The 144,179-nt window shown below is 42.3% G+C and overlaps 1 protein-coding gene and 1 long non-coding RNA gene across 2 annotated transcripts; one reads left to right on the top strand and one right to left on the bottom strand.

Moving 5' to 3' along the window:
- Positions 1 to 35,262: 35,262 nt before the first annotated feature.
- ank2b (ankyrin 2b, neuronal) lies at positions 35,263 to 131,433 on the top strand. Its single transcript, XM_041984390.1, has 51 exons — positions 35,263 to 35,406; positions 44,149 to 44,250; positions 53,471 to 53,569; positions 56,412 to 56,510; positions 56,640 to 56,738; positions 57,568 to 57,753; positions 61,739 to 61,762; positions 63,510 to 63,518; positions 64,019 to 64,117; positions 66,350 to 66,448; positions 66,831 to 66,929; positions 69,033 to 69,230; positions 69,326 to 69,424; positions 70,274 to 70,372; positions 70,453 to 70,551; positions 70,644 to 70,841; positions 74,897 to 74,995; positions 75,288 to 75,386; positions 77,707 to 77,904; positions 77,989 to 78,087; positions 78,257 to 78,355; positions 78,433 to 78,531; positions 78,605 to 78,703; positions 80,721 to 80,793; positions 86,501 to 86,642; positions 86,981 to 86,992; positions 88,722 to 88,809; positions 90,326 to 90,429; positions 93,589 to 93,627; positions 95,362 to 95,586; positions 97,937 to 98,035; positions 99,885 to 100,039; positions 100,115 to 100,326; positions 100,902 to 101,106; positions 101,197 to 101,293; positions 101,382 to 101,610; positions 101,879 to 102,004; positions 102,421 to 102,543; positions 102,730 to 102,756; positions 103,006 to 103,027; positions 105,161 to 106,705; positions 107,702 to 109,711; positions 110,212 to 110,289; positions 110,442 to 110,573; positions 111,805 to 111,957; positions 112,049 to 112,283; positions 113,157 to 113,217; positions 127,011 to 127,094; positions 127,171 to 127,335; positions 128,154 to 128,342; positions 130,223 to 131,433. Exons 1-51 carry the CDS (start codon positions 35,266 to 35,268, stop codon positions 130,235 to 130,237), a joined length of 9,186 nt encoding a protein of 3,061 aa, XP_041840324.1. The 5' UTR covers positions 35,263 to 35,265; the 3' UTR covers positions 130,238 to 131,433.
- On the bottom strand, positions 55,643 to 81,736 carry LOC121639233. The gene is made up of 3 exons (XR_006010141.1): positions 81,667 to 81,736; positions 62,383 to 62,386; positions 55,643 to 55,659 (listed from the first exon to the last, which is right to left on the bottom strand). It is a non-coding gene; the product is annotated as an uncharacterized LOC121639233 (long non-coding RNA).
- Positions 131,434 to 144,179: the final 12,746 nt, after the last annotated feature.

Below are 144,179 nucleotides of genomic sequence, written 5' to 3'. Positions count from 1 at the left end.
GAGACAGACAAGGCCATGCTGTTATGTGATGTTTGTGTCAGTATCAGAGTCTAAAATGAAGGCATTCAGTTTGTAATTTTACCAGATAGAAAGGAGTAGTGAGATGGTAGCAGCTCTGTTGGCATGCACTTGTTTTCCTCTGCAGCCGGACATTACAGGCAGTGAGAGTCACAGCTTGCTGCCTCGTTTCCAGCCTACAGGCCCATTTCTTCTCTCTTACATACATAAACAATATTTCAAACGCTGTCATACGTCACCGTCCTCATACTTCCATGCATGTTTTATTTCATCATGGTTGCTAAGTCAGTTCCTCCACTCGTGGGCAGCACTGAATTCAGAGTTCATTCCCGCGAGCCGGCGTCAGTTTCAGACACCGACACAGCACCATCATGATGTGCTTTATGTAGGAACTACACTCTCTGAGGATTAATGGGACTCTGGTGGAGAGGGGGTGCAGATTCCAGTACCTGGGTGTGCACACCACCGAGGATCTATCCTACACTCTGCCCTTAGACAGCCAGGTGAAGAAGGTGAGGCAGCGACACGTGAGGAAGTTCAGAGTCTCTCTGAGAATCATGAGGATGTTCTGGAGTGGTGGAGAGTGTTCTGGTAACACTACCCAGAGATACAGGATCAGGACTGGTTGGGACCGGAGGGCCCTGCAGAGGGTGCTGAGGTCAGCAGAGCGTACTATGGTACAACCCCCAGCAGCAGCCAGAGGAACAGGACCCTCATCATCCTAACAACAACGTGGTGGAGTGGCGGTGCTCTGGCCGGAGTCTAAGGCTCATTAAGGCGAACCCAGAGAGACTCAGGAGGAACTTCTTCCCTCGGGCTGGCAGAACTGGGAACTCTACCCTGTAGTGGCGCTGGCCAGCGTCCTACCTTCTGCTGGAAACACTGTCATATATAAATCTCCTGCATTCTGAATTTCTGTCAGGTTGAACCCTGTATCCAGCCCAGGATATTTGCTGTGGTCCAACACACACACACATTGCCCGTGTTCTGCACGCTTTACCGGGGTAATAATAGCAGCACTGATTGACACTGTGTTAACCCTTTCCCTGCTGCCTCCACACATCACAGGATGCAGGAAATCAGAGCTTTGACATGTTAATCCAGGCCTCCAATACCGCGTATGGAAATGTATTCTCATGAAGTGAAATGGGCCTCTGTATCCTCAGTACCCACAGCTTTATGTGAATAATTACCATCCCCCCCGGAGCTTTCATCCATTATTAAACAACCCGTGGAGGTTACAGTGTGTATCTGTGTGTATTAATGCATCTGAGCTGCACTTTTCCATGTTTTTGGTGTATTTGCTGTGATTGAATGCTGCTCATTTTGTATGAGGAAGGAAAAGGGTTGTAGGGGCCAGATGTCAGTCTCCCTCTGAGGGAGCGACTCTATGCTGTGAAAAAGTTATGTTATTTATGTAGTGAGTGTTTCACCAATGTTTTGCTTTAAGTCCTCTTATTAAACCAAAAAAGGGTCCCAGGGGATTCAGCTGTGGCAACACCTGCTGGCAGGGATTCGCCACTGCATTAATCCTGTACTATAGCAAGTAACTTGTGAGAGAGATGGTTTAATCATGATGATTTGTTGTTTTTTTTTTATTACGGATGAGAAGACCATTCAGCTCCTTTATACATAAATTTTTGTAGGTTTCACATTTAGTCCTCATCATGAGGTAGAGGCGGAGTCAGCCGGTTTCATGGAGAAGGGTCCTGATAACTGAAGGTTCTGCCTCCCATTCTACTTTTAAAACCTCTGGAACCTCCAGTAAACCTGCAGTCTGAGAGTGAAGCTCTGATGGGAAAATCTGGTACTCTGAGATCTTTGGGATTTAAATCTATATAAGTGAGGAAAAGAAGCCGATGAAGACAAGATCAAATTTGAGAAATATGACGTCTGATGATCTAATCAGAACCCTCGTTGCAGAGTTTTACGCTGTTTATATATATTTCTTTAAAGGAGAAGCCCTTTTTTATGATGAATGAAATTAATGAAACACTGTGACAGGCTTTGGTTAAACTTCTACAGACACTCCAGTTCATGTTGGTGACCTCTGGTGGTGTGGAATTACCCACTCCACCACCAGTTTCACCAGGGATTGTCTCATCAAAGCTCTATAGTACTTAACCCTTAAACCTCCATCACATACCCCCGAGGTCCATCTCCTCCAGTGTGTAGCTCTGTGGGGTAAACTGTGATGGATAGCTAACCATCAGGTGATCTACGGAAGTTTTCCAGGCATTCCTATCCTATCCAGGAGGTTTACAATCCAGCCACTAAATGTTGTGTTTATTCAGAGACTCTATCTGGTAAATCCACAATGATCCATGATGACAGCATTATTTATCACATTTCATCATAAAAAGATCACTATTACTACTATGTTGCTAAGAGACCTCTGTTTAGATATTTTTTCTCCTGAAAGCCAAGACTTGAGAGAATGATGTGCAGCTGAGAAAAGGCTTGGTCACTGTTGATCTGTGTGTTATTTCTACAAAGTTCTGTTAGTAATAAATTCTGCTTTTTTCTTCTGGTCGGCCTTTATGCTGCTATATCTATTGATACATTTTACATCTCGGCTGCTCTGTGTTTCCCGTTGCTCCATTTTTCAATCAATTTCCATGTTATTAAAGTGACCCTATTATGCTCATTTCAGGCTAATTTATTTTAATTTGCGAGTCCTCAAGGGCATAAATTAATCCAGCATGTTTCACGTAACCCTTTATTTATTTTATATGGATCCTCTCCGTAGGCCCTCACATCAGCCTCTGCCAGAAACAAGCAAAATGAGACTCTTCTCCCCTGAGCCCCGCCTCCCCCTGATGCTGGCTGCCTCTGATTGGTCAACTCCCTGGAGTAGTTGTTAGGAGGCACTGTTTTTGTCATACAAACACCGGCAGAACCCATAAACAAACCGAAGAAACAGAAATACTCAGTAAACAATGTCAACACAAAACAATCAGCCGTACATGTTTGAGCAGCGACTCAGCAACCCGCAGTGACTCACCAACCAACAGTGACTCAGCAACACTCAGCAACTCACCAACCAACAGTGACTCAGTAACCCGCAGCGACTCACCAACCAACAGTGACTCAGTAACCCGCAGCGACTCACCAGCCAACAGTGACTCAGTAACCCGCAGCGACTCACCAGCCAACAGTGACTTAGCAACCCGCAGCAACTCAGCAACCCACAACAACTCACCAACCAGCAGCAACCCGCAGCGACTCAGCAACCTGCAGCGACTCGGCAGGCAGCAGCGACTCACCAACCAGCAGCAACCCACAGCAACTCGGCAACACGCAGCATCTCTGCAATCCTCAGCGACTCAGCAACCCTCAGCGACTCACCAACCAACAGTGACTCAGCAAGCCGCAGCGACTCGGCAACCAGCAGCAACTCACCAACCAGCAGCAACTCAGCAACCCACAGCAACTCGGCAACACGCAGCATCTCCGCAATCCTGAGCGACTCGGCAACCAGCAGCGACTCACCAACCAGCAGCAACTCAGCAACCCACAGCAACTCGGCAACACGCAGCATCTCCGCAATCCTGAGCGACTCGGCAACCAGCAGCGACTCACCAACCAGCAGCGACTCAGCAACCCACAGCGACTCGGCAACCAGCAGTGACTCAGCAACCTGCAGCGACTCAGCAACCCCCAGCAAGGAATGCAGCAGGACGTATCTGTTTGGTAAATGTTCTGCTTAGCAGCTACGTTGCGGTGTCCACCGCGATGTCTTCTGCCTTACACTGATCAGTGAAGGTGGGTGTGTCTTTCTTCTTGTGAATGTGCACAACCTGGACAAGATGACCAATCACTGAAATATGGAAGTAGAAAAAAACTCTATAAAAGCTATTGTTTTTAGTGCCATGGAAACTGAATGTAGAGACACACTGGAAACCCAAACATGCGTTTATGTGATATAAAACGGCGCCATTGACCTGTCTGATGTGTATTCAGCACTATAACCCTGTAGAAAGCTCAGAAAAGTCCAAATAGCATAATAGGGCCCCTTTAAAGATTCGCACTAAAATGTTTTTTAATGACTTGGTAGTGTTCCTTTTTTATTCTTCATTTATGATTATTATTAATCATCATTCTATAATCAAAGAGATCAATGAAGGTAGTTGGTATCTCAGAGAGTCCCCAGTGGTGGAGAGGATGTAATAATGTTTTTCATGGAACACTTAACACAGTGTGGAAGTAGCTCATGAAGAAGAGTAGATCTGCACAACACACCCTTACATAACACAGATCCCATGGCATGTTATTTAAAGCACTCCAAACTCCATGTTTTCCTCTTATTACAAACATACATCCAGACTGAAACCCCCTTACAAGAGCCTCAGTACAGAAAGAAAACTTCCTGACTTCCTGTTGAGGTGGATGTTACATAATTCTCTTCTAGATATTTGATGATGAGCATCTTTACATCTTCACTGCAGCACTGATTCTGGTAAATAAACAGCAGCTGAAAGCATTCATACACACACACACACACTGCATTAGCCTATTTTGTATATGGTAGTGGAGATGATAAATACGGAAGTAGCCAGATGTTCTGACTTGAGAAGGGATTTACTATCGGAGGATTCATCGAGCCTCATTCATCTGTAACGTTTACTCTATGATTCGCACTCAAGTGTGCTGACTCATGTTCACACATATCAATGTATTTTTTTCTATGGATGACTGTGTATTAACCACATTTTCTACTGACTGAGAGAAGAATTGCTGCTGTAGGTTAAGAATAAAGTCCTATTGACATGAGAATTGTACATTGTACAAAAAAGAAAAACTCATCATCCTGAATCGGTCTTCCTCCACAGAACTGATCAGAAGCAGGTGTTTGGCTGTATGGATTGTGATGGTGGTTACCTCCATCCAGCTCTTGCTTCTTTCAATCGTAGGCAGAAGCTCTAGCAAACACGTCTTCAAGTAACATCTTTTCAGTTCTACCTGAGGATGTGGAGGCTGCTGATCTTAGTTTCAGACATTCTACAAGGCGAGTTTGTTGCTAAGATGGTGCAGTAAATAACTCGTGTTGCTGTCTGCGACAACAATTTTATCAGGACATTATCTTCAGTAACTACTAGTTTGGTCCACATCCAACCTGACAACAGATGCATCGTCATGTTCAACGTCTGCTGCAGCTTCACTTTCCAAACTTTCTTCATCCATTTTTACTGCTCAGCATCCCCAATAACAGCTGTTCTGCTACCGGTTTAGTGGTGCAATCTTTAGTTCATTTAACCCTTCTGCCCTCCTCATTTTTAGTAACCTCTGGTGACCTTTCACACTCAAAAACTGCTATAAAATCAGCATACATCAACATTTTTTCTGCTAGTCTGAGGCCTTCATAATAAAACAGGTAAAAAATACCTTTTCCTCCAAATAAAACAATGACATTAAAAAATAAATAGTACCTGATGTTTCATGATTTTGTAGCAGTTTTTGTACGTGGACACTTTTGGCTATGCAAAATGCATCAACAGAATAAAATGCATAAGAGAAAACTACATTAGATCTAAAAAAAAAAAAAAAAATTACTAAAAAGAAAAGTAATTGCAAAATGTCATCAGCTGTAATACAGCCAAAATAATTTCCAAATAAAGATATTACAAAACACAGACAAATGTACACACAAATGGACATAAATGCCTGAAGAAGCCGTAAATGGTAATGTGGTGTTGTGGTATAGGACAAATTAAGGCAGTAATCCAAACATAGTGATAACTCAGCTTCAGCCTCAGCCTTACCCAGCTAAGAGTGGCTAAACAGCTGAATTAGTCCTGGTTTAGTTTGCCAGGACCCAAATCAAACCAGACTTTTACCTTCTTCCAACTGCTAGAGGGAAATGCTAGTGATTAACTGATGTGTGTTATATTGTGTACATGTCAGTGCTCTCCACAGAATGACCTCCTTTGATTGAACTGACCTTCTTCTGCACCCTCAGGACAAGTAATACATTTTAGACCCATTTGTAGGTCTAAAGATAGAAGATCCATTTTATTCATTGAGAGCTGTAATGATCACTACACCCTCTAGAAGAAGCTCTGTCAGGTTAGATTAAAGATTTATTCCACTCTGCTATCATTAAAAAAATATAGTGAGACCAGTGCTGTTACAGGGGAAAGAAGAGTTTTTATTGGTTGCTGTTTGAGAGTGTAACCCCAGATGTGTGGCATGATGCAAAAACCTCATAAACCTTAAATCCTCCAGCACAGGATGGGTGGTTTTTGATTAGCATGTCATCTGAACACTAATCTGTTCCTGAGAGGAAAAGAGTTTTTACTCTGTTCAAAACATACTGTAGACTGTAGCCTCAGTGACAATTTCACTTGGGGAAAACAACTATTAAAGATGGCATCATTCATTATTATTGGCATAAGAAAACCAATTATAGAATCAGGGCTTATAGATTTGTGGTTCTAGACCTTTTTTTATCAAAAAATCTCTATTTTTATATGTACAACTTATTGAAAAACACCTTAGATGCAGAAAAATGCTTCAACTTTTGGAAATTCTGCAGAACATTTGGCTGGTTTATAATAATATAGCTATTTCACACAGTGTTTCTGAGTTGACACTGAAAGCTAACACCTTCAAGTTAATGTTCTACAAGCTAATGCTCTGCAAGCTAACGTTCTGGACTACATTTTGGGCTACAATAAATTTTACATCACACAGCAATAAACAGCAATAAATGATTTATTTATTTAACATTTTGTTAAAATGTTCAAATTCCAAAACCAAAATATCGATCCCCATTTTTTCTTGGGCTGGGCTTTAAAGGGTTAAACTCTAGCACCCCTCTGCGTTACCCAGAATGCATCATTAACTTTACCTCTGTGTTTCGGATGTTAAACATGAATGCCTGTACATACTCTGCAAGAACAGAGAAATTAGTTTTCTCTTGCAGAACTGCAAGCCTGATTTGGGGGTCCTCGCGGCTCATTCTCGACACATCATCTAGGCAAACAATTTTGTGTGTGCTGTCTGATAACTGTTTTGATTTGTCATAAATGGGCGTGGTTAATACAGGAAAACTGGAAGCTTTTCATTTCTGGTTTTCCGCAGACAAAAGAAATTCAACAAGGTTGAATGAATAATTTGTAGGAACAGCTGGTCGAGGTGGCGAGGAAGTATGGAGATCCATACAACACACCATGTCAGGAATATAAGGATATGGACTCCACCCTGCACAAACCCCCACCCTGGAAGGGCTATGAAATGTCTTGTAAAGTATGAAATGTCCTTGGCAGAACATTTTTGGTTTTTTAAAGCAGAGATCCCCAAATCTGATCCTCCAGGCCCACAGACCTGCAGATTTTCCATGTTTCTGTGCTGCAACACACCTGACTCAAATTAATGGGTCAGTAGCAGACTTGTGCAGAGCTGGTCAGAGATCAGTTTAATCTGAATCAGGAGTGTTACAGTAGCAAAACCTCTAATACCTGCAGGACAGCAGGGCTTGAGGACCAGGGTTGGGGATCACTGTTGAAGAGGATATAACGGTCGTAATATTGATCAGTAGATGGCAGCGATACACCACTAACGCACCTGCCCAACCCAAAGAAGAAAAACAGAAATATTAATGTGTCCTCCATCTTCACTAAGGACTGTGCATTGGGGGTGTGCAATACTGCAAGCTTTGGTTTCGATCTGAAACCTAATTAAAAGGCTATTATCATTAATAGCGAAACTGATATTGATAATGATACTATTTAATAGGGCTGTCATAATTAACGTGTTAATGCAAAGAGATAAATCTGCTAAAGTAAAGCATTAATTTTTTTAACTATTCATGTATAAGCAACAAAGTTGTTACTGGTTCTGTCAAAAATCTGAATTTAGCTTTATTTCAGCAAGAGAAGCTGAAACGGGCGTGTAGCTTTGTTAGAGCAGTGAACCGAACCCACCACAAACCAATTTATCCTCCTTTATAAAGATTTTGACAGTTTTCAAACCTTACATTAAAATATCGACGTTGTCACCATAGTATCAATCCTTAAAGATACACGGATGGATAGTGGGAGTGACGGTCCGGTTGCCTGTCAACTGGTTTCAGGTGCTCTTAAACAACTCCTCTTGTCATATGAGGAACACTGGGGTCTTTTTTTGTGCAGCTTTGAGATGAAATCTGGAAAATGTTGGTTTATTTTCCGTCAGACAAACAGAGCGGAGCAGAAAGTGCTCCCAGCTGGACTGGAAGCGATACTCCAGCAGGTATTTCCTCATTACCTGTGGATGTGTGTGCATCTATGTTTGTGTGTGCACTCCACACTTCATTGTTCCTCAACCGCGACATGCTGATTGTAGGTCAGTAGAAAAGACTCCTCTATTTTTGTCCACATAATCCCCTTTAAGAACACACACACCCCTCAGCATGCACACATGCATGTGTGTGTGTCTGAGTGTGTGTGTCAGCTGCAGTGTGTTAATACCTACAGCACGTTACACTCTAATCCCCCCATCTCGCACATACACTCATCACTCTCAGCCCACACGCTTCCATCTTGGCCCGGACACTCGCACACACAGTGGATCTATTTCCTCCGGTGGTGTCGTGGCCTCTTCGGCAGCACCCATGAACACAGGAATGGTGGTTGGAGCAACAGGCCAGGTGAGCTTTGACTGGCGGCTCATATTTCCACTCTGAGAGGACTTATCTATTCCAAGTCTTCAGCCTGACATGTAAACTGCTCTGTAGTTCAACAGAAATGTCATAAATCTAAAATTAAAGGCCTGAATATAAAGTTTCCAGCTCTGACCTGCAGGCAGGACCTTCTACTGACTCGTAGCTCCATATTGTAGATACCTGACTTCACTTTTAACCCCTCAATGCCTATTCTTGCAAATGTGCAACAAACCACTATCAGTCTTTCTTTTTTATTTTATTTATTTATATTTTTTTTATTTAATTATTTTTTATTATGTATTTACTATTGTTTATGTATTTATTTATATTATTTATTTATTGGTATTATTTTATCTAGTATGTAATTGTACTTTAGTTTTTTCCTGTTTTTGCTATTTTTTGTTTTTATAATTCTAAATAAATTCAGGCATTAAGATTTAGTGTAAAATTGTCCGTAATGACACTGAGAATGATGCATTTCTGTGTTTTATTGTGAAAAAGTGGAAACTGTTGTTTCTAAAATGAAAAGCTGAAACTGTTGTTTATTCAGCGATGATGCACATTAAACAGAAATTATCACACATTTAATGTGAAATCTGATGTTAAAGAATTATAAACTAGTTAAAAATATGATTTTTTCTCAAAAATGAGTAGAAACATTTATTTATTGAAAGGAATTTAAATGTTGTGAACTTGACATCCTGCTAATACTACAAGGTTTTCTCGAGGAAAATTATGTAAAATTGAGCAAATTCTGTTTTAAATTCATCTTATTTTATAGATGTTAAACACACGTTAAATGCTTTTGTTGTAGTTTGTTGTTTCTGTACGTGTGATTTATCCACCACAGAGGAGCTTAGATCTGCACTTGCTTCCAGCTGCTCATTTAGCCAGGATTTCTGGAGTTTTAGTGGTTTGTTTGCAGAGTTTTCATGGAGAGTTTCTTCCCCTGAGAAATATTTTATATTTCTAATGAAACCTTTCAGATTGTGTCAGTGTTCTGAGCTCTCCTTCTGTCTCCTAATCCCCCATAACTGGGATTCCCTGCTCTGTCTTTTCACCATGGATTAAAATCTGAGAGACTCATTAACTGGACAAAGGCTGTAAAGCTAGTTAAGAAGGTCTTTGCATCAGTGTGCAAGACCTGACTAAAACTGGTTCTCACTAGTGCTACAAGCCCACTCACCAAGCCAGCTGTAAATATATTTCAGCTCTTGGTTATATGGTTGTTCCTGGGTTATTTAGACCTGCTGCACATTTGCACCCTAGCGATGTACCTTTTATACTTTATAAAGATAAGTGTTTTTAGCATCTGGTTTATTGATAATGTAAAAATGTTTACAGTTAGTCACTGTACCTAAAACACACAAGATGAGTTCAAATCTGCAAACTGGACAAACACAAAGATGAGCTGTGTCCCCGTTCAGACTACGTAGCACACTCCGTAACCTACGTAGTCTGCACACTTCGAAGTGCGGATTCGTCTGCTACATGGTGCCAAGCACCGTCCCATGTGGATGGAACCTCCGAATCCAGCCTACAAATCCGCACTTCATTTGGCCAACAAAGAAAAGCTGCTGACAATTCATCCTTTGCGGCATCTTTTCTCCCAGAATTCATTGCAGCGCCGAATGAGCAACAAAGCTCCAAAGAGTTTTTTTTTTTATATATATATATACATTAAAAACATCTTTGTTAAACGGTGACATTAAGCTTCTGTAATATTTAATATTTGTGTATTTTTAAGGGGTTAATGAAGTTCTAATGGCTGGAACAGAGCCTCAGATAGTTGTTTTTTAACATTATTACCCGGTCGGTGTTAACGTCCACTAACATGTCCTATGATACGCAAACAGTAATTTCAGAGGTTGAAGTGATTCAACGTCCTACGTTGCTGCTTTGGGAAATACTCATCGGCTAGGTAGGCTGTCCCATTTCACAAGCGTTAAGCAGACTTCGGAGTGTGCAGACTACGTAGGACACTTCGTAGCCTCTGTAGTCTGCACACTCCTAAGTCTGAATTGGGACACTGCTATGGTCACACACAGTTTTCATACCAGGTATTTGAACTTGTTGCTTCACAGACTGACAAACTGGTGTAAAATTTGCTATAAACAAAATAAAGAAACCCATGTGAGTCTGAATCAGTCACCAAAACACTAAAACAAACCAGGCGGTTACTCAGTGACAACACTGGACTTCCTGTTACCTGCAGCATAAAACAGGAAGTTCCATCCATCCACCCATCCGTCCGTCTGTCCATCCATCCATCCATACGTCCGTCCATCCACTTATCCACCCATCCATTCATCTCTCCATCCATCCATCCATCCGTCCGTCCGTCCATCCATCCACCCATCCATTCATCTCTCCATCCATCCATCCATCCGTCCGTCCGTCCATCCACCCATCCATTCATCTCTCCATCCATCCATCCGTCCGTCCGTCCGTCCGTCCGTCCGTCCGTCCGTCCGTCCGTCCGTCCGTCCGTCCGTCCATCCATCCATCCATCCATCCATCCATCCATCTGTCCATCTATCCATCCATCCAGCTGCATAAGGAACAATGGGGAACTTTTTTGGGGTCCTGGACCAGCTTGGTCTGGTCCTCTTTCCTTGAATTCCTCAGTCTTGTGACAGCCCAGCATTAAGTAAATATTGGCAACTTTACGAGTACTTGAATACTTTACGGACACATTTAAAGTAGAACAGTTCGGAGCTTTTTAACTGGAAAGCATTAACTGTCCAGCAGGGGGCAGACTTTATGTGTGTGGGACCAGATTTTATTGTTTATTTGCACTCCAATGCCACATTAGAGCAGAAAATGGAACATGAAGGAGAGCAGACATGGTTAATGTCATCATGGCCTTAAGGGAATTCTGGGATGGTTCATTTGGCTCAGTTGGGCGGGATGCGGATGAATCGACCTTCCTCACCACATCCCTTCTCTTTCTGTGTCTGTAACACTCCATCACCCTTTTGTGTCCACTATCAGTGGAGATGAGGACATCTGACTGTTGTATTCATGTCGTGTGATAATGTCAGCCAGGAAGTGGCCTCTGTTACATCTCCAGCATCATTAGGTGAGAAAAGCTTATACTAATGAAGCCCAGGGGACGTGGTTTATCCAACACACATGGAGCCTTGCCTCTATGTTTGTCCGCTCCACTGTTGCTGCTGACAACGCCCTGCACCCTTGTTGCTAGGCAATGGGTGATGGAGAGCAGCTACTGTTGGTAGTGTTTTTACCAGAAGGGAATTCTTGCATCCACGTGAGCATCGTGAGGCTATATGCTAAAAAAAGAGTGAATATTTCCTTCCTCTGTTATTGATCTTTGACATTCGTAACATGATGCCTGTTCAGGCTGATACGTATTAGTCCCTTGGGGGCCATTTGACAATTAAAAGAGCTCAGTTCTATTGCTGTTGGTGTTATTTTGCAGCTGTAAGATACATTACATCTTAATCTCTGCAGCAGCACCGTCATTGAGCTTTCCTCAAGTAATAAATTAACCCCCCCCCCACCCCCCTGGGCCTCAGAGTAAGGCACAGGTGCATGCAGAATATACGATATACACATTTATACTTGGGCCCAACCCCCACAGGTTGGGTTTCCATGCATGTCAGAGGGGCCCTGCATACAAAGATAACACCCCACACATGGCATGCTTGGATCAGGTTTGGACACCAGGTCAGATTTGTTATAATAAATGTGTTAATGACAGCTTGTACTAATGTTGGAGAGATAAGGCGTGGCCACTTTCGCACGGCTTCTTTGTCTAGTCCGGACTCAAGGGAGGCCCAACCCCCCACCACCTCTGGGGAGGCTGGAGGGATGCTTGGTGTGTGAGTGAGCCTGACGTGGGATGTTTTTCAGGCTTTACCATACCATCCTGCATCATGAGGAATATTTTCTATGATTTTGGCTTTTTTATTATACTGCTTTTTTTTTATATATATATATACAGATAGTTCAAGTGAGTCTCACCTGTTCTGGAGAGACAGAAAACATTTAGTTAGAGTTTAAACAGCTCTATACAGCATAGCAGTTAGGGGTCATCTTAAGGTATAAAGCAGGTTAGATACTAAAAACGAGCAATTTAAAGATGTTTCCTCTAAAGAACTTTACATTTTCCTGATGAGGCTTTAGTTTCTGCTGTATCCTGCTCCCAGCTGATGGAGCAGAGCTAGAAAAGGCCCTTACAAACTGAAGAAACTCTGAAAAAGATTAAACCCTGGAGCAAATGTTTTCTACATTCTCAGTGTTCATACCATGCAGTGGGATAGGTTGCTGAGCATCTAAGACAAACCATGACCTACTGGATTTTCTGAGGCTGAAATGTACCAGAAATGTCACATCTTGCTGTTATAATCTGTGTTAAAGGATTAATTCAGATATGGATGGCTGTTTATGGGGTGAAACATCAGCATGGTCTGAGGTTGACATGAATGAGTCCACATCTTTTCTGTAAGGCTTTGAGCTTATGATTGAGGTCCATCTGGCTTCCCTGACCCATCACACATATGATGATGAAGTCATTTCTGAAACCTCCAGACCTCAGTGTCCGTTTACTGAGTTTCAGTTGAAAAGCGAGCTAGTTGCTGATGATGTCATTGTGAGATCTTTACCTACATGTCTAGGCATAACTGCTCACAACAGCTTTGTTGGCAAATTACATCGTTTGCATAGATTAAGACAAACATTCGGAGTTGTGCCTCATTTCTTCCTTCTTTCCTTTTCTTCTAGGTAAGTTCACACTGATGTGGAAATCTGCTCAGAGCTGTGTTTTTGGTCCAGTTGAGTTGGTCCTGCTGCACCTGCTCCTGACATCTACAGCTGAGTAATGAAGCCTGTGTGTGTGCGTGTGTGTGTGTTTGGGAGAGGTGGGGGGCGTACATACAGTTCCTACTGAGCCAACCAATCACCTTCTGGCTCAATTATTCAGTTTGCTGCAGAAATTCAGAGTTATTGTAGAAATCAGTAATCTGAGCATAGAACCCGTCTGGTCATGAACCTCAGTTCATTTTCTCATGTGACCTGCTCACACAATGCACCGTCTCCCCCAGTCACCTTTCTTAGCCCCACTCTACTCCAGCCTTCATTGAATCCACTGACTCCGCCTCCTAGCTGTGTCAGGGCCACTCTCCCCGGGCTGTAAGATCTGTATACGCTATGTTGTTGTGTTGAGGATTATTTGCAAGGTGGAAGCAGCTGGAGGTCTTTTAATCACTCAGAGACCCTCAGCAGATTAGCGGTATGATACAAAAACCAGTTCATCCCTCCCTATCTCAGTTAGTGAAGCTTGGGACTAGATTAGAGACCAGGCTGATTTACCACAGACATCCTACCGTAGTAATCCTGTGTGCTACAGGTTCATCCATTCCCCTATAACAGTGGTCACCAACTCTGGTCCTGGAGAGCTACAGGTTTAAGTGCTTCCCAGCTCCAACACACCTGACTCTGATTAACAGGCTGGTGCAGAAGTTGGCAACAAGTTGTTGGTGAACCTTTTCATTTGCATCAGGTGTGTTGGACCACAACACAAAGCGGTCCTGGGCCCTTATGAAGAATACAACCAGATTCTTTGTACAGACCAGGACTACTGGGTCTCCCTCTGGAGCCAGACCTGATGGTCTGGTCTTAGCCTGAAAGACATCAAACAGCTTCCAATTTACCCAAATTAGCAGCAAAAGCCTTCAGAAGCTGATAAATCAAGTCAGTTGTTTTCTTCCTGGCTGGTTACTGATATAAAAGGTAATAAACATTCCTTCACTGCAGATGTTTTTCTAGCTACTCAGGAGTTAGTTTAGTTTTACCAGCTACATTTTGGTGACTGTAATTTTGATTCAGGCCATTAGGTGGCGGTGTGGCATTAAAAAGAGAAAGGGGTGAGGCTGGGTGAAGATAAGCACTGCAGCCAGTGGTGTTATGTGAGGGATGCTTGTCTTTGTGTCAGAGTTTAGCTGCTGTACATATAAAATATGAGTATAAATTAATGGTTGCTAGACATCAGTGATCTCTCTAAAACGTGGTGATTCAGTACCATGGACAGGGACTGGTAGATCTGTTTGGCGATATGGTGTGTACCGACCGGATCTCCTTCCTACCACATTAAAATGTTCACATCTTTACTTCTGTCAAGCATAAATTCTGCCGATGCTGCTACTCTGTTTTCCTCACTACAAGCCTGAAAACTGTGAACGTATGCTTGAGAGTAAACTGACTTGTGTGTTTTATGTGTGTGTGTTTTCTCTGGAGCTGTAAAATCTCCCGTCCACCGAGCAGACTGTACCATGAGCCGATCTTACCAGGGAGGTGGATGGTGGAGGACATACAGACTATAACCAGCTGGTTTCCCCTCTCATTTACTGAAAGTGGTTCCTTCCTTTCTCTTTTTTCCAAAGGACACATGCTGGTGCTTCCGTGTCCTGTATCTCCACCCACATATTGTTTCCTGTAACTCCTCCTCAACCCTTTTCTTATAATCCTCATACCCCCTGAGTCCCCCCTCCCCTTCTGGTGCCTGATCTGTGGGGGAGCTGTGCATTTAGAGAGAAGTCCAAATCAGAGGCTTCCCAGGTTTCCATGGCATCTGTTATACCTCTGCAGCCTGAGCTGTGAGGGGAGGGGTGGAGCACTCTGCCTTTTTCTGGCTTCTCTATTGGTTATCGAGCCTACCTCTTGGTGATGTGTAGCAGACCACCACTCCTCTCTTTCCAACCTTGTCTCAGATGCAGTTACCCAGGCAGCTGGGAGGGAGGATTTTAACACACTTCCACTGTGCATGAGTGTTAGAGGAGTGAGGATACCAGCGCTGTCACTGTCCTCTTCCCACGTTTATCCACTTGAGATCATTTGTCCTTGGAGGGAGAGGAAGTCACCTGGTGAGGGGAAGCTGGTCATTCTTTGCTGAGGAGGCAAGCAGCCTGACAGGACTGTTCAGGAGTGATCGACAAGCTTTAGTCTAAGTTGTGAGGGAACGGTGAGCGGGCAGCCATGGCTCACGCCGCGGCTCACATTAAGAAGGCCAGGTCTGAGATGGACCAGCCTCCAGACCTGAAGGCTCTGGAGAAAGCCAGGGAGAGGAGGAGGCGTTCCAGGGAACGGGCTGAACGCAAGCGGAAGGTACCACATTCCACCCCTTCCCACTCCAACGTGACCAGTCAATGTTCACCCCATCATAATCATCATCATCATTATCATCATTGTCATCATCGTCACCTCACCTTTACGGACTGAGACTTTATAAAAGTCCCAAATGAGGGACTTCAGATGAGTCCAGACTGACGCTTTTTTCCATCTCCACCTTCTTCATCATGTTGTGGTCTTCAGTGGTGCCGTCAGAGGCAGAGAGACTTGTTTTGGGACTTATGGGATCAGTTTTATGTAAAACCGGAATGATCTCAAACCTGTCCCCCAACCTCAGATCCATCGCTCAAAACTTTCAAACTGTCCAACCATTTTCATCCATGTGGTGACAAATCAGCTGTCAGCTGTGGTTCTAACGAACCCTGAAGCTGTCAGCATTCTTCTTCCTCAGTTTGTCCTTCATCACGCTGCATTCAGTTGTGTACCTGCCAGTCTTACACACCTGCTGAACCAGTCTCCACCCCTCCTGCCTGGCTGGTCAGCATTAAAACACAGCAAGATTCCTATAAATACCCAGCTTATATGTGTAGGTGTAGCTACGCAGTTCCCTCTGTGCTGCATCCCTGTGCAGCGCAGCATACGTTCACTCTGTTTCCCCACAGATCAGGTCTATGTCCCAGACACACTCCCGCTGTATGTTTATTTGTAAAGATGAACCACTGGCATATGCAAAGTTTTCATGGTCAGTGGTTTTAATGAAGGCTTTGCTCCATGAAGCCATATCAGGGGGAGTTTTTAGGACAGGTTATTCTGTGCAGGACTGTCCCTCTGCACATGCATGAATATACTGTTAAATGCTTTAATGCTGCTAAAACCTGTGTGCAGGGATTGGGAATCCCATCCATTTTTCTGCACACATATATATGAGTCTGTTAAATACACAAAAGAAGGCAATGGAGCCTGAGTCCAGGTTTTTCCTTCCGCTGCTGCATCGTGTCTATGTCCATGTGTAAATGACCAGAAAGGCTGATGGTGCAAGAGGATTATTTTAGATTATACGAGTAAGTTTGCTTTTTATTGGCTTTGGAAGATGTGAATAAGAAAAGGTGGACAGATAGGAGACTTGATGCACATGAAGCTAATGGAAGCAACTTAGCAACATAGCAAAAAGTAAAATGACACGAGCTACCAGCTGTTTACAACTTGAGCCAGAACAACAACAAACTCACGGTATCTTCCCAGATGGGAAAGTAATTCCCACAGAAGAACTTTCAGTTGTTCTTCTGTGGATGTCCACTGCAGTTGTTTCCATTGGGGACAGCCAGCGTTTCTACTAGAGCAACACAACCTATTCAGCCCGGTTATTCAGTTCAAACCAGTCAACAGAAACATACATGACCCGTTACATTTAATGTGTCAGTGTGTCCAAACTTTAGACTGGCTGTGTATCTGGTTTATTTCTATTTTATGCTTCAGATTTACTGCGCTAGTGAATGAAAACCCATCTGTATGTTGTGTGTTTGATGATGGAGGTGGCTAACACAGCCCTGACCCTGACTCTGACCCTGTATGGCATCCATACAACATTCTCAAAATTAGATCACATTTGAAATTACGTCTATATCTGTGATAAGCATGATTTATTATCAGCTGATCCAGTTACAGATCCAGCTGTGCATCACATACACATGTAAGCTAGCTGCTAACATGAATGAAAACCAAAAATTAAAACAATATTTACCAGCGGACTGAAAAAGGAAACTGAGCAGAAATAGAACGTGAAACTGAAAGTGAACTCACCTCATCTTCCCAAACGACAGTAACATTAAAGCAGCTTGGATCTGGTAAAATCCAAACAAAGCAGAGTTTACACATGAAGTTTCAAGTCTTGTAGCAAAGACACGATCCTTCTTCTGGGTATTATTCATGCACTTTTGAAACTGACACCATGAACAAACTCTATTGTGACTGAGATCAATGATTATAGAAGCCGATATTGTGAAAACATTACTGCCGCCACGCAGCCATGCATCCACCCCATATAAACCCCAGAAGGAGTGTGTGACAGCGTTATATTGCCTATGTCGCTTTTATTTTTAACTGAAATGCAATCACGTGGATTTCCTGATAAGCCTGTTTCAGTGCACGCACACATACCCAGTTCGGCTCAGTGGATTGACCAGCACCCGAGGTCAGACCTTTACATCACAGCCACAAGAGCAGTGTCGTAAAAATGGATGTTTTATGACCAGTGGTCAAGTTCTGCTGGAAAACAATTAACTGTGTGGTAATGATACTCAGAGGGCCTGGGGGGTAGGGCGCTTCACCTGGATGCTGCCAGGTTAAAGCTTTGAACTGGACTCACCAACTAGATAACAAAGCTGAGAAAACACAGTGTGAAGTGAAGAGGGTGCATGGGCTGTCCTTCCATTTTCTGGGATTTCTATTAAGATTATTCTAAACTTCTTTATAAAAATGATGAGCTGCCTTTTTAACTATTAACAACTATTAACAACCAGAAAATGTGCAAAGCAGACATTTAAAACCAATCCATACCAAACTAAATCCATGTGCATTTTTAGTTTTTACTTATTCCTCACATACAGACTAGAATTTTTTTCATGTAGGGCTTGTTCTTATATAATGGATGATCCTTCACATCCTCTGCACAACACAGGGAGGAAACAACTAAGCTTGTTAATTAGACATTATCCAATTCATTGTTATTGTTTTCTTAAAAAAAAAAAGAAAAAAGAAAAGAAAACTACAACATTGCAGTTTTTCTCTGGGGTTAATCAGTCATTTCTGCCATTCTTCTCAAATTCAGTTAAATGTTTTGCTGACTAGCTTTGGGTGTTCAGGGTTTTTGCTACAGTAGATTACAACTGTGTAGACTCAGAAGAGGTAATTTAATCCAGACTTCTTTTTGCCAGATATCTTCTCATAAAACCAAACGACAGCAGCAGATTAGTTCCAGCTGAAATCACAACTTTGTGTAACAAGCACAGCAGTTCATGCCATCAGTATGCATCACCCCCCTGTTGATCCCATTAGCGGTGTCCGTTAGCTGCACACAGTGTAAACTGATGAAACCTGTTGTTTCATGCAACAGATGTTGCAAGAGTTGTGATTAGGCTCTAAGTACATAAAAGGGTAATTCAGTACTGGGGCATCAAGTGCAGACAATCAAGTCTGCAAAACCTTCTGTGGGTTTACGCATTGAAAGTCTTTGCCACTGGGTTTGGTGTCGGTATGGGCAGCTACTGTTAGCTTTATCTCAGTCATCAGGTCTGATCATCCAGGGATTTAATTCTTGCTTATTTTTCCAATGAGATACTGAAGCTAATGACACAGTTTGAAAATAGCTTACTTAGTCCTGTTATCATAAAAACAACCGATGTTCATAACATTAGTTAACTTTAAAAACTTTGTAATCATGTTGGGTTTGAAATTTTCAGTTATTAGCTTATAATGTTAGCTAGTACTCTCCAAATCATAATTTTTGGTAGCCCTGTGTGCTGATTATTTAGCTAGCAGCACACATTTGTTCATTCGGACACCAGTTTGTTGAGTAGCTAATGATAGCAGCTAAATGATTAGTGACGGTAGTTGAGTAGCTAATTGTTTGGATCAGTTGAGCTAACTAGCTAAGCTAGAGTTTAGCTATGAAATATAATTGAACTTATTTCTAATTTATTTTACATCTTATCTTTCACATGAACTGTGTCCCAACTCAGGGTCTGCACACTTCGACGTCCGCTTAATGTTTGTGAAATGGGACAGCCTACTTAGCCAATAAGAATTTCCCATAGCAGCAGCGTAAGACGTTGAACTTCTGAAATTACTGTTCACATATCATAGGACATGTTAGTGAATGTTAACACCCACCGAGTAATAATGGGGGGGATCTGAGGCTCTGTTGTTTTCCAGCTAGTAGACTCTCAATCCCTTAAAAAGACACGGATATTTCATGTCTTCGTGAGATTGTGAGTTTATTTCTTTTCACGTTTCTACTAAAGTGACATAAAAAAATCTTTTTTTAAAAAGTTGGCTACTCTTTGGAGCTTGGTTGGTCGTTCAATGAATTCTGGGAGAAAAGAGGTTGCAAAGGATGCATCACCAGCAAACTTTGGTTCAGGCAAAACGTGCGGATTTGTAGGCTGGATTCGGAGGCTGATTCTAAACGGGACAGTGCTTGGCACCACGATGACGTATTTAGTTGATGAATCTGCACCTCAAAGTGCTTAGAGCCTAAATTGGGACACAGCTATGGTCTCTTTTGAGCTTGATCAGCCTGCTAACCTCAGCTAACTAGTGGCTGTGTTTGAGTTTTGTCCACTCATTTGCTCAAACTGACTGTCACTGCAGCTTGCAGCTAACAGCTATGGAACCAATGGCGCTAACGCAAACATCCACAGGTGTTGTTACCAGTCTCGTCCTGTCTCTGAGATGCAGAATTTTAGTTAATCATGCACCAAACTGCACTAGGAACCTTAGTGGTTCATATTTTTAACGTTTGTCATCTTATTTCTAAAAACTGTTGTTTAATTTACAGTTGTTTTGTTTAGGCATGTGAACATTCAGTGAGTCCAAACAAAATTGTAAAACTATAAATGACACAATGAGATTAAATTATGTTATGTTTGATTAAATGGCTTTAATGTTTACCTAAGTACTGAAGATTTACCTTTAGCATAAAAAGCTGGTGGTTGTCCTACAGTTGGTGAAACATACTGGACATATTTCTACTGCGATGTTTTGCAGGCTGGAAATTGAAACCTTGATCTTTTTCCTCCTTTTATAACCACAAAATTCTGACATGGATCTGTTTGTTTGTTTGGAATATCTCTTTCTCTGCCATAGATTTCCGCTGCAACACATCTCTTCTGCAGCTCACATGGAATGAAAACAAACATGCAGATGTTTGTTTTCATTCTGTGCAGAAATTGTGTTCATCTGCTGACGTGGTTCAGACATAATCTTTTATGGAAAGTGATGATATTGAGGGATGTTTATGATTATGTAATCATAGTGTTTAGTACTGTGATGAATGAAATTAACTGATCATGGCATCCCTAGTGCTGATCTTTAGAAATCTTTAGAGATTCTTGTTTTTCCAAGCCATGCTAGCAGCTAAGGTGTGCAGCAAATTCCCCCGTGTTGCCACCTCCAGTGACATATTTAACTTGACATCATCTTCAATAACTAGTAGTTTGGTATACGTTCAACCTTTTAAAACAAAAGTATCTCCAGACAATAGATACATCGTCATGTCCGACGTCTTCTGCAGCTTCACTTTCTGAACTTTTTTTCAGCATCTCCAATAACAGCTGCTCTGCTGCAGGTTTATCGGTGTAGCAGTGAAAATAGTCACCCCTCAAACAGGTTCCTGCTGCACCACTTCCCAACAATGTTTTGAGTTATTAAAAAAAAAATATATATATATATATATATATATATATATCATAGCAAAATAAAAACCAGTTTTGAGTTTGAACCGGTTGGAACCAGTTTGAACCAGTTTGAACCGGAACGAACTGGTTTGAATCAGCATGAACCAGTATGAACCGGTATGAACTGATATGAACCATTATGAACAGGTATGAACCAGTATCAACTGGTTTGAACCATTATGAACTAGTATGAACTGTTTTGAACCAGTATGAACTGGTATGAACCGGTATAAACTGGTATGAACTGGTAAACTGGTTTGAACCATTATGAACCAGTATGAACCGGTATAAACCAGTATAAACTTGTAAAATGATTTGAACCATTATGAACCAGTATGATTCGGTATAAATCACTATGAACTGGTAAACTGGTTTGAACCGTTATGAACTAGTATGAACTGGTTTGAACCATTATGAGCCAGTATGAACCGATATAAACCAGTATGAACTGGTATACCAACTTGTGCTACAGCTAAAAAATGTTGCAGTTTCACAATGAAGGGCTGGAAGTTGTACAGCGCTTCAGTTTACATACATTGCTACGCGATGTGAACAGTCAACGTCACGCTGCCATCACATCTCATCACATGACATTTTACACTCCTGACACTGTTGATTTTGGATGCTTAACGAGAGGAGGAGTGGTGGAGGACGGTGTTAGTCCAGTCACACTCATGTCAGCGACCAGAAGAACACGTGAGTGTTTTCCTCAGACTTTTATACTTTGCTCTCACCAGCAGATAGTTTGGAGTTACCTTGTTTTACATATTACTTTAAACATAGCATGGATTAGTGAAACTGACATGATAGGGGATTCCCCACATGATCTCAGGTGAACGATACCCCTCAGCAATGCAACACATCTTTGTTTTGAAGATGAGAGGTCAGAACATAATATTAAATGTTTTCTCATGAGAAAAGGGCTGAAAAGATTCCCTGAGCAGCTTCTGGTCTCCCTTTGTCTGTTTTGGCCCGATGACCCGTTCAGTTGACCACAGAACAGTTTAAAACAGCCGAGACTCCATACTGCAGTGGAAAGATGTCATGGATGCATTCACTGCACCTTTGATATTTCATTCGTTGTTAAAGGCGAAATAAGTAACATTGACACCTAGCGTTTCAAATCAGAACTGCCTCCCCCATACCCATACCCTCCATACCCGAATACTGTTGCTCTTTTGGCGACATAAAATACCAAACTCTGCTGTTGTTTGGCAACCTTGGGGAGTCGCATATGATTGGTTAAGGAACCAGGAAGTAGTAATAAGCTACACAGTGCACCAAAGTTATTCAGTCACGTAACTCCTATTTTAAAAGAAGAAAAGTTTGACCAAACATTATCGATGTAGAGAGACAGATTGTTTATAGGGAAGCTTACTTTTATCCCTGGCAACAAAAGAGAACATTTTTAATTATTTTTACAGGAAAAAAATCATAATTATTTAACCTTCAAAGCCCTTGCTTCAACAAACCTCTGCCTGGATGCCCACATCTTTCTAGCCTGTGAGAATAGTTGAACGTGGGTTTGTTATTTCTTTCTTATCTTTCTTTCTTTTCTTTCTCTTTACTTGCTGAAGCACTGCAGTGCTGTCTAAGCAGCAGCATAACACACCCTGAAAGGCTCACCTCCTCTGATTCTGCAGGATTGCTATCTCTTCACCTCCATCACACAGTAAATCTGCTCTTCCTCTACTTTAGTTCTCCCTCAGCTACCTTCACCTGCTGCAAAGCTCAGCTGGGAAATGCGCAGTCACTGTTTTCTGTCTAGACCAAAGCATCTCCATCTCCTCCTGCTCTGTGTGAGGTTAGATGCTCAGTTTCATCTGCCTCAGCTCTGATACAAACATAGCTTTTATCCTCACAATAAACAGGCTTCTGTGTTACTTTAAGGTAAAATATATTCCCAACACTCTGACAAAAGCATCATTTGGAAATTTCTGTATTGCATTTTTAGAGAAATGATCTGAGACTGCAGTGGTTGTCATGACAACAGGGATAGCTGTTTAGCGAAAAACTTATCTAACAAACTTGTGTGGCTACCTTAATTGCTTGATAAACTTTACCCAGAGGAGTTGTTATGAGGCTCCTTCCAGAGCGTAATTGAAATTAATCAAATTATTACACAACCCCCCTACCCCCCCTCTTAATCTCCCCCTCTCCAGTCCTTTCTGTTCTTTGGCTCCTTCTTCTTTTTTCTGTGGTTATCTCTTAATGATAGCAGGAGACTGATGCTGTAATATGTCACAGTTGGAATCCTTTTCCTTCATAGTTGTTTCATGACTGTTTGTTTAAGATTGATCCTTTTAGAAGTATTATTTAAGTGACTAAATTTAAGCTGGAGCCATGTTTTTTTTCTCTGTTTTCAGGCTTGAAATGTAGTGAGATTAATAATGAAAGTCATTTTACATAATACATAGATCAGAGATTTTTATAGTCTGAAGGCTAAAGGTGTTAAGGGACAGAAATGGACAGATGGTTTAGTTGAAATGGGATCCAGATGCTGTATTATCCTGAATGTGTGACTCATGAAAAACATTAATTGTCTTAGAGCACAGTCTGCACTCACTGTGAAGAGCATACATACTAGACATGTGTTGGACCTCCTTTTGAACAAATGAAATTTCAGCTACAAGCTACATCACAAAACTTCAGTTATGTACCTTACAGATCCAACAGGTTGGTGGAAACCTTCCTCAGAGGTTTTGCTCCATATTGAAATGATTGCATCACATAGTTGCTGCAGGTTTGTCAGCTGCATTCATGATGAGAATCTCCTGTTCCACCACATCCCAAAGCTGCTCTACCGGACTGAGATCTGTTGGCTGTGGAGGCCATTGGAGTCCAATGAACTGAACTCATTGTCATGTTCTAGAAAGCAGCTGGAGATGATCTGAGCTTTGTGACATGGTGCATTATCCTGCTGGAAGTAGCATCAGAAGATGCTACACTGTGGTCATAAAGGGATGGACATGGTCAGCAACAATACTCAGGTAGGCTGTGCTGGTTAAACCAGGCCATGTTGGTACCAAGGGGCCCAAAGTGGACAAAGAAGATGGATGGATCCATGTTTTCATGATGTTTCCAGCAGATTCTGAGCCTAGCATCTGAATGTGGAGCTGAAATAGAGACTCATCAGACCAGCAACGTTTCTCCATCTTCTACTGTCCAGTGTTGGTGAGTCTGTGTGAATTGTAGCCCCAGTTTCCTGTTCTTAGCTGACAGGAGGCACCCCGTGTGGTCTTCTGCTGTATTCTGGTCCAGATAAATCCCTACATGACTACATGCTGCCCTGTGATTGGCTGGTTAGGTATTAAACAGCAGGTGAACAGGTGGAGCTGAAGGGTTTCACTGAAAAATTTTGACTCCACAAAACTGAAAGGAATCATTTGAGAGTCAATGAAACATTTCCACTTTCACACAGGATGTTGTAGTTTCAGTGTTTTCAGTCTCTGACTCTGGCGCTCCCTCCCCCTTTGCAACATTACATTAGTTTCATTGTCCCACTGGTGAAGCTTGTATCCACTCTGCTTTTACATCTAATCTGTGGCCACAGCTGGATGCACATGCCGTCCAGCAGATATGTTTTTGTTGTGAAGAGGTTAATCTCTGCTTCCCCACCCCCTCTCACCTCCTTTCAGTCCATGCATGGCTCCTTTCATCTGCTGGACATTTAGAGTGGATCATATTTTACATAATGTCACCTACAAATCTTGATTATTGTGTTTAAACGTTTATTGCTCAATATGATTTTTCATCTACTTCTTATAGTTAAATATCACATCTGGAAACTTCAGGAACCAAAAAAACGAAAAGCGTCCTGCTGGTTCTACTGAAGTGATCAGTGTGGATTGGGACTTTGCCCTTTTTGAAATTAAGAGTAAAGCTACACCCCCCATCCTTTACACACCACTGATGGTACATGTATACTCAGCATGCACCACTGTTTGATGCTGAACTGGGATTGGTAAAATCCTGGATTAGAGCATTTATAATCTGGTTGCTGCAGGGCTATGGGTCCCTGCCGTTTAGTAGAAATACAGTACCAATCCCGTCACCATGGTAACCAAGAGAGAATCCGCTGTAGCTGAACAAACACACAAGGGTAAATAGCACTTGTGTTTGCCAGCATCAGCGGTAGGAGTGGAGGCATCATCGCTGCTATATTTTTGGAATTTAAGCGTTCCCTGATGGTCTAACACACTAAATTAAAAGCAATCTGTATTTATTTGTGAATCGGCTTAGTGATGTCAGTTATTGTTGTAGGCCATCTGGGTGTCCATTAGACTGCAGGACACACAGTCCAGAGAGGTTCAGACTGAATTTGCCAAGATGAAATTGGAACTTTCCTCCAGCACAGCAGATGATAGTGGCTTAGTTATGCAAGGGGAAAGATCACCCAAAGGAGCTTAGCCTAAGAGAAAACACCCCGTCTGCCTCAGTGTCTTTTGGCTGAAGTCACAGTGTTTGTGATTGGTTGGTCTGTTGACTTCAGGGCATTTCTGAAACATGTGCTGCATCTGTGTCATGCCAGCAGGCAGAAGGGCAGAGGGTTGGTGGTGATAATTCCTGAATTGGTGAGAGTGAAGCTCCATTTATCTTCTCTGCAGGAACTTTTGGTCCCAGACACCATGGACTCCATCAGACATTTAGATGCAACTGATCGGGGAACTCTTTGTAGAACAGGTGCTGCTGGATATGTCTGATTGAGATCAGGAATAATCAGCTGTGATATCGTGTCATCTCGATTGTCGGCTCCTGAATCAAATAAAATTTAGAGTAATTCCCATGGCAGGTTTTGTGATATCAGCTGAATTGACATATCCTGATCAAACTTGTGTTTTATCCCTAGTTGCCATTGAAGTGCCATTTTGTTGACGTATAGTGACTGAACTCGACACTGAATTAAAGCAAAGCCGTTTAGGTGTTGGTAGTTCTTCTATTTTTTCTTCATCCCAGGAGAAACAACCAGTGTTTACATCCAGCTGTTCAATGATGTGTTCCATACTGAACCTGTAACAGCAGCCAGCTGAGGAGAGGTGTTTATACTAGCTAGATCGTAGAAATGTAATTTATATAACCATTATCACATTTTTGGTTGATCAAACACATTCAAGTATGCAGTGATTTTTTTTTTTTTATTACAAAAATTAGTTTTTTGTGTTTTGTTAAAGTGTAGCTCCACCCCCTACTTTTTGCGTAAAACCACCCACTCCCAAATTTGAAAAATGCCTGAAACTGCAAGGGTTGGGGGGTGGGGTGATCAGGGGGCAGAGAGTGGGCGGGTCCGTATGCACAAGCAGGAATGACTGACAGACAGCAGCTCAGCTCACTGGCAAGATGCAAATGGAGATTCACAAAGCAGTTACACCACAGAGCGTCTTTGAGGTGGAAGACTTTCCCCTCCTGAATCTCCTCAGCTACACATGAACCAGGTGGTCCTGCAGCGTATCAGTCTGAGCCATTAGCATTGTTAGCTGGCCTGTCAGCAGCTCCAGCAGCTCTGGAAAGTTGTGGAGACTTGCGGCAGGTTGTGGCAGCTGCAGGAAGTGCTGCTGGAAGTTGCTGCTGCTACGATTTGAGCTGCTATCTGTTGCCAGATGAGGATCAGCAGGTAAAGAATAAAGTTCAGAGTCACTTTTACACTCCTCAGAGGCACAAATCCACCCCGTTGCAGGAACATTTCATCAAAAACTCTGTGAAAGAATAGAAGTCTGAAACTAGCAGATCTACACCAGATAAATTCACATCCCTTCATATGCGTTGGTGGGCAAGGACCCGCCTATCTGCATCAGGGGGGAGGGGCTGTGGGGTTTTTAAATTTTACTCCTGACATAGATAACCTCTCTATGTCATGAAAAACATAGCCTGGTTTTACCCTGTAGAGGGCGTTATGAGCAATTCTTAGCCACAATATCCCGCTTTTAAAATAAACTTAAAAAATTACAAATTTTATCAACTCCAAATGAAGTAAAACTGGGTTGTTTACAGCTCAGAAAACACATTTTTGGGGGGACTAGCGATTTAAATTCTGAAGCTGTTTCCTGCAGAAGGTCTCAGAAACCTGTTGAAATGTCATTCACTTAAAGATTCACTTTAGAAATTTAGTACATTTTCTCATTGATGCACCCCTATCGACGGCTAACCCAGTATCGTCTTCATCCTACCTGAACTCTGAGATCTCTTATCGTATCTTGACTCTCGTTCTGTCTGTTTTGTCTTCTTGTGTTTCTTAGCTGAATCAGCTACAGTGCAGGTTCAAACCAGCCGGTGTGTTTATATCCGCTTGCTAGCATGTTGCTAGCGTGTGAAACGGTGCATAAATTGAAACTTAGCTGCAGTGTCACACGGCTTCCTAGAAGAGAACGTAGTAAAGTTGTTTCTCTGCCTATATTGGAAATATTTATTTCCTGAAATATTGGATTTCACTTTTCTTTTTAAGATTTTTAAGGTTGGAAAATTACATAACGCATCTCTAAGCTCTTGGAACCGACAGAAAACTCAGACTGTTTAATCTTTAGAGTGATATGACGAACATTTTAGGAAACTCTGTAGAGCAGCGCGAGCATTTGTTGGACTTGCTTTTGAAAACTAGAGCCACAAGCTCTTTATGGAAACAAGGTTGGTGAAAATGACATGAGTTTCTTTCTCCGTCCATTTTCACCTTCAGCATCTCCAGTAACAGCTGCTCTGCTGTAGGTTTAGTGGTGCAGCAGTAAAAAAGGTCCCCCTCAAACAGCTTCCTGCTGCACCACGCTCCCATGTTTTTGGTACAAGACAACTTTCCCTTCAAGAAAAATAAAAATGTTTTTCAGTGTATGAAGCTACCACTACCGGACTGTCATTTTGAATTATATAATTTTAGAACAGGTCAGTTTTTGATGTAGATATGAAGGAGAATTGGGATTGGGAGGGTGACAGGAAGTAGCAAAGCAGGAGGTGATCATTTGAATTTGTGAGATGGTGCAAAGAGAAATGACAGGTAGTAACACCAATATCACTAATATCAGTGTCACTACCTGGAGACTGTCTTTCTGTCATTTCAAACCACCTCCATCCGTCCCGTTTCCAAGCTCATGCTGCTTTTTGACTACCTCACATCGTCACCTTTTCCCTCTCCAATCAGAGCTCTCACAGCTCTGTGGGCGTTGGGCCTGCTATTTTAAGCAGGTCCACCGTCCCTCTGCACCAGCTTCCCTCTGTTGTGGATTCTGAGATGCCACGATAAAGCGGCAAGGCTTAAAACATTGTAAATGCAGCAATTCAATTAAGCAGATCTGTGGTCGGAGCTCGCTGAGATTATTTGCTCACTGGATGCAGGCCAGGCACCACCATCAGTACATACAAGTGTTTTCTGCTTGTGCTTGTCCTTTAAGGTGTTATAGCCTCACACAGAACGGACTGACAACACTACAGCCATAACACTTGACAATCAGACTGATTTCAATTGCTTTCTATAAACTTTACATTTAAAGGCACTACTGAGCCAATAACTGAAGTAATATCTGACATTTCTGACCCAATTTTATCAAGTAAATGTAAATATTTTAGGGAAAAAACAATTATTTAGACATGTGCTGATCCAGTTTTGTATTGCACCTGCTTGACATTGCTCGTCTTGTACAGTAAATCACAGTAAAATAAGAATAGTCCAACTGGTTCCGGCAGTTTCCAGATCTGTCTTTCCCCTCACCCCAGCTGCTTGGGCAGATGGCCACCCACCCTGAGCCATGTTCTTGTGTCCTGATAAAATACAGACTTTCCCCTCTCACTCATTGTCTAAAATTGCTTTCTGAATCAGAAAATATTGGGTTTCTCATGTTAGACGTTGTTGCAGGTTCCTCTTGTGACTGTGTGAAGGTGCTTGACATGAGGCTTGTTGGAATTTAGTCCAAATTAATTTAAACTGAATAATAATGATAATAAAAAGACCCCAAAAATGACCATAAAAAGCTCAACTTAAAAACTAAAAGACCCATCTCTTCTGTTTCTGGATTTATATATCATAAGTTAATAAGCTGCTTATATTTGTTGCATAACATCCCCGACCTGCATCGCCTGCCCTCGCTGCTGCTGCCATCACAGAAAATCTGCTCATTTCCACTTTACATCTTAAAGCATTTGCTTTGAAGTTTTATTTAACAGTTACACAAAATATTTGGTGAAATGAAATTAAAATGAAAAGAAGCAGTGCATCCGTGTGTAAAGCCACCAGCCACATTGTTTGCTGGATTGTGGTCATCAAGGACGGACACAGTCAGTATGTTTACAGACACAGTCCTGTTTACTGTGGTCCAGATGTAATCCCATTATAACTGGGTAGAGAGGGCAGGAAGGAGGGGTCAACATGCTAAAGACAACCATTATTTATTTTCCAGTTTGTGTTCAGAAAAACTCTGATGGAGAGCATCAACGTTAGATTTTATTTTCCTGATATGGTTCTAAGAAGCCAGGCTTTAAAAATACAGTGTATTCCGATCCAGTGCACTGGGAGGACATGGAAGGAAAGAACACAATCCTGAGATTGAGATTTTAGTTAGTAATAACCCAAACTTTAGCTGGTGTGTTTGTGTATGTGTGTAAGTTCTAGTTACACATAATTACGGATTAACTAACCAAAGATGTGACATTATAGGAGGTTAAAACACCTGCACAGGTTGCCTGCACAGTCCTGTTAATCTGCTGATCAGAGGATCAGAAAATAGCAACTACGTGTTTTTCTCTGCCTTCACAATCAGACATCTCATCACAGTTTAGACCAAGGCCACTCAGTTCGGTCCTACGAGGACCACAGTCCAGCAGGATTTCCATGTCTCCCTGCTCCAACACACCTGAATCAAATTAAATGGATCTAACAGCCAATCAATTTCTACACAATGACTCATTAATTTGATTCAGGTGCGTTGGAGCAGGTAGAAATCCTGCTAGACTGCAGCCCTCGCAGGACCGAAGTGAGCGGCCCTGGTTTAGGCGGAAAAAAGACGGACAAAGGAAGTGGACCAAAACTTTCAGCAGGTCTGCAAAGCTGCCGACATCCAGCAAGGCAGACGTTTTCTGCAGGTCCTTTCTTGCTAAACAAACCTAAAATCCATGCATAAACCTTTCCACTTCTGTGTCTCCATAGCAACACAGCCTTCCAGTTTCTATAATTCATGTTTTCTTCTTTTCATATCGGTTGTGTTGCAACGTGGTCTGTTCCTTAACCTGCTGAGAGATACATATATCTTCATGTTTGATTCAGCATTAGACGTTAAATCCCAGATTTGTGTTAGCTTAGATGAGTATCTGCACCCCCTGCTGCACCGCATTAGCCCCCTACATGCACTGCATGTCCCTCTGTGCAACAGTTTAGCTCTAAGCTAATGCTAGAAGTGGGTGGTTCCTATGAAGATTCTGGCATCATCATGAAATAAAGGATTTGAATGGATAAAATCAGTCAAGACATGTAGAATCTGAAGGTTAATAAAAGTGGTTAAACTTTCCTCAACATGTTTTTATTGCCATCAATGTAGATATTTAACAAACTAGAGGACTTCCCTTTTTCAGCCCCGTTTCATGTATTCACCTTCTGTAGTAAACAGAGACACAGGAGTTTCTCCCCCACCGAGGAAGCTTAAAGCAGTACAACTGGCCTTATCCACCGTCCCTCTCCCTCAGCCAGCGACCATATGGCCCACCGCAGATTAAAAGGGTTTGCTGTCTGCACCATCCCACCCTGTAGATTACCACCCCACACAGGGTGTGTTTGTTGGAGGGGAAAGGGGGATATGGGCTTCTCCACCCCGGCATTGCTCACAGGATCACGTGACCTACCTGCTGAAGGTGAAGTTTGACCTGTGAAACAAACACAAGCAGTCACACATGCACCCGTGAGCTCACCCATTGGCTGCCTTAATTGGATGAGGCGGTGGCAGGTGACGGCTCCTCGGAGGAAGGATTGGAGGAGATGTTAACGAAATTACAGCAAGGAGAAGGTTAATGAAACATACAAGGCTTGTAGGTGTCAGAGCTGTCCATCAGAGTGTTTTCAGTAGCAACGTCACTGGATGTTGCAAGAGGCCAATTTCCTGTCTGTTCCTACAAATAACTGTCCTGATGCAGTAGATCCCTAAAAGTTTGGAGCTGTCAGCTGTTTCACATCACAGTGATGCAGATCGTCTCATGCATGCGAGGGCAAGGCCAGGAATAGGCCTGTCACAATAACCTCAATTTCAGAGCACTGTGCTTTGGATAGGCCAACCATAGCGATGCTAAGAAGCCGACATAGTCGCAAAGTTCACTTTTTCTCTCTTTTCAAGGCCTGAGCGTTAATGTGGGAATGATAATAAAAAGGAGTGTTAAACCTTGCTATCTGAGATCAAAAAGCAACATGCTAGAGGGTGAAGTCTGGTTACAGCCCTCACCCGTTGGCGCTATCCAGGAACCTGTCGGGTCCCCTGAGCCCATTCCCACCAGTGGGTTCGGGCCAGCTTGCATCCTTTTATGTTTCCTACAGTGTTGTGCAGGTTCATGCTTCTCATGAAAAGGTTCAAAGTTCATTTAAACTTTCCAGGTTTTTTAGTGTGAGTAAAAGACTGGACCTGAGAAAAAAAAGAAATGATAGTGTTGTGTCTTGCAATGAAATGAATGATACTAGACCTTATATTCTACCACATAAAACAGATCTGCATGTGGAACAGATGTGTGGACAGAAAATAACTTTTTCCAGTGGAACAGGAGGTCGTTCTCTTTGTCAAACTGCTATTTTCAGTTTCCCTCTTCCCTAAATTTCCTGGGAAATGGGTGCCTACTGCCGCCACCGCCTCATCCTCTGGAGGAAGTTTGCTTCCCTCTGGTCTTACATCCACAGACCCCTCTCCTTCCCCGCTCTCTGTCTCACACACACATGTAGGGTGTTGGGAGGCATGCACGTCCTGAGGCAGCTCGTTTCTCAGTTTTGATTACACTTAGATAACAAAACACAAGAACACAACACAAACAAATTTTTTTTTGGGGGGGGGGGGGGGGGGCGTGTGAATGGTGGGCGGGGCTGCTCGGGTGGATGGAGGAGGGGGAGTAGAACATCGGGGTGGATGCTGGCCCACGCCGGGTGGCTGTCTGGGGGGTCTGGTTCTCCAGGGCATGGTGCAGGCCCTCTGCCTTGGCTGGTGCCTGGCGGGGTCGACAGGTGTCGATCTTGGCCCACTGGGGGGCTCTGGCTGGGGCCTTCCTTTTCCACCCTCTGGGTGAGTCCAGGGTGGTCTTTGTGGTGGGACGGCTTGGGTTAGTGCTCCAGGATTACTACTTATGGCCCGGGTCATCATACTTTGCCTGGCGTGACTCCCAATCAAAATTCTCTTGGTACTAAGTTGAAATACTTAGTATTATTTACTTCTTCATCAGTTCACACAGAACTAGAACGCAGGGCTCGCCATCCTCAGTTCTTCTTTCTCTTGTTTTTTCAAGCAGTCGGCACGCAACGCCCCTGCTGTGTTTCTGATCTAATGAGGACGCGTTGCACAACGGGGTGCGTCGTTGCAAAGCTTCACCGCCCACTAGAGGCCTGGCATGCACACTACATGGTTGCTTGTCCTCTTTGTGGTTCCCTGCATGGCGTTTTTCAGTCCGCTGGTGTGTAAATGCCACTTTTCTCAAATACGCAAAGGAAAAGGTTTTTCGGTTTTGTGTGGAAATGTGGAAACGTGGCTTTAAACTGATCAATCTGATCTTTTATAGAACTTTTTCAAACCTCCAGCTGGTGATCTTTATCATCCCGCCATGTTATTCTCATTTGAACACGAGGATTGAGTTGTTTTAGCCTCATGATTAATATACCAGCATAACCTGTATAACTCCCTGGTTTCAACTCCAAGGTGTACAAACACATTTTACCTGGCGTACCCCGTCTCTTTCCTCCACTTCCTGTTATCCATGATGCTCGTTGTTTAAAGGTGTCTGTCGTTGACAGAATTTTTTAATGTGTGTAAAACCTTTCTGTAGCTTTGTTAAACTCGGCTACTACTCTGAACCGGGTATACATGCAGGCTGCTACTAAATATCACCCGTCTGCACTCTGATGGACATTTCCTAAGAGGAGGTCATTCTCCTCATCTTACATCAGCAGGGAAGGTTAGAACTTTGGCTGCCATTTATAAAAACTTTTAAATGTAGATTAGTCCTAAAACAGTCAAATATTAAAATAAATGTTGTATTGATCACTCATTGTTTCATTTCAGATTTAAACACCTCATATTAGGGGACTCTTGCTTGCTCAGTTAATGTTCAGTCATTCATGGAAAACTCAAAGCTGCTTTCTCATGAGCCTGGAAACAACGGGAGTCTTTCTCCCTGCGCTAACCGATGCCATGAATGAGAATTGTTTGGGTGATATTTCCAACAGTGAGATTATTGTGTGAAACATGACCTAGAAGACTCCCCAGAGAATAGGGACATTTACCTCTGTGATGTCACACAGAGTTTCCACAGGCATTTGACTGTGGATGAGACAGACATTTCCAGACCCTGAGGTCTGAAGCCCCCTTTTAAACAGCTCGCCATTAATTCTCTGCAACCGGTCAATTGTCATGAAAAGGTCTGCTTTACTTTAAATTGCATTCAGGATCAATACGGGGCCTGCTCAGGGCTACAGCCTGACACAGATCTGCTTTAGCAGAGCACCATGCCTGCTGACTTTAAATGGTCCTTGACATGAAGGCTGGAGATCAACCTGCAAATGAAAAGTCACTGAAAATGATGAACTGTGCAACAAACCAGACCCCACTGAGGCCAACCCGCGCTAAAGCCTGCAGATGTTATCGTTCTGTCGTTTCTCAGACTCTTTGACTTTCCCACTTTGAAGGTAAAGCAACACACAGGAGGTGTTAAGCAAGTGTGGAGTGAAAAGGGATCAGTTTTCAGTGTGGGTGGGAACATTTAGAAAGGTCACATGGAGGCCGGTTGCACTGGTTGCATATGTTTCCTCCACCCACACTTACGCCGCAGAGGAATGTGGCAGTATTATTCCCCGATAAATGTGTAGACATTAGTCATAGTCATACAGTTTCTAAGGAACCCCTTTAACTTGATTAGTGACGGTGGGCTTAGTAAGATGTACTACAACAATGTATGGTATTCCAGCTCAGTGTGCCAGGTGCTTGGAGTCAAAGCTTTTCCCTTCCCTGGGAGGCAATAGCGTTTCAAAGTTTTAGGCTTTTATAGAGGTCTAGTTATCTTCTGGTTAGCTTCCTTAAAGACAACAAGCTTGTTAAGGTTTTTCCTTCATACCACAGATGTGACAGATACTCTGACAGAAGTCCTAAGCATAAAACTCCTCCATATAAGCCCAGGTTTGTTTTGGTTTCTTGGTGAACTCTTCACTGTTTAAATTAATTTTTAAAGGGCTGGAAAAGTTGGTTACATGAGCAACATTCTGCTGGTGTTTTCCTTTTAAAGGTGAGTACTTGAGTGATGAGTGCTCAGCTTCAGATAACAGCTTGTTAGGAGTCATGTTTCGGGACGTTGTGACTATGAGGGTTTTTCTTGTTTTAGTATTTAGAACACGGCTACGGTGATGTTTCTTTGGAAAACAAATTAGCTTATTTGGCAAATGCTAATTATGATATGAAATGATGGTGTCATATGTTCCCCAAACCGGGTCTTATTTATTGCATCAGTGGTTTCACCTCCCTGTTCCTGGTTTGCCAGGCCGCCCCTGTGCAGACCACCCTCTCACCCCCTCCCTCTGCACGCATAGCTGGGCTAGTGGGTGTAAAAATAGCCGGGTAGGGAGGCGGCAGGGGGGGCTGGAGGGTGGTTGTTAGTCAATGGTCAGACATTTGGAATTAGCAATGGGCAGAGTTAGCACTCTGCTGGCTTTTGCAACAGGAAAACTTGAGTCCAGTCAAGTGGTTCACCAGGAACAGAAGCCCTGCTGAGGCCAGCAGGTTGGGCAGAGTCTGAGGGGTTCGCCCCAACTGGAGCTTTAGGGGGAGGACAGTGGAGGCAGGGAGTGGATTATCAGAGTGATTTAATGCACTTCCTTGGATTCCTTTACGTTCGGATGGGATAGACTGAATGCCTCGTACCATGGGTAACGCAGCCATGTGTAAGGTGTGCGGCTCTGATAAGGGCTTAATAGCTGTTGGGAGGCAATCCAACCTGGACCAGAATGCTCCACCAGAATACTACTGCATGGAGCACCTCCCTGTGCAGCCTCCCCTGATGCTGGTAAGATCTTCCACTAACAGGTGCAGCTTCATGCAGCTGAGATGCACACATGGACTTGTTTTAGGAAGGTTTCTGCATTTTAGATGAACAGGAAATGTTTCTGAAACACTGGAATCGATGTCAGCCACTGCTTTCAGCTGCTGAGCTGTATTAGTCATCTGGCAGGGATGGGACTCATGCTCTGCTTTCACATGTTCATCTTTGCTCTTCAGGCCTTCCCTGAAGACATGGAGAATGTTTTTAGAAGTTTGTGTATTTTATTGGTTTTGAATGTGTGGGAGATGGGTTTAGTTTGTGACGTGGTCATAGCCAAGTACCCTGCAAAGCCACATGTGGACCCTTTCAAGCTACTTCACTGACTTTAGGTACATGCTGCTGCTGTTTGGAATACAAGATGGAAAATAATGATGTGATTTATAACATCAGTGGTGAGACAGTTGTTATGTTTAGTTGTTCCTCGAGCCGGCATACAAGTTTACACACCTTTGTTTTATTTGTTCCTTGAGCTCTGCTTCTGTGATACAGTGTGAATACCTGTGCATTACGTATACAACCACACAAACAGAGGTTAGGAATTCATCTCAGCCTGATGTGGAATCGGTCTTTTGCCAACAGTTTCCTACAGTGTTGTGCAGGTTCATGCTTCTCATGAAACGGTTCAAAGTTCAGTTCATTTAAACTTTCCAGGTTTTTTAGTGTGAGTGAAAGACTGGACCTGAGAAAAAAAAAGAAATGATAGTGTTGTGTCTTGCAATGAAATGAATGATACTAGACCTTAAATCCTACCACATAAAACAGATCTGCATGTGGAACAGATGTGTGGAGAGAAAATAACTTTTTCCAGTGGAACAGGAGGTCGTTCTCTTTGTCAAACTGCTATTTTCAGTTTCCCTCTTCCCTAAATTTCAAGCAAGAAAAAAAAGTGCTGCAAAATGTAGAAATATTATAGAAATCTTCTCCCACTGGACAGATGCTTCAACTTCACACGTCTTCTCCTGTTTTCAAGTTGATGAAGCTGAATGTTCTGACTTCTTTTTAAGTGAAGGTGGACGTAACTTACACAGAAAAGTTAGATTTAGTTTCCATATAGTACATAATGTTTCTGTAATAATCCTGAGCAAATGAGACGTATGATGTGCACGCTGCGTATGTGCACGCTGCATCTGATGTGCCACTTCCACTAACAGGTGCAACTTCATGCAGCAGAGAAGCACACATGGTCTTGTTTTAGGAAGGTTTCTACATCTTAGAAATAGACAGACACAAACAGAAGTTAGTTTCAGGAATTCATCGCAGCCTGATGTGGAATCGGTGCTGCGGGCTTTGTAGGTCAGCTTACACACATGTTTACCTCAGTTTGTTGGCAGAGCTTCATCGGTTTTTTCTGTCCCTGTCACTGTTTAACAGCTACAATAAAGCACATTTCTTAACGTGATACGGCATCTGTTTCAGAAAGAGCTCAACATTAGGCATTTAGTGTCTTTTAATTCACTGTTTTTATTTTACATCTATTTCTTCTGGGTTGTGATTTAGCCTTAGAGCTCTTACCAGCCTTTAAATGAGAGCTTAATGTTTATAACGGGGGTAAAACTTCCAGTTCTATGCTAAACGTTAGTCGTGTGAGGCAGAGTATTAGGGCTAACTCTGTCTCTTTGTTATGCAAAATTAGCCTTTAGAGCTGTATGTAAAATAGTTTACATGTATGTTGTCATATCTAATCCTGAGTAAAGGAAGAGGATGAGGTGATAACCTGATGTCCTGAGCTAGAATAAAGCGCAGCAGGAAGCAATAGTGGTGGGATCACACATATCCGTCCTTTACTGTCAGCTGTTGCTTTATTTGTATAAATTACAAGTAATTCCTGCAGTTTGGCAAGTGAATTAAAAACTGTCCATATATCCTACACAAGAAACAATTCCAGACAGGTGCTTTTCCACTCTGGAACTTCCACATTTTTATTATAGATTATCTTCATCTTTGGGATGAAGTACAACTGACGTGATGAAGCCAAACGTTTCTGTTTCCACCATCACTATAAATGTCACTTCCAACCTGCCAATACTGGAATGGGGGAAGTACTTTAAACATGGTCGACTCATCAACACTTTTAACACAGTAGTTTCTCTTGTTTAGATTCTAGGACATACACTCATGAGGAGACTTGTGTTAGCAGCAGAGATGCTCACTGGCTTCCCTAGACTGTTTAAAGACTTTCTTTTTCAGTCTGGCTTTGGAATAGCAGAAAACATTTGACTTCCAGGGCATAGAGCTTGGAAAATGTCAGATTACAGTGTTCCTAAAATATACTGCTGCTTGTTGGCCAGTCGGGCTGCTGGTGACTTCCCAGTGAAATCACCTATGGCCTGTTTCAGACATGCAGAGCTCTGACTTCTGACCTGTGACACGTCTCCCCTCTTACACTGTGAAACTGCAGTCATGTGGAGCTACCGCATCATCTAAAACCCACAATATAAAGTGGTGTAAAATTTTTTATAATAGTGGTTAAAATCTTATATAGAGTCATTCTCATGCACATTAATACACATTTTTTCTTAGAAAGTCTGCATATCCAGGAACGTGTATGAAGCAGCTGTGCTGACGAGTTATTTGAAGCCTCCCACCTGATGATGATCTGCTTTGATTGAAGTGCTGTGATAATCTCCAGACTGTAGGGCTGCAGCCCAAAGCAGCTTTTAATATCAGAGTAAAACAGCAGCACCAATTTGTAAAGTGCAGCTAGTAAACAGATCCTGTTACAACATGCACATCTCTGAGTATGCTGTGTCCCTCCACTAGAATCACAGTCATGAACTTGAGCTGTTGTCTTAGCATTTTATTAATCTTAGAATTCTGGATGAATTGAGCTTGTTGTGCTGATTAACAGTAGCGTTAATAAGCCTTTAAATAACTTTACCTGCAACTTGACCCATAATAAATATTTGGCTTAATTGCCGTTATATTTGGCTTAATTGCCATTTGCTTGCTAGCTTTATATTTTTGTACATATGAATAATATTAGCATACATTGAGAGTTTAGGGTGACATTCCTCGTGGAATTTTATTATTTTCCCCTCTTTTAGTCCTGGTTTGGTCACCACCAGCTATCCCACGGAGAGAAATAAATGTCTGACTACTAAATGTTTATGCCCGTGACCAGCTTGTAGCTAACGTTGTTGAACATTTAGGCGGAAACTATAGATCAAGTTTATGCTACTCATGTTTTAACAATGTACAGTGTTTTTAAAATCCCTTAACAGACCTAAACAATATCAAATAATTTACTTCTAGAAACACAAACACACCTTATTTTTATAGAGGTAAGGGAAAAGTTGGGCTAGCTAAACTGCTAGCTTCATGGCATTTTCATAGCCTCTAGCAAACAGCTGCAGTTCAGTAGATCAGTCAGAGATACCGCTAATAAGCATTTCAGTCAAGACTATACTGACAACTTCTCATAATTATAACTCATGTTTTAGCTTTTTCCATTTCTCAGAAAAAATATTAGCATAACTAGCTAATAAATATTAACATAAATCAGTTGGAGTGTGTGTTTGGATGTAAAGTAGAATTTTATCATTTTCTCTTTCTTTAGTTTTTGTTTGGTCACTACGAACTACTGAAAGAAATAAATATCTGTTAGCTAAATGTTTAACGCTCTTGACCAGCATGTAGCTAACATTGATCAACATTTATGCTGCCTGGTTTTACTTTAAATGAAACTGAAATGTTTGTGTGATATATACATTTAATGGTTGTGGTAACAACAAATAGTCAGAAATTTTAATTTTACTTTTTTTATATAATTTATCTGAGGGGATTACCTGTAGCAAGTGTTAGCATAGCTTTGTCGTGCTACATTGTGGCATTTTTTAAGCTTTTATTAAATAATGTAGTCTATAAAATAGTACAACATTATTATTTCCAAATGTCAGCCATGCAAACACACAAGTCCAATATTTAGAGATATTTTCAGTACAAATACAACTTGTGTATGTTGGCATCTTAGCTTTTCCTTTACCAATATGTCTGGTATTTCGTGAGAAACATTTATTCAAATCCTCCCTTTTAAACATGTGTTTTTAATCTACTAGCTGCAAGATATTAATTCTAGTTTCCTTTTTAGGACATCTTGTACAAATGAGTGCTGTAACTTTATTGTGCTGATGAAAATCAGGTGAAGCAGAGCAAAAGCCTGTAAATACAGAGAAATATCTTTGATTTCTTATCCCTGGGAAAGATGATGCATTTCTCTGGTCTTGTGGAGCATATACAGGCCTAGAAAAGGACATATTATTGTTATCAGTTACAGCTGCTTCACCTGGAATAAACCACATCTATGTCATGGAGAAAGTGGGTTAGTCCACAAGGAAAGCTTCATTACTAACTATGCTTCCTGAAATTTTATACAGTTTTCAGTCAAATAATAGTCTGAAAATAATGAAATGTTGGTCTAATGTTACACTGTCTTCCCCTGACATTGTGGGTCACGGATTTCACTGGAAGGATTTTCATAGTCGTCTCATTACTGCAGGTCTTTCTCAGTGTCCTGTTAACACAAGGATGCAGAACATTAAGTGAGAAAGAGTTAATGTATTTTTATGCATTTACACACAACATGCACACTCATCACAAGCTCGTGTGACAGTCTTTCCAAATGATGCCTGTACGGAGCTTGCAGCTCTAGCTTTGCTGACAGACAGAAAAACCCTGTTGTTATGGTAACCTTGGATGAGGGCAGCGCTTGTCTGGTTGGTGGGAGGAGTGAAGATGCTCCCAACCTCAGCACTGGTCGTTCATGGGTGCATGTGTTAGAGACGATTAAGGCCGATACTCTGCATTATTGATAAGGCTCCATGCACTCAACAAGAGCAGACAGTGACTTTGTAAATGAAAATTTGATGTAAAATGTTGGTGCACAGGCTTCGGGAAAGCAGTTAGTCACGCTTGGCAGGTTTGATTAAGCCATGAGGTGATGTGCTGAGACTCAGGATGGAACATAGGCGAGAACAAAGAAAGGACACATATGATGATGGGATTTACTGGACAACAATGCAGCCACTGTACAGCCAACCCAGAAATGACCTTCAGGACAGTTTTTCCTGATTCACAGAGCACATTCAAAACATTTCCCGTCATGAGAGTAACTGACTAAGCACCGTATAACCATGAGTTTGAAACAATTTCTGTAGGATGCTGGCTGCCACAATTCTCTCTTTATCCTCAATGTTGTTTCCATTGAAAAGCCTCAGTTGTCTGGGACTCCTGCTGGTCTACGTGTCACCATAGCAACCAGTAGTCGCAGACGGATGATTAGAGCAAGGTCTTGCATAATGTGAGTCGGCAGCTCTGAGAGGAAAGTGAAGGATTTATCCAGCTTGATTGTGGTCGTGACGCTACAGAGAGAATAAACTGCAGGAACAACAGTAGAAGCATTTCCTGTTTTATTCTGAAAAACTGATTATTTCATGATTTCAAATTTATAATTTTAGTTGGAGGTGTAGTTAACGTTACAGTAGCAGATAAGAACCTCAATCTCTTCCCCCCACTCGCCTTGTTTGCAAATGAAAGTGCAAACACACTGAGCAAAACAAGATCATCATTTTGTGAAACATGTGGAAGTAACTTATAACATTTATGTTGTTACTGTCCAGGAGAAGAGCTAGCTTCCAGTCAACCTGTAGCTTCTTTAGCTCTCGCTGTGCTTTCCTCTTTGAACATACAAGGTCGATGTTAATCCGGGTCCGGCCCTTTCTCTATCCGAGAACGTCTCCGCCAACGACTGTTGTTTTTTTTGGTTTTTTTCTGTTTGTTTTTTTGAGGTAATGTCGGATCCTGGTCATTTTCTGGTCAATGTTTCGTCCCGCTCTCCTCTTTGCTTCGAAAATATGCGCTACCATCGATGGTCGGCTGAAGCCTTTTATAGGGAAGGAGGGCCGAGGGCTCCGAGAGGAGGGAGGACGGAGGAGGCGGAGCTTCACATGAACATACATGACTTGCTGGTAAACACAGGCCTGGAGATCAACAGGAGATGATGTGTGACGTCATGCTATACTCCAGATGAAATTGCACCTCTAGTTCTTCACATGGACATTTTTAATTCCTCCAATCTAGACATGATTACTTTCTGCTTATTGCCCCTTTAAATGAAGAAACTGTTAAATTACTAATGTGTCTTCAGATGTCAATCATCCAATAAACAACATCAAACTAGAGACAACAGTAGAATCAGCTGGTTGGCAGAATTTTTAATGTGAAGGACCCATATAATCAACTCTGCTGCTCATCCCTCTCATGCATTTTCCTTGTTAATGTGACTCCATTTAAAAGTTTTTTTTTTTTTAATAAAACCAATAACAGTTAATTAGAAGATTAAAAGGGGAAATACACGTCTTTCTGGTGATATAAGGAGCATTTATACAACAGAGAAGTAATCCACCAGACATTCATATACTTTTTGTGCTAAATTCAGATCTTTTACATTGCTTAAAATCCTCCATCTTTCTATCCAGCCTCGTTCTTCAGCTACCGCCACATTTAGGTGTTTCCATCTATATGGCGCACACAACATTTAAATTTCTTTCCTCGTTGAGCTGCACTTTGTTCAGGCAGCAGTTGGTACAACACAGCCGTGATGGGACATCACCACATAATGCACCATGTGACAGCAGTGGCTCAGGCTGTAGTACAGGTTGTTCAATAACCAAATGATCGGTGGTTCACATCCTGCTTCATCTTGACCCACCTTGCCTCCAGTGTTGTTGTTATTGTATGAAGTCAGTGGTGGTCGGAGAGGCAGCGGTCACAGGTGGCTGCACATGTAACTTACCAAAGTGTGCATGAATAATTTTAACCCTCATTAGTGGGTTGAGGGGTGTTAATTTAAAGCAGAAACCCACCTAAAGCTGTTGAGATAGCACAGTGACTGATCTGAAACTTGTTCTGTTGACCACAGGCAGGAGGGTGGGAGCCTGCCAGGATGGATTCTCTCACGATTGTGATCTTGCAGCTCTTGCAAGCATCCATCCATGGAGATAAGTTGGAAGGACTCTATAACTTCCTGTGCACAAAAAGCACCACTCTGCTTGTAGGCTGGCAAACACAATGAAATCACAACATATACTCTATCTTCTCTTTTTTGAGGCTTATCTTGGATTTTCTTCTTTTTCTTTTTTAAGCTCAATAACCTCAGATGAGTGGTTAGTGGGATTACATAAGCCATTGCATTACCTGTCTCATAAAACCCCTGCAACCCTTTGCAAGTTTACTTAAGCAGTGTATTGTAATGAATTTAAGGCAACAAGCGACTCAGCTGTCCATTTACAAATAAAAGTTGTGTGTAAATATCGGTGTAAACATCAGTTGGGTCCTTTGAGGTGATTGTGTCTGTTGCTGAGTGATGCAGTGCAGCTCTTTGCAGCAGCCGGAGAGTAGCTGACTGCAGGTCAGCCACAAACATCCACAGAAAGCTATTTGTATGTGTGTGAAGTAGACGTTCATGCTGCAGTGTCAGTGCTGCGTCCTTTTATCTCCACTGCTACAAAATTGCTGGCAGGGTGACACTGTCATTGACGGTGAGCATAAAGTATCACCTAACATTTTAGGCAGACTTTGACCTTGATAAGAGACTATTTCCCAGCCTGACAGCAAACACAATCTGCTGGTGTCCATAAACAAGACAAGTGCTTCACACTGTGGTTCTACAGTATTTCTATACCTGACCTCCGGCTTCCCAGTGGAAGCAGTAAAGCAGCAGGAATGCAGTAAAAAATAAGCACCAGTGTTTTTCCACAGGAGGAGCCTTGAATAAGCTGAATGTGAGCCAGGATTTAGTGTTAGTGAAGGCATTGCTAGAAAACTGCTGAATCATTCTGCCTCCTCACTGTCCTGGTTTATTTCCAACTGCAGTTACACCCAGCATCTAAAAGCAGACAGGGGACATGTCCACCCCAACCAGAGACAAAACATAACTGTGTTCTGATTAAAATCTTTGGGCCTATTTACATCTATACTGTTTCTGTTATGTACATCGTCAAGCGGCTGGGACTGCCATGCTGTCTATCAGATGTAGGCCTGGCTGGTTAGATATTAGTGTTAACAGCAGGTGAACAGGTGGAGCTAAGAAGTTAGCGGCAGAGTGTATATCTGGATATAATTTTAGTTTGCACTTACAAGATGAGAATTTTACATTAATATGGTGATAAGAGTAAATGTTTGACTATCTGACTTTTAAAGAAACCTTCAAAATTGATGAAAAATGTTCTACTAACATAAAGCTGTGTCGTCTGCATAGTGCTGATCCTGTCTGCTGTTATAAACCTGTGCAAATGCACAACATTAAACAGAAAAGATGTTAAAATGAAACCTTGTCGGACACTGAGCTACAAGAGAAACAGTTTAACACCCTCAGTAAGTCAGATCAAACGTGGGGGAAAAAAACATTTTTAACAGAACTTTTAATATTTTGTCTTCCTCCAACCATGTGTCAGCGTTTCGAGTTTAATATGCTTGGCTGTGTCTGAATCTATGTCAAGTTGAGGGTTTTTTACCAGTGAGTCAGGATAATGACTCACTTCTCATTTAAAGGCTTATAAATTATGCATATCTTTATCTGGAAAGGTGACTCATTCAAGCATGATGGCGAAATTGTGCAACAGCTTTTTTTTTACCATTCAAAGATAAAATAAAATAGATGGAAAAATGTAAATCAGTTCTGAAAACATGTTTCTCTTCTGTCTCTTCCAGTCGGACAGTAATACCAGTTTCCTGCGAGCGGCGAGAGCGGGGAACATCGACAAGGTTTTGGAATACCTGAAAGGGGGAGTGGACATCAGTACCTGCAATCAGGTAGGAACTGGATATGGAAGGATCAATCACGATGACCCAAAACACTCACATAAACACCTGATTTCCAGACAAGTTTTTTCTTTTTTAATGCTCCGGAACCTTAAAGTCTGAGAAAAGCATAAATAAATCTACCTGTTGAGTTTGTGACATTGCAGATAAATGTGTTTTTAATCACTCAGAATGTTTAAAGATTCTCAAAGTTTAAAGAATAATGAAACAAGTTTTATCAGAGATCATGGATTCTTTGTCATTGCAACTCTGCACAAATGAATTGTCCTGGAACTCCCAAAACATAAGTTTGTCAGTTGGGGTGCTGCCCTTTGATCTCGGCTACACTATGCTAGCACTGCTGCTGTGTTGCCAGGTCTGCAATGATGCCGCATTTCAGCTTCACTCATTGTTCCTAAAGTTAAAGAGACAGTTTTAGTTCTGCTAATTCCGATGCATGTAAGCCTGAGCAGTTAGCTAATCTGAGGCTAATGTGGCACAGTAGGTCTGTTTATGTTGTTCAAATATTGGTGCTGGGGTCTTCTTTTTCTTATTTTAATTTACATCCTGACTGCATCTGGGATTTATCATTTTAGTCCAGCCCAAAAAAATCCAGAGCAGAGAACTGAGGCGACGGACTAAACCATGAATCCTGCAAAACTCTGTTTTCGGCCTTTTAACATGTTTTAAGCAGCTACTGTCTCACAAATAACTTGTTTCCATTAAAATCCATTTTTAAAAGATTTTAAAATGGATTTATTTTTAATATGTTTCCTGACCATCTGCATTACATTTAGAAAATATATAATGTAAAATTTGATTCACCAACACACCCAGGTTTACCACTGTGTTCAATCAGCTTCCTGTTAAAGAAACTTCCTAATCATTCAGGAATTGGTGACACTGAGTGTTACAGTATTTCAGAAGAATCTGAGTCCGTTGTTGTTTAATAAAAGCTTTTACTGACTCAAGAATCCATGGTTGTTGGCAGATTCTCATTATCAGAATTCTCTATTACGATAGGAGATCTAATCTGCAGGTACACTATAAAAACTTTGAGTCAACTTAAAAAATAAAACAACTAGTTGCAAACGCTTTTCAAATAAACTCAACTAAGAGGTTCTGGTGCTGTGTAAACCTACATTAAAATTAAATTTAACCTAAATTGAACAAATTAAGACTGACATTCAGGTCTATGTTGTTAGGTTGAAAATATCTCTAAAAATCACTTTTGTTCACAAGTTGCCTCAACTTAACTGCATGAATAAATCTGAATTGCAGTCTCAAGTTTGTCCAGGTTTTGGGGGCTGAAGCCTATCCCAGGTGTACCTGACTCAGTGTGAGTCAGGTACACCTGGACAGGTCACCACCATCATTTATCGAACCAGGATCAGTAGGTCCAGGTCCATTAACATTCTATCAGCTGCCTCCAAAGTGCAAGTCCTTTAAATAGTTCAGGTTTAGAGCATTTGTAGGGTGACCCTGTACTTACAGGGTATTCCTGACTTCCTGGGCTGCACGGTGGTGTAGTGGTTAGAAGCGTTGCCTTGCAGTGAAAAGGTTCCTGGCTTGTGATCCTCGGCTGTTCTGTCTTTGTGTTGGCCCTGCGATGGACTGGTGACTTCTGGGGTGTACTGCCTCTCGGCTGGTAGCTGCTGGGACACTACCCTGCACTGAGTATGAAAATGGATGAATAGAATACAGACTTACCAACTACAGAATGAGTAGATGAGAAAACTTAAAAAAGTAAGCCAGCTGTACAGCGTCTATAAGACCGGTGTTATGTGTAATGTTAAGAGGGTATTTCAGTATATCAAGTTGGACAAACTATTCAGATTTACTCACACAATTAAACTGAGGCAACTTGTGAACATAAGTTGCCTCAACTTTTATTTTATATTAATTAAATTCTTGTAATTAAGCCAGCTGCCTGCAGCTTTAACCGTACCAGTCATCCTTCTCGCTGATTGTAGAGTGCATACCTCATTTGTGTTTTAACATGGAGTTGTTTCCTGTCAGAGAAGAGCTTGTGTTTGACTTTCTTTATTTAGACATGGTCATTATCTAGTCTCCTCTAAGGCCATTAGCATTCCAGCCATGGATGGAGTGGAGCAGTGAAACCTGATGGGATGTAAACAGTCCTGTCGTGGCAACAGTTATAATGAGCTGTCCACTAAACAAAGGTCACATGGGGTGGCCATCTTGGATTTGCCAGTGGCTCTGTGATGTGTGGGGATTTTTTATTATCAGATAGCATGAGGAATGACGGTAGTACTGATCACTTTCACCTTTTAGAAGATATATAAAGCTCAAGTGTTTATTGGAATTCTCTAAAGCTGTGTGCTGCTTGGAAGTACACTTGCAGTTTTGAAAGGAACGTGAAAACAAAATGCAGCTGGTTAGAAGTGATTATGATCATTTAATATGTCAAACAAGTCAGCAGCAGACACATGCAGTCCATAGATGGAGCTTTCCTTTCTCGTTTGTCAGTTCGTAAATTAGACATTATTCCCCCATAACATGCAGCAGACTGATTCACTGCTCCCTCCTACATCCCTGCATACATACATAAAGCTGCTGGTGGTATTTATATTCATCTGCTTACAGGTTTTTGTGCTCTGTGACATATTTTTCTGCTGCAAGCATGAAAATAAAATAATAATTTTAAAAAAAGCTAATTTATACTTATATTTAAAAATAAATTCCCAACTTTCAAGGTCAAATGAATTAAAGTGGTTTATTTATCCTTCAAACAAGGGATGCTGTGTGAAAGGTAAATAAAAACAAAATGCAATGATTTGCAAATCCCAACAAACAATCATTTCTTCACAACAGGCCTCAGAAAAAATTAAAGGTTGAAAATGGGACGTAAAATTACTGGCTCACCTTGAGCTTGATAGAAGAAACAGATCTGATAAAAGGTTGGGACAGCAGAGTCAGGTTATAAGGAATAAAAAGACCACCTTAAAGAGGCAGAGTCTCTCAGAAGTAACAGATAACGACAACAATTTGTAAAAATTGAGGATCAATGCAATGACGGTGTAGTAAAGCCTGAATATTTAGTCATCTACAGTCCACAGTATCAGGAGTAACAGTGTCAAGACATTTCTGTGCACAGAGATGCATAAAGAGCGATTTGCATGCTGTGGTCTTTGGAACTTTAGGCAGCTCTGCATTAAAACAGGGACCATTCCTTCATGGAGGGTTAGTTCAGGTCCAGATGTTTACAGGCTGTTACAGAGGAGATGCTACACAGTTGTAAACATAGACCTGTCCCAACTTTTTTAGACATGTGCCCTAAAATTCAAATTAAGTTTATATTTTAACATGAAATAATAAAACGTCTAATTTTGAATATATTTTCTGTGTCCATTGTGAATAAAATACTGGAATATAAGAGTAGCAAATCTCTGCTTTCTGCTTGTATCTAGATGTTAAACAGCATCCCAGCTTTTACAGAATCATAATCCTACAGCTCTTCCCATCATCTTCGTCAGTGAGTTGTCAACTCAGTGGTCATTGAGCTGTCACGGTGACCATCCAGCCATAAAAATCCGTACCTTGTTGAGTTAAGCAGCAGTGACAGGACCACTTGCTGTTGTCAGGATTTATAGGTGATGTTACATAAAGGCTCTGAAAGGACTTCCTCATGCTGCCTACAAACTGTTCAGACTGAAGGCAGCATAGTTCTCTGGAGTCATAACAAAGTCATGGCCTGATTTTTAATGTATGTGTTGGCGTCTCTGCAGAATGTTATGGAAATTTCTTGCTTCCTCATTTGGTCTTAAAAATCTTTGTTCTGTCTGAGGGAATTTAGATCATGATTTTAACAAAGCAATCAGTAATAAAATGGTGTTTTTTTTTCCATAAAAACAGCTCTGCACAGCTGTTTGGGAAGGTGCCTTATGGCCGATTTGCAGCATTAGGCTCATTTATGTTCCCTATACGAATGTAAACAGGCACATCCATCCACATACTGCAACGTGTCCTTTAGGTTGGAGTGGTTGTCAGTCACTAGAGTGCAGTACAGAGTTCAGAGTTCAGGATCACTTTCAGATGGCAGTAAACATGGCGATGGTGCAGAAGGTCATGATGATGTTCGTTATCAGAAAGAAAAAACGAGGCAGCATAGTAGACAGTCATTAAACACATCACAGTTTTTTTCTTCTTCTTTGTTCCATTCGCTGGTCACATGTCAGTTACAACACTGCCCTGCCGGTTTCTGGAAGTGCTACTCTGTTTACTATGTCGGGCTATGCATCTGTAACAGTCCTAGAGACAAACTAAACTACGCTCGTAAGTAGGAGGGGGGTCCTTATCCATCTTTTCCTTCATTCTCTCTGCTTTTCTTTCTGTTGATGCATGGCAGCTCAGTACTGCTCTCATTTTCTGGGTCTGTAGACTGTGTAAATACTACAAACCCTCTGCTACCACAGTGCAGACTGAGGTTGCCTAAGTCTGGTTGGGTCATTACCAGGCTGTCTTGTTTCTACCAAGAGGTCCGGCTCAGGATGGGGCAGTTTGCTTCTGTAAAGTCTGATCTCTGTTAAGTTTCTCCAGCTACCGTTTCCTTACCTGGTAGGCGGCATATCAGCCGAACACAGTAGTTAGGTCAGCTGTGTAACAGCGTAACGTGCAACAGCTTCCTTGAGCTGTGAAGACTAATGTGACCCAGAACCAAAAGAGGAGGCTGGTGGGCCTCCAGCAGGTTGTCTTCTTCCTTCTTGTCATGTGGCTTTGAGCAACAATAAATCCACTGGAAATTTAAACATGGAGTTGTTCCTGCTTTGTTCTGATTGGCTAATCACACAGAAAGTGACTAGCCTTAGTCAAGCTCCACATTTTAGGATTAGATCCGTAAGACTGGGACCACGACATAAGGATCCCTAAAAAGTAGAATGGGTCAGATTGGATAAAAATGCTGAAAACATGTATACCAATTCATCCTGCATTAACCAGGACCCGTTGGTGGAAACGCGGACTTGGACAACATGGGCACAAGCTGTTCAGGAGAACCATTTGGTTAGAATCAGGTCTATACCTGGTACAGATGAACCCTTGATCTGGAACCCGAGAGGAAGTTTGTCCCAAAACATTTTTAAAGAACATCATCCAACAACTTGGACCATTAGGGTCATTTCATGTTTTAAATATAATCTTAAAGTTGTTAAACGTCTGTGTAAAGGTGTGTAATAGCTCTCACTGATCTTTCCAGAGATTCATGGCATATTCAGAAAGTAATCCAACACATATCAGTCAGCTTGACTAAGCGAAGGGCCACAGCATCCGTCAGAGTGTACAGCAGGTCAACACCCTGGAGATCCTAATGTTTCCATTACTGTGATGTTGTGTAGGTACTGTTCTGGTTTTTGATTCTCATTGGACTATTTTACACAAACATTATTCAAATCATTATTTAAAAATGTTAGACAAACAGTTATCTGCCGCATCTTCTCATCTCCTTATCCTTTTCTACCTCCCTTTCTTTTGCCCACAAATGAACATTTTCTAGCTTTGTTATTATAAATCTTGCATGTTCTAATAGTTTGTGGACCCAGGGACATAGGGGCTAGCCAAAAACCTCACATCACTGATTTCTCCCCATGAGTACGATAAAGGCAGCTGCTGAGTTAAAGAGGACAAGGTTTAGCATTTAAGCAAACAAGTAGATTATACGATTAGATCTTCTTGGAATTTTCTATCATTGTGCTTGACTGCTTGTTTTGCACAGAAAATAATATCCACGTCTGCTTTAAGTGGCTTGTGGTGGAGAAGCTGAACTTCCCACACAGAAGCTAATGGGCATCAGTGTTTAACTGCTGATTACAGCCAGTAACGCGCCACACTGGTGGCTGGTATTTACTCTGATGATGACTGATCGCTCCCTGAGATGACACCAGCATCGCTAACCGAGTTTTACCATGTGGCGTCTGCACTGAGGCGGCTGCTGTAGTAGATCTGAGACATAACTGTGAATCAATCTCTGAGTGATCTGGCTCATGTGGGCTGACAGAATGAGGTGACAGATATTATGGATGGAGGAGTGGGCTGACAGGGAGTGTAGCATGGTGAAGAGGCTTAGTGCTTTCCTGGAGGTGACTGGAGGGCATGCTAGCAGGTGTAGACCCCTGAGGGTTATGGGAGGATGCATGTTTACAACACAGTAGTAGAACCTTCTGCTTCATATTGTGGAAAGTAATCCATGCAGAATATTTTCTTTTTGCATATGAAGTCTATAAGAGGGTAATTACAGTATGCAAGTAATAAAGTTCCAGTTATACACTTAACATTTTATAATTGACATCAGTTCTTTATTGCATCTTTGGGACTAAACTCCCAGGACATTAATTTATTTCTAAGGGAATTGCTATTTTTTCTCCAGTGACAGATGCAGCTTCAAACAGACTGTTTGATGCTTTGAAACAAACAGAACAGGAATTGACGCTTGTATCGCTGCTCATTGTCTTAGGTTTTAGAAATTGTTTGTTTAGTATGTTTTTAAATAATGTAAATGGTTTATAATGGTTTATACTGGGATTAAAAGCTTCAGCTGCTACAGACAGGTTTGTACTGGGATAAAAGCTCCAGCTGCTACAGACAGGTTTGTACTGGGATAAAAGCTCCAGCTACTGCAGACTGGTTTATACTGGGATTAAAAGCTCCAGCTGCTGCAGACTGGTTTATACTGGGATTAAAAGCTTCAGCTGTTACAGACTGGTTTATACTGGGATTAAAAGCTCCAGCTGCTGCAGACTGGTTTATACTGGGATTAAAAGCTTCAGCTGTTACAGACTGGTTTATACTGGGATTAAAAGCTTCAGCTGCTACAGACTGGTTTATACTGGGATTAAAAGCTTCAGCTGCTACAGACTGGTTTATAATGGGATTAAAAGCTTTTTATTTAAGGAGTTTTAAGGTTTAATTTATCAAATGATCCAAAGATGGTACAATGCTATAACAAATTTTTCATAATTCTAAACCCCTTACAAATCCCTTGTTCAGCTTTATAAACCCACATGACGATTTTAGGATGAGCTTTCATTTTCTTTGAGAAGCTGGAGGGTTCCTCTGCTGGGTGCCCTGGAGTTCAGTGGAACCATCGCCTTATGGGGCTTTTGTGATGCAGGGTGGTTTGTCAGCCGTGGAGGAAATGACTTATCCAGCTCAAAGGCTGTTTTCATGCCCTAGCAAACAATTACTGAATTGTTTGTGGGTCACGTGGAATAAAAAGGCAAACTAGGACCACCAGTCCTACTTTTACTTCCATTTAACTTCTCAACAGCATGTGGAAAGGAGGAGTCTGTTAATGGATCTCTTTGTTTGGATGTTAAATGACCCCCTTTATGTTTCACTCTTATCAAAGCAGCTTTAATCAGAATTATGTTGTCTAATACTGAATTGATTTTAGTAATAGAACTCTTAACTTTATTTATAATGTCTGCAAGTTTTATGGGTGCATGAGGAGGTGGTGTTTAAAATTTCCTTCAGGATTAATAAAATCTATCTAATCTAATCTAATCTAATGAAATGATAACATCTAAAGCTTTATTCATAGTGACACACCAGTAAGGGATTTTCACCTGACCGTGTAAATTCCATAAGTTCAATGGAGCCTTTTAGCCTCTTTTAGCTTGTTTTGGCTTCATTTTCTTTCCATCATTAGTCAAGTCAAAGATTATTTCTATAGCACAAACAACCTCAATTAACCAAAGTGCTACGAAACCTGAATGACTGTAAAAGGACTAAACAATCACAATGACAGCAATATTATCAAAAAAAAAATAGTCAGCCTATAAATGGAGGTGAAAAAGAAAAAAAGTTTTTCTTCCCTCTAACTGCAAAAACAGAAGCCAGAAAGTCTGAAAACATTTCAACACAGAAGCAAATGACAGATAACTAGCTGTGACAAACAGAAACTAATGAAACATTGTGGAGCTAAATATCAGCTTAAGGAATTAACAAACATGCATATTTATTTTATTTATTAAAAACAGTGTCTCTTGGTACACACGTTGTTTAAACGTGTTTGCTAGCACATTAGTTAATACTTCTTTCTTTAGGTTTCAGTGTGGTAGATGTTAGAATAACATTTTTCATATTTTACTTTAGCAAAGTTACAATAGTTTTTGATGATTTGTTTGGGCATAATGAGAGTTTAACAGACTAAAAGCAGGTGTCTTAGAGTTGAAATGTGAAAGTTCACTAACTGTCCTGCTAACCCTGGCTAGCATACTTTAGTGGCTTATGATAGCTAGCTAGCAAGCTAATGATAAAGCAAACAATGCTTTCTGTCAGATTTCTCTTTCCTAAAACAGAATAAAGATATTAAACAATGACCAAGACTTTCTTCAAAGCATAAGAATTATATGCCCTTATGCCTACATAGCATCCATATGTAGCACCAATTTTAGCTGCACAACTCTGGCTCAATGTGCAGCAGTCAGGGCTCAAAATATGTAGAAACATGGTAGACATCTTACATTTCCTTTTGTTTCTCTGTATAAATGTAAGGACTGTTATAATCCAGTGGTTCCCAACCTGGGGTCCAGGATCCCCTTGGAGCACAGGGGGTTTTGAACACAGGCTTTGAACATTGATTAATGCCCATGCATTGTCCCTATTTTTTAGAAATTAAAGTTAGGTTGTATGTTGTTTATATAACTTTGGCTGTATAGAAAGACAGGACTCAGCCAGAATACATTATTTATGGTGAGAATCTTACTTTTGAAAGGGTCCATGCTTTTTAGTATTTGCATGAGGGGGGCCATCCATGAGTCGCTCCTTCCACCTGCTTCACATGACAGATATTATTAGAAGTCATTAGGGATTTGCAACTTCAAGCTACAGTAGGTTTTAGGTCAAGGAGAAGTCAATATATTTATTTCAAGTTTTAGTTTACATCATGACATTAGCTGGAACTCAGACAGTTGCGAAACGTCTTTTAATGAGAAGCAAGATGATTTTTATTGACCTGCACAGACAGAGAGACACAAACATGCAACTATTTATAACTTCATTCCCAGTGATGGCTGTTATCCAGCACAGCACAACATCTAAACCAGCACTGGTAGCTTCTCAGTGTCCCCTCCACATGTCAGTCATAGATGGACTCAGAGAAAGAGAGGCAGGTTCCCGTAGTTGTGGAGGAGGAGGTGATCCTTTCTTTTCCCACTTGGTATTCACTCGTGTCCTTGAACTTCAGGCCTGACATGTCCTCTGTCTCACTTTCCAGAATGGTCTTAATGCACTGCACCTGGCAGCCAAGGAGGGCCACATGGACCTGGTCCAGGAGCTTCTGGATCGAGGGGCAGCCGTGGATTCGTCCACTAAGGTAAGAACAGACATGACTGAAAGATGAGAGACATTATAGAGAATACAGCTAGTTTTTATTATGAGTTATGGACTCTACTGATGGGCACTCTGACATGATTACAGCTCTGTGTCGGACAAATACTAATTTGATCTATTCACTGTGATTTATATAACATTCTAGCTGCTTTTTTTTTTACCAAGCTCTGTAGCATAAAGCTGATTTAAGCACAGAGAGCAGACTGGAAAAATAAAGAAATACAAGAACTTTAAACACAATTTAATGAAAACAAACATATAATAAACTCAAATGTCCATTTAATAGCATCCCTTACATGCTCAGCTCATACGTTTACCATTGAGTTATTTTCTGTATCAACAAATGATCATAATAAAGGGAATAATGTCACTGTAGAGTAACAGAATTTATCTCCATGTTAAGACTCAGCCAAACCTTTAGAATCCTGAGACCTAAACAGCTGACGCCTCTGACTGGCACATAGTTCCTGGTTCAGCTCTTCTCTCAAACTTCACACTTAAAATAAATTAAAAAATAAATTCCTTAACTTCTTTTTCAGGAGATCAGTTTTAAGTCCTGCAGACTGACATCTTTCATTTAGAAAATAAGATCTGCAGGGCTTTAAAGAGAGCTGCAGTGAAAGCAGAGAGCTCAGGAAAGTGATGCCTTCAGTGTAGTAGTAAACATGAGCACCTTCTCCGGCTATGCAGATCATTCCAGCTCCTGCAACAGGAGAAGGTCCAGCCTCTGCACGCAGATGCTTCATGTTGGTGTCGCTCCAAAGTGCAACATCATGCTACACAGCAGCTGCACATGGCAGGAGGTCCATTTAAAGGACAGATTTGGTTGTGAAGTCCCCCAGTTGGGGGATTTCGAAAACAGATGGTGCCAAAAATCACCATTTTGGAGACGTCTCCAGAACTATCTGGTCAAAAACCTCTAGTTCTGCTTGACTTTATCAGAGAGAATGTCCACATATGGATCAATGATCTGATGAAGGCTACAGCTGCATTGTTACAGAGAGATCTTTATATTCATCCTGAAAGTGGTTGTTTTGTTGTTTTTAGGCAAACCTGAAACTTTTTCATTTGTGTTTTGTGCCATCTTCATTTTTCCCAGCAGCTTTATTATGACCCCCAACAAAATATTTAAATAGGTCTGGTGGTTTCAGAGTTCTACTCATCTTATTACAGGGATGCATGTTAAAGCAGAAGCCGGTCGGGTTAAAGGGTTCATGCTGAAAAATCCTGATTTACAAATAAGTTCTGAAGTTTTGTTAAAATGCAACAACGTCTAAATTCATCCTGTGACACGTTAATTAATTTTACAGGTTGTCAGATAATGTCAGATAATGTTGACAGATCAGAGTTGTCTAATTTTGCTCCTCATTAAGTTCCATTCATTTTCATTTAGACAACAGGTGGGCCTAAAAGCCACAACCATTAAACCAATAAAGGTTTTTGGTTTTTATGTACTGAGATTTTACCAAACTTTCTTCATCCTATCAAAATATTCTGTTCTATTGAAGCTAAAACACATTACTATCATTTAGTACAGTGGTTCACAACCTGGGGTCTGGGACCACCCAAAGGGGTCCCCCAAAGAGCACAGGGGGTCCCTGAGGCTTTGAACATTAGAGCCATTGTGATTATGTCCACAGATTGTCCCTATTTTAAGGAAAAATTAGTAAGGCTGTATGTTATTCATTTAACTTTGGCCTTATAAAAGGACAGGACTCAACCAGAATACATTATTTATGGTGAGAATCTCACTTTTGAAAGCTTAAAACCAGCATGGTTTCAGCACAGGGTGGAGCAGGTGGTCCATGGCATTTCAGTATATGCATGAAGGGTTCCCCGAGGAAAAATGGTTGGGAATCACTGATTTAGCAGACGCTGTTATCCACAGCAAATGACAGTGGTCAGGCAGCAGCGCTAAGGGTCTTACCTGAGGACCCAACAGGAAGGTGTTAATATTCGTCCCCCTGGGGGAATCAAACTCTGGTCTTCCGCATGGGAGAGGGATGCTACGCAAACTAACCAGCCTATGACAAAAAACAAAAGTTGTTTATGGTTTTACTTTGATAAACATTCCTCTGAAGTCATGGGTGATTTCCTGACAGGTTTAGGCCCAAAGTGGTGAACTTGGACCCATCTTTACTTGGAAAGTTACAGACTTTGGTGGAGGCTCCTTTTATACCTAATCCTGGCACCCTCACCACTTCATCTGCTTATTAAAGAATCTTATATTCTGTTAACATTTCTGTTTTTCTTTGCTTTATGTAAAAATTTTAAGATTGTTTCTGCTATGAAATTTTAAATTTCTTCAGATTATGTGAATACAGAGAAATTGATGTGAACAAACAACCAATTTATGGATTTACGTTTTGGTAGTAAAATTTAAAAAAATGCTCCAAATGATCTGGAATATTTAATTTGTTTCAGTCAAATCAGATAATTTTGCGCTTTTATCTTGTCAAGTTAAGTCAACCCAGTCTATAAGGCAGATATAAAAACAGCTGCAATGGACTGGTTACCTGTCCAGGTGCGCCTTGCAGCAGCAGTGAGACAAAGTGTGTTTTCATCTTCTCATAGTTATAAAACCAGCTGTAATGTAAAGAACATTTAGGGTAAAACTAAGTGACCTGGACTCTCCCTCAGCTCTGCATCGGTGAGACTCATGAACATTTACTGAGAGAAAAATAATTACCTATCAGTCTTTGAGTAGTTTATGTATTGATTGCTTTAGGTTTTAGAGATTTAATGAGTCATGAGTTATTTAAATGATATGAAATGTAGCACCTTTTCGTCTTACATTAATGAAATTATGCTTTTTGCTCACTCAGAAAGGAAACACAGCACTTCATATATCGTCTCTGGCTGGTCAGGCTGAGGTTGTGAAGACTCTGGTGAAACGAGGAGCTGATATCAATGCGCAGTCTCAGGTGAGTCCAGCCAAAGCTATTTACACCTGTCATTCTGGATTAATAACATTTTGCTCCGTATTTCAATGACTACATCAGAAGACGTCCTGACTGGCTGAATATTACTAACCCTGGGTTTGTGTTTGCTAGAATGGCTTCACTCCTTTGTACATGGCAGCCCAGGAGAACCACATGGATGTGGTGCGGTACCTGCTGGAGAACGGAGGCAACCAAAGTACCGCTACAGAGGTGAGCCGCAGCCTTTGCACATTCAGTGGAGAAGATACCACTTTTACTTTGACGACGTATTAACCAGCCACTTCACCAGGACCACCTTCTAGTACCGGGTCGTCTTCTTCATCAGTTCTTAGCTGACAGGAGGCACCCGGTGTGGTCTTCTGCTGCATCCTGGTCCAGACAACTGCTGCTTGCTGGATATTTTCTCTTCTTCAGACCATTCTCTGGATGGTGGAAATGCCGGGGGACACAGGGGACGTAGATGCTTTGTCTTTGTTTATATCAAGACGCCAGTTAACTGGACGTATACATCAGTACATCAGTGCAAAGCTGCTTCTCAGCTTCGAATAATTTTGAATTATGTAGATAGTGTAAACTGTTGAAGAGGTACGGTATTTCAAAGAACATGTGTCTTCTTGGATTTAAAGTTCAAACCAGTATGTAGCATAGCTGCAGTGACAGAGGAGGACACAGGAGGACGGGGGGAGGAGAAAGGAAACAAGACTTCAGCACGTCGCCTTCACCACATCTACATGACTACATGCTGCCGTGTGATTGGTTGTTTGGATATTAGTGTTAACAGGAGGTTGAACAGGTGGAGCTGATGAAGTGGCTGAGGATTAGGCTATGTATATTCAAACACTTCACAATCAAATAAAAAATGTATGGGATCAATAAAATGATTAAAATTTATTTAAAAGTAGATGAATGTCTCAACTGAATGTGATGCCAGTTGATCTGACATTTTATTAATTAATTTCTTTTCTGATTTAAATTGATATTTACTTGCTGTTGGGAAACTTCTATGTTATCATGATTTAAATGGCCTTCCTTCTCCCAGGACGGCTTTACCCCTCTGGCCATCGCCCTCCAGCAGGGCCACAACCAAGTGGTCTCCGTCTTACTGGAAAATGATACTAAAGGCAAGGTTCGCCTGCCGGCCTTACACATTGCTGCCCGCAAAGATGACACCAAATCAGCCGCCCTGCTCCTCCAGAACGATCACAATGCCGACGTCCAGTCAAAGGTATGGTTTTAGTATGCTTTAGTTTGCAAGGTTTCTGCATGTGGTAATTCAGCCCATGTGGTGCTCAGTCTGTGTGGCACTGTGTACTGTTGATAAGAGGAACCAAAGATAGAGAGCTGCTGCTCTGATTTCAGCTGTATGAGTCTTTGGAGTTATGTTGGAAATGTGAGTGCAGGGTCCAGGAGGTAAGAACTGAAAACCTAAATTTCTGCTCATTTTCTGCATTATTGACTCATTAACACTGAAATTCTTCTTGGTTTCTAAAAACCAAAAAAACTTTTTTTTTGTCTTTTTTTTTTTACATTTACTAAGATAAACGATCTGATTATGCTCACTATCCAACCTATCTTCTTAATCACAGGGTTTCACTTTGCTTGTGTTATTATGCAAATTAGATGAGTAGGTGGAGAGCTGCCAAGAAGCAGTTTAATCTTTTACTAGAATATTGCTATTGTCATTATTCCAACCTACAGCTGTAGGTTGGAGTAATAACATAGGAACGTTTCTACCCACAGTGATGACCTCTAAGCCTAAAGAAGTGATGTTCCTGCTGATATAGGCTTGCTTGTTTTAACAATATCAGTGATCAGTTGATCAGATTCTGATTTGGTAATGCTAACCACGAGGGCCCACACTGAAAACAGGGTGAATATTTAGTTCTTTTGCAACAAGCCATCTGGCTTTGATTTTTTTTTTTTTTTTTCTGGAACCTTGGCAATTTCTTCAAAAAAGCACCACAAAATCTGTCACCATATTGAATAGGTCATAGTTAGGCTCTTCAGTTAGGTTTAGGCACCAAAACTGTTAAGGTTTCAAAATCAAAACTTTTGAGGTATAGGAATCAATCTACTCATTTATATTATAAAGTATAACTACCTACTCAGGTTTAGTCAGGTAATCAAAAGTATTTGGTAATGATTCAAAATTAAAACTATTAATTTAAGTCTAGGAATTTAAATTATGTGTTTTATGTTTTTATTGTTTGTTATTAGTTTTATTGTTCAAAACTACTTGGTTGATCTTTGTCATCAAAATAATTGGTTCAGTTTTAAAATTTAAACTACTTAGTTAAGTCCAGGAATCAAAACAACCTAAATAGATTAAGGATTTAATACTATTTATGCCAGAGATCAAAACCATTTATCTTGGTCTAGATATCAAACCTAATTTGTTAAGTAAAAGAATAAAAATTACTTACTCAGGTTTAGGAATCAAAATAAGTTGGGTATATGTAGGAATCTTAACTACTTGTTTTGGTTTCAAAACCAAAACTTTTTAGGTCTAGGAATTAAAACTAATGATGTCTTTAAAACAAAACAACTTAATAAGTTAAAGAATAAAAACTAAATAAGTTTATTAATCAAAACTACTTAAGCTGGTACACACATAAAGATTATCGGGCTGTTTTTCTTCCGATTTTGCTTCCTTACCGACTGACCACACAAACACCCGGTTATCTTGAGTCTTATAAGATTTTCCTGTAAAATGATCCTGTGATCTGAGGTGTTTTAAGAGCGAATTCTTCCCAACAAACAGAAGTACTGGACATGTTTAATATTTACGACAAAAAATATTGATGTGTAAGGAAAGCTGACGACTCCTGAGTTGTGGCTTTGTGGATTGTGAGGTGGAACGGAGCGTAGCCAATCAGAGAGTGATCTGACTGGGGAGCAAAGAAGGATATAAAGTTCGTGTTCACGCCGTCTCCAGTCTGGTATTTTTATTTAGTTCTGGATTTCATCATTCCCTCGCCATTTAGATCCTCTTCCATGCTGGGTGTTGTGTTTTCCGGTCGTTGCCATGGTTCTTCTTCGTTTTTCCAGATGTTGCCATGGTTCTTCTTCTTAATTTGTCTGGTTGTTGCCATGGTTCTTCTTCTTTGTGTCTCTGGTTGTTGCCATGATTCTTCTTCTTCATTGTTGTTGTCAATCATGCCAGCTTGGAGGACTAGATTCTAGATCCGTTGTGGACAGCATTGTTAAGTGTGTGGTGTTCTGTGATTGGATTACAGATTCATCATACTCAGCACCGTCAACACTGTTAAATGCCTGATTTTTATATTCATGTGTGGGGTCTCTAACAGATAAAAAGTCTCTTCAGATTAAAAATATCCTTACGTGTGTGCCAGCCTTTAGTTTTGTCTAGGAATCAAAGTACTTTATCATGTTATGAAATCAAAACTGCTTAATTAAGTCTAGAAAACAAAACTACTTAGTGAAGTCCAGGGATCAGAATTACTTTTTTGGGTTTAGGGATAAAAGCTACTTAATTATGTCTAGAACTCAGAACAACTTCGGGGGGGTTTAGGATAAATTAATTGAGTTCTATGAGAATAATTTGTTTGCCCAACCTTTTTAAACTGAGTTTTAGTGCACATGTTCTCAACACATGGCATAAATCTGCATAGACTTAAAGATTACTGCCCACAGGTGATGAAATTTTACATGTAGTAGATTCAGCCAGAGGGGAAAGACCTAAAATATTTGCTGAAGAAGTAGCGAGTCAGGATTTCAGACTTTCCTGACCTCTGCTGGAAGTATAGAATAGTAAAAACTGCCTACAAAACAACAATAGGCGTGTTGGGTTGGGTTATTTTTTTATCCTTAGATACTATCCAGGTACCACTCACAGCAAGTATAGGTAGTGTCACCAGAATGTAAATGTTAGATGTAGTTTGTATCAAACACCACTAACTTGTACAGTAGTATATTAGTGTGTTTGTGTCTCCATCGGTATATCACTGCATTTTTCTCTGTCTGCCCTTCAGTGTCTCTGTGCCTGCCACGTCAGTCCTGGTCCTGCCACTAACTGGGTCTCTCCTTCTACTTCCTTTCTCTCTTTAAATGCTACCCCTCACACATTCATCCCCCCTCCTACCTTGCTGCACTGTCCACTGCATGGAGTGTACCACTGTCTGCAGGTTGTATGGTGGTCATCTCTCAGGCTGCATGCAAACAGTTGGAGATGGATGTTGTTTGTAATACTTTCTTTGGTTTTTGACCATGAGCAAGGGATGGGTGGGAATTCACACTTACTTGCTGATGGAGCAGTGTTTAATAGTTATGACTGTTTCTCTGACATCCGCTGGTGTCTTTAAGTGACATGGCGAGAGTAAACAAGGTTTCATTCACTGAACAACAGTTCCTCTTGGATGTTAAATTTTCCTATTCCAGCAAGGTACCAGTTACAAAAATCAAACAAACAATGGAGTCTATGTTCATGCATTTACTAAAAAAGTCATGTGTGCTTCTACTGCATGGATAGAGTATCACTATAAGGGAGCCCCAGATGAAAACAACTACAGCTTCCACCGTGTGGAGGTAGTATCAGAGAAGGTATCAAGGAGAGAAGAGAGGACAGATTTAAGGAATGGGGATCAGATTAATTGGCTCAGAGAGAAAGCCGTCAGATCACGGGGGCGGTGCTGCACAGCATAGCTCAGGTGTGACCAACAAAATGAACAAAGAAGAAGAAGAAGCAGTGATGTCATTAATGGCTAAAAAAAAACCATGCTGCCTGTTTTTATGTCTCTGAGAACGTATATTATCATGATCTCCTCCACTGTCACCATGTTTGCGGTTAAAACTCAGAAGTGAACTCTGAACTCTGCACTGCCCTCTAGTGGACATGTTGCCTAACAACCGTGTCGATGTGAAGGATGGAAGCATTTGGGCAGCAATGTTTGACAGCATTAGAAAAAAGAATCCGGGACAGGATAGACAATGATCTGGTGATGAGCAAAGGAAACCACAGAGTATTAATGCTGAGGAAGACAATGACTTTATAGGAAGAAGGTGTAGCAGCAGGAAGTAAATACAACAGAATGTGTTAAAACAAGCATCAGTGAAAGATCTGAGAGGCAGGTGAGCTCCAGCCATGTTGCTGCACATCTGTGCTGCTGTGCACGGACTGCAGCAGATCCATGGTGTCAAACAGCTAACTGAACTGATTTTTCCTCCCTTGCTCCCTTTCCCTCCTGCAACAGATGATGGTCAATAGGACTACTGAGGTATAAACACGCTCCTTTAATTCTGCACAGCTTCACCTTTCACTCCCATTTCTGTGTCCCCCTCTTTCCTTTCTCTCCACCACCTTTTAACTTCCACCTCCACTGCAATCAAAGGTTTATTTTCTCATGGTCTCATTGTGGTTTGGTTTGGTGTGGTCGGAGGCTACCATGCATGGCTGACAGCGTCCTGCTACAACTTCACTGAGTTTTTCTTCCTGTGTGTTTCTCATCTGTGACCCTCAGTGCATTTAGTTATTTCTCTGAACAGCCTCATGACTGAGATGTGTAGTTTATTCTGTTGAAATAAGTGCATTTGTGTCCTGTAAGGGTTAAGTTCATGCATTTTTGTTAAAGCTGTAATTGTTTGCTATTTGTCTTGTAATGAGTTCTGTTGTTGTTGCATGATTACTAAAGATGCACTATGAAGACTTACTGCCGCTCTAAACATGCTAACAGATGACTGATGATAATACATGATTCATACTGCTGCTTTGTGGTGGATGTCCAGAACTGCCAAGATTAACACAAAATAGTTTTTTCCCATCAGTCCTGCCAAAATAAAAACAGACTATATGAAATACAAACCTGCTTCATTATCTCTGTTTTCCTTTCATGAGAACATAACTGGGCCTTGTGCTTTGAAACAAGCCATGAAACTGGCCATTAAGGCCATGAATTCTGTCTGGCTGACCTCGGTGGTGGGAGGGGGTCAGTAATTGCAACACGATGCAGCAGAAAGCAAATATCTCTTCCTTCTGGAAACCTTTCTGTTACTAAGGAAGACCCAGCCTCTTAAAGTGTACATTTACATCAGACGTTAAACAAAAATAAAAGCTAGTGAGCCAGTGATGTAAGAATCTTGGCCATTTTATATGGAATCAAACCAATAATATGTTATTATGCTGTTAGCTGGTTATTGGTGTAGCAGGAAAACAAATGCTTTAAAAATCTATGTTTAGCAGTGTGTTTAGCATTAGTTAGCTAAAAAATGTGTTAAAACAGTTTTGGCTTCATTTATTATCTCGTTCCATGTAGTCTGTTAATAGTCTGTGGCCACACACCTGACCACAGATTCATCTGAGGTTTGATTCTCCAATGGAGCCTCCTGTCCAGGACTTTACCAGGTGGCTGGGGAGTGTCATCCCTGTAGCTGGAGCATAGCTGACTTCTTTAAAAGATGTAAAATTGTGATTTAATATGTTTTTTAGATGAGGATTGTGACCCGTTGCTCTGAGTGGCTTCAGCAGATTTTATGAAAATGGCTTAAAGTCATTTCAGTCTTATTATTTTACGTAATGTTAAATAAAGTCATCAGTAATTAAAATTAGAAAAAAATGTCAAATTCTTAGTGAAACCCTTTTCCCATTTCCTGTAACACATTATAACCCTGCAGATGGAAAAATAAACCAGATTTCTTTAAATTACATATTTTAATGTTGGCAGGCCTGGTCAGCCACGTTGCAGCTTCCAGGTCTAGTTATTCAGGTGCATGTTTTTCCTTAACCTACTGGCGTATAAATGACTGTTAAGCATGGGAAGCTGATGCAGCTCGTAAAATATAACGTTTACACAGCAACCATTTCATTTTCTGGCCAGCGGTCAGCAGTGAATCGCATGTTGCATCCACACTGCTTCGTTTGCACCATTCTGAGCTTTGACTGTAAAGTTTTGTACCATCACGTTAGTCACTGTATTCTTCACACTTTGTAAACAACTTTTTCACATTAAATCGGACCAACACTTACAGAATGGCAAGGTAAGGCAAGAATTTCACAACTCCTCCAACCTGCTCTGCAATCTCTAACTCTCCTCATGTACTTCTCATTGCTAGCTAACTGACGTACAATTAACGTAGTGCACTGGTGTTACTGGGAAACTCCGTGTTATTTATGATTTTTACTGGTTTTTTAGTTGGATTTTTGATAGAAGACATTGTCTGTGCATCTTCATGTCAACCTGTGTTTGTTACTGCTCTATTTTCTCCTGTTTAAGTTCAGCTTTGAAGCCAAAATGTTATTTTAGTTTTTTGTAATCTAATAGTTGCATGAAGGGGCGTTTTGGGGTCGTATTTATTTTTTCTTTGACATGTTCGGTGTTTCTCTTCTTTTCCTGTTTACTGTTGATGCTTGATGTGACTGCTGCATGCTGGGAAGTCTGAAGTCAAACAGAAAAGGGTCAGACTTGCAGGACTTCCAGGTGATCTGATGGCTGACCTCTCCTCTGTGTGTGTGTCTGCTTGGTGTGTGTGTGTTCCAGAGTGGATTCACGCCGCTGCACATTGCTGCCCACTACGGAAACGTCAACGTGGCCACACTTCTGCTGAACCGCGGGGCAGCCGTGGATTTCACTGCAAGGGTAAGCTGTTCTAACGGATTCAGTTCAATAGCCAGGGGACTCAGTTGATAGCCAGGGGACTCCGTTTGACAGCCAGGGGACTCAGTTCGATAGCCAGGGGACTCAGTTTGACAGCCAGCTGACTCAGTTCATTAGTCAGGGGACTCAGTTGATAGCCAGGGGACTCAGTTCGACAGCCAGGGGACTCAGTTTGATAGCCAGGGGACTCAGTTTGACAGCCAGGGGACTCAGTTTGATAGCCAGGGGACTCAGTTTGATGGCCAGGGGACTCAGTTCGACAGCCAGGGGACTCACTTGATAGCCAGGGGACTCAGTTTGATAGCCAGGGGACTCAGTTCAATAGCCAGGGGACTCAGTTCATTAGCCAGGGGACTCAGTTGATAGCCAGGGGACTCAGTTTGACAGTCAGGGGACTCAGTTTGATAGCCAGGGGACTCAGTTCGATAGCCAGGGGACTCAGTTTGACAGTCAGGGGACTCAGTTCATTAGTCAGGAGACTCAGTTGATAGCCAGAGGACTCAGTTTGACAGCCAGGGGACTCAGTTGATAGCCAGGGGACTCAGTTTGACAGCCAAGGGATAGCCAGGGGACTCAGTTTGACAGCCAGGGGACTCAGTTCGACAGTCAGGGGACTCAGTTCGATAGCCAGGGGACACCTTCATTTGCTTTGGTTTCACACTGAGCTGTACCCAGGCAGACCAGACTTCCTGAACAGCATCACGCAGTTATAACAACTGCTCACTAGAGGGCACTATTCAACGAAACGACCACTGACCAATAAGAAAGAAGAAAATCCTGCTCATTGATTGGCCAGGACCAAAAATGTCTTATTTGCATGTAAACAACTGAGCAACAGTAAACTTCTGCAGTCTGGTTTCTGGTTTTACTTTGGCATTTAAACCAGATCCAGTTTTCACCAGAATGTGTCCAGTATGAGCAGCAGCCAGATATCCACCATGTTCATCTACATCACTTCCTGTCTTTGCTTCACTGGATGCTCTGTTTGCTTTCACACTGGAAGATAACAGAACCAGGAGACCCCTGGTTTTCAACCGGACCAAATTTAGCTTGTTTGGTCCACATCGGAGCCCAAAAAGACCCCCATGCTGATCCAGACGGACCGTGGACATGGACCAACTTGTCAGGGTGCACGAACTTAAAGACACATTCATCCATCCATCCATCCATCCATCCATCCATCTATCCATCCATCCATCCATCCATCCATCCATCCTTCCATCCACGCATTGTCCATCCATCCATCCATCCATCTATCCATCCATCCATCCATCCATCCATTTCCCCATCTTCTATTGTCCAGTGTTAGTGAGCCTGTGTGAATTGTAGCCTCTGTTTCCTCTTCTTAGCTGACAGGAGGCACCCGGTGTGGTCTTCTGCTTCATCCTGGTCCAGACAACTGCTGCTCACTGGATATTTTCTCTTCTTCAGACAATTCTCTGGAAACCCTAGAGGTTGTTGGTGAAAATCTCAGTAGACAACAGCCATGCTGTCCAACATGAAAGTGTTTATCATTTGCAGATGTCCTATTATTAACGCTCTGAACAAAGAGACTAAAATAGCTCCTGGTTGACTTGGTGCACACACATTTAGATGCATACACACCCAAAAATGCACGCTGCTGTTATTGAGATATTTGGACCTCTAAAGCATTTCTCTGAACTGTCTTCTAAGATGACAGAAGAAACGTAATCATGCATGTCTGCAGTGAGACACGTTTAAGGAAAGCTTCAGTTATTTTTTCAGAGTTAGAAACAGCACCATCTTCCATCCACTCCTCTGTACAACACGCATGATGTTTGCAGATCTGCCAGGTCCAACCAAAGCATCAGTCTGGGGAAGATTGGCAGCTGAATGTAATGTTTCTGTCTTTCTGTTGGATGATGGACTCCAGATAGCTTAGAAATTACCTGATAACCTCCCCAGTTTGATGGACAGCTTCTTCTCTAAGATCATTTCTGATGTCTTTCCTCCTTGCCGTGTTAACACACCTGAGTGCTGCAGAACAGCAAACTGACTTATGAAGCAATCACACTGATGATAATGAGTTAATCCAGAACATTTGCTCAGCAGCCTTTACTGGTTCCTGTGGCTGAGTTAGTTTTCTACACCTGCTTCTGTGTTCTGACGATGATTGTTTATGTCCTGAGCTGAACTAAAAGAGGGTCCATTTTCTTTTTCACATGACTGTTTGTGTTTGGTTTTCTTCTGCAGAACGGGATCACACCCCTGCACGTGGCTTCTAAACGAGGCAACACCAACATGGTTCGCCTGCTGCTGGACCGAGGCTCTCAGATTGATGCTAAAACCCGGGTGAGTACCACTACAGCAGGACTGTTAGTTGCTATACCAACAGTCGTAGCGAGTGGATTTAAACCATGTCAGGTATTAACAGCATGCGTGACCTGCTGTTGTTTCCAGAGGAGCTGGACTCTGGCGGTTCAGGGGATTAAATTTAGTGTCACATCGGACATTCAGACACTGCTATGTTGTTTGATTGAGTGCCAGATAGCTGCACAGTTGTGTTATTAGCTGTTATCGGATTCTGACAAACACAAACAACATCCACTCCACTGTGGTCACATCTGCGTGAGGCCGGCTGACTCTGCTACAGCAGCTGCTTATCAGGTCAGGGCGAGACGGACCCCGGCCATTACTGTCAGGATGTCCTGAATGTCTGTGATGTGTTTTCCAGGACGGTCTGACTCCCCTTCACTGTGCAGCTCGGAGTGGACATGAAACAGCTGTGGAGCTACTGCTGGAGCGAGGGGCACCTTTGCTGGCCAGGACCAAGGTGGGTCACCAAGTCTGGAGATAACAGCAATGGATGCTGGTTTCTTTTATAGGGTGTTCAAGGAAACTCAGGCCGGTTTATGCAGCCTAGTTCTTCTTCTAGTGTTTAAGGTTCTTACAGGAAGTTGATTTCTGTTCCTCTTTATTGAAGAATGAATGAGTCGGTAATCACCTTACTTAACCTAAACATTATTTTAGATCCACTTGTCCAAACACACACAAGACATACACGACTGAATGGTTTTCCTCTGGTTACATCAGCAGCTGTCAGCTGGAATAAGAATGCAGGACTGCAGCGTTTTTTAGTTGGAAACCAATCATTCCTTCGCTGTTTCCACTTCAACCAGGTCAGGGTCATGGTGGTGGGGGTGGAGCCAATCCCAGCTGTCATATGTAGAAAAAAAAAATTTAAGTCATAGAACTTAATAAAGTTCTGGAAAAAATCCCACTCTGTCCATTCTAGGTTACACTGTGTAGAAACTTTACTCATCTGAATGGTGTCTTCTACTTAAAACTCTGGTCTTTAAAGGGATTTTTTAAACTAAAATAAGCAGCTGACAGCGTGACTGCTGTCTGGGTAGCTTCGAGTTTAGCTCATGTTGTGATTCTGGTTCTGGCTGCTGAAACAATGAGTCTCATGACGACTTGTTGCTATAAAAGCCTGATTTCTTTCTGAGGTGTACGTAGTCCAACCAGTGGGGTAGGTAGCAGACTGCAGTGAGAGCGCGTCAGCGTGGAGGGGAAACAGGAAATGTATGTTGTATACGTTAGGGATTCATGTCCTCATCTGTAAATGTCGGATCTTTGGCAGCCCTGGTTGCTGGGACATATCGTTTAAAGTGCCAACAGTCTGCTCCATCTGCTGTGGAAATAAAATTCAAAGAAAAAGTCAGTAAATGTTTGGTGGATTGTTTCTTTGATGTAACAATAAATCTGCTGTTAGACAGTCTGTTTATGTCTTTTTAAATGTTTGTAAGGATCGTGTATGCGCGTGATGAGGACGTTACTATGACAAACCCGCCAAACAGCTGATGCTGCTTATTTCCGAACTTTTTGCTGTGTCTTTGTGTTTGTGTGCAGCAGTCCTGACTGTCTGCTGCAGCTGAGACACTTTCAGAGCTACACACTCATAAATGAACAGAAAAGACTCCTTAAAGACCCATTTCAATGCTTATTTGTAACTATTTAAAATGTTCTCTATGGTCTGAATCACAAAACCTGTGCCCTTTTCCAGGACTCTGCTTCTGCAGAGGTCCAGTAGCTCATTTGCATTTTGAGTTGTGGGCGGAGTCAGTGCTGCTCAGTGCCCTCCCCCATGCTAGCGCACTGACTTGAAGTGTTGACTGCAAACCAACGTGTGGTTTGTTATATTGTGATGACTGAGAAACCTAATTCATTGCTCTCTCACAGAAAAGTTCTTCTGTAATGAAAGCCAACGTGATTAGCAACCCAGTACTGCACATACATGTCAATCCGCCATCTCTTCGTCTTCAGAGTCAGAACGGGTGGAGAGGGAGGAGCAGGAGCTTGCGCCCTGTGGGGTTATGACGTGTAAATGAGGGTCTGTCTGAGCTCACCTTTTTCTGCCCGCCATTGATTCACAATTATTTAACTGCAGAAATACTCAAAATTTTCACAAGATTTGTCCTCTAGCATCAGATAAATGCCACATGGACATGTGACCAACATGAAAACATGATTTTCACCAGAGTGGGTCTTTAATGTTTGGATTAGGAGCTTGATTAACAAATTTAATTAAAAAATAATAGAGCTCAACAGTGGTAAGTTACACGCTAACTGACAGTTTTCCAGGACTAAAGAAAGCTTGTAGTAAGTTACCATACCAACTTTATTTATAAAGCACTTTGACACAATGACAACTGAAACAAAGTTCTGTACATCAGAGTAAAAACATAAGACATAATAAAATACAACTAAACAGGAGTAAAAGACGAGGCCCTACGATAAATAGACCAGCGGTGGGGAAGTTGGTCCTCGAAGGCTATAGCCCTGCAGGTTTTGGATGTTTCCTGCTGCAGCACCTGGGTCAGATCAATGGGTCAACCTGCTTGAGCAGAACTTAGCAAGCCCTGTTTCCTTTCAGAACGGGCTGTCGCCGCTCCACATGGCTGCACAAGGCGATCACGTCGAGTGCGTCAAGCACCTGCTGCAGCACAAGGCTCCTGTGGACGACGTCACGCTGGACTACTTGACGGCACTGCATGTGGCGGCTCACTGTGGTCACTACAGAGTCACCAAGCTGCTGCTGGACAAGAGGGCCAATCCCAACGCCAGGGCTCTGGTAGGTTCAGGGACATCCTGGAACAATCCTGCTGCAGAGATGAGCCAGGTCTCCATGCTCATGTGGCTGTACTTTGTGTGTTCACTCCTTCATAGAACGGCTTCACTCCGCTGCACATCGCCTGCAAGAAGAACCGAGTTAAAGTGATGGAGCTGCTGGTCAAATATGGAGCCTCCATCCAGGCCATCACAGAGGTGACTTTGATTGATTGATATCTTTATTTCAGGTGGTTAAAACAACAACACAAAAATCATAAACACGGAAAAAAGACAATTTACATGTTCGAAAAGTCGTAGAAGGAAATAAAAATCTTATTAAGTCGTAGCTTAGTGGCCAGAAATGTCCATGCACAAACAAACCTGCCACAACATCAAACATGGATTTTTTTTTTTGCTTCATTTGTTTAAATCACCTGCTCAAACAGTCATTTTTAGGATTTTAACCCTTTAAATGCAAGTTTAATCATTTCAATTATTTTTTATTAATTAAAAGAATTACTGAACATAAATGATTTTCTACATAATAAATATTGGAGGATGGGTCTTTGGTGGTGATTTTGAGTCTTGAGTAAGTCTTAGAAATGTCAAAACTGATTTGCTGTCATTCATATTTTCTGTGTAGGATCCGATGCTCCATTCATAAATAAAACATTCATTCTTTACTGTCAGCCTTTCATGTGGAAGAAGAGTTGTGATATTTGACATTTTTACTGGATTCCACCAGATTCATCTGGTTTCCATCATAGGCACATGCAGGACCACCTGGGGTACACCTGACATGTATTAGATATGATACACGTCAGGTGTACCCCGGGTAGGTGGAAAGCCCCTTCTTCCTTGTATATTGTATAAATGATTTGTTTCTGTCTTTTTACTTTCTTCAAAGTTCCACATCAGCGTCCTTGTTACTGCTGGCACCACCAGAAGAATCTAGCAGCAGACTTTTGTTCTAAAAGTGTTTGATGTGACATTTTGGTCTCTGGACAGCTTCTTCTGCTGTTCAGTCAGAAAACTGTGAACAAACTTTCTGTTCTTTGTGTCCAGTCTGGTCTGACCCCCATCCATGTAGCAGCCTTTATGGGTCACCTGAACATCGTCCTGCTGCTGCTGCAGAACGGAGCCTCGCCTGATGTCAGCAACATTGTGAGTGTAGGACAAACCAGAACATGGTTGTAGGTCCAGCTGTAGGATGAATACTGACCTGTGTGGTGTTGTGTGCTCAGCGGGGGGAAACGGCGTTACACATGGCAGCCAGGGCGGGTCAGGTGGAGGTGGTCAGGTGTCTGCTGAGGAACGGAGCAATGGTGGATGCACGGGCGCGGGTGAGACTGCTGTTGCTACTGTAACATCCTTTATGGGGTTTCTGTGATCCAAGAGGTCATTCACTGAATACCACCCCCCACATCCCTGTCAGGAGGACCAGACTCCGCTCCACATTGCGTCCCGACTGGGGAAGACAGAGATTGTGCAGCTGCTGCTGCAGCACATGGCCCATCCTGATGCTGCCACCACAAATGGCTACACCCCCCTCCACATCTCTGCCAGGGAGGGGCAGGTGGAGACCGCCTCAGTCCTGCTGGAGGCCGGAGCTTCGCACTCACTGGCCACCAAGGTGGGTGGAGGAGCTGTTTATACTTCACCTAACAAAAGTTTTCATCTCTTACTAACCCACCTCTGTTCCAGCAACAGAATTATAGTTTTCTTGCCAAATGTGTTGTTTTATTTATTTACTCATTTATATGAATGAATGACAGCAAAGAAAATAAAGAAAAACTTTTCCACCGTATAAACAGCTTCATATCCTGCACAGAGAGATGCAACACACTGCATCCCTGATCTCCATCTGGATCCTTATCCTATGGGATCCCCTGCAGAAATTATTCCCTGACGTAGGCCGTCTCCTAACGAGAGTTTGTGGGCTGGAGTTGTCTTCTGCATCTCGTCGCGAGCAGTATTACTCACTGCTGTTATATGCAGCTAAATCCCAGGCGTGAGTGACGTCTCACTTCTCTGTAAATCTGTTGGAGCTTTCAGACGAACAGCATTGTGGTGCAGAGGAGGGGGCCTGCCGACGATGGAGGCCCAGGAGGGAGGGCCGAACCTGCCAATGACGGAGGCCCAGGAGGGAGGGCCTAGACCACTGATGATGGAAGCCCAGGAGAGCGTTTGCAATGTTGATAAGAGGAAAAAATCCTGAGTTTCACAAAAATACATTGTCAAAAACAGAAAATTTGATTTATTGATTTTATCAATTAATCGACCTCAATCCTAGTAAGACCAGTATTTTATTTTTATGAATAAAGGCACAACGAAAAGAACTCATACCAGAGAAAATAAAACATGGATGAAAAAAGCAAAAAATAAGAGATAAAAAGTCATATTTAGTTTAAAAAAACACAAATATGATCATAAGTAGAGGAGCATAAAATGAAAAATGAGAAAATAAAAAAAATTATATCAGCTAATCATGATGACTCAATAACATTCATTATGTACATTCCTGGATCCGTCGTTTCCCTGCAGCATCCCAAGGCCGAGAAACAACTACTCCAGCCTGGAGTGATTTTACATCTGTGGCATTGCATCATAAGCTAGCAACCATATATCTATGGAGAAATCATAAGCTAGCAACTGGATATCAATGGAGGCATCGTAAGCTAGCAACTGGATATCTATTGAGGCATCATAAGCTAGCAACTGGTATTGTAAGCTAGCAACTGGATATCTAAGGAGACATTATAAGCTAGCAACTGGATATCTATGGAGGCATCATAAGCTAGCAACTGGTATTGTAAGCTAGCAACTGGATATCTAAGGAGGCATTATAAGCTAGCAACTGGATATCTATGGAGGCATCGTAAGCTAGCAACTGGATATCTATGGAGGCATCATAAGCTAGCAACTGGATATCAATGGAGGCATCGTAAGCTAGCAACTGGATATCTGTGGAGGCATCATAAGCTGGCAACTGGATATCTAAGGAGGCATTATAAGCTAGCAACTGGATATCTATGGAGGCATCATAAGCTAGCAACTGGCATTGTAAGCTAGCAACTGGATATCAATGGAGGCATCGTAAGCTAGCAACTGGATATCTATGGAGGCATCATAGGCTGGCAACTGGATATCTAAGGAGGCATTATAAGCTAGCAACTGGATATCTATGGAGGCATCATAAGCTAGCAACTGGCATTGTAAGCTAGCAACTGGATATCTATGGAGGCATCGTAAGCTAGCAACTGGATATCTATGGAGGCATTGTAAGCTAACAACTGGATATCTATGGAGGTATCTTAAGCTAGCAACTAGATATCTATGGAGGCATCACAAGCTAGCAACTGGATATCTAAGAAGGCATCATAAGCTAGCAACTGTATATCAATGGAGGTGTTTCCCTCTTTAATCAAGGGAATAATTGTTTGATTTGAGATTTCTTGTTTTCATGCAATATTTCTCTCTCCAAACTCTGCTCTTACACTCTTAAAGCCCCTTCTTGCTCTCAAATATATTGTCTTCCTCTCAGAACTCTGTTCCTCTTCTCAGGTTTAGGGTTGCAGGTTTAGGTCTCCTGCGACCAGCTTGGCCTTTTCACACTCAGACTCATTCTCTCACAGCTTCTACTCCTGGATGTTTTTCCTTTCTCTTGGGTTTGCTGAATGAGCTGTCTTTCAAACGTCATCCAGCTAAGATCATTTACTAATTAGATTAGAGGAACCAGGATCATGCATGTATTATATGATTAAAGAACTTTTAAGGATCAGATCATCTGGAGCACCTGCATATCAGCACATTCCTAATAAAGCTCTGCTAACATCCCGTCCTGCTAACACCAGCTGCAGGGACTACAGCTACAGTAAAGTTTATTGATCAGTTTATCAGAACTAGAAGTATTCAAGATCAATAAGCTTTAAAATTGCTGCATTTTCCCTTTAAGAATGACCCCCAGACCATTCCAGGTACATTAGATTCATAAATATCTTTCAGCATCACAGACTTCCATCTATTTCTGAAATGCCTGATTTAAAGAGCAGCTTTGGCCTTTACTCTTATTCCTGGGCTTCTCAGCTGGATTGGGATTCCAGTCTTATTGGATCTGACCCAGTTCTGATGACTGATGGATGAGCCCATCTTCTAGGCCCATGAGCCATCATGTGATTTATCTGAGGAGGCCACACCTTTAACATCTTTACTATGAAGCCAGTGATGGACGGATTAGCCTTTTTATTTATTCATGCAGTGGGGAGAAGGAGACAGAGGGATGCAGAATTCATCAGGGTTCAGTGGTTCAAATCTCTGTACAGTTTCTGTGGGTTGTCTCTGGGGAAGATGGGTGTGGCTGTCGCTATAGAAACCAAACCATGTGAGATCCATCCCCACATCTGAGTATCTTTGTAATGTTTTAACTCATGTCTAAGCTCATTAGGACAGTCATTATCCTGCATGCTGTTGTTTCCTTTCTTGTTTTCCTGCACCTGTTACCTCAGATCTGAATCCAGAGCTTGTCAAACAAAGGAAAGCTGCTCACAAACACACCCACCATGTGATTATGGTGGTTAAAGTGCTCCCTCTGCTGGCTAACAGCTGGACTTTGGGATTGAAGTTGCCACGAGTTGCATCAGCAAGACTGAAGCCTGTTTTCTGACAATAAACAGGCTGCAGGAAATTCTTTCTGATCACATGTTTTCCTCCATGCGTATCCAAATAACCACAGAAATGTGAGTTGAAAGGAGACATCCTGAAGGTTTATTAGCTGATTATCATGGTTAAAGCAGCAGAGAAGCTTCGGTCTCTGTCTTTAACCCTTAAACCTCCATCAGATCTCCTTGAGGTCTACCTCTTCCACCACCAGGAGTGGTATTGTGTAGCTCTGTGGGGTAAACTGTGATGGATAGATACCTTTAGGTGATCTATGGAAGTTTTCCAGCCATTTCTATCCCGTCCAGGAGGTTTACAATCCAGCCGCTAAATGTAGTGTTTCTTTAGAGACTATCTGGTAAATCCACAATGATCCATGATAGCAGCATTATTATCACATTTCATAATAAAAAGATCACTATCACTACTATGTTGCTAAGAGACCTCTATTTAGACCTGGACATGATGATGAAGCCACTTCCTGTCAGACTTTCCACCAATCAGAGAGCTTAGGAGAAACCTGCTTTTTGGACCAGCCCTCTTCAGCTCAGCCACCATAAATATCTTTATGGCTAAATTGAAAACTCATTTATTTCAAAGCCATTTGGTGTTCTTAATCTTTTAAAACTATTTGTTTTATCTTGTATTATTATTTTTTATTACTTGCACTGTATTTGCATTTATGCATTTTTATTGTTTATCTTTAGTTTCTGATAATTATTAAGCACTTTGATCAACTTGTTTTTAAAGTGCCTTGACCACTGAGGCTGTCCTGAAAACCTCCTGTCTGCATGCTGACTGGGATTAACAGGGTTCTACAGGCTGGTTTATAGAAGCAAAACAGCTGGTCCAATTTTAAAGGTCCAAACTCACATTTTAATGTATTTAATTCACATTTAGCAACTTTCTCAGCAACTTTGAAGACTTCGAATAAAAACATATCTTCCCTTTTAACAACATAAATGAGGTTTTACAGGTTCCATGCGCCTCCACAGCTCTGACTGGGAACTCTTCATCTGTCTCTCCCTGCAGAAAGGTTTCACTCCCCTTCATGTAGCCTCCAAGTATGGAAGCCTGGATGTAGCCAAACTCCTGCTTCAGCGTTGTGCACCTCCTGATTCTGCTGGAAAGGTTTGCATCTTGAACAGAAGCATTATTTACTGCATGTAGAATGTTAAAGGTTTCTTACTGGTTCTTCTCTGAGGCTCAACAGGAGTGTTAATTTAAATAAAATCAGGTTTTAATTTGAATTAACAAAGAACAGAGGCCTTGGTCTTTAACATCTGCCCTAAGACACGCTGTTTTCTGTGTGATAAGAACCCACTCAGTAACTCCCAATAATTTTATTAACATGTTAACTCTGTGTGTTTTTGTTGCTTTAACTGCTGTTTAACCCTCATCTGCTCACGTCCCTCCCCCACAGAACGGCCTCACCCCACTCCATGTTGCTGCTCATTACGATAACCAGAAGGTGGCGCTCTTGCTTTTAGACAAAGGAGCGTCGCCTCACACCATGGCCAAGGTGAGAGTCCAAAGTGTGCAGGTGGAAATGAGTCTGGAGAAAAAGCCAATGATCACATGGTGCAAGGGTGCCCAAGTCCGGTCCTGGAGATCTGCTACCCTGCAGCTTTAAGATGCAGCCCTTCTCCAGCTTACCTGAATCAGACGAATGGATGGTTACCAGCCTCTCAGAGCTGGATGAGATGTGGATGGTTACCAGCCTCTGTAGAGCTGGATGAGATGTGGATGAGGGAATTCCGCCATCTGATTCCAGTGTGTTGGAGAAGGGATGCATCTAAAACCTGCAGGGTAGTAGATCTCCAGGACTAGGCTTGGGCACCCTGACATAGAGCATCAGGTTTCCACAGCCTCCACAAGAGGAGGAGGAAGAGGAAGGAGGTGTAGCTGTTTGAGCTGCAGAGGACTTTTTGCTTATAAAGAAACATTTCAGTCGCTGTGGTTAAAGGTGTTTTAATGAAGGCTCCTGGTGGATGAACTTTGAGGACGCTTGTTCAGCGGGTTCAGCTGTTTTAGCTCCTCTGGCCTCTCTTAGACCGAACATCTGCTGACACTGGTCAGGATGTTTGCTTCTTTTCTGGGTGGTTATTTTATCAGGTTTTAAATAAATGAAAATGGTTAAAATCTATTTATTTTATTTATTTGTTCTTTTTTGTCTTTTTTTATTGATCCATTTTTAATTATCTATTTTTAATTCTCTTTCCTAATTTCTTTTGTCTTTACTAATTCATTTATTCATTCATGTTTTCTCTATTTAATTTATTGTTCTTTTCTTTCTTTCGTTTATTTCTATACTTTTTCAATATTTTTTCTTGTTAATTAACTTTCTTTTTTCTTCAGATTTGTGTATATTTATGTTTTGTTTTAAAAATTTTTTCTTTTTTTTGTTTTCACCATGAAATAAACCAGACTGATGTGACCATGTCAGTTTAACTTTATTGATAAGACAATATAAGATAAGATAGTAACAGTATAAGTGCAGTAAGCAGAAGCACACAGGTGAAAAGAAAACACACACACAAATTCATTCATCCATTTTCTGTACTGCTTGGTCCAGTTCATGGTCGCGGGGAAGCTGGAAGCTATCCCAGCAACTAGCAGGGGAGAGGCAGGTTCACCTGCACAGGTAACCAGTCCATCACTGGGCCAACACAGAGAGACAAACAACCACTCACGTGCACTCTTGGAGAGAATTTAGTGTGATCAGTTAACACATACACACACACATATAATAGGTAATAACATGTCCAGTATCTGGTCAGCAGGGTGAGTGTGTACAGGATTTAAATATGTACGTAAACATGTATGTAAACATGGAAAGACAGTTTCATGTGTTCATTGTAAAGTGTGACAGCAGCAGGAGGAAAGACCTGCGGTACCTCTCCTTCCCACAGTGAGGATGGACCAGTCAGTCCCTTTATAAGCACATGTTGACCACCGCTGCACACCTAGAACAGAGAAAATACACATAAAAGGGGACAGTAGACAGTAAAAAGACAAACATAAAACTAATATTCAGCCAGAAATGCTGGACTGGCCGTGTCACTGGCTTCTTACATATTTCTTTAGAAAAAGTTTGGATTCTTGGCTTCTTGCGAGAACTGTTATGATCCAGGAAAATGAGCCAATCCCTGCTTTAGACTGATTGGATGAGAGAAAAATGCTGAACATGTCAGTCTGCACCTGCTGACTTCTTTCCCTGACATCACTATGGAAACACCTTTTCCTTCTTTACATCTCACCTGAATCTAAAGTTCCAGCATCATTGTCCCTGAGCATCACTTTCATCCAATCATCCACAGTCAAAGACTATGTCTCTTCAGCTCGCTGTAGCTTTAGCTGTTAGCCACGGTTCAGGTGTAGCTTTTCTGGATTTAAATTACTAAATTTCCTTTCACTGATTTGACTTTTCTTTCTGCTCATGTGTTTCTCGTTTTCTATGTTCAGGCATAGTTTCTTTGAATTTTATGTCCTGACACTTTAAAGTCTTGCTTTCTTGGTCAACCTGTAGGTTTCCTTTTATAGTCTTCCTATTTTATTTGTGTTTTCTCTGAATTCAGCTGAGAACCTGAAGCAGCTTCCTTCTTTAGGCCACGTTTCCTGTTGCATATGTTAACTTGTACATTTAAGTCAGAGGGTCTGAATAAACATTCTCCAGGTGTGGTGATTCCAGGTTGAGGCTTTGGGACAAATAGATCAGATATCTGACCAACAAACCTCATCATTTGGACAAACAGTGCTGATTTGGATCAGTTAACAGTGGCAACATAACCAACCTCGTCCTTTACACACCGTTAACGTGAGTCTTTGTCCACATGACTCAGAATGGCTACACTCCTCTGCACATCGCGGCTAAGAAGAACCAGATGGATATTGCCACGGTGTTGCTGCAGTACGGGGCAGAAACCAACATCCTGACCAAGCAGGGTGTCACTCCGCTCCATCTGGCCTCCCAGGAGGGCCACGCCGACATGGCTGCCCTGCTCATCAACAAGGGAGCCCAGATCAATGTCCCCACCAAGGTAATCCTGAACACAATCCTGCAGTTTCCAGGCAGAAATCCATCTTTCCTGGTATTTCTTCATGTTCCTGCTTGATGTCCTCAGAGTGGCCTGACCGCCCTCCATCTGGCAGCTCAGGAGGACAAAGTCGCTGTTGCTGAGATCCTTTCCAAGAACGGAGCCAATCTTGACCAACAGACTAAAGTATAAACCATCAGGGTGTTTTTATGTCATACATTTATCTTTCTATATTTATGTTTAAAGGTTTATAACCTTAAGTCTTAATTTATCACATTTAGTTTTACCTATTCTACATGGTAACGTGTTTTATTCCTGGCTGGAAGAATTAAACTGGTTTGCTTTTGGTCCACAGTTGGGCTACACCCCTCTGATTGTAGCGTGTCACTATGGTAATGCCAAGATGGTCAACTTCCTGCTCCAGAATGGAGCCAGCGTCAACGCAAAGACCAAGGTACTGAAGTATGTTGTATCTTTGCATTGGGGTGAGCACACACATATAACTCTTTTATTTCCCTTTTGCGTCCTCAGAACGGATACACTCCCCTTCACCAGGCCGCCCAGCAAGGAAACACACACATCATCAATGTTCTGCTGCAATACGGTGCCAAACCAAACGCTATCACTGTGGTGCGTAAACGCACAGCCACACAAATGCAAGATGGTTGTAAACACATCTAACTTAAGCTCGTTTCATGTCCAGAACGGGAACACTGCGTTGGGTATTGCTCTGAGGCTGGGCTATATCTCTGTGGTGGACACGCTGAGGGTCGTCACCGAGGAGATCATTACAACCACAACGGTACGTGTTACAAGGGTTGAAAAGCTCAGGCTTAGAATATACCAGTATATGCCGCAGTAATTATTACATTAACTGTGTCATAATTCATGGATAATTACAGAAGGGTTTCACCAGGGGCCGCATTAGAGAGTCCAGACCAGGTAGTGTTGCTGAATTTGTATTGTGTAAATAAAACGATTACATGAGATTAGGGTAGAAGAAACGACAGCTGTGGCATCAACGATGGTACGGAAGGAACCTAAATCAGCCATGCCCATCAGTGGCAAGTATTTCTGGCTCATTTTGCTTATGTGAGAAATAATAATACATCATAAAAATGTGGGTAATTTTGGACATTAACAAGGTTCACTTCTAAACTTTCCATCATTTTTACCGCTGTCGACTCTATGACATTCTGGTCAAACTGGTCCCTATGCTGCCCCCTGCTGGTTAGATGTCGACCACTGTGACCTTACATCTGGTCAAACTGGTCCCTATGCTGCCCCCTACTGGTTAGCTGTTGACTTGACTTGAGTTTGTATGAGTCACTTACCAAAAAGAATCTGGTTTTTGAATTATCTGAATCAGTGAATCAGTCACCCAGAGTTCTTTCTCTTGTTCATACAACCATTGTCTTGATGGATAATTTCTACATATGCAGTTAGAATAGCTGTCAGACAGCAGCGACATGTCATCTGGTCTCTTCTTTACTGTTAGCTAGCTAGCAAGCAGCAGTCAATGAAAGTGTTAATAGATACATGGAATGATGCATCAGGGGGCCAATAATGATTCTCAAGTTTTAATTGATTCATTAAGGACTTGCACATCATCCTGGGACAAGTTCTCACTACTAGCACCTGCTACTAGCTTCTCTGATCCAAATAGGCCCAACTAGCTTCCGTTAGCTAACCACAGATAACCTCACCTCATTTTATTGGTGTCACCCAGAACTCTGATAGCTTGTAGGCAGAGATTTAGTTTGGGTCCGATTAGCTGATTGCTCATTACAATCCATCCACTGAATAAAGAAAAATATGTAGAGTCATTTGCAAGTTATTTATTCACTATTTCTTTGTTTGTTTAAATTTTGCAAGCTGCTAAATGACTTTAAGGAACTTGGATAAGTTTTTAGTGAATTGATTACCGCTGGAGTGAGACCAAAATAGACCCGAATTATTTCTTCTCTAAAGGTCTACAACAAACTTATGTGTATGTGTATGTATGATTTTGAATTGTTTAATGTGGTTATTGGTCAGGTAAAGAAAACGTCTCTTAGTCTACTAGTCCGGGCTCTGTGTGACCTGTAGCGCCCCCTGAGGGTAATGGTTCAAACAGGTGGTAACTGGGGTGAGAGGAGTCTTTGATGATGTGCTGAGCTCTGCTGAGGTAACGAGAGCTGGCGATGTCCTCCTGGCTGGCAGAGATCCGCCTGGAATCCTCCCGGCTGGCAGAGAGCAGCCTGGGATCTTCCCGGCTGGTGGAGAGATCCCTCTCTGCAGCACTTTCCTCTCCACTGCAGAGCTCTTTGCAGACCATGCTAGGATGCAGTACTTCAGGATGCTCTATGGTGGCTCTGCAGAATGATGCCAGCAGTTTCTTCTTCAGGTTGTTCCTCCTGGAGTCGCTGCTGGGCTTATTTTACCACCACTTCACTTGTTGAAGCACCAGTTCTGAGTTTGCATCCAACATACTAAACACACTTTGTTTTTCTGTATTATGGGGGTTAAAAAAATACAAGTTTAATCACAAAACAATATGATTTCATTTCATTGGATAATGATTTGGTGTTTACTGATGTCACACTTTCTGCCATGACGATTTTAGTTCGATTGAGGATAGAAGATGATTTACATGCTGGTTTTACACCATCAGCATATCAGCTCTTCTTTCTCTAGAACATTTTACAAATTATTGATGTTTAATGGATATTTTCAGCTTGCTATACTTCTGATGGTTGATTAGTTTAGAGCTTCACTTGATCTGTTCTGGAGATGAAGAGCTGTCAATCATGTGGGATCTGTTTTCCTTTCTTTCCCAGACGGTGACGGAGAAGCACAAGCTGAACGTGCCAGAGACCATGACCGAAGTACTCGATGTTTCCGATGAAGAGGGTGAGTTAAACCACGTTCCCTCAGATGGGAAAGGATTCCTCTGATAAATACCACAGATTCACCAGATGAGCTGCCTTTCCAACCAGGCCTGCTTTTTTTACCCTTTCCATCACCTACATTCTGTTATTTGTGCCTATACCCACTAAAAATTTTGGACTAGCACATTGAATGCAGCATTTAGATGCAAAACAGAGTCTGCTTGAAAGAGTTTTCTAGCACATCCACAGCTTGTAAAGATAAGACTTGGAGTGACTGAGCTGTCCACCTACAGCATGGAAAACCACTGATGATGATGATGTTTTGTCCGATGACACCACGGATGAGGAAGGTATTCAGCACGGTGCCGGGTGTGAGGGCTTGCAGTGGGAATTTAGTGTGTGGCTGCATGCTGAATGAGCTTGTGGCTGTGGCAGAACTACCTCCTGAGGTATTTCCCTCATGAGATGGTGCTTGGTAGAAATGAAAGTTGGCTCATTAACACACAGAGAAGCTCAATAATAACATTATTTTAGTAGTTTGAAGTGAGTGTTGTAGTCACAGCAGGCTAAAGCTAGCTAGCCCGAAGGAAAAAAAGCTGCCTTAAACATAAAAATCTATCAGAGTGGTTGTATATCTGAAACGGGAATAAATAAATAAAAACACCTGCACTTGTTCCAGAAAGCATTTTCAGATCAATAATAGCTGGAAACTTTGCTTTAGGGCAGGGATCAACAACTCCAGTCCTCCTGAGCCGGTGTCCTGCAGATATTGAATGTTTCTCTACTGCAACACCTATATAGGTGTGAAATTCCCTGTATTTTGGTTTAGTGTCACTTCCTTTGTAGTTGAGTTGTTTCCTGTTTTATTTTGAAGTTTCTGTTGATTCTGTTAAACTATTTGTAAAACTTTTTTACATGTTGTTACTCCTGAGTGCTGTATTTATGATTAAGCTGGCACAACATGAGACAAAATGATTCTTATGTCTTGTTGCCATGTATGCAATATGTTGGCAGCCCTGAAGATAGGTAGCAGCACTAAAAGATAACTAGCAGCACTAAAGGATAGCTAGCAGCGCAAAAGGATAGCTAGTAGGACTAAAAGGATAGCGAGCAGCACAAAAGGATAGCTAGCAGCACTAAAAGATAGCTGGCAGTACTAAAAGATAATTAGCTGCACTGAAAGATAGTTAGCAGCACTCAAGGACAACTAGCAGGACTAAAAGATAGCAGCACTAAAGGATAGCTATAGCAACACTAAAGGATAGCTAGCAGGACTAAAAGATAGTTAGCAGTACTAAAGGATGGCTAGCAGCACTAAAAGATAGTTAGCAGCACTAAAAGATAGCTAGTAACACTAAAAGATAGCAGCACTAAAGGACAGCTAGCAACACTAAAAGATAGCAGCACTAAAAGATAGCTGGCAGTACTAAAAGATAATTAGCTGCACTGAAAGATAGCAGCTCTAAAGGACAACTAGCAGGACTAAAAGATAGCAGCACTAAAGGATAGTTAGCAACACTAAAGGATAGCTAGCAGGACTAAAAGATAGTTAGCAGCACTAAAAAGATAGCTAGCAATACTAAAGGATAGCTCCATCCATCCATCCATTTTCTGCCGCTTATCCGGAGTCGGGTCGCGGGGGCAGCTGCCTAAGCAGGGAAACCCAGACTTCCCTCTCTCCAGCCACATTCACCATCTCATCCAGAGGGATCCCAAGGTGTTCCCAGGCCAGCCGAGAGATGTAGTCCGTCCAGCGTGTCCTAGGTTTTCCCCGGGGCCTCTTTCTGGTGGGACGTGCCCAGAACACCTCACCAGGGAGGCGTCCAGGAGGCATCCTAACCAGATGCCCAAGCCACCTCATCTGGCTCCTCTCTATGTGGAGGAGCAGCGGCTCCATTCTGAGCCCCTCTCGGATCACCAAGCTTCTCACCCTATCTCTAGGGGAGAGCCCGGCCACCCTGCGGAGAAAACACATTTCGGCCGCTTGTATTCGCAGTCTCGTTCTTTCGGTCACTACCCACAGCTTATGACCATAGGTGAGGGTAGGAATGTAGATCGACCGGTAAATAAAGAGCTTTGCCTTTTGGCTCAGCTCCCTCTTCACCACAGACCGATGCGGAGTTCGCATCACTGCAGACGCCTCACCGATCCACCTGTCGATCTCCCGCTCCATCCTTCCCTCACTCGTGAACAAGACCCCAAGATACGTGAACTCCTCCACTTGGGGCAGGACCCTATAGCAGACCCGGAGAGAGCACTCCACCATTTTCTGGCTGAGGACCATGGTCTCGGACTTGGAGGTGCTGATTCTCATCCCAGCAGCTTCAAACTCGGCTGCAAATCGCTCCAGTGAGAGCTGAAGATAACGGCCATTGAAGCCAATAGAACCACATCATCCGCAAAGAGCAGATACCCATTGCTGAAGCCATCGAACCATATCCCCTCAACACCTCTTCTGCGCCTAGAAATTCTGTCCATAAAGGTTATGAACAGAGTCGGTGACAGAGGGCAGCCTTGGCGGAGTTCAACCGGCACTGGAAACGATTCTGATTTACTGCCGGCAATGCGGACCTAGCTCTGACACCGGTCGTACAGGGACCGGACAGCTCGTACAAGCGAGTCCGGCACTTTATACTCCCGGAGTACCCCCCACAGGAGTCCCCGGGGGACTCCTCCCATGCCCGACTTTTTGCCTTAGCGACCGCCGAAGTTGCGCTCTGCTTAGCCCGCCAATACCCATCAGCTGCCTCTGGAGTCCCACAGGCCAAAAAGGCCCGATAGGACTCCTTCTTCAGCTTGACGGCATCCCTTACTGCCAGTGTCCACCAACGAGTTCAGGGGTTACCGCCAAGACAGGCACCGACAACCTTACAGCCACAGATGTGGCTGGCCGCCTCGACAATAGAGGCATGGAACACAGCCCATTCGGACTCAATGTCCCCCGCCTCACCTGGGACATGGTTGAAGCTCTGCCGGAGATGGGAGGTGAAACTCTTTCTGACAGGGGACTCTCCCAGACGTTCCCAGCAGACCCTCACAACACGCTTGGGTCTGCCAGGCCTGACCAGCATCCTCCCCCACCATGTGAGCCAACTCACCACCAGGTGGTGATCAGTTGACAGCTCCGCCCCTCTCTTCACCCGAGTGTCCAGGACATGCAGCCGCAAGTCCGACAACATGACTACAAAGTCGATCATTGAACTGCGGCCTAGACTGTCCTGGTGCCAAGTGCACATGTGGACACTCTAATGCCTGAACAATCTGTTCGTTACAGACAGTCCATTACTAGCACAGAAGTCCAACAACAAAACAGTCGAATTTAGATTACGGGGGCCGTTCCTCCCAATCACGCCCCTCCAGGTCTTGCTGTCATTGCCCACATGAGCATTGAAGTCCCCTAGCAGAACGCGGGAGTCCCCGAAAGGAGTGCTCTTCAACACCCCCTCCAAGGACTCCAAAAAGGGTGGGCACTCTGAACTGTTATTTGGTGCATAAGCACAAACAACAGTCAGGACCCGTCCCCCACCTCCAGGCAAAGGGAGGCTACCCTTTCGTCCACCAGGGGTAAACCCCAACGTACAGGCGCCAAGTCGGGGGGCAATGAGCATGCCCACACCTGCTCGATGCCTCTCACCGGGAGCAACTCCAGAATGGAAGAGGGTCCAGCCCCTCTCGAGGACAGTGGTTCCAGAGCCCAAGCTGTGCGTCGAGGTGAGTCTAACTATTTCTAGCCGGAACCGCTCAACCTCGCGCACCAGCTCAGGCTCCATCCCCGCCAGAGAGGTGACAATCCATGTCCCTAGAGCTAGCTTTTGCAGCCGAGGATCAGACCGCCAGGGTCCCCACCTCTGGCAGCCGCCCAGCTCACAATGCATCTGACCCCTATGGCCCCTCCTGCAGGTGGTGAGCCATTAAAGGATAGCTAGCAGCACTAAAAGGATAGCTAGCAACACTAAAGGATAGCTAGCAGGACTAAAATATAGTTAGCAGCACTAAAGTATGGCTAGCAGCACTAAAGGATAGCTAGTAGCACTAAAGAATAGCTAGCAGCACTAAAGGATGGCTAGCAGCACTAAAGGATAGTTAGCAGGACTAAAGGATAGCTAACAGCACTAAAAGATAGGCAGCAACAAAATGGCTTGAAATGCCTGAATCATTGTTCAACTACACGAAAACACAGTCTTTTACTGAATGATGTTTATTTCCCCTCTCTAGGTAGTGCTATTGGCACAAGAGCAACTCTGTCTAACTACAGTATGTCTCTCACTTGTTCTGCTAGCCTAGCATTATGCTTTCCACCCGACCTGGACTAAAGTCCAAAACAGCTTCATCATAGCTGCAGCTTCATTTTCAGGCCTATTCTGCTTAGTTTATGCATGCCCCAAGAAGGTAGATATAGTAATTGTGACATTGGACTAGTCATAATATATGAAAACATTGGCCATAAGAGTGGTAAGGAAGCACAGCTGAACAACTACCACTAACCCGTTTGGCTCTGTAGATGTTCAGCTGTTTTTTTTTGTTTTTGTTTTTGTTTTTTGTTTTTTTTTTGTATCCTTTCTAGAAAAGCATGATATCTTTAATTGTCAACATTAACACTGTTGTTTTAAGATAACAAGTTTATTAATCCTAAGCTCTTCGTTGTGAGCATAATCCTTCACATATTTGTTTGTGTACTACGTTTGTTACCAATTTTGATTCCACAAGGGGGCGCATTAGACAACTGAGACCAGATGGTCGCTGAATTTGTAGGGTGGAAACAAATGATAAACATGGAGACCATAGTGGAGGTTAGAAAGGGAAAACCGAAGAAACATTGTGGATACATTTCCAAATGTTTAGTAGGACCTTTGATGAGTGTAGTTGTCCTGTCGATTCAGCAGAGCTCCTTCAGAGTTATATGGTCATGCTACTGTTGATCCCATGACCTAACACCCAGTGTAATTGGTCCCTACTCAGCTCCTACCAGTCACTTTCACATTGCAGCTTATAACATTAATTTCTGAGGACGTGCACAAACAGCATACATGATGCAGCCATGTAAACACAAAACTAAAAGCAAGTATATTCTCAGCCTGAAGACTCAGTCAGCATTGCTGGCCAACTCCACCTGCTCTGCTTTACCCAGCAGCTGAGTGCTATAATACGTAGCAGCAAGTAGACTCTAAAAGCTGTTTTAATTAATGATTTTGGGCCCATCTGTTGGATTATCAAATTTCCTAATTATTAGCTCAGAAACTCCTGGTAATTTATTATAATTAAGAGAAACTACCATGGACGGTGTAATATTGCCCCAAGTATTAGAAGGAGCCTTCCCTCCCTGCAGTAGATCAACAGTATTGCTTTGTCTCAGTGATAACTCAGCATGCATCTGATAAAGGTGACTGTGGGTGATAGATATGGTTGATTGTTGCTCTGCACGGGTTTTAAATAAATTACAATCCCGTAGCATTATTTTTGGAATGAAAAGTCAAATGATGGGAAAATTCATGTTATTATTTTAGCAGAGAAGCAGAATTACATGTAGGTTGAAGTTAAAGTTTTTTTTTCATTACACTTTGAAATGATTGTGTCTGGTGATGATAACAGTTTTCATCAACAATTCTATTTTTAAAATGTTTTTTGATGATGAAAAGCTCTAGAACAGCTACACAATGGATCCTGTAGTCAAGCCTCGGTCCCTCGGATGGCAAAGCTTGAGTCCTCTTACAGTTCTCTTCTCTCTGAAGGTGATGACACAATGACGGGTGATGGAGGCGAGTATCTGAGGGCCGAGGACCTCAGGGAGCTGGGAGATGACTCCCTGCCAGGGCAGTATCTGGATGGGATGAACTACCTTCGATTCAGCCTAGAGGGGGGGCGCACTGACAGGTACACCCCACTCTGAAACAAGCTTCCTGCATCCTCACAAGCAAATTAGTGGTGATAAAAACCGGTTTGGTTAATAAACTAACTAACATGCACCTGTTGTACTTCATGTTAACCTCGTTCCTTTACATGTCCATGCTCCTCCAGTTTAACCTTTCCACCGTCGATTCTTGATGTTCTGGATGATTGTTTTAACATTGTCCTCAGCAGCATGTACATATGGCAGTACCTTTCCTCTTCAGCATGAAACAACTGTTTGTGTGTGCATATCTGTGTTTATGTGTTTCACATCCTCTCCTCCTCATACTTCATGGCTGGCCTCCCTTCTTATGACTCCATAGTCGAATGCAAAGGTATGTGTGACTCGGGCCGGAGTTTTTGTTTTCGGAACAAAATATTAATAAAAAGTTACAATCCTAATTCCCAAAAGATTTAGACCAGGGGTCGGCAACTACATTTGGCCTAGGGTAAAATTTGTTCTGACCAGCTGAATGGCCAAAATTATATTTTTCTGTGTATGACAACATGTTTGTGTAATGTGTATGTTCCATAGACAAGTGATTTTTCGTTTATAATATTTTTAACTTTCTTTGGGCTCTAGAGTCCTTTATTGTTCAACCAGTAGATGAGAAAGTGGGTCAGGGAGACCTAGAGATTGAACCTGCGCTTATAGGGCAGTTTTTTTGCAGATGAACTAAACACCACGAACACAACAGCAACAGTTATTTTCCTCGTCTTTCCATCTGATATTTTTACTCCTGAAGCAACATTTCTTTTCTGCTTCCACTTCCACACCAAGTTCGGAAGGCAGAGGACAGGTGATTACTCCTGGGTGAAGCAGCAGCTTCAGGTTTAGCTCTCTTCACTTTACCCAGCAGCTAGCAGCTAGCTTCAGGCTTAGCACCCTTCACTTTACCCAGCAGCTAGCAATGGCTAGCTTCAAGGTTAGCTCCCTTCACTTTACCCAGCAGCTAGCAGCCGCTAGCTTCAGGCTTAGCTCACTTCACTTTACCCAGCAGCTAGCAGCAGTGAGCTTCAGGCTTAGCTCATTTCACTCTACCCAGCAGCTAGCAGTAGCTAGTTGCAGGATTAGCTCCCTTCACTTTATCCAGCATCGAACTTCAGGCTTAGCTCCCTTCACTTTACCCAGCAGCTAAATTCAGAATTAGCTACCTTCGCTTTACCCAGCAGCTAGCAGCAGCGAGCTTCAGGCTTAGCTCATTTTACTCTACCCAGCAGCTAGCAGTAGCTAGTTGCAGGATTAGCTCCCTTCACTTTACCCAGCATCGAGCTTCAGGCTTAGCTCCCTTCACTTTACCCTGCAGCTAAATTCAGAATTAGCTACCTTCGCTTTGCCCAGCAGCTAGCAGCAGCTAGCTTCAGAATTAGCTCCCTTCACTTTACCCAGCAGTGGTGAAGCAGACGTGGGACTCTGCTGGAACTAGAGGAGCTGTGTGGTGTTTATTGCTAAAGCTGGTAGTAAAACATTTACTACTGTTCTGACACCTGCTGTGAGCCCCTCCTCCTCCTCTCCAGCTCTTAAAAGGGCCACGCTGTTCTTTTGACAAAGTGCTGTGAACAGTAGCGACAGTAGCACGTAACTCTTGCAATCTGTTTTTTTTTTTTTTTGTTTGTTTTTTTTGTATTTATATATTTTTTTAATCAGTGAAATCTGGCGGGCCAGATTTTATTGGCAGTGGGCCAGTTTTGGCCCGTGGGCCACCAGTTGCCGACCACTGGTTTGTACTATAAAATGTGAATAATCTATTTATCTATGCTATCTGTTGTTTAAATATCAACAGTTTATTTATAATTAATCCTTTCATTTAACTCCATTTGTTGTCTCAGGAACCCACAAGCGTTCCAGATCGTGATCTGTTAGTCTACAGGCTGTTTCTTCTCTCTGTGACATTTTATCAGAAATAGCTAACTACTGTCCACATCAGTTGTTGGACATCAGTCCCTGTATGAAGGAGAGATAATTAGCTTTAATGTGTATTTCAAAGCTGTCCTCTTTCATTTCTAGCTCTCTTGATCTTCACTGGTTTAACAGCTTTTTTGGTCTTGTCTTCTAATATTCAGTTCAGACAGGTCCTTCACACCCACCCACCATAACTACTACTCTCCCAGACATGAAGGCATAATGGATGACATGCTCACCAGTCACCAGGTACGTATACGTTCACAGTGACATTAGATGCTGTATAATTATGTTGAAAAGCAAAATGCTACATTAGCAAAACTCTCTTTAATAGGAACATTATCCTGATAATGTCTCTTCTAAACGTGGGTAGGAGAGGTTTGTGTTCTCCTGAAACATGGGCCAACTAACAGAGGAGATAATATTAGATCACCAATCTCTCCTTTTGCCTTGCTCATCCTCTGCTCCTCCTCTCCTGTTCCTCTCCTCTGCTTATGAGGCTCGTTCTGTCCGTCAGTCATTTTAGTGGCCATGATCAGGATCGCTGTAATTACGTGTCTGATTGGACCCATCCTGCTTGGACTCTACGGGGCAGCAACCCCCTCCGTCATCCCTCTGGCTGTCACCTGACTGCAGCTGGATCTCTGGCCTCGGTCTCTTCCTCTCTGATGGAGCTACCAAACCGAACCGTTTCTATCAAACATAACATGTGTCAGGCTTTTAGAAAAGCTAAGGGGCAGACCTGGCCAGTCCGGTTACGTTACCAGGCTGGTAAGCGTTGTTTCTGACCTTGCTCTACATTGACTTTTCTAGTTCCAGCTTCACTGTCACCACCTTTTCTTTGAAATGATATGTTTAGAAAATCTCTAAAGCCTTTATTTTCTAACTTGCTGTCCTTTTTTGAGCACCAGGCTTGTGCTGACCGGACATTTTGAGCTGCTGGCATCATAGTTTGATCAGTGGGCTTCATATTTCTTCCAATTAAGGAAGAAATTAATTTAAATCTTTTTTGTAACTCAAATTGGACTTTTTTTTCCACAAATCAGCCTTTTTTGAAAAATTATTACACAATTTAATGAGGGCCCAGTTCTGGCCCCCCCCTACCCTGGACCTGGGTTCAACAGACCCGTTTGTTCTGTGTGTAGCATCTTCTGATGCTACTTCCAGCAGGATAATGCACCACGTCACAAAGCTCAGATCATCTCCACCTGCTTGCTAGAACATGACAATGAGTTCACTGGACTCCAACGACCTCCACAGCCACCAGACCTCAGTCCAGTAGAGCAGCTTTGGGATGTGGTGGAACGGGAGATTCTCATCATGGATGCAGCCGACAAACCTGCAGCAACTGTGTGATGCTGTCATGTCAATATGGAGCAAAACCCCTGAGGAAGGTTTCCACCACCTGCTTCCATCTATCATACCAGGATTAAAGAGGTCTGACCCGGTACTAGAAGGAGGTCTTGATGAAGAGGAAAACCCGGTACTATAAGGTGGACCTGATGAAGAGGACGACCCGGTACTAGAAGATGGACCTGATGAAGAGGACGACCCGATACTAGATGGTGGACCTGATGAAGAGGATAACCCGGTACTAGAAGGCGGAACTACCCTAAACATGTCCATGGACGGGTTCCATCTTTAACTGTAGGGAGGTCCAGTTCACCTCTGTCAGATCAACACCGTATCCTGTTTCTTCTTTTTGTGACACATCCAGTAATTTCTTGTTGATCTCTAATAAAAAAAAATATTTGTTTGTTTCCAGATTTCATCGTTGACCAGGGAGAACGAGCGGGATTCCTACAGGCTCAGTTGGGGCACAGAGAACCTGGATAACGTGGCTTTGTCCTCCAGCCCCATCCATTCTGGGTAGGTGTCGTCACACTGCAAGCAAACTTGGTGATTAAATGCTTTATTCCTGCACATTCAACCTTTATATCAGGCTTCATGAATGGGACAGAGGTATATTGAAGCCACCTGCTGGTAAACCCGGGTACTACACGTAGAGTCACTTCTGTATTGGCTTCACCTTTCAGACCAGGTGGCTGCACACATATTTTCTAATTTATTCTAAACACATGGTTAGGTGAAAAAACTCTTTCTTGAGGCCTTGAGTTGACCGATTATCCCATAAAACAAGCTGTGCCTTTTATATTGATGCTCAGTTAATTATTATGTGAACATATATTGATTGGTTGCTAAGTCCAGGTTGTTATTGATGATAAATTAGTAATGGAGCGCCTGGTCCTGAGCTCACCAGTCCTCATTTATCCTCCTCTGAAACTCTTCACTGCATAACATCATGTCTAAAATAAAGGCCAAAGCATTTTAATGAAAAATTGAATGCAGGTATTATTTTAAATAAAATTATTAAGCCAGGATATTTTATGTTATCTGGCTGAAACAACATTGAAAAATAGTAAAATAATAGTTTAATGCTAACCAGCAACATCATTGTTGCACAATGATTTCCTTTAAACAGGCTGATCAGAAATGGTGATGTCACCAAGAATCTAATCATCATCAGTAAGTTACTGCACATGATGACCAGCTCATTTTGGTCCTGACAGTCACTGAACGTTTTAGGCTTTGAGAAGAGATCTTTAATCCATAAGTTGAGTTTCTGAGATCTCTGCACCAACTCACATATTCAAAATGTTTCTTAAATTTGTTTATCATCTAATACATGCATCATGCCCTCTTGTGGACGTATTGATGCTCTGCAGTTAGAAGCAGCTGGTAAGGAGTCAGTATAGAAATGGTTGCCACTTATGGTTTAGTAAATGTTCTACTGTAAGAAAAAGTGATTTGGTTTTGTTTACAGTGAAATTTCCGTAAACTGTTTCATATGTCAGGATTTACAGGGTAAAGTGTCAGTTACGTCTGCAGAGGCCTTCAGAAACCCTGTTTGTGTGCAGCTGAAGCCAAACATGATGCATCATGAGTCAGTCCCTCCAGGATTTAATGATTGCTGCAACCTAAAAGTCCTGACTTTGCATCAGCTTCCATGAAAAGTTGCAAAAAAAGAAAAGTTTTTGTTTTTCTTGCAAAATAACCTGAAACTTATTTTGATTAATGTATTAAAAAGCTGGCAGATGTGTCACATTTCTGTTGCACGTCAACATGTTCACAATCAGAAACATGGAAATAAAGTCAAGACGAATGTGGGACCACATAGGAGTGGTGTAACACAGCAAAGCTGCATTAACCCTTAAACACCCAGTGTGTCATAGAGACCTATTGCATCACTTTATGGTAAAAACTTTGCCCATAACTCTGTTGAATATGATCCGATACTTGTCTTCTGCCCCCTGCTGGATTCATTAAGCACTACAATAATTCTGACATCACACAGTGCATATATATCCACACATTTATGCAAATTATTGTTTTTATTTTCACACCTTGTTAAAAAGCCAAATAATAATGAATAAATAAATAAATAAATAAATATGGATTAGAGAAGATGGATTTTACTAATTATTTCTTGGGTTAAAAGTTAAAGCTGAGGTAAACGAGGTGTTGAGTTACCACTGATCCATAAGACTCTGCTGGATTAAAAGCTTCAGCTTCTACAAACTGGTTTATACTGGGATTAAAAGCTTCTACAGACTGGTTTATACTGGGATTAAAAGCTTCTACAGACTGGTTTATACTGGGATTAGAAGCTTCTACAGACTGGTTTATACTGGGATTAAAAGCTTCTACAGACTGGTTTATACTGGGATTAGAAGCTTCAGCTTCTACAGACTGGTTTATACTGGGATTAAAAGCTCCAGCTGCTACAGACTGGTTTATACTGGGATTAAAAGCTCCAGCTGCTACAGACTGGTTTATACTGGGATTAAAAGCTCCAGCTGCTACAGACTGGTTTATACTGGGATTAAAAGCTTCTACAGACTGGTTTATACTGGGATTAAAAGCTTCTACAGACTGGTTTATACTGGGATTAGAAGCTTCAGCTTCTACAGACTGGTTTATACTGGGATTAAAAGCTCCAGCTGCTACAGACTGGTTTATACTGGGATTAAAAGCTCCAGCTGCTACAGACTGGTTTATACTGGGATTAAAAGCTCCAGCTGCTACAGACTGGTTTATACTGGGATTCAAAGCTCCAGTTACTACAGACTGGTTTATACTGGGATTCAAAGCTCCAGTTGCTACAGACTGGTTTATACTGGGATTCAAAGCTCCAGTTGCTACAGACTGGTTTATACTGGGATTCAAAGCTCCAGTTGCTACAGACTGGTTTATACTGGGATTCAAAGCTCCAGTTGCTACAGACTGGTTTATACTGGGATTAAAAGCTCCAGCTTCTACAGACTGGTTTATACTGGGATTAAAAGCTCCAGTCGCTACAGACTGGTTTATACTGGGATTAAAAGCTCCAGCTTCTACAGACTGGTTTTTACTGGGATTCAAAGCTCCAGTTGCTACAGACTGGTTTATACTGGGATTCAAAGCTCCAGTTGCTACAGACTGGTTTATACTGGGATTAAAAGCTCCAGCTTCTACAGACTGGTTTATACTGGGATTAAAAGCTTCAGCTTCTACAGACTGGTTTATACTGGGATTCAAAGTTCCAGCTTCTACAGACTGGTTTATACTGGAATTAAAAGTTTCAGCTTCTACAGACTGGTTTATAATGGGATTAAAAGCTTCTTCAGACTGGTTTATACTGGGATTAAAAGCTTCAGCTTCTACAGACTGGTTTATACTGGGATTAAAAACTTCAGCTGCTACATACTGGTTTAGATAAGAAGAAGAAAAAACTGGCCTGTTGGAACTTTAAGAGTTAATTCTTGTGATCGTGAATTCCTGGAGAAACTGATTTGTAAATATTCAGACGAACTGCATCCTGTCCTGCAGAAATCTGCTGATTTCAATCTCCTACAGAAAATAAATGTAAAAGAAAGAACAAGCACACTAAAACTAGTGGTTTTGTTGTTATCAGCTGTTTCTGATCTTCCTCTCCAGGTTTTTCTCTGACTTTGACTCCTCTCTGTCTGATGTGATTGTTGTTTTTAGCCATTCCTCTCCGTGCCATGACCATGGAGACCACAGCAGGTGACTCTCTGCACCTTGGTTCATTCAGTCAGCTCCTCCTCATCTCCATCTCTCTCCTCCGTCACTCATCGTGTGCTCTCCTGGTGGAGAGGTGTTCTGTGTCACTGTCCTTCACAGGCATCGCCTCATGCCCTTTTCTTGCTTTTTGGGCTCATTTTAATCAGACTCAAAACCCAGTTTAGTTCCTAGAGCTTCTGCCCCCTGGTGGACGGATTCTGTAACGCAGCAAGTTAAATAAAACAAACCTTAAATGGAGAATAATGAGGCAAAATGAGGCGTTGAAGGTAGAGGACATGTTGATTTCATATGGTGTCTTATTTTTTTCACTAACATAGCCCCCTGTTACCCTAAAGGAAAATTTCATCCTGTCTTTGGAGGTTTATTACCGAACACTGGAGCCTTCTAACAGGTCTTCTGGTCACATTACGAATGCTTCATTGTCTTGTGTGAATGTTTTTAAAGAAAAGATGCTGTTTAACTCAAGTTCAGGTAAGATCACAGTAGATTTACATCAAGCTGTCACATCCGTCAGCTGTCACTTTGCATGAGGAGTGATCTCAGTCTGAATGAGGTCACATGACTTCAGAACATGATCTTTTCCATTAAATGATGAGAAAACAGACACCAGAGTCTTGTCTAACAGGTCTGCATTGCTTTATTCTGAAAATGTAGATTTATTGTAAAATTTATTGTGTTTGTTGTACAGTTGCTGCAGTTTTAATGGTCTAGTACAGAAGCCCAGTCCCACAACATTATTTTTTTTTATTTATTTATTTTTTTTAACCTTTATTTAACCAGGTAAAACCAGGTAAAAAACCAGGTAACCAGGTAAAAAAATGTTTGAGATCCATAGATATCTTTTCTAACCATTATTTTATAATACTTATATGGGACTATATTTGATCATAGCTGTTCTATCTGAGAGCAAGATTTCTTGTTTTCTTTCTGAAAATGTCCCGGCTGGCATGATGTTTGACTTCCTTTCTAAAGTCTACGCCCTCTGTCAGATTCAGCATTTTACATAAAAACTTCCTGCTATCAAGATTCAGCTCTCAGGCTCAGGGTTGCAGTTTCAGCATCCTCACTTCCAACCCCACCCTCAGCACTTTTGGAGCAGCATGTTTGCACATTTTCAGCTTGAGGAAAGTACCAGAACTGCTACTGAAAAGTGCAGCAACCCCATAATGAAAGATACGTTAGATGCAGGCGTTATCGGCTGAGTAGACACAGCGGTTAGACCAGCAGCTGGCGGGTGGATGGATACAAGTACGTAGCAGGAAGCTTCTGTCTTCTGAGCAACAGTCTTATTTTAGGCCCTTTTAGGCTTTATTTGTAGAGCACATTTAACGTACAACACAGTCCTTGTTATCCTGATAGAAATAGAATTTGAAACAAAGGAGCCAAACAAGTTAGCATCTTCATTTAATTCTGGGTTATCCACACTGGATTTCTTCAGGTTTTCATTTTAGTCATTAGTTTGGACTTTAGCATGTCAGCACATCAGCAGCGGCTGGTGATTAATTTTGGCCTAAGCAGAAATAAACACGTTTAAAGATGTCGCTGTTTAAGTCTTTAGTTTAAAATATTTACGTTTCCCAGGTTTTTTTTTTTTTTTTTAATTGTGTTAAGAAATAAATAACCTACCACTGAGCTGCGGTGTCTGAGTTCTCATCGCTTAATGGAGTCGATAACATTCCTCTCTGATCTGCATAAATGTCTCCTCCGACTCCCCAGCTTCCTGGTTAGCTTCATGGTGGATGCCAGGGGCGGAGCCATGCGGGGTTGCCGACACAACGGCCTCCGCATCATCATCCCACCCAGGAAGTGCAGCGCGCCAACACGGGTCACGTGCAGGCTGGTGAAGAGGCACCGTCTGGCCACCATGCCCCCTATGGTGGAGGGCGAAGGCCTGGCCAGCAGGCTTATCGAGGTGGGGCCCTCTGGGGCCCAGTTCCTTGGGTAAGGCTGCAAGGAGTTAACGCTCCTCCGTGGCTGGAATAAAGCCAAGAAGATGTAAAGTAGTAAGCAATGTCTAGTGGAGTTTTAAGTATTAAAGGAAAAGAATCAATCATGGAAGTAAATACAGGAAGCAGTAAGCCTTGTAAGGAACTGGAAGTGTGAGCAGCACCAGGTTTCCTTCATCCTGCTTGTTGGTAATGAACCGTGTGGAGCTTAAATCTGCTGGCCTTTTCCTTTCAGACTGAGTTGCCTCTGCTGTACTAAAACAGTCCACCTGCTCCTGCTTCTCCCAGTGCCAGGGTCTGCAGCATGCCCCGTTTTATTTCCCCACAGCTGCAGTCCAACTCTTTCTAACCCTTAATGACAGCTTTTCTTTTTAACTCCTCCTCCAGTGTTGCACCATGATTGGTTTTATATGTGGCTATATATTCTGCTCTGATGTGTTTGAAAGTATGCCTTGTTATTCATTTTCAACAGTAAGATTAAGGTTTGGGCCTGAAATTGTCTGAGATACTGTTATTCATTACTTATAAACATGATGGAGGTTCTCCATGACCAACAGCTCCTGGATTGTGTCATCATCTTAATACATAATGTCAGAGGGTAAATCCCCATTTCCAAAAACGCTGTGGCGTTGTGTGAAATGTAAATACAACCAGAATACAATGATTTATAAACCTCATCAGGTCATATTTTACTCCCAGTAGAAGATAAACATGTCAGATGATGAAACTGAGACATTTTACCATGTGATGGAAAATATGAGCTGATAGGGAATCTAATGCAGCAGCACATCTGGAAAAAGTAGTTCTAGGGTGATGTTCAGCATGGTGTGAAAAGTAGTTCCAGGGTGATGTTCAGCACGGTGTAAAAAGTAGTTCTAGGGTGATGTTCAGCATGGTGTAAAAAGTAGTTCCAGGGTGATGTTCAGCATGGTGTAAAAAGTAGTTCCAGGGTGATGTTCAGCATGGTGTAAAAAGTAGTTCTAGGGTGATGTTCAGCATGGTGTAAAAAGTAGTTCCAGGGTGATGTTCAGCATGGTGTAAAAAATAGTTCCAGGGTGATGTTCAGCACGGTGTAAAAAGTAGTTCCAGGGTGATGTTCAGCATGGTGTAAAAAGTAGTTCTAGGGTGATGTTCAGCATGGTGTGATGGGTGCAAGATGTGGTTCAGCGTCGTCTTGCTGAAATCTGCAAGGCCTTCACTGAAAGAGATGTTGTCTGGATGGGAGCAGATGTTGCTCTAAAACCTCCATGTACTTTTCAGCGTTGATGGAGCTTCACAGATGTGGAAGCTGCCCACACCATAGGCACTAATGCAGCCCCATCCCATCAGAGATGCAGCTTTTCACCTGTCCACTGATAACAAGCTGGATGCTCCCTCTCCTCTTTAGTCTGCAGGACACGCCATCCATGCTTTCAAGAAGCTAGTTCACATTTTCAATCAGGTTTCCACCAGAGAAGACGGTGCTGGTTCTGGATCGTGTTCACATCTGGCTTCTTCTTTGCATGATGGAGCCTTATTCCTGCATTTGTGGATTTCAGGGTGAACTGTGTTCACAGACAGTGGTTTCTGGAAGTCTTTCTGAGTCCATGCAGTAGTTTCTAGTAGAGAATCATTTCTGCTTTTAATGCAGAAGATCACCAGCATCCAGCCTTGTCCCTGCACACAGAGATTCCTCCTCATTCTCTGAATCTTCTGAGGATAATCCTATGCTGTAGATGGTGGATCTTCAAAGTCTGAGGAACATTTTTCTGAAATTGTTCCACAGTTTTAGATCCAAATTGTCTCAGATTGGTGAACCTCTGTCCATCTTTCCATCTGAGAGACTCTGCATCTCTGAAATGCTCCTTTCATACCCAGTCATGTTACTGATCTGTTACCAGTTAACCTGATTAGTTGTCCAATGCTCCTCCAGGTGTTTCTGCTTTGTACCAGTTACTTTCCCAGCCTTTTGTTGCTCCTGTTCCAACTTTATCCAGACGTGTTGCTGCATCAGATTCACTATCAACTCATGTTTTCCACCACATGGTGAAATGTCTCTGTTCCATCATCTGAGATGTTGTTTATCTGCTACTGGGAATAAAATATGAGTTTTAGCAGTCACTGTATTCTGCATTTTACGACTTGTTTTATCGACTTGTTTGGGATTGAGGTTGTAATTTTACAGAATATTTGGGTTTATAACATTTTTTTCTTTCCCTTAGTAATTTTTGTAACGAATGTGTTGAATTTTGTACCTTCTTGGTCTCCGTAGTTTCTAAAATCTGCCTCCGTTTCCAGCCAAAGCAAACATTGTGTGTGCTCTTTCTTCCACACTGCTGCGTATGGATGCTCGATGTATCACACAGTAAACTCCACCTCCCCACCTCTCCTCCACCTCTAAATGAGGGAGAGAGTTTGGTTAGCAGAATCCTCCAGCTCGGTCCACCAGGGACGAACTTCCTTGGGTAGGGTGGAAGAAATGTACAATTTTGCATATGAAACAATCCATGGATGCCAGTCTCAGTCTTTTCCTTCCAGTTCATCTCCTAACATGGCTGTATGTTGTGCTGCTTGTGTTAGTGTGCTGTAGCCCTTCGTGTGTGTTTACATGCATCACTCTGTCTGCGTCAGCATGCTTCCTGACTTCTACATAGATTTGTCCCTTTTTTCCTGTTTGTGTGGAATGTGAAAGCTTGTCTGGCCTGAGAGTAGGTGATACTTCATCCTTTCCTCTATTTAAGTTGACTAAAGTCTTATTTCACCACACTAATAACTGTAACTGTAAATCACAGAGCTGGAAAATCCTCTGATTTCCAAGATTTTATGTTACAGGACGTAATAAAAGATCTTTATGGGAAAGGTCGGAACATGACTCATTAAACTGTCTTAATTAACATGAAACATGAGAAAAATGAAGAACACGTCATGATACAATGAAACATTTTTAGCTGCAATTACTTGAAGTATTGATGGTCTGGATGACTTCATTAGTCTTATATTGTTGTGGAGGACATTTGACTCTCCTGGAGTCCCACTGCAGCATCTCAGTCAGGATGAGGTCTGAACCCTGACTGGACCACACTGGACCTCCTCCCTCTCCAGCCTGTCTGGTTTCTCCAGCCTGTCTGAGGTCTGGACTCTTTGGTATCCAGAGGAGTTCATGGTCCATCGATGAATACAGGTGTCCAGACCATCATACCTCCACGACTGTGCTGACAGCTGATATGGGGCGTTTAAGGACCAAACATGTCTACCGTGGTCTGGTCTGTCCAGAGGACCTGGTTCCAGAAGTCTGCTGGTTTGTTCAGATGCAGCTTTGCCAGCCTGAGCCATGCTGCCATGCTCTTTTTCCTCCTGCAACCTTCCCAACAAGCCATACTGGTTCAGTCTGTTTCTGACTGGACTGTCCTGAACTTAACTGGAGAGATCTGGGGTCTGGGACGTCCAGTCTGGGGAAGATTAGCAGCTGTATGTAATGTTTCTGTCTCTGTTGGATGATGGACTCCAGATAGTTTAGAAATGACCTGATAACCTCCCCAGATTGATGGAAAAATGCTTCTAAGATAATTTCTGATGTCTTTCCTCCTTGGCATGTTAACAGACCTGAATGCTGCAATTTTTCCATCCACTTATTCTAAATTATGTCCTGAAACATAAAACCTTAGGGACTGGAGATGGTGAACTTTCTTCCACATATTACAGTGTGTAAGTCAGGGATCACTGTGGTCCTCGAAGGCTGGAGTCCTGCAGATGTCTGATGTATCCCTGCAGCAACACCTGATCCAGGTGAACTGGTCATTAACAGACTTGTGCAGAACTTGACAGCAAGCTGTTGGAGATCTATTTTATCTGAATCAGGTGTTGCAGTAGAGAAACATTCAATACCTGCAGGATGCCGGCCCTGAAGGACCGGAGCTGGTGGTCCCTGGTAGACGGGGTTCAGAATGAGAAATATGATGCTGTTCTGTCAGGTCAACAAAGCATTTTACATAACCAGCAGTTCTGCTTCACAGCTGTGTGTCCTGTGTTTTGCTGTCCTGAAGCATGTGTGTTGCAGTTCTATGTTGTGTTAGCGCTAGCTGCAGATCAGGTAAGTAGGAAAGCTTCTTCACATTAAACACCAACTGTAAGTTGTGAGTTAAAGATGGAAACAGTCAGCATGTCTGTCTGCCCCAGTTCAAAGAAGCTGAAGATGAAGCAAAGATCGATGCCTTAGGATTCATAGAACATGTAGAAAGTAGAGTTAGGTTTCAGAGATGCCAGGTAGCATCTTAAACATGCCCTGATCTGACGGCCTGCCCTCCGCCCCTCCAGCCCCGTCATCGTGGAGATCCCCCACTTCGCCGCCCTGCGGGGGAAGGAGCGGGAGCTGGTGATCCTGAGGAGTGAGACTGGAGAGAGCTGGAAGGAGCATCACTGTGAATACACCCAGGAGGAGCTCAACCAGATATTAAACGGCATGGATGAGGGTGAGCGTGTGTGGTTAGAAAAAGCTGATGACCCTCCGTTCGTAGCCCGGACTTATGTTGCCTCCTTTCCTCCAGAACTGGACACACCTGAGGAGCTGGAGAGGAAACGCATCTGTCGAATCATCACCAGAGACTTCCCACAATACTTTGCAGTGGTGTCTCGGGTCAAACAGGACAGCAACCTGATTGGTCCAGAGGGGGGCATCCTGAGCAGCACCGTGGTGCCCCAGGTGCAGGCAGTCTTCCCAGAGGGGGCGCTCACCAAGAGGATCCGGGTCGGACTGCAGGTAGCCCTCATTAATACAGGCAGCTGGAGAAAGTAGATAGGACTTTATTATTATTTATTCATTTCTTTATTCAGTTAGTTGTTTTTTTTTTTTGTCTATGAATTTTCTGTTTTATTTTATTTTTAATTACTTATTTAGATAGTTTGATATTTAGTTCATTCGTTTCTTTATTTATTTTCTATTTATTTTTAATTTGATTTGATTATTTATTTATTTAGTTCTTTTATATTTTTTCATTAATTTAGTTTATTTTTATGTATTTACTTTATTTTATCTTTTTTTAATTTGAATTTTTGTCATTACTTTATTTATGTGGATTTTTATTTTATTCTTTATTTTTTATTTGATTTATGTATTTAATTATTTATTTTTATTCACTTTGTTAGTTTTTTAGTGAGAAGCTTCCTCATATCAAACTGCTGGGTTTTGTAGATTAGAGAACTTTACCAGTTCTGGTTATTTGTGTGTTTATTTGTTTGTTTGTTTGTTTGCATAGAAAACATTCCCATTTGGAATATAGGCCTGATGTGAGTAGATGTTTGGGAATAAAATGGAGGCTCTTTCTGCCCTCATAGGCTCAGCCGGTGAGCCTGAACGTTGTGAGGAAGATCCTGGGGAACAAGGCCACCTTCAGCCCGATTGTTACCCTGGAACCCCGCAGAAGAAAGTTCCATAAACCCATCACCATGACCATCCCCGTTCCCACAAGCAGCTCTGACCCAGTCCTCAACGGTTTCGGAGGGGACACGCCCACATTGCGACTTCTCTGTAGTATAACTGGTTAGAAAACACAAACATTCACAAACCTCTGACCTGCACAACCTTGGACACCTGCTGATGCTCAGATGTTGTGTTTGCATGGATGTTAAGGTGGAACAACTCCAGCCCAGTGGGAGGATATAACAGGAACCACTCCATTAACGTTTATCAATGACTGCGTCTCCTTCACCACCAACGTGTCTGCCAGGTAAAACCATTTGCTCCAGATCCAAATGTAGCAGCTGTTAATACCTCATGTTAATGCTCATTTTTCCTTTTCCACCCTCCATCTCTAGATTCTGGCTCATAGACTGTCGACAAGTCCAAGAATCTGTCAGCTTCTCCACTCAGGTGTACCGAGAGATCATCTGTGTCCCCTATATGGCCAAGTTTGTGATTTTTGCCAAGACCCATGATCCCATTGAAGCCCGCTTGCGCTGCTTCTGCATGACTGATGACAAGATTGATAAAACACTGGAACAGCAGGAGAACTTCACAGAAGTGGCTCGCAGCCGAGATGTAGAGGTGAGAAGTTAACTCTGGAAACATGGAACCAGGTTCAGAGGCCACATAAAGATGTTATCGCTTTAAAACCTGTCCTATTTTGTGTTGAGAACTAAAGGGGGCAACGGACGGAGCCTTGGGGAACTCTAAAGATCAGGGTTAGCACTGGAAAGTAGACATTACAGACCACTACAGGGAAACTCTGTATGTCTGACATGATGTGACCAGTGAAAACAGTGTCAGTAATATGATATATTAATCTAGCCATTGTACCTCTTTCTTTTGTCAGGTTCTGGAAGGCAAACCGATTTATGCCGACTGCTTTGGAAACCTTGTCCCCCTCACCAAAAGTGGCCAACATCATCTGTTCAGCTTCTACGCCTTTAAAGAGAATAGACTAGCGCTGTTCATCAAAGTAAGATTTATTCCTTCACTTCACAAAGCAACATCTCTACAAACTGATTTCTCCTACCAGGTGTGGTCATTTTATTTTATTTTATTTTATTTTATTTTATTTTATTTTATTTTATTTTATTTTATTTTATTTTATTTTATTTCTCTATCAAAGTTTTGTAATTTTAGTTTAATATTAATTTATTTTCCCCGATGCATTTATCTATTTATTTTTGTTTTTATTTCATTATTTATTTATTTTATGTCTACATGTATTTAGTTTATTTTATTATTTATTCATTTTATGTTTATTTATTAATAAATTTATTTAGTTTTATTTTCTCTTGATTCATTTATTTCTTTCATTATCTCTACATTTCTTTGTCTGTTAGCTAATTATGAAGACATCTTACTGGTATAACATTGTTTGGTTTGCAGATTAGAGACAACACTCAGGAGCCATGTGGCCGCCTGTCGTTCATGAAGGAACCCAGGAACTACAGGTCGCTCACCCAGAATGCCATATGCAACCTCAATATAACCCTGCCATCCTACTGTAAGGTGAGGACACCACACCAACGATGCTTCCTTCAATAGTCCTCTTTTCCATCCCTGAAACCACACGGACTGGTTGTCTTTGTTACTATGGTAACCACACATTATCCCACCCCGTCTTTTTCCTCCCTTTAACATGACTGTTTGTATCTGTGCTCCTTTCTGCTTCTCGCTGCTTTTTGTTCTCAAAAGGAGTCTGATTCCGACCAAGAGGAAGAGGTAAAAGCAGTCACTGCTTCCCACTCTGCTTCCTTCCCATTACCATCCTTTCCACCGTCTGACCACCAGATAAATATGCTGAGAGATGGTGTTTAATGTAGTAGACTGGAGTGGTATTTGTCCAAGATGTAAATAAATTAGTTGTTTTTGTGGCTTTCCTGGAAGTAATGATGTTAGTGGTAGCTGTGGTAAAGTGGGCGCATAGAGCAGTCATAGCAAACTAATTCTAATTTATCTTTTCTGTTTCAGACCAGCCGAACGTTCGAGAAATGTAAGTACATTCTCTCATTTAATTTAATCTTTAGCTTGCACTAAAATAGCTGCTACGCTTGTCTTTATTAACCAAAGTAACACATTTACTGTCAGAATAATACAGAGTGCAGAGGAATGATACACCCATGGCTTCAAACCATTGATCCAAGACTTTAAGCTTCTCAGATTTGTCACCGAAGAAAAGCCTTTACTTTCCCATCTTCATGTCACTGTTTTCTTTCCTCTGAGGCTCAACTTCTTTTCTCATGTTTTCTTTCTGTTTTCACACCTTCATTGTTTCCAATTTAACACTTTCACCTACAAAATATCAGATGGGACATGCGGGGAAAGAGTGAGACACTGCCATCTACGTACGTACATAAACACTGATCTCACCCGCTACATGTTATCTGTGCTTCTCCAGACCCCTCTCCTTATCACTGGTTGTGGGAATCCCAGTCGCCTGCAGTTTGTTAAATAAGTATAGCATGAACCAGAAGCAGGAAGGGAATTAGATGAGCTGATATCCATCAGGACCTCCTCCTCTTACACTGTTCTACCAGAACATATCTGCTCATCCTCATCCAGAAACAAGGTGCAAGTGACTATTCCAGAACCTGGTGAACAAAAATTAGGAGCCGTAAGTTTAGAGTTAGACCAGCTGTAGTTTCTAGAGCAATGTTAAAGCAGAATGTGGTCAACCTCCCAATTCCATCAACTAAATTTTATCCCCAGTAGAAGATAAAGGTTCACCAATCTGAAACAAACTGGCTCTAAACATTCAGAAAAATCTTCCTCAAACTCTGTAGATCCGCCATCTGCAGAGTAGAATATCATCTGAAGATTCAGAGAATCTGGAGGAGTCTTTGAGCGCTTGGGACAAGGCTGAAGGTCATATTTCTGACCTGTTGCCAGGTAACCTGATTAGTTGTCAAATGCTCCTCCAGGTGTTTCTGGTTTGTACCAGTTACTTTCCCAGCCTTTTGTTGCTCCTGTTCCAACTTTATCCAGATGTGTTGCTGCATCAGATTCACTATCAACTCATATTTTCCATCACATGGTGAAATGTCTCAGTTTCATCCTCTGACACGTTGTTCTTCTTCTACTGGGGATAAAATATGGCTTAGTGAGATGTAGAAATCATTGCATTCTGGTTTACTTAAATTTTTTTTGTTTTCTGACTTTTTGTGAATTTGGGTTGCAGTTTACATACAAACCTTTTATGTAACTGATTAAAATTACTGGGAATAATGTCCTCATACCAAAAACTCAAGGCATTCCTAAACGGGATCATTCCTCTAAGTTTTTACAGATTGTATATTAGACTGTCTATTCGCTCTATCACTCTTTTCCATAACCTTTCCATCAGCACTTCCCTTTGCTTTGCATGGAAATAACTTGCCTTACACAAACGTGTATGTGTGCGCCTGTATGTGTTATTGAATGTTTGTTTGTTGTTTTGGTCTTCTTGGTCACATCTTGTGGGTTTTTTACCTTCTTTTGTGTTATTTAAGTTGTCATTTATATTTTAAAATGTAAAATTAGACAAGAAGCAGAACGAGGAAGGCAGAGGGAATGCTACCATTCCTGAGGTCCTCTTCCTCCTTTGATTTGAAGGACATGTTAAATCATTGTGTGTTTTGTAGGTCATCACTGGCTTTCTTTAACAGATACATCTAGCACTCTTTGTTGATTTCAAGCCATTTTGCCTTTCATCACATTGATATTTGTCATATATCTGAGCAATCTTGAGATATGTTTGTTTCCTTTGCTGCTCCTATTTATTTAGTATCTGTTTGCTTCTACGGTTTCACTCATAGTTGGTGTAGCCTTTTGTTTTGTTATTGTTAGTTTTGCTGTATAGTTTTGTCTTGTGAGTGTGGGTGTGAGTGTATAAGCAAGTTATTTCCGGATCATATCTTTTCCTATTGGTATTATTTAGCCTTTGCATTACCACAAGTTCCCAGAAACATGAGCAATTATAAGCCTGATTCCTCTAGTACCCTGATGTAGAATCCACTATCAGTTTGTTGTCCTATGATCCCTGCAGTGTCTTCCAGTCTTATCCTGACCACCTTCTCCAATGTCTGTCTCCTTTCATTTGAACTTTTGATTTTTTTTATTCCTTACTTGTTCTTCTTCCTTATGGAAGATGAAGAGACGGAGACATCAGCCCTGAAATCTGAGCTGATTCGAGAACCAGATCTTCTATCCGACGTGTCAGAGATGAAACAAGATTTGATCAAAATGACTGCCATCTTGACTGCAGACTCGACAGAGAAATCCCCTTCCTTAGGAGGGTGTGGGCTAGAGAAAGGGACTGAGGAAGTTTCTGGAGAACCATTAGAAATAATGGAGAAGGACTTAGAGAAAGTCAAAGAGGACCTAGAGAAAGTCAGTGAGATACTGAGGAGTGGAACATATCAGGGCGGAGTGGCAGAGGAGGCAGCAAAAGCAATTAGAATAGCTGAGGAGTGGGTTCTCCTTTCAGACACCGAGATAGAAGAGGCCAAAAAAATGGCCGCCTTAGAAGTTCAAGAGCCTGTCTTACGTGAAAGTAGAGCTAACAGAGGAGCTCCCAGACCTAAAGCCATAAAGGACAGTGGTGACCTTAAAGAATACCTCCTGGATGCACCAGTAAGCTCCAAAGCAAAGGCTAAACAAGAAGCGAGTGTCCAAGAAAGATTCACTGATGTTGTACTTCGCAAAAGTTCAAAATCAACCACTCCCACCAAAGTCCATGACAAAACCACCACTGGTGATGTTAAAAAGCCAGTGAGGAGAAAGGGGAAAGACCAGGGACAGGTAGAGGGAACGATGGAAGCAGGAGCTCATTTAAGTGTGCCTGCACCCCCTGTTCCTAAATCACCTGTATCTCCAGTAATTGAAGAAACGCCAATAGGTTCAATAAAGGACAAAGTCAAAGCCTTACAACAAAAAGTAGAGGCAGAGCAAAAGAGCAAAAAGGTCACCGGAAGCAAGCCTTCACATTTACCTGTAATGAGCAAATCCTCTCCAAAAGCCAAAGAAACTCCTAAATCAAAACTGCCCCCTCCTAAATCCCCTAAAGCCGAATCTGAAAAACTTGAGGAGACCATGTCAGTTAAAGAGCTGATGCAAGCCTTCCAAACAGGGCAGGACCCCTCAAAGAGAAAGTCTGGGTTATTTGAGGTCAAAACAGCCTCCACATCAAAATCAGAGAAACCAACAAAATCTGAAACCATCCAGTCAAAGACCATGACCAAAGCAATAACACCACGTGTCTCACAAGAAATATCGCTGGATACCAAACCTTCCAAAAATAAGCCCGCTCTGAAAGACAAAGAGAAAGAAATAAAGCCAGCTTCTGCTGCCCACTCAGAGCTAACTGAAACAGTAGACTTTGGAAGTGGTGGCCTTGATGATAGCTCTGATAGCTCTAAACATGAGGGTGTGGCAGACTCAGTAAGTGCCAGTTCTGGAGAGGGAACCAATCACCTGATTTCAGAGGACAGTTACAAACATGAAGGTCTGGCCACTCCAGGCACAAGCCCTGAAAGTCTGTCAGGACAACAGACTTCTTCAGCAGGAGTTAAAAAAGACATTAAAGACACAGAGAAATCTGGAGACTCTGGTGTAGGGACCACTGGTGACTACATGTCTACAGAAATGGCCCTTCCTGCCTCTTCCAGCAAGGCTGATGAAGACCATCCAACAAGTGAGTCCATATCTGTTAGGAGGAGTGAGTCTAAGCCATCTAAGCCTCAAAAGCTTACAAAGAGAGTCTCAGAGACTGTAGAAACATTTCTTAGTGATGACGATAGCCCTGATCATCAGTTAGCATTGTCTTTAGTTGGTTCTCCAGCCTCTAGATCCCCCTCTCAGCGTCGTGACAGCTTAGAGCTGCCTTTAAAACAAGAATCAGATGCTCTGAGTCCGTTAGCTGATGACTCGTTGACAATAAGCCACAGAGACTCTTTAGAGGGTAGTCCTCTCATGGAAGAGAATTCCTCCCATAAGTCCCCAGACTCTATTGAACCCAGCCCAACCAAGGAATTACCTCCTCACGACTCTCTAGAGAGCAGTCCTGTAGATCAGAAAAACCACTCATCCTTCCCACCAGAACCTGATACATCCAGTAAATCCTCTAGCCACCCAGAGCCCTACAAAGCTGCAGAATTCCCCCAAGACGCTTTGCGTGGTAGGCTGCTTCGAGACCATGAGGCTAGTGCTGATGATGACAGTTGTGAGCAGACATCTCAGATGACAAGTTCCGGTAAGAGTCCCCTCTCCCCTGAAACTCCTAGTTCTGAAGAGGTAAGTTACGAGGTAAACCCCAAACCCTCAGACCATGCATTCCTCTCCATTCCATCCAAACCGGCTGTCATCCCTGAAGACCCTGAAGAAGAGGATGCAACAGACAGCTATGAAGCTAAGAGAAAGATCACTCCAGAGGAGGAGATGTTTAAGATGGCAGCCAAAATAAAAACATTTGATGAAATGGAACAAGACGTGAAGAGTACAAAGAAGTCTAGAAAAGATTTGGTTCCTTCAGCAAATGTCAAAATAGGGGATGACAGCTGTGAAACTTTAGATCCCACCAGTAAGAAGCTTTCGCAAAGTGATTGTGGGCTAAGTATACCCACAGAAGATTCAGAGATAGTTCTTTTAATTGATCCCGATATTAAAGTACAACCTCCCTCTCCTTTTTCAGCAGGTTTGCATGATGGACCCCACAGCAAGGAGGTCAACAACACAACATCAGCCACTTTCACTTCAGGGGGACCTCACTCTGTCTCAGACCAGCATGATTCAAAAACCATACCAAAAACTGCACAGGAAGAAAAAGTCCCATCATCTGCAAAAGCTGATAAAGACTTTACTACCAGAGTGGCATCAACATCAAACAATGCAAACAGGACTGATGAGCAAAAAGAGGAGAGCTTAAGGAAGTCACAGGAAAATAAAGGAGACCAAAAGTTAGATGTTAGCAAAGCACAGACTGGTAAGCCAAAACCAGGGAGCAATGTAACAGATGAAGTCAAAGAAGACCAAAGGGAGCACGCAGGAGCACCAGATTCTGTTGCCACAGGTCACAAAAAACCAGAGGTCTGTATCTATGATGACACAGAGGAAGATGATGAAGAACTGGATCTTCCTAGAACTGAGTCGAAAGGTGTCACTGCAAGGGCAAACACAGACTCATGGTCTGCCCTGAGAGAGGATGATGCCACTTTTGCAGCTCGGGTAAAAGAGGAGGAGCAGAAGATTCTGAATCTGGTTGTTGATCGTCAGTCTCTGCAGGCAACTCCAGACACTACACCTGGGAGAACCCCAACAGAGGAAAGCACGCCCACGAGTGAACCCAATCCTTTCCTTTTCCAAGAAGGGAAGCTCTTTGAGATGACGCGAAGTGGTGCCATTGATATGACTAAGAGAAGCTATGAGGAGGAGGGAGGTGGCTTTGCATTTTTCCAGATAGGTGAACAGCCTTTAGAGGAACCTGTCTTAGAAGAGGCCAGGGAAGAAGGTAGAGCAGCAACAGAACATGAAGTTGGTTTGAATCTTACACTAGAGGTTAAGATCGAGGAAGATGAGATGTCAAATGAAACAACTGACTCCCCACCAGAGGGGGATCAGCCAGGTGTTAGGGCCGATGCCTCCAAATCTAAAATCCCTAAAATGGGCATTTCCGCTTCAACCAAATCTACAAAGAAAGATCAGACTTCCTCTGAACTTTCAGAGACTAAAACTGATAAAAATGTAAATCAGGGATCCTTAGATTTAGATACAAGTTCGCCTGAACAGATGATAACAAATGTAGAGACTGCAGAAACTACAGTCACTAGATCGGTTTACTCAGAGCAGGGACAGGAGTCCTCTGATTCCTCTCCAGAGGAGGCCCAGTCGGTGATAGAAGCCCCCAAAACAAAAAGCAAATCTAAACAAAATGCTTCTAGTAGCGTTAAAAAGACTCCAGTCAAAGCACAAGCTAAGTCTTCTTCTCAAGGTCGGGGCAAATCAATGATTCCTTCACCTTCTCATTCAACGTCTTCCTCAACCGCCTCTAAAAAAGACGCCTCCATCAGTTCTGAATCTAAATCTAGAATTCCCATCAAGGCTGGCACTGTAAAGCCCGATTCGAATGCCAAACGAGCTGAATCTACCCAAGAGAAAAAGCTTAAGGTTTCCGTAAAAAAGGATGCACGGAGAAAATCTGAGACAGATGCAGGTCCCTCTGTGGACATAAAAACGAAGACACCATCTTCCAAAGCCAAGAGCTTCTGTGAGGGGGAGTCTTCCAGGTCTTCTGTTAAAAAAGAACAGGGTCGTCCCCTGAGTGCTGAGTCAGCAAAATCTAAAGGCTTCCAGTCCAGGTTGCCTGTCCGGGGCAAAAGTGGTCAGTTGTCCCATTCAGCAACGCCCACCAAAGAGAAAAGTGACCTGCCCAAACAGTCCATTGAGTTCTTTGAAGAGATAAGTGATGAAGCGGCAAAACTTGTGGCAAGATTGGCACAAGCAGAGACAGAGAAAGAGCAAGAGGCTTTAGCCACCCTCTCAGATGATGAGAGCAGTCTGATTGATCCATCGATCATAGAAAGAGAAACTTTCCCTGAGCTGCAGTTCCCTCCGTCAGGAGCCGTCTTTCCCATTAGACCACTGTGGGACGACCCTGTTGAAACACAGATGCAGCGAATCCCAGACGATAAAGTCCAAAGTCAAGGTATCCCCCCAGTTTAAGGGGCTGTTCTCTATTTCTTGTGCCTCATTAGTACACTAGCTGTAACGGTGCTGCCTCTCTGTCTCTTGTAGTTATGTCCCGTTGTAGTTTAAGGACCCTTGTTGCTGTGTTGCTGAAGCTGTGTTTATGTGTGTAATGATGTCTCGTTTTCCTTCTATGTGTGATGAAAATCTCAGGATTGGCATAAAGGCTTTGTGGAACTTGTGACAAAATCCCATGTGTTGAATTTGTCTCGATAGTCTAAACAAACACATTGAATTAAAGTTAAAATCTCAATACTGAAATTACCAAGTTATTCCAACATTTACAGATTTATTATGTCTGTGTCTAATTATTCCTTAGGTAATGAAGTAGTCACCCAAACTGTTAACAGAAAGAAAGAAAGCCAGTGAGGGTTATTTTAAGACAACGTTTGTAAATGTGACATACTTTGGTCTACCTTGCGGCTTCGACCGCTCATGGCTGTCTGGTGGTATTTGCAGTAGATCCACAGGATGAGGCAGAGAGAAAAGAACAACGGTTGGCCATTATAGCCGACCACCTGGGCTTCAGCTGGACTGGTGAGTCGCACTCAACAGTTCCTACCACATTCGTAACGCACATTCTTAATTAACTCAAAATTCTAAACTCTGTAGACTGTAAACAAACACCATGAATTTCATATTTATCTTCAGATTGTCTTGATTGTTGCTGTATTTTCTTTCTTTCCCAGAGTTAGCAGGAGAACTGGACTTCAGTGAGGAGAAGATCAACTTGATACGGGCTGAAAACCCCAACTCACTGCTGGACCAAAGCCACGCTCTTTTGCACGCCTGGGCAGAGAGGGAGGGCCAGCATTCGACAGGTCACAGACAATCATCTTTTTATTTCACAAGTTTCAGGGCTCATTTATGCTCAGTGATGAATATGCATAACGGACAGAGCTGTTCGTCCATTACATTCATTTTATGTGAGCTTGTAGATGCATACCCAACACTGCAAACAGAGCAGTAGTTTCACACTATAGTTCACATGTGACCAGCTAAAGGAACAACGAAGAAGTAGTTGCGATGCATTTAATGGCTGCGCCATGTCTACCACCCTGCCTTTCTGAGAATGTACATAATCACTAGGTATCAACGCATATGGATTTGTTTATGGCCGATGCCGATACGGGGCAATTTTCCTCCCAGTTTAGGAGCTGCTGGTTATAATGGAGGAAACAGCCTGTACCGGCTCCGTAGGTAATGATCCAGCTGCATGAACTCCTCCTCCTCATCAGTCTCTTCAGAAGTTGTGCTGAGAAATCCCTGTTAAATCACATGACTAGCACATATGAGGTGAAAAAGCTGCAGTCTGAACGTTTAGAGAAGCACCGATGAGGGATCAGCTGCTGCTCTCTCCTCTGCAGCTCAGAAGTGCTCACTGTTGACTTTACCTCCAGGTTAAATCTGGACTGATGAACATATCTCTGGTAAATCAATAATAACAAGAACAAGACCTTTTTGAAATGTCCAAATTCAATAACTTTGGAATAAAATCACAAAGCCGTGCTGGTCCCTGACTTTTCCTAAAACTACTTGAATTTTCATTAAAACTATTTAATATTTAGTATGTAAAGAACAAGAGAGAAGATCATATTCCAGCCACAGGTGGTTATTTTTTACCACACGCTGGTTTATTTTTAGACTCCCAACATTCTGGATCAGATCATGTGGAAGCACTCTGTAAAGGGTGGGATGCAGAGATGGGTCCATGCTGGATTTACATCATACAGGACTGCGTAGGAATAAACGTCCATATATTTAAGATATGCTCTTAAACCCTCAGAGGGGTTTCTGCAGTTAGCTGCAGAGGAACATCCAGTTTATGAGCCAGAAATACTCTTTTCTTCTCTCTTTATCGCAGTCGTATCAGACTGCAGACTCTGCTTCACCTGCTCCTGCATGCATGGGAGTATAAAGATAGTAATGTTTGACATTTGAAAACAGACATACCTATATAAGTATGTAAAGAGAGAATAAATTAGCCCACAGTTATTTAAATGTTAATGTTCAGTTTCTGATTGAACCTTTTGGTTTTGTTGCCTGTCTCAGCAGAAGAGACTCTTATCAAGAGACTGACCAAGATTAACCGAATGGACATTGTCCACCTTATTGAAACCAAGATGAACAAATCGACTCAAGAGGAGACATCGTCACATACCTATGCAGAGATCGAGCGGACCATGGCCCTGGACCACAGTGAAGGTGCACAGGACAGTGTTTGATGATGGAAATGTTGTTTTTTCTGTGTGGTTGTAACAGATTCAGACCAACACTTTTCTCTGTGCCTGGACAGGTTTCTCTGCCCTCCATGAAGATATTGACAGTCCTAGACCTGGCAGACGTAAGGACACTACAGGTAGAAGTCCAGGATCAGGACAAGAAGTGCCCATGGTATCAGCAGAAGACCTGTCTTCCAGTTTGTCATCACTTCATGACATGTCAGGAAGATCTGAAGCCGGCTCCACTGCAGCAGGCCGTCTCAGAAACGCCCAAAAAGAAAAACTGCAAAAGGAGATGGAAACGACACAGTGAGTTATCCACAGGGATACAGTTCTCCCTAAAAGTCTTTTCCTTTTAGATCTGGATTGGATTTAAATATGTTGTTTATAGTTAATAGGACTAAACTTTACTGCTCTCACATTTGACTTTGATTTGATGATGAATGTTATCTGTGTTTGTCTGATGTCCAAGTTTATAAACTGTTTTTATTCTATATAAACTCTACTCACCGGACACTGTATTCAGTCCACCTTGCTAGTACCAGGTTGGACCCCCTTTTTCTACAGAACTGCCTAAATTCTTGGTGTCATAAATTCAACAAGGAGTTGGAGACATTCCTCAGAGATTTTGATGCACATTGACATGATAGCGTCACACAGTTGCTGCAGATTTGTCCAGCAACATTTCTCCATCTTCTATTGTCCTGTGTTGGTGAGTCTGTGTGAATTGTAGCCTTAGTTTCCTGTTCCTAGCTGACAGGAGGCCATAAGTAGATCTATTTTATTATGGCATGGTTAAATAGTTAAATGGCACTGAAAGTAGATTTAACACCTCATTTTTAAACATCATACCATGAAAACTGACATACAACCACCACTTAAGACAGGTTTTTAAGAAATGCATTGCACCAGTGAAGTACGAAGGGGGGACCAATGTGACGTCTACACATATACTAATTGTCCGTGGTTGTTACCATGTCTACATGACTAAACGCATTAAGTTGCTGCCATGTGATTGGCTGGTCAGATATTTGTGTTAAAGCAGTTGTACAGGTGGACCGGATAAAGTGCTCAGTGTTTATCTTTTAAGTTTATCTTAAAAGATAAGCTAAGATAAGATAAGCTAAGTTTATCTTTTAATTTTACTTTGCAACTAAATATTGAAACTATCTTTTCTTGCAGCTCATCACAAAGAATATATGAGGAAATCTCAGACGCGGTGCAGACAGGCAGTTATAAACATGTAAGTGCTTTTTTTACATTGTACCGCACCTCTCCCTACCATCTCCGATCCCATGTCATAGACCCTGTGTACAAAGGGGGACCCAAGTTGTGCACCCAGGTTACCCCACCTCCCAATCCCACTTCTGATGATAATGACAAAGGGGCTGTTGAAAATGAAGGAATAGAGGGGGGAGAGGAATGGAGCTTGGAGTGTCTACGAACTACCCATTCTGGAGACAGCACATCCCCATCAGCGTGGTGGGAGACACCCAACAACTCTCGATCAGACTTATGCGAAAGTCGTCCGTTGTCTATGACAGATTATGGAGAAAGCTTGATTGAATGTGAGCAAGCTGAACAAGACTTCAGGAAACTTTCAATGGAGCTTAAAGGAACTGATGAGGTCTCTAAAAAAGAGTCATTTACTCAACAATTTTCAAGTGAGGAAATGATTCAGCCTACTTCAGCTGTCAGTATGCAGACAGAATCTACACAAAGCAAACCAACAGCCAAGGGACACTTTGATGAAGTGTCACATCGACTCTATAAGGTCCTGTATGGATATGATGTTGAGCTTGTGGAATCAAATAGTGAGGATGTGTCAACATTGCCTTTGAGTTCACCCCTCCAGGACATCATTCAAGGAGCCAGGGCAGATGCCAGACACACAAAAACTGAAGCTGTTTCAGACTCTCTAGTTGAGACTGAGGTCTCCATTTCAGGTGATGTCAGATCCGTTCACGATAGGAATCGAACCCACAAGGCAACCACTCAAGCCAACTGGGAAAAGTCAGGGATTATGTCTAAAAAAATGGAAAATCTTACGACTTCCACCTTCAGTGAGGTGTCACATGACTCAACTTTTGAGAAGTTAGATGTGCATTCAGTAGATGTTGAGAGCAACTTTGAGAAACCACTGTTACTCAGACAGAGAGCAGAGTCTCCAACTGAATCTGAATCAATACCTGAACTGTCCATTTATGATAGGTCTCTTTCACCTGAATGTGTTCCCTTTAAACCAGTATTACTGACTGAGAGCAGGGCCTCATCACCTGAATCTGTGTTATCACTAAATGAGCTAAACTTCCTTGCTCCTGATTCCCCAGTACCTCACTTTAGGCCCTTATCACCACTTCCGCCACCTGTTATTCCTTGGGAACCTAGCAATGTTGGAGCTTTGGCCCATAGGCTACTATTACTAGGCATAGAAGGAGAGGAAAGACCTTTAATGCCAATGGTTTCCAATAGAAAACCATTTGGACGGCCAGTATCTGCAGGCAGTGACTATAGTGGTGACAGGTCTATCTCACCTCAGTCATTAAGTTTTGACATTGAGGACAGAGCATCATCGCCTGAATCTGTTATTTTAGAAACAGTGCCTTGGCTTTTTACACCTGATCCTCATGCAGCTGCTGATTTTCCTGAGATGAGGTCATGGTCTCCTGCATCCATAGAGTCGATCACTGCATGTTGCCGACTCCCACCAGACTCTCCAGTCCCAGAGTTCAGACAGGAGCCATTCACAACATCTGACTGTAGATCATCATCACCTGAATCAGCGTCATCACACATGGAGCTTGAAATGCCACTTTCGTCAACACCTTCTGAAGACAGGGCCACATCTCCAGAGTCTTTTACATCTGTTAATGAATATAAATCCCTCTCTCCTGATTCACCTGTTCCCGAGTTCAGTCTCAACTGGCCTGACTCAGCTCTTCTAATAAAAAGGACGATATCCAGCTCCCTTGAGTCATTATGTTCAAATGTAGAACAGGGCTCTCTGTCTCCAGGATCATTTAATTATGAAGACAGAGCCTCATCACCTTCTTCTGGAGCTGAATATGAAATGGTTTTACCTGTCCCTAGACACCCATCATCCTCCTCTGTATCAGTTGAATCCACACAGGTAGTGTTTTACTCCTTATCTACTGATCACAAACCCAAATCACCAGACTTCAATACAGAAAACAAACCACCAACACCAGTGGAGTTGGTACATGAGAATGATGACGACTGGGTTATTATTTCTTTGTTTGACATTGAGGACAGACCATTTTCACCAGATTCAGAGCCTGATTACAGACCTATGTCACCAGAGTTGGCCATGTTAAACATTAGAAGATGTTCCACTGAATCAGACACAATTAATGAGTACTTGTCTCCAGATTCTCCCATCCCACAGTATATACCTTCAGTGCATCATGGTTTTTCTATTAATTATCAATCATCAGCAGAATCTGAGTTGTCAGATGTTGAGTATGAGGCCATGCCTTTGCTAACACACTTTGAGAAAAGGCCATTATCTCCTGATTCTGGAGGCTCTGTGAGTAGTTATGGGCTGTTAAATCCTGAAACAGACCAATTCTTTGACAAGCAAGTTGCACAGGAACTGCAAGAAGCTGAATTTCTTGACATGTTTGAGGCACAGGAAACGGTTACTAAAGAAAGATCTGAAATGGGCATCTTATCAGCTGAAGGAATTACAAAAGAATTTGATCAGTCCATTGGAGGAAAAGTGGATGAGGAAGCAAACAATCCTGTAAGTGAAAAGTTTGAATCATTTGCCTTAAAAAAATCTAAGAAAATGAAAAAACATAAGAAATACTGTAAATCTAAAATGCCTGAGGTGATGCAAAAGTCTGATCAGTCTTTGTCACCTCCTCTGTCACCTGCTTCTGAGGATTTGGGTCTATCTTTGCCATTATCTGCAGATATACCTGCAGGTGCATTTTTCTCTGTACCTGAACATCCACTGCCAGTTCAAAGTTTAACTTATGATGCACAAGTTTGGAAGCTCATCTCTCATATTCACGATCCACAGTATGAAGGAGAAACTTTTATGAGCAAAGTAGGAAAGATTCAGTTTCATGGAACAAGGACTGAACCATATCAGGCAAAGTCCAAAGAGTCTTTCAAAAAGAAAACTGTTGATTTGCAATTAGAAACATACCAGAGATCACTTTCACCTGATCCTGGGGCAGAGTATAGACCTATGTCACCAGAATCACTCATGCTGCTGGATTTACTTAGACCAGAGTCTTCCCTGTCAGGGAGATCTGAGGGAAGTCAGAGAGCTTTAACACCAGATTCCCCCATTCCTCAGTACATGGCCTATTTCTCAGGACCCTCTGAATATAGACTCGGATCAGTGTCACCAGAATCAGCATTATCAGATCCAGAAATGGAAACTGATTTAAATATTTTACTGCTTTTCTCGGACAGGCCTGAATCTCCGGATTCAGTGTCATCTATAAACATAAATAGGGCCCTATCACCTGACTCACCTGTTCCTAGTTTTGGGCAGTCCTTACCTGAATCTATTGTAGGTCTTACATTAGAATGGTCTTCATCATTTGAATCAGCATCCTCAGACGTAGAGCATGGTTCTGTTTCTGTGGCATCATTGTTCGATGGAAGTAGACCTCCATCAGTATGTTCTTTTGATGAAAATAGGCCACTTTCAGCCGACTCACCCATCCCAGAGTTTGGAGAAGTTTTATTTGAACCTTTTTTGACCACTCTTGAAAGGTTCTCATCACCCATTTCAGTTGCCTCAGAAATAGACTATGGGTCTATTTCTCTGGGATCATTGTTCGATGGAAGCAGACCTCCATCAGTTTGTTCTGTTGATGAAAATAGGCCACTTTCACCTGACTCACCCATCCCAGTATTTGGAGAAGTTTTATTTGAGCCATTTATGACCTCATTGGAAAGGTCTTCTTCACCTGTTTCAACAACCTCAGACATAGAGCATGGTTCTATTTCTATGGCATCTTTGCTTGATGGAAGCAGACCTCCATCATTATGTTCTGTTGATGAAAATAGGCCACTTTCACCTGACTCACCCATCCCAGAGTTTGGAGAAGTTTTGTTTGAACCTTTTTTGACCACTCTTGAAAGGTCCTCGTCACCCATTTCAGTTGCCTCAGAAATAGACTATGGGTCTATTTCTCTGGGATCATTGTTCGATGGAAGCAGACCTCCATCAGTTTGTTCTGTTGATGAAAATAGGCCACTTTCACCTGACTCACCCATCCCAGTATTTGGAGAAGTTTTATTTGAGCCATTTATGACCTCATTGGAGAGGTCTTCTTCACCTGTTTCAACAACCTCAGACATAGAGCATGGTTCTATTTCTATGGCATCTTTGCTTGATGGAAGCAGACCTCCATCATTATGTTCTGTTGATGAAAATAGGCCACTTTCACCTGACTCACCCATCCCAGAGTTTGGAGAAGTTTTGTTTGAACCTTTTTTGACCACTCTTGAAAGGTCCTCGTCACCCATTTCAGTTGCCTCAGAAATAGACTATGGGTCTATTTCTCTGGGATCATTGTTTGATGGAAGCAGACCTCCATCAGTTTGTTCTGTCAGTGAAAGCAGATCACTTTCTCCTGAATCACCCATCCCAGAGTTCATGAAAGTTTTGTTTGAGCCTTTTATGACCACATTGGAAAGGTCTTCCTCACCTGTTTCAGCCACCTCAGACATAGAGCATGGTTTTATCTCTATGGCATCATTGTTTGATGGAAGCAGACCTCCATCATTATGTTCTGTTGATGAAAATAGACCACTTTCACCTGACTCACCCATCCCAGTATTTGGAGAAGTTTTATTTGAGCCTTTTATGACCTCATTGGAAAGGTCTTCTTCACCTGTTTCAACAACCTCAGACATAGAGCATGGTTCTATTTCTATGGCATCTTTGCTTGATGGAAGCAGACCTCCATCAGTATGTTCTGTTGATGAAAATAGGCCACTTTCAGCCGACTCACCCATCCCAGAGTTTGGAGAAGTTTTGTTTGAACCTTTTTTGACCACTCTTGAAGGGTCCTCGTCACCCATTTCAGTTGCCTCAGAAATAGACTATGGGTCTATTTCTCTGGGATCATTGTTCGATGAAAAAAGACCTCCATCAGTTTGTTCTGTCAGTGAAAGCAGACCACTTTCTCCTGAATCACCCATCCCAGAGTTCATGAAAGGTTTATTTGAGTCTTTTATGACCTCATTGGAAAGGTCTTCTTCACCTGTTTCAGCCACCTCAGACATAGAGCATGGTTCTATTTCTATGGCATCTTTGCTTGATGGAAGCAGACCTCCATCATTATGTTCTGTTGATGAAAACAGGCCATGTTCACCTGATTCACCCATACCAGATTTTAAATCAGAGCTAACTAAATCAGTTGTTGAACATCGACTATCATCTCCTGAAACAGTATTTTCAGATATTGAATATGCACAATCATATGAAGACATTAGTATTTTTGAACAGAGACCCAACTCACCAGAATCACAAGAATACAAGACCACAGAGAGAGTGCTGAGAGATACTGGTGAATCTTTAAAGGTAATTCAAGTGCCAGTCTATAAACATGTTTATGATGCTGAAGTTTGGAAGCTTATTTCTCAGATAAATGATCCTCAATATGTTGGGGAGACATTTTTCAGTAAAACTGGGGGTTTTGAGTATGCTAGGAAAAGAATTGGGTATGTTCAGGAAGACAAAGAAATGAAAGCAAGAGAATTTGATGATGATGAGAAGTTGGATTCACAGAAAACAGAGGGGGGAAAGAGACAAAAGTCAATTGATTCAAAGTCAGAGTACAGGCCTTTGTCATCTCAGGAAACAATGTTAACAAGGTCTGAATTATCAGGGTCTTTAAAGGACATGTGTCTAGATTACCAAGTTCCACTCTTTCCCAGTTACATTGCTGAATCAACTGAGTCAGGTGAGGGATCAAACCTTTGTATTTTCAGGGTTTCCAGTGAATGCAGACCATCATCACCTAGCTCAGTAGATGAAAATAGTGCATTTCCACCAGATTCACCCCTACCAGACTTCAGACCTGCAGTTTCTGAACCATTCATATCTGGTTCTGGATACAGATCCTGTTCACCAGAGTCAGTGATTTCAGATATTGAGTATGGGTTTTCAATGCAAGTGGCCTTCACAGAGGCAAGACCAGACTCACCTGAATCAGTTGTTTCTAATCCTGAACAGCCAGAAGCCAATCTGGTATTGAGACCACACCAGCTGATTTGCCAGCTCTATGACCCTCATTATGTTGGAGATGTCTTTGCAAGCAGAGCTGGACTGTTTGATAATGCAGAAACCTGTGTAGAATATGATTTGTGTGATTTGGATGTAAAGGTGCCAGGTAAGCCAATGTCACCTGACTCTGAAACAGAATATAAACCTCTCTTACCTAAGGCCCTACAGAAACTGAGCGCTAATTGGTCTGATTCACAGGAGACCGAATACTCTGCGGATGAGAATGGACCATTGTCTACAGATTTACCTATTCTCCAGTTTTCTACGTTACAAGAATCTTTTAATATAGTTGGTGGATATAGATCTTCCCCACCTGAATCTGTGTCCTCTGATTTTTCGTATGCAGCTTGTGAAGGCAGCTTATTTGCATCCGTCTCAGTTGATCAACCTCAGTCACCTGATTCAGTCACACCTGAAGACAAAAGCCAGGCCCTGTCATCAGATTCACCTGGATCTCATTTCATAACTCGAGTAATTGAACGTTTCCCCTCATTTGTTGAGTTTAGGCCAGCAACTCCCGAATTAGTTCCATCAGAAACTGAGTATGCTTCTTTAATCAATGTCCCGTTTGATACTGTGAGTAAACCAGGTACTACAGATTTAGCCGAACTAAATCTTGAGCAGAGACCTTTCCCACCTGATTCAAAATCAGACAACAGGTTTGTTTCACCTGTATCAGAGATGTTAATAGCCACAACAGAGTCACCTTCACCAGAGTCAGTGTGGTCAGATTCAGACACGGAAATGAGCGGTGTGATGATGGTTTTTGAGGACCGGCCTTCATCTCCTGACTCTTCAACATCAGCCAGTAAATTCAAAAGACTTTCTGCTGATTCTCCAGTACCTGAGTTCAGGCCAGCTTTGACAGTTGATTCGGGCTGTTGCCGGTTATCATCACCTGAATCTGTTGAATGGGGTATGGAAATTGCTCCATTAATTTCTCACTACTTTAAAGTCGAAGTTGAAGAAAGACCAGATTCCCCGCAGTCAGTCTCATACCAGAATCTGTCCCCAGACTCGCCCATACCCCAATACACACACAGCAAACCTGGCATTTTAACCTGGAGATCCACATCACCTGGGTCATTGTATTCAGATGAAGATTTAGAGACAGAGTTGTGTATGCCATGGCATTTTGAAGAAGGATCAATATCGCCTAAAGATGATCTTAGTCCAGACTCGCCAGTTCCTGCGTTTATGCTTCCTGAGCCTTCAATGTGTCACATGAACTTTAGATCGACATCCCCTGAAGCAGTGTTTTCAGATGAGGATTTGGAATCAGACTTGTGTATGCCGTGGCTTTTAGAAGAAAGAGCAATGTCTCCTGGTTCTACCTCACCCAAGGATGAACTTAGATCACTTTCACCTGACTCTCCCATTCCTCAATTTACCCATGAACTGCAAGAGTCCAGCATATCACACATTGCCTTAAGATCCACCTCACCTGCATCAGTGTTTTCAGATTTAGAAATGGACTTATCTTTGTCAGTAGTCTTAGAGGACCGCCCTTCGTCTCCGGAATCCTTACTAAACACCGGTAAACATAGAGAACTTTCCACAGAATCCCCTGTGCCTGACTTCAAACAAGCCTTTCTTGACACACATCTTGAGTTCAGAGCTTACAGGTTATCATCATCTGAATCAGAGACTTCAGAAGTGGAGTATGCCCCTCTGATTTCCCATATGTTTGCTTCTGACAGAGTAGATTCATGCCAGTCATTATTATCTGACTCTGATCATGGATGTTTGTCTCCTGACTCTCCATTACCCCAATACATTGTGCCTACCTCCAGTAATTTGGGAATAAGATACAGATCCACATCACCTGAATCAATGTTTTCAGATGAGGATTTAGAGACCAATTTGTGCATGTCATGGCTTTTAAAAGACAGAGCTGTATCTCCTGGTTCAGCTGCTTCTAAAGATGAATTTAGAGCTCTTTCACCAGATTCACCCATCCCTGAATTTACACTATATGAATCCACAATAACTCACATGGTCTTGAGGTCCACTTCCCCTCAGTCTGTGCTCTCTGATTTTGAGACAGACTTACCATCCCCAGCATTCATTGAAAGCAGACCTTCTTCTCCTGAATCTGCACCACCAGTAAGACTTTCCCCTGATTCACCTTTGCCTGACTTTTCACAACCAGTGTTTGGATTACCTGAAACTATTTTTAGATGTAGGTCAACATCCCCTGAGTCAGCATGTTCAGATATTGAATTCATTGTTATAAGTCTAGGATCACTCTTTTATGACAATAGACCCCCTTCACCGAGCTCAGAAGCATCTGGAGATGAATACCAGCCTTTGTCACCAGACTCGCCAATACCTGAGTACAGAACAGCTGCTCCTGAACGTGTCATTGTAAATGTTGGATATAGATCACCCTCCCCTGAGTCTATTGAATCAGATGTCGAGGAGGCTTTGGGTGAGTTTTTAATGTCCCTGAGATTTGGTATAGAGGACAGGCCACATTCTCCTGAATCAGTTGAATCAGAAATACAAGAAAGGCCACTCTCAGTTGAGTCCCTGCCAGAATCCAGACCCATGTCAGCTGCAGCATTAGCATTACTTGGAAACATTAGATCTGTATCTCCAGAGTCTACTCAGTCAGTTGACGAAAACAAGAGGCTATCTCCAGATTCACCACTTCCTTGGTTTGCTCAAAATATTACTGAGACTGCAAGAGCAGAAAGGTACAGTGAGAGTCCATCCCCATATTCACTGATATCAGATATGAGTTATGATTTTGAGTCATTTGACAAAGAAGTTGTTGACCAGAGAACAGCGTCACCTCTGTCAGAAAGATCAGATGATGAATATCAACCCCTGACTCCTGAATCACCAGTTCCTGACTATACAAAGGCATTTGTGGAAACCTTCATGACTGTAAGAAATGAATCACAAGGAGAATATTCAGATTCTGATGATTGGTCACAGTCTTTGGTTGAGTTTTGTTCAGAAGAGAGAGCAGTCTCTCCAGAATCACCCATGGAGTCTTTCTTACTTCAGGCATCAGCTACTATGGTAGATGAGTACAGACTCATTCATGATGGTGAGCAGTGGAAGCTGATATCTCAAGTGCATGATCCTCACTATGCAGGAGAAACCTTTAACAGTAAGGCAGGATTCATGCAGTTCATTGGCAAAGCTGAAGATGAACAGAATAAAGACAAAGCTAAAAATGAGCAAGATGCCACTAACACATCAACACATTTAGAGATAACGCGTCGGTTTACTACAACAGACCCGCTTATGGCTGGCTTACCTTTACCAGATCATATCTCATCTTTAGGAGCTGCTCCACACAGGGAGGCAAAACACACATTTGAAAAACCTGACCTTGAAGCAAAAAACGAGCCTGATACAGACACTGATTATGCCAGCTATTCGCCAGGATCCTTCTCTCCTACTTCACTGGTGGTAGAAGCACGAGCATTTTCACCTGAATCTGTAAAATCAATTAGTCCATTTAGACCACTTTCACCAGATTCCCCCATTCCAGAATTCAGCTTGGCTTTGCCAGAATGTGTAAAGTTTCTTAGAACAACATCATCTTCACTTGAATCCCTCTCATCAGATATAGACTACATGCCATCACATCTGGAGTCCGAGATTGTAGATCCAAGGCCATCATCTCCAGAATCTGTTCTGGTTGAGGATCAGGATGAGAGCAAGAGGCCGTTATCTTCACAGTCAATGCCTGAGTACAGGCCTATGTCATCTGAATCATCCATGCACTTAGCTGACAAAAGAGCATCGTCTCCGGAATCTATGCCTGAGTATAATGAGAACAGGTCGCTGTCTCCAGACTCTCCAATCCCCCAGTTTACAGCAGCATTGGAAGAGTACACCATTATGCATGAGTCAGCATCCCCAGAATCACTGGATTCAGGTTCAGAGTATGAGCTCATGGTCATATCATCGAAAGTTGCAGACACTGATAGACCATCTTCACCTGAATCCATATCATCTGTCAATGAATATCGGCGACTATTGCCCGACTCACCAGTACCAGAATTTATGAGAATATTGTCTTCATATTTTATGGATGTCACCCCCTTTGATAGATCATCCTCACCGGTTTCATTGTCATCAGACTCTGAGTTTGTGGCTCTACCTATTGATTGTTGGATCGATTATAGCCCTAGACCTCTAAGCCCTGAAAGTCTTGAATCAGACACTGAATTAAACCATTGTTATGGTAGCAGTGATCAGTCTTCATCATTACCTGAAACAAAGCCAATGACCATGTCACCCATGCTAAGTCACAGCAGGGAGAAAAACTCTGGCGACATGCATTTTATCCCTGACTGGCAACAAGTCAAAGAAGACTTGTCGTTCAGAGAAAGGATGCTGCACAGATCAGTAGCTGAAAGTTTCTCCAGTGTTTGTGAGGAAGATTTCAGAGAAGAACCATCTGTGAGGCCGTCACCAGCTGAAGATGTGAAGAGAAATGAAGAGATTAGATCTGGAGGAGTAAAGACAGCTGCTCATTGGGTAAGACTGAGAGCATGACAATCCAGCAGCTTGCTTTGGTCAAATTAGTAACAAGCCACTGAAATAATTACCAAACAACTCAGTCTAAAGACATGTCTTTACCAACTAATCACACATGGAATGAATCTGGTTTGCATTGCGAAAGTGGAAACACTGAATATTTCTCTTCATTTCTTACTAACAACTCCTCCAATTTTTATCACCTGCCAGCTGCATGTTATGTCTACAAATACAACCCATTGTTCTAAAATTGGATGCTTTTCCTTGTCATTTCACAGGTGCATATAAAATATTCTGCAACATCTCCATTTCCAAAAACATTGTGACGCTGTCTTAAATGTAAATGAAATCAGAAAGCAATGATTTCTACATCCCATCAGGTCATGTTTTATCCCCAGTAGAAGAGCAACAACAGATCAGATGATGAAACTGAGACATTTCATCATTTGGAACAGGAGCAACAAAAGTTTGTTCTACTGGGAATAAAATCCAAGATTTATCAACCATTGTATTCTGTCTGTAATTTACAGTTTTCACAGCATCACAACTTTTTTGGAGTTGGGGTTGTAAATTTAGAGATAACTCACTTATATAATTTCACTTCCAGGCTCCTCTTGGAGAAACAGACGTTCCATCAGAAAGTGGTAAACAAAGTAAGCTGTTGTTTAGTAAAGCACCAACACAGGAGGCCAGTACAACAGATGTGTTGTGTCCTGCTGACAAGCCGGTGAAGTCTGTTCCCCTACAACTTCCTGAGCTGAGCTCATACTCAACGCACCGAGCTGTAACTCCAGTTCTACCTTCATACAGAACGTCAGGCATGGCTCAGCGGGAATCGGACTGGGAGTTGTCCCCTAAAGAAGAACTCTTTTCACCCGTGTCCCATCAGTTTTTGGTACCCCCAGATTATGAGGCAGTATTTTCTGGACATCAGACCCTGAGAGTTTCTGAAGGTAGCCAAGCCTCCTTAAAGGATTTGAGTCCAGTGTCCCCAGTGTTCAGCGATTCCAGTTTAGCCCAGTTTGATACCAGCAGGAGAAAGTCTAAAACTGCTGAAGACTTTATGTTTTCTCCAGATTTTAACAGAGTCCTCTCGGAGTTTGAGAGGACAGTCTCAGAATTTGAATCCCAGAAGCCAGACAACGTACTAAATGAAGCCAGAAAGTCTCCCCAGCATTCTGATTCAGATCTGGAGTTCTTTGACTGCAGGCAGGATTTCTCTGATCTGGACGATGTGAAGCTGGAACATGAGCTTGTCTATGACATCTCTGAGCCCCCTTCACCAATTCCAAGGAGGACTCATGACACCAGCTTCCAGAAAGAAAGCTTTCAGTGTGCCATTCAACCTTTTCTACCAACAGAAAACAGCAAGCGCTTCTCTTTTAGCAGCGAACATCTCGGAGAATTTGCTTATGATTGGGAGGCTTCACGGGAGTGTCCCACAGAGGGCGGTGTCCCCACATGTGAGGAGCTTCCTTCTAGAGATCAGGCAGGGTATTATGATGATGACGACTTCCTGGGAAGGGTAAGAGGCTGAGCATGATCACAGTGCTGCACTGGTTTCAGGCTGCCAAGCTGGGTTTCAGACTCAGGAGATTAAACTCCCACTGTGTGAACTAAACCAGGCTGATGAGTGCTTTTGTGCATGAGCAACTAAACTTCCAGGTTAAGGAGTGGAGAAAAATGGACATGTTTGTGGTTTGGTGATGTATATGGAGTTGTTCTGTTTGAAGCATTGATGATATAAACTGCTGTGAAGAATTCGCTAACATCTGCCCACATCTGCACCTGCACCCTTTGAACCCTGCATGTTCAGCAGTGTGCGAAATGCCCATTGCTCAAAAGATCCACAATGAAAGTGGAATTAGCTGTAAAATGTGGAATTTGCTGGTATGTGGGTGTGATCTATCATCTCCACCAGTTTAAGAGTTTTTTATGGTTCCTGCAGCCCCCTGATCATGTGACCTGAACTGGTGGAGATCAACTCTCCTTCAGAAGTTTAGCGGTGGATAAGAGACATTTCTCCAAACAATGAGGAAGCTCAACGCTGCACAACTTTAACCCTTAAAACCAGCAGATCTGCTGCAAACATCCTGTCTGCTCCAGCTGCTACAGACTGTTTTATACTGGGATTAAAAGCTCCAGCTGCTACAGACTGGTTTATACTGGGATTAAAAGCTCCAGCTGCTACACACTGGTTTATACTGGGATTATAAACTTCAGCTGCTACAGACTGGTTTATATTGGGATTAAAATTTTCAGCTGCTACAGACTGGTTTATACTGGAATTAAAAGCTTCAACTGCTACAGACTGGTTTATACTGGGATTAAAAGCGCCAGTTGCTACAGACTGGTTTATACTGGGATTAAAAGCTCCAGCTGCTACAGACTGGTTTATACTGGGATTAAAAGTTTCAGCTGCTACAGACTGGTTTATAATGGGATTAAAAGCTCCAGCTGCTACAGACTGGTTTATAATGGGATTAAAAGCTCCAGCTGCTACAGACTGGTTTATAATGGGATTAAAAGCTACAGGCTGGTTAGTTTAGTTGGTAGAGCATCCATCTCCCATGTGGGAGTCTAGGGTTAGAAGTCTAGGGCGGTCTAGAGCGCTTTGCTACCCTTATATTTCGCACACTGGCTCTGGTCCCTGCATGTTGGCTTTAGTTGAACATGCTTCTGACTTCTCTTCATCTCACATCACTTTTACGTATCCAGTTTCATATCATTCCCTTGTTTCATGCTCCTGCTGGAGAATCTCTTTGGGAAAGGAACATAAAAGTGAAGTTAAGAGGAAAGACGAAGCTCCAGCTGCCTGCAGGAGTTTGCAGTGGTCAGATTGTATAAACCTGCTATGTTGATGGTTGTGTGCTGTCTCCCAGGAGATAGCAGAGGAGCTAGGGATGCTGTCCTCTGATAGCTCAGAGGAGGAGGTGCTGACCACCAGAGTGGTCCGACGCAGAGTAATCATTCAGGTAAAACTGTGTGATGCAGTTCTGGTTCACTTCCCACAGGTGGGGAGGCTCTGAATCTTCTGGTTCTTCATGTAACTCACTGGTTCCCAAACTTTTTCTGCAGGGCCCCCTTTTCATCAACAATTTTTACTTTATTTTTTGTAGTTTAAATCTCTGTTTCATCATCATTTGCCCATTGATACCTTCATAAATTCATCCATGTTTGCTAGCAGTGCAACAACTATATATTTTATTTAGCCTTGCTAAACTCTGTCATAACTCTGTGTGTTTTACGTTTTCCAGGCAGATAACCTGCCAGATATCCCTGCACAGACCGTCACCGAGGAAAAGTTTACCGATGAGCACGGCAATATGGTGGTGAAGAAAGTAAGAAACATGCTGATTCATCAGAATTAACAGCGTCTGAAATCATTTTGCTGAAAGTTATTTTGTTTTCTTCCAGATCACACGGAAGGTGATTCGTAAATATGTGTCTCCGGACGGCTCAGAAACACAGGAAGTGACCATTGAGGGCTCCCACCAGGAGACGGTGCAGATAGAGGAGGGAGACGCCGTCTCCAGGGTGGTGAAGAGGACGGTGCTTCACAGCGAGGGAGATCAGAAGGAGGTGGGCGCTGCCGCGACACCTTCCTGTTATAATGACGAGAACAACATTATGTTATGGGGAAGTGGCTGAAATAATAAGATATTTGATCCTATACTATACTTATATTCTAGCGGAACACTGCACGTATAACTAAAACTGAATAAATGATTTTACAGATATCTGAGCAGAAGCATTATCCCTCATGTGCACTGGATGTATGTGCACCACGTTACAGCTGTGCCACGGCGTGTCAGGTGTGGAGCGCCCGTGAGTGCAGTCCACCTAGCTGGATCCGTGAGATCAGGAAATCAAAGGAGAATCTTGTGATTCTCCACTTCCAGGATAAATGTCCCGCCGTCCATGATTAAAAAAAAAAAAACCTGAGATCCCTGACCCGTTAATGACGTAATGTTTTCACGGCTCAGCAGCGCAAATCTGCACAGCGGCTTTTATTTTTAAAAAATACCGGAAGCGTTTACATTTCTCCCGTGTCTGATTTCCTGTCTGCCCCTACATGAACTGCGGAATTTGATGCATTCTGGGTGTATGCTCCATCAAAAATCAGTGGAAATCCAGGCTTCCCCTGTTCTCCATTTATCATTTACCAAAACTAAACCACGTAAATTTAGTGAAGAAATGCGATAAGGCGCTTCTGGGATGGTTCTGTGGCGCGTCTAGGACACGCTGCAGCGCCCAGTGGGAACCACATTGTTGACTAAAATGGCGGCGTATAGCAGCAGAGGCCATGGCGCAGCACCCGGTGGAAAGGAGGTGTTAGATTTCCTTTTAATGCAACCCAGACGTGGACCTGATCAGATTTCTGGTGATTTTCTCTCCAGCTGACCTTCTCAGAGCCTTTGGCTCTGGGCACCGCCACATCATCAGAGTTTGAGGTGGAGCCTGTACAAGGTCGGAAGGTCAGCAAAGTCGTCAAGACAACGGTAGTGAGAGGCGAGAGGATGGAGAAGCAGAAAGGAGACCCGTCACTGGCTGCAGATCTCCCCTCTGCCCGAGAGGACTTTGAGAAGGTCAGTGAGTCCTATGTGGAAAATGAAGATGTAATGAAGGGATGAAGATCTCCTGCTGGTGGATGGTTAGAAGAGCTTTTAATCAGGTTTGTCCTTCTCCTGCTTCATTTTCCCCTTGCAGGCGTTGAGTTATACTGGAGGCTTTGGGAAAGTTCTCCTGCCTCAGTTAGTAGAGAAGGAGGTTGTTCAGGACGACGGTTCTGTCATTAAAAGGTTGGATTGCATGAGAGTGAAGCGGAAAAGCCTCCAGTGTTTACTAGCAGAGTCTAAAGGCATGGTGTGATCTAAGATCCCCTCACTACTAATCTCACTCTTCAAACTTTGACTAGAACTCATGGTTAGTTTGGTAAGAGATAAAATGTCATGAAGTAGACGCTAGACTATTTATAGAAGCAAATATTTACATTTGTTCCCATTAGTATCATTCTTTTAAAAACACATGTTTGCCTCATCCCAGGTGTACACAGTGTTATTTGTGATGTGGCCACTAGGGGCTGGTAGAGCTGGGAATTTATCTACACAGTAAATTCTAACTTTTGTTGTCTTTTTATGGTCTTTTTTTATTATTTTGTAGATGTTTTACATTTGAATTAATTTTTTAAAGAAGACAAGCTGTGACACATAAAACAAAAATGCTGATTGTATAAACTTTATGAGTCTCTGAGTGGGTCTCAGTGGCATCAAATAAATAATATAAATGAAGAGCTATACTTTATAATAAAGTATATCTCTATCTGTAATGTGTTTACTGTACAGGTTTTGTGACATGGTGTTGGATATTTAGACTGCTGTCATAACAGAAATGAAGGTTTGATGCAGTCAGGGGAAGTTCCAGCAGGTGGTAGGATTTCACCTGTCTTCATCCATCCGTCACTCATTCCGACTTTAATTATACAGCACTTTTCATACAAATGTGGACGTAATGTACAAAGAAACAACCAATCCCACCCTGTTTTATCCAGACTTTGATGTAGGGAGAAGATTATACCCTAAACAGCATTCAGAGGGTTGTATGGGTAAAAAAAAAAGTCTGCATTTGAGAAAACAAAAAGAAAAAAACTGAAAACTTTCTACATGATATAGAAATAAATCAGGAGAAATAAGTTAAACAAATATGATAGTGAAACAGTGAAATAATATTAACATGAAAGAGTCCATTTAAATCAGACTGATACAATAAGACTAAATGCATTTACCAAAAAACACATCTACATGGATGAATAAATAAATACAAAAAGCTTCAGTTAAATTCAGTTCAACTTTATTTATACAGCAAATTAATTTAGTTTCAATCCAATTCTTTCTAGTTCAGTTCTCATCCAATTACAACAAATCCATCAGACAATCCACTTCAGTCCACTTTGTAATACCTATGTTCATGCAAACCAGTTCATAAAATAATGACCTAGCTAAGAAACCCTCCATCAGAACCAGATCCAGAACCAAAAAGGAATACATTCATCAGGACCAGAGCCAGGAAGGAAAACTCCAACAGGACCAGAACCAGGAAGGAAAACCTCCATCAGGACCAGGACCAGGACCGAGGAGGAAAACCTCCATCAGGACCAGAACCAGGGAGAAAAACCTCCATCAGAACCAGGACCAGGAAGGAAAATCTGCTTAGAAAAAGGATTAGCTTTGCTTATTCTTCTTTGTGGGAAACCAGAAAGCAGATAATCCCAATAATCAGTCCTACAGGTATTGAAATGGTTTTGTAGAGTCTGCACTGGTCTGAGAGGAAAACTGGAAATGTTCCAGTGTGGGTTTTAGATGGTTTTATCTGGCTGTAGTGTCAGAACTAATAGTTTGGTGTTAGCAGCAGCAGAACAGCTCGGTTCTTGTGGTATGGTTAACTGACTCTGGTCTCTTTGTCCCTGCAGAAGTCAGATGTGTAGATGGCGGACCCAGAAGAGGACGGTGGTGAGGGATGCCCAGGGGAAGCATGTGCACCTGGAGCGTCTGGAGGACACCCCAGACGCCCTGCAGCCTGACGCTCTGCAGCAGCACCTGCAGCAATTGCTCCAGCAGTACTGTGAGGACAGCCAGGAGGAAGAGGAGGATGAAGAGGAGGAGGAGAGAACTGACTGAGCAGCTGGGAGATCCGCTCCCTGCATCTTCATCTGAAGCCTTCCTGGTCTTCATTTCCTCGCTTGTCCTTCCTTTTTGTGGAACTTTTTGTGCTTTAACTTTTCCTTTTTGCTCTGATTGTGACCAAAGAAAGCACCCTTCGTAGTTTTGGGTGGTTCTTGCTGGTGTCTCCCCTCCTTTTTATTTCAACCCTCCTGCTGCTGTGGTGTGATGAAGGTTTGACGTGAGAAAGGGGGCATTGTGGACATTTCGCCTCCCACACGGGTCTCTTCTTGGAAAAAAAAAACTTGTAGACTTTTGTACATATGGGAGATGGAAGAAATCAGGCAAGATTGAAAGCATTTAATACATCCGCCCACCTAAAGCAGCTGTAGACGGCGTAGCTGGAGAACGGCCACCATACCCATGAGATTAACGCAACCCTGGGGGAGTGAATGTCTGCATCGTTGTGAACTCCAGACTTGTCTTCATGTGTGTCGTGTGTTCACACATTACCTTAATGAAGCTGCCACCTTGTGTGTGTGTAGATATAGTGTTTATGAGAAAGAATCTAGTGATGAGGAATGTTTCCATGCAGATTGAGCACTTACCCCTCCCCCACCTATCCTGATGTGTGCTTCACTTCCACATATGCAGCTTTCCTTCACAAAACTTTTGAAAGAACCCATTTGGCTTCTTGATGTCAACCAGTCCCATGAAACCAGACCTGTGGGTGTCTTTTCAATCTTGGATCAGCTTTAATGCATTAAAACCATCATTTTCCCCAAATAACAGTCCCCGCCAGAGATAGAAAAAGTCTCTGAATCAGGCCTAAAAGTTGGGTTATCTACCAAATGAGGCGGCAACTCGAAAGGCTTATATAGATTATAGTTTACCTTTTATAGATTTTTGGGGTGTCTATAGGCAGCCAATCATCTTTCTCCCCTCCAAAATGCCGCTTGCTCGTCTTCTGGTCGGAGCGCGTAAGAGAGATCACATTAGGCTTATTTTAGCATCGCTTCACTGGTTGCCTGCATTTCAGAGTTCATTTTAAGATTCTTTCTTTGTTTTAAATCCGTAAATGATCTGGCCCGCGGTACTTCTGAGCTGCTTTTCTCATATTCCCCAGCCCAGAGCCTCAGATCAGCTGATCAGATCCTTATGGAGGTACCGAGGTCTAGGCGGAAGCTCAGAGGGGACAGAGGCTGAAGCTCAGAGGGGATAGCCCCTTTGCGGTCGCTGTTTTTAATCTGTGGAAGTCTTTGCAGCTACAGGTCAAAGACGCCCCATCACGGTCCAGTTTTAAAACCCACTGGAGACCCATTGTTATGACCTTTACTGCTATTGTTTCTGATTTTACTTTGCATTTTATTTTACTTTTAAATTGATTGCTTCTGTGCTGCGTTCAGCACTTTGTTCAGCTGATGTCTTAAAGTGGCTCTATAATTAAAGTTGAGTTGAGTCAAGACATTGTGTGGACATCGGGGACAGTTCCTCAGCCTTCCTGGTAAGGTCTACCCAAGGATCCTGGAGAGGAGGGTTCGTCTCTAAATCAAACTTGTCTCTAGTCAAACCCAGAGACAATTGTGTGGTTTTAGTCCAGGTCATGGTTTTCTGTTTCTGATTTATGAATTTCCAACTAGTCTACATGTGCTTTGTGGTCTTGGAGAGGGCATTGGACCATGTCCCTTGGAGAGTTTTGTGGAGAGTTCTGCAGGATTATGGGGTCCCAGCCCCTCTGATGCGGGCCATTTGGTCCCTATATGACCGGTGTTAGAGTTTGGTCCACATTACCAGCAGAAAACCAATGAGGGCTGGACTCCTCCAAGGCTGCTCTTTCATCACTGATTCTGTTCATAACTTTGATGGTGCAGTTGAGGTTCTGAGGGATCCGGTTTGGTGGCCTCAGGACTGGGTCTCTGCTTGTTGCGGATGATGTGGTTCTATTGGCTTCATCAGGCCGGGACCACTGTTGGGATGAGAACCAGCAGATTTACTGGTCCATCTACGTTCCTGCCGAAAGAAACAGATCATGGATACCAGCGGCTGAAATGAGTTTCCTCCTCTGGGTGTCTGGATTCTCCCTTAGAGAGTGGGTGAGGGTGAGAAGCTGGGTCATCCAGGAGGAGATCAGGGTAGAACTGCTGCACCTCCACATCCAGAGGATCCAGATGAGGTGGCTCAGGCATCTGGTCAGGATGCCTCCTGGACGCCTCCCTGGTGAGGTGTTCTGGGCACGCCCCACAAGGAGGAGGTCCCAAGGGAGACCCAGGACATGCTGGAGGGACTACATCTCTCAGCTGGCCTGGGAATGCCTCGGGATCCCCCAGATGAGCTGGAAGAATTGTTTTGGTCAAATATTACCCGTGCTGGCATACATGCAGCCATCGTTGACTGACTTTTGTGTTCATATTGTGCTGATGTGCACAAAAAAGATTTAATCAAACTAAACCAACTACTTAAAAAAAAGTTTGGATTCAAGCATCAGTCTGGTTGTCATGAGGTCTGTTGACACTAAGAACAAGTCGGACCTTTCCACCAATCATCACCTCAAACCTGCTGGTGTTGATTTTACCTTCCTATTAATGTTGATGATCTTCCGATCCAAACAGAAAGGCTTCCGTTACCATGTCTGGATTTATTTATTGCCCTCTGTGTGTTTGAATGTGTTCTCCAATCAAACGTAAATACCGATGAAATGACTGTTTTCCTTGTTTGGTGTTCGCCTACTTTTCAGGATGAGTAACAATGCCATTCTCATGTTGCCATTTCCTCTGAGTGTCCAACGAAAGAATAAAAGATACCATGTCCAAAACAAACCATTGATTTTATAAATGAGCATCTTGTTTCCATGGTGTTAATATATACATATAAACAGTGCAAAAATCTATGCGGGCATGTATGACTTTATGAATTAATACTAAAGACTTTACCTGAAATGCTAACGAGGCATAGCAGCTGCAGTGTGTTTACATGGCAGAACAATAAAACTGTACATGTGTCAAACAGAAAGTGATGTCATTCTTTATCAGCTGAAAGGAATCTGAGATTGTGATGGGAGGCAACAGTAATTCTTATTTTTAGGTTAATTTTACTCCCCGTGGTTGTTAAACCCTCCTCAGATGGATTCGTTGGGTTTCTCTCTATGGAAAGTCCCCTGAGATGATCTTTACCAATTTAAAGTTTAGTACATTGGGCTCCATGAATCTCACCCAAGGACATTATGATCTGGTGATGCTGAGAAAAGAAATGAACCAATAAAACTCCCAGTGCACTGCTGCCATGTGATGATGGAGGTCACACTGAACCTCAAAGACAAGTCCCATTATGAAGTAGACGGGCTGAGGAATGGATGATGGGTGAATGGATGATGGGTGGATGGATGCCAGTGTCCCATGTATGACTGGGAAAAAAAAGGATGCCTCAGGAAGCAACGAACCCATCATCCTGACACATCACAGAGGAGTTGAAATGTTGGACTCAGAAGGAACTAGGTGCTTCATTTCAGAAACTTTATTTACTTTGTCAGTTTACAGTTTAGGTAAGGTACGTAGGTCCTGAGTCTTAAAAATTTACTTTGACAGTGGCAAGAACTTTTATGCTGCATCACTATTGGATTGCAATTATAATGTGGGCTTTGGATCGTTGCATCTGCGTTCATAAAGTTCCACATTTCAAAGAGTAGCATGTATTAACAATGTCAAACTTTTACTTCCATTTCAGATAAACTAAACTAATTTGCATGCACTGTCAGTTTCAAGAATTAGTTCTTATTCCTTCAGACACAGGACAATGGGTACCTGAACTGTAAACTGACAAAGTAAATAAAGTTTTTCAAATGAAACACCGTACGTGCAACAGAAGACGAGGAGAATCTTGTTACCCAGTGGGTCGTTACACCACGTGTTCCTCCTGACATGTGTCATTATAAAGCCAAAGCTTTGCCTCTAATGAAGAGCAAAGCTGGTCTGACACAATATTTTGAAAACCACTAAACGAATGTCACATTGTTGTTGTAATTATTATATTGCGATGATAGTTGATTCTAGAAGTTCTTCAGCCTTGTACCTATACAGGTCCAAGCTGTTGAGAGCTAAAAAATATAAGTGAATAAAACGTATGAATACATTATTCCGTATGTACGTGCACATGTAATGTTTTTGTTTCATAGACACAGAGATGATGATGGCGGACGGAGGTTGTCCTGGCTGCTCAGTTGGTCTGAGGTGACAGCAGCTATCCAGGTTTTCTCTGACCTTGTTGAGCGAAACAGGAAGACAACATCGCTACAGACAGAAGGACGGTCCAGGAATGTGAGGGCTGCGCTCACTTGTGTGGTTTGCAGAGGTCAGTTTTGTCCTTGAGCTGAACTGATTAAAAACGTGTTATTCAGTTATCCTGCCACCTGTCCGTGACACCTGTTAGCACTCGTCCTTACACTATGTAGTTCTGTTTTATGTCTTTTATGTCCTACACCTTCAGACCTGTAATATGTATTTCTTACACCGGCAGGATGCATGGATCCAGTATTAGCACCAGTACTCCGTACCAGTACTCAGCCAGCCTGAGGACTAAAACGGACTACAGGCAACACAGTGAACTGTGATCTGTGTAACTACAGTGGATGGAAACCAGGTAAATCTTGGTGTACCTGAGTAACTGGTTTCATTCAGTGTGGAAAAGCCCCTTATCCAACCAAGATTCCAGCATGTGCCATGTACAGCTGAAGATGCTGCAGGGTCAGAAACAAAGACAGTAACAGTCCGACACAGAACCAGACTGAACCTAACAAACGTGTTGTCCTGTGATGCAGCTCGGAATTTTCTCTGACCATGCCCTGACCAGCAGGAAGGTGAGCTGGCCAACACGCTATGGAAGGTCCAAAATGTCTCTGTAGTGGCTATCTATAATCTTCTCCTTCTTCTTGTTCTTTACCTTTTATAAGAGTCTATTAACCACTTCATTAAACTTACGGATGACATGAACTGTCTTAGTCGTTGAGTTGGCATAGTTGGCTTTACCAACAGTAAAACAACCGTATAGCTCCGCCATCCACTCGTTTCCAGTCTGAGTATGGTAGCCGGGAAGGCTGTCTACAAAATCAAATTCTGTTCACATAACTTATTTCTCTTAAACCCAAATTACTTCAAACATCCTTAAGAAAATTGTAACCATCACAAAAGAATGGCGCTTACAGTCTCCGTTGGTGATGAAGCCACTGAGGGGAAAGGTGACTGAAGGATGTTTATTAAATGTTTTCATTCCTACAGATAAAACGTGCTGTGAAGTGTTGTCTGTGAGATCCACCATACTCCTTGTCGAGGGGCTCCTGTAAGGAGTCATAGAAGTCCAAATGTTAAAAAAGTTTTGGGAGGAGCCTTTGCGTGTGTACCTGATTTTTTCAAGTGTCAAAAAATACAATACATGCCTCCTCCAGTGGGAAAAGGATGGGGGAGTTTGTTGTTTCCATCTGAAAAGTATCAATCGCCTCGTGAGGAGTGTGGTGAGGGCTATAACAACATAGGCTTTAGCTGGTAGAGCAGCTTGGGTTTCCTCTGGTATTAGATCAAATAGGTCACAAACTGGATCAGGATCAAACTGGGTTCCAAATATCTCACTTAAAGCTTTAAAGATACCGTTTCAAAAAGTGGAAAGGTTTGGACACTGCCCGAACATATGTACTAGGTCTGCAAGCTGGCCTCTGCATCAGGGGCATTATGGACTCGTATTTGGGTAGATCTTTGCCAACCTAGCCATAGTAAAGTGAGCTCTATGCACCACTTTCAGTTGGATTAAACCGTGCTTAGCAGACATAGATGAAGTATGTATATGTAAATTTAAGATGGAGTTCCATTGGTCATCTCTAAAAACTGCTCCAAGGGGTTGATGTTCTGGATGCGGTCATAGATCTGGGTCACCAGACCTCTCCGGTCTGATTTCAGTTCAAGAAAATGTACAATATGTGATTTCCTGACCTTATCCGTAAATTAAATACAAATGCCTGTAGGTAACGGAAGAAGTGATTCTTAGGCAAGTCGTAGGATTGAGATACTTGAGTGAAGGACATAAATGTGTTTTCTGTATATAAGTTATATATTGATTTGATCCCCTTGTTGAGCCACAAACTGAATACAGGGTCAATATAGGAGGGAGTGAACAAGTGATTAGACTTAACCGATGAAAGGATAGAAGGACTTGGTAATCCAAAATGTTTTCTAAACTGTGCCCAGATTCTTATAGTGTGGTTTACTATTGTGTTAGAACTCAAAATGTTGCTAACAAGAGGTAAAGCAGCACAGATCACAGAGCCTAAGTGGTATTGGCATGAAGAAAGCGGCAACTGTACCCAGTCTGGTTTATCTATAATGGGTTTATCGTCAACCCAATAGTTTAGTTTCTGTATGTTGCATGCTTAATAATAGAAAATGAACTTTGGCAGCCCAACCCACCTGAGTGCTTTGGTGCTTGTAGGTGGGACTTATTGATACGACTAGGTTTATTCACCCATATGAAAGAAACAATGGTTTTATCAAGTGTTTTAAAGACAGATTTTTTTTTTTTTTAAATTGGGATGTGTTGAAAAAGATATAAAAATTTAGGTAACACTATCATTTTGATTGGATGGTTAACCCATCCTGCCTCTGACAGTGGTAAAGAGGCCCATCAGTTCATATCTAGCTTACATTTATTAAGAATTGCCATAAAGTTTTTCTTAAAGGTAGCAGGGAGGGAGCAAGTGACCTCAATTCCCAATTTAAGGCCACTTTGGACCCTTTTAAAGGGGAAACAATCAGGGGGAATTTCATCCGCCTTAGAATTAAGTGGAAGAAGTTTGCTCTTTTGCAAATTCAACTTGTATCCGGAAAACTTTCCAAATTGGTTCAGAATACTCAAAATGCAGGGAATTGATGAAGCAGGGCAGAAACATATAAAAGCAAATCGTCTGCATAAAGGGACATTGTAAACTCTAGGCCCTCCTGCTGTATGCCTTTAAAGTTTTCACTTTGTCTCAGTGCAGTTGCTAAGGGCTCAATAGCCAGTGCAAACATGACTGGGAAGAGAGGGCATCCCTTTCTTGTCCCCCGTCCAAGAGGGAAGTAACCGGACTGAGTATAATTAGAGATCACAGAGGCCAGGGGGGAGGAGTAGAGCAATCTGATCCAAGAAATGAACCTTTCTTTAAAGCCAATATTTTGAATGAGGAATAGATGTTTCCACTCGACCCGGTCAAAGGCCTTCTCAGCATCTAGTGAAACTACCACTTCCGGGCATGTTGATCGGGCCAAGTGAACAACACTGAATAATTTTCTCAAATTTGAGTAAGAGTGCCAGCCCTGAATAAATCCCGTTTGGTTGGGCAAAATAATATCAGGGATCACACTTTCTAGGCGTTTAGCCAAAACTTTGGATAATATTTTCAAGTCCACATTTAACAGAGATGGGACGGTATGATGCACAAAGGAGTGGGTCTTTATCTTTCTTCAAGCCTGATTGATGCCTGTCTCAGTGTCATGGGAAGAGTATCTAAGGAGAGTGCTTCCTTGAACATTGCTTGGAGAGTTGGTGCCAGTAAACGGGCAATTTTTTTTATAGAATTCACATGAACCCATCAGGGCCAGGTGACTTATAACTTTGCAAGGATTTCACCACTGTAATAATTTCAGAAACCGAGATGTCTGCATACAATTTGGTATTTTGGTCCTCTGACACACTGGGGATATCCAGATTTTCAAAGAAATTACATGGGACAACAAAGTCATCGTTACGTTCCAATGAATAGACAAAAAGCTTTATTTATGTCATCATGCTCCATTAGGATTTCTCCTGTATGTGACAGAATTTTTGTAATGTAGCGAGCAGGCGCTGCCTGACGAGGTTGCAGTGCTTGCAGACTACTTGCTTTGTCTCCAAATTAGTACACATTATGCCTGATTTTCATAATAAGATGTGTTGCCTCATCAGTGGTTAAGAGGTCGAATTCAGTTTGTAATCGTAGGCGCTCCTTGTAAAGGTCCGGAGTCTAGTTCTGGAGATATTTTGTATCAATATCTAGCAAAATTTGGAAGTTTTTTCTCTTTTAAGTGTAGAGGAGTAAGCTATGATTTGTCTGCGGATGTAAGCTTTAAGAGTCTCCCATAATGTAGCAAATGACATCACAGGGGAGGTGTTTTTCTCTAGGAAGAATTTGATGTGGGATTAAATGAACTCTTCAAATTTCTTGTCTGCTGGTAGAAAAGGATGAAGTCTCCAGATTCTATAAGGAGGAGGACGATTTGGGAGATCTAGTTCAAATTGAACGGCGCTGTGATCTCACAATACTGGTATATGAGCTAGCCTTAACCTTGGGAAAAAAACCTGTTGTCAAGCTGAAAATAATCTATACAGGTATAGGTATGATGTACATTTGAGAAATAGGAATAGCTTCTAGAGTGGGGAAACTGAAACCTCCAGACATCTGAAAGACCACCGCCCCAGGCAAAACCACCGTGGGCCACGCCAACCCAACACCAAGGCTAGAACCCCCCCCCCCCAAAAAAAGAAAAACCCTCTTTACCCCAACCCTTACCCATTCACGCCCCACTCCTCCCCACCCCCTCCTACCTCCACCAGGGGCAGCCCAGGGAGTCCGGTGGGCCCCAGACCCGACCCTCTCCACATACACACACCCACACAACCACATACATTCTCCCTGAGGTCTCACCAGCCCCCCGATGCGACACCGAGGGCAGCCCCCAGGGCAAACGGCGCCTAGCAGCACCCCGCACAGGACTCCAGGCAGGCACCGAACCTCCAACCCCCGCAGCCCAGAGTGCACCCCGGGATACGAGGGCGTAGGAAGACCCCTGCCCCTCTGCCCCCCAGCCTGAGTTGTGTGTGAATGAGTATGGGCTATTTATAATGCAATTAAAACTGGAAGGAGCCATGAGATGGTGGTGGGTCCCACTGCTGCCAGGCAGCAGGACCCCCTCAGGACTCCCTCAGTGTGTGTGAGTGTGTGTTATGTGTGTAGTGCAGTACTGTTAAATGTGGTAGTGTCTAACGTGTAAATAAAATGGGGGGGAGAGAGGTCACAAGGGAGGGGATGGAGGAAGGGCCACCTCGGTGGCTCCTGTCCGCCCACCCACAGCCCATGCGCCCATCCCCCTGAGGCCCTAAATGTACATTGATGTCTAGGTTGTGATTAAAATCTAGTGGGGCAGGAAGTCGCAGGGGTCCACCGGGGGATCCCGCAATGGGGACCCCTCAGCCAAACCCACTGCCTCCACCCGCCCCACAGTGCCCTATGTGTGGTGTGTATGATGTGGGGTGGCGGGGGAGAAGAGGGGCTCGGGGAGGGGCACAACTGGGAGAGAGATCTCTGTCCCAGGCAACCAACTCCTCAGCTGGCTGCTGTAGGCACCCCCGCCTCCCCAAGACCACCCGAGGGAAGAGGGGCAAAGGCCCAGCCCAGCCAAGAGCCCAATGTATCAGTGCCCCGGACGCCCACCCACCCCCGGCAGCCCACGCCACCACACCAGGGGACCAGAGATCCCCAGGTTGCACACACTTATACTGGTCGGGCACAGCGCCCCCATCCACCCCGACGGAGCCCCCGGCGGGAGGGGAGAGAGCGAGAAGGAAAGCAGACTCCACCCCCATGAGCCCTAATCCCCCCCACTGCCCACCAGGTTGCTGTTAATCCCATATTGTGATGAGTGTATTAAAAGATAAAATGTTTCTGTTATGGGTAATATGTTCAAAGTATTTAATTCCTTTGTTAGTCCATTGGTTAAAGTTTAGCATATTTTTGTTTAGTAGAATATCAGGATTGTTCCAGATGGGTGTCAGTTTACATGGTATTATTGAGGAGTTGGTTTTTTTGAGGAATTCCCACCAGGCTGTCAGAGAAGTGCTGATGTTGACACTTTTGAAGCACTTTTGCTTTTTTACACTTAAGCTGAAAAAAGGAAGATCAGAAATTTCAAAATTGTCACAAAATGTTTGTTCTGTATCTGTCCACAGGTCATCTAGTGGACTAGGTTTGAGCCATTTTAGGACATATTGCAATCTATTAGCTAGGAAGTAATGTTGAAAGTCTTCGGCTATCTTTCGGCTTCTGTAAAGTTTTTAAACTGATCTGGGGTGGTTTATTTTTCCAGAGAAATCGGGAGATGTGTGATTCTAGCGATTTAAACCAGGTAGAGGGGGGTTTCATAGGAATCATAGAAAACAAATAGTTGATTTTGGGTAGAACCATCATTTTTATAGTGGCAACTCTCCCCATGAGTGAAATGGGTAGAGATTTCCAGCGAGCAAGATCATCTTCTATAGTCTTAAGAAGGTGAATGTGATTAAGTTTTGTTAGTTCTGAGAGCCTGGAGGGAATATTTACACCCAGGTATCTAATGTTACCTGATTTTAAGGTGATGCTGGGTAGATTTTGAAAGCTACAGTTGATGGGTAGAACTGTACTCTTAGACCAGTTAACGGAGTAGTCCGAGAGTGATGAGAATTTATTAATTAGTGAGATTGTTTCAGATAGAGAGGTTTGTGAGTTCTGGAGGAATAGTAAAACGTCATCAGCATAAAGACTTATTTTATGAAATATATTTTTGGACTGAATGCCTTTAATAGCTTTATTTTGTCTAATTGCAGCAGCTAGCGGTTCAATAAATATAGCAAAAAGTGAGGGGGATAGTGGACAACCTTGTCTGGTACCCCTTTGTAGATTAAAACTTGGAGAGGTTTGGTCATTTGTTCTAACACTCGCATTAGGAGAACTGTATAAGATTTTAATCCAGTTAATGAAAGATGGTCCAAAGCCGAATCTGTTTAAAGAAGCTAGTAAATATTTCCAGTTAACATGATCAAAAGCTTTCTCTGCATCTAAAGAAACTATTATTGTTTCCAGGTTATTGATGGTAGAATAATCTATTATATTAATTAGCCTCCGCATGTTAACAGAGGAATATCTGCCCTTTCTAAAGCCTGTTTGATCAGGGTGTATAGTGAGAGGAGTTACTTTCTCTAACCTTCCAGCTAATGCTTTGCAAATTATTTTAAGGTCAGCATTTATCAGTGATATGGGTCTGTAGCTAGATGGTATTGTGGGGTCTTTACTTGGTTTTAATAGTACAGTAATGGTGGCAGAGTTTATGTTTGGGGGTAAGTAACCATTTTCCTTTATTTGTGTCACCATTTTGAAAAATTTCAGGGCCAGTGTTGACCAGAATTCTTTATAGAACTCTGCTGGGAAGCCATCCGGACCTGGGGCTATCTGTTGATTTCTTCTATCAGGGGATTGTACGACTGTGTGGGAAAATCGCAGGGATCTCCCTGAATGACCTCTCAGCCCTGTACCATACCAGAGTCCTAAACAAGGCCTGTTCACTCCTTGCGGATCAAAGCCTCCCTTGGCTCATGAGTTCCTGCTGCTTACATCAGGGCACAGGTCCATCCTGCCAAGAAGCAGGACTAACAGAGATAAAAATTCTTTTGTCCCTGCAGCCATCGCCCTGTTGAATAAGCTAAATAAGAAGCGCTATTGTTCTGTTTTTATTTTATACTTTTTATCTATATATCATAGTCCTTCTAGATGTTTACTGCTGTTTGTATAATGTGCACTGATTGTTTTATTGTTCGCTGTACAACAAATTACTGTCACGGGATAATAAAGATTCCTTGATCCTTTTTCTTTTTGTGTGTGAGCCAGTTTCATATGTCTGCTTTATTTTTGTTTCTCTTTTATCGTTTGTTTGTATTTTGATTTAACGCCCCGTAATCATTCAGCATGATAGGTCACATGGAATAGTCCATGCAGAGCAGACTGAAGGGGTGCACAGCTGGTAGAAAGGCCTTCAAAACATCAGTATTCATTCTAATTAGACATTCCAATACTGCTATTGTCTAGAAATTTTGACTGAAAAAAGGAGTATGGGGAAAACATATGAAGAAGGCATTATGAGGGCCCCATGGGTCTTGTATGGGGCCTGGGGCTCCAGGTAAATGCCTGATTTGCCTAATAGTATGGTCCGCTCCTTTTATTGTCAGCCAGGCGGTGACCTGGGGAGAAGTGTGGTGGGGAGAATGCGTGAGGTGTAACAGACTATTAGCATTGTTCCACTCAGTTATTTATCATACAAACAGTTGCAATAACTTATACGTGCAATAGTGAACTGGGAATCTGTACCACCTCTACTGTGTGCAATGCTTGTTTATATTGTTTTATTTAACTTATCTTGTTATTTAATGCATTCTATTTGTGCTTTTCTTGCACCTTGTTGCCTCTATTTTGCTTTGTACCTGTATATATTGTGTCTTGTGCTTGTCCTGCTTTACTGTTGGTGTTGTATTACTGCTGGTACCCAAATTTCCCTGAGGACTCTCCAAAGGGATTAATAAAGTATTTCTATTCTATTCTATTATCAAACTTTAACAAAGTTACAACACAGCACAGTAAAGCAGTCTTCCAGGCTTATATATATATATATATATATATATATATATATATATATATATATATATATATACACACAATATATATATTAGGTACTTATAATATACATACAGCCCAGCTAAATAAAACTCATTGAGACGCAAATGTTACGAGACCTTTTGAGAAAAAGACAACCATCATTGTTGATAAATATCTACAATAGGAAATTTATTTTTGAAGAACCACATTTTTGCTCACTTTCACCTTTTTTAACTACCAGCTGTAGCATCAGCAGACAAACTTAAAAGATTAAAAATGCTGAAAACCTGACCCATTTACTGACCTGGGGTCTCATTTATAACCGTTGCGTACGCACAAAATGGGGCCTGAAACTGGCGTACGCCTCTTTTCACGGAAAGGTTGTGATTTATAAAAAACAAACTTGACGTGAAAATGTGCGGTCTTTCACGGCAGCTCTGACCCATGCGTACGCTGGTTTTGGAGGCTGGGGGAATTGGCGACACAGATGGAGAGGTGGGGAATTAACAACACACTGCATCCAGAGTCCTCTTGTGGCAGCGTGGGGTCCTGTCACCATGTCTCCAATTAATTTTGCGCTCTGGCTGTATGACCGCAGATGTGATTTCGGCTCACTGCTCAGCGTGCATGACTTCAACCCGGCAAGAGTTCATAACCCGTCTCCGCTGTCTATGCGTCCTGCTACACTCTTCCACATCCAATTTCTCTATATTGCAGGAGAACAGGCCGACATTAAAAGGCAATTTGCAGCAATGTCCGGTTTTCCTAATGTAATCGGCGCAATTGACTGCACTCATATTGCTATAAGGGCCCCATATGTCGATGAATTCATGTATGTCAATAGGAAGCATGTGCATACTATCAATGTTCAAGTCATATGTCAATCCAACATGATGTTGACAAATGTAGTTGCACGATGGCCTGGCTCTACACATGACTCTTACATCCTAGCGCAAAGCAGTGTAGAGAAGAGACTGCAGGCAGGCGCTGTACGTGATGGCTGGCTTCTTGGTAAGACAATAACTTTATATTGACAACCAGCTTAGCCAGATGCAGACCACTGATGCACTGTTTCATTGAAATGCAAGGGACAGTGGCTACCCCCTCCGGCGCTAGCTCCTGACCCCCTTCCCAAACCCCCAGAGCGCAGAGGAGACCCTGTTCAATACCGCTCACTCCCGTGCGCGCTCAACTGTAGAGCGCGCCATCGGCCTTTTAAAATGCCGGTGGCGGTGTCTGGATGCGTCAGGGGGTAGATTATTGTACCATCCCCAAAAGGTGCGCAGGATCGTGAGGGCGTGTGGCGTGCTGCACAA

Source organism: Melanotaenia boesemani, chromosome 5 (genome assembly GCF_017639745.1).
Source record: "Melanotaenia boesemani isolate fMelBoe1 chromosome 5, fMelBoe1.pri, whole genome shotgun sequence".
Taxonomy (NCBI): domain Eukaryota; kingdom Metazoa; phylum Chordata; class Actinopteri; order Atheriniformes; family Melanotaeniidae; genus Melanotaenia; species Melanotaenia boesemani.
This window is presented reverse-complemented; position numbering and strand designations above follow the sequence as displayed.

What these genes read in the sequence shown, in the direction of transcription:
- ank2b (XM_041984390.1), top strand. Translation starts at nt 35,266, where the DNA reads ATGGGTAACGCAGCCATGTGTAAGGTGTGCGGCTCTGATAAGGGCTTA. An exon ending in ATATCAATGCGCAGTCTCAG is followed by an intron (nt 56,511 to 56,639) that starts GTGAGTCCAGCC and finishes TGTGTTTGCTAG; the next exon opens with AATGGCTTCACTCCTTTGTA. An exon ending in ATTCCGACCAAGAGGAAGAG is followed by an intron (nt 102,757 to 103,005) that starts GTAAAAGCAGTC and finishes TTTCTGTTTCAG; the next exon opens with ACCAGCCGAACGTTCGAGAA.